Source organism: Ylistrum balloti, unplaced genomic scaffold (assembly GCF_031769215.1).
Source record: "Ylistrum balloti isolate Yb309-2 unplaced genomic scaffold, AGI_CSIRO_Ybal_v1 Utg370104, whole genome shotgun sequence".
NCBI classification, from domain to species: Eukaryota; Metazoa; Mollusca; class Bivalvia; order Pectinida; family Pectinidae; genus Ylistrum; species Ylistrum balloti.
In genome coordinates this window covers 529,505-654,515 of record NW_026782129.1, presented here as the reverse complement: position 1 = coordinate 654,515, position 125,011 = coordinate 529,505, and the positions used below count along the sequence as shown (strand labels likewise).

The following is a 125,011-nucleotide window of genomic DNA, read 5'->3' as shown; positions in this document are numbered from 1 at the left end:
GACACAGGGACATGGTATTTCTATGTATTACAGAGAGACACAGCGACAGGTTATTTCTTTGTATGGCATAGAGACACAGGGACATGTTATTTCTTTGTATTACAGAGAGACACAGGGACATGGTATTTCTTTGTATTACAGAGAGACACAGGGACATGGTATTTCTTTGTATTACAGAGAGACACAGGGAAATGATATTCCTTTGTATGGCATAGAGACACAGGGACATGTTATATCTTTGTATGACAGAGAGACACAGGGACATGGTATTTCTTTGTATGACAGAGAGACACAGGGACAAGTTATTGCTATGTATGGCAGAGAGACACATGGACATGTTATATCTTTGTATTACAGAGGGACAGGGACAAGTTATTTCATTGTATGATAGAGAGACACAGGGACATGGTATTTCTTTGTATGACAGAGAGACACAGGGACATGTTATATCTTTGTATGAAAGAGAGGCACAGGGACATGGTATTTCTATGTATTACAGAGAGACACAGCGACAGGTTATATCTTTGTATGGCATAGAGACACAGGGACATGATATTTCTTTGTATTACAGAGAGACACAGGGACATGTTATTTCTTTGTATGACAGAGAGACACAGGGACATGGTATTTCTTTGTATTACAGAGAGACACAGGGAAATGATATTCCTTTGTATGGCATAGAGACACAGGGACATGTTATGTCTTTGTATGACAGAGAGACACAGGGACATGGTATTTCTATGTATTACAGAGAGACACAGGGATAAGTTATAGCTATGTATTACAGAGAAACACAGCGACAGGTTATTTCTTTGTATGACATAGAGACACAGGGACATGTTATTTCTTTGTATTACAGAGAGACACAGGGACATGTTATTTCTATGTATTACTGAGAGACACAGGGACAGATTATTTCTTTGTATGACAGAGAGACACAGGGACATGGTATTTCTATGTATTACAGAGAGACACAGGGACGTGTTATTTCTTTGTATTACTGAGAGACACAGGGACAGATTATTTCTTTGTATTACAGGGAGACACAGAGACATGTTTTATCTATGTATTACAGAGAGACACAGGGACATGTTATTTCTTTGAATTACAGGGAGACACATGGACATGTTTTATCTATGTATTACAGAGAGACACAGGGACATGTTATTTCTATGTATTACAGAGAGACACGGGGACATGTTATTCCTTTGTATTACAGAGAGACACAGGGACATGGCATTTCTCTGTATGACAGAGAGACACAGGGACATGTTTTTTTTTTTTTTTTTGTATGGCAGAGAGACACATGGACATGTTTTATCTATGTATTACAGAGAGACACAGGGACATGGTATTTCTCTGTATGACAGAGAGACACAGGGACATGTTATTTCTTTGTATGGCAGAGAGACACAGGGACATGTTATATCTTTGTATGGCATAGAGACACAGGGACATGGTATTTCTATGTATTACAGAGAGACACAGCGACATGGTATTTCTTTGTATTACAGAGAGACACAGGGACATGGTATTTCTTTGTATTACAGAGAGACACAGGGAAATGATATTCCTTTGTATGGCATAGAGACACAGGGACATGTTATATCTTTGTATGACAGAGAGACACAGGGACATGGTATTTCTTTGTATGACAGAGAGACACAGGGACAAGTTATTGCTATGTATGGCAGAGAGACACATGGACATGTTATATCTTTGTATGACAGAGAGACACAGGGACATGGTATTTCTATGTATTACAGAGAGACACAGCGACAGGTTATTTCTTTGTATGGCATAGAGACACAGGGACATGTTATTTCTTTGTATTACAGAGAGACACAGGGACATGGTATTTCTTTGTATTACAGAGAGACACAGGGACATGGTATTTCTTTGTATTACAGAGAGACACAGGGAAATGATATTCCTTTGTATGGCATAGAGACACAGGGACATGTTATATCTTTGTATGACAGAGAGACACAGGGACATGGTATTTCTTTGTATGACAGAGAGACACAGGGACAAGTTATTGCTATGTATGGCAGAGAGACACATGGACATGTTATATCTTTGTATTACAGAGGGACAGGGACAAGTTATTTCATTGTATGATAGAGAGACACAGGGACATGGTATTTCTTTGTATGACAGAGAGACACAGGGACATGTTATATCTTTGTATGAAAGAGAGGCACAGGGACATGGTATTTCTATGTATTACAGAGAGACACAGCGACAGGTTATATCTTTGTATGGCATAGAGACACAGGGACATGATATTTCTTTGTATTACAGAGAGACACAGGGACATGTTATTTCTTTGTATGACAGAGAGACACAGGGACAAGTTATTGCTATGTATGGCAGAGAGACACATGGACATGTTATATCTTTGTATTACAGAGGGACAGGGACAAGTTATTTCATTGTATGATAGAGAGACACAGGGACATGGTATTTCTTTGTATGACAGAGAGACACAGGGACATGTTATATCTTTGTATGACAGAGAGACACAGGGACATGGTATTTCTATGTATTACAGAGAGACACAGCGACAGGTTATTTCTTTGTATGGCATAGAGACACAGGGACATGTTATTTCTTTGTATTACAGAGAGACACAGGGACATGGTATTTCTTTGTATTACAGAGAGACACAGGGACATGGTATTTCTTTGTATTACAGAGAGACACAGGGAAATGATATTCCTTTGTATGGCATAGAGACACAGGGACATGTTATATCTTTGTATGACAGAGAGACACAGGGACATGGTATTTCTTTGTATGACAGAGAGACACAGGGACAAGTTATTGCTATGTATGGCAGAGAGACACATGGACATGTTATATCTTTGTATTACAGAGGGACAGGGACAAGTTATTTCATTGTATGATAGAGAGACACAGGGACATGGTATTTCTTTGTATGACAGAGAGACACAGGGACATGTTATATCTTTGTATGAAAGAGAGGCACAGGGACATGGTATTTCTATGTATTACAGAGAGACACAGCGACAGGTTATATCTTTGTATGGCATAGAGACACAGGGACATGATATTTCTTTGTATTACAGAGAGACACAGGGACATGTTATTTCTTTGTATGACAGAGAGACACAGGGACATGGTATTTCTTTGTATTACAGAGAGACACAGGGAAATGATATTCCTTTGTATGGCATAGAGACACAGGGACATGTTATGTCTTTGTATGACAGAGAGACACAGGGACATGGTATTTCTATGTATTACAGAGAGACACAGGGATAAGTTATAGCTATGTATTACAGAGAAACACAGCGACAGGTTATTTCTTTGTATGGCATAGAGACACAGGGACATGTTATTTCTTTGTATTACAGAGAGACACAGGGACATGTTATTTCTATGTATTACTGAGAGACACAGGGACAGATTATTTCTTTGTATGACAGAGAGACACAGGGACATGTTATTTCTATGTATTACAGAGAGACACAGGGACGTGTTATTTCTTTGTATTACTGAGAGACACAGGGACAGATTATTTCTTTGTATTACAGGGAGACACAGAGACATGTTTTATCTATGTATTACAGAGAGACACAGGGACATGTTATTTCTTTGAATTACAGGGAGACACATGGACATGTTTTATCTATGTATTACAGAGAGACACAGGGACATGTTATTTCTATGTATTACAGAGAGACACGGGGACATGTTATTCCTTTGTATTACAGAGAGACACAGGGACATGGCATTTCTCTGTATGACAGAGAGACACAGGGACATGTTTTTTTTTTTTTTTTGTATGGCAGAGAGACACATGGACATGTTTTATCTATGTATTACAGAGAGACACAGGGACATGGTATTTCTCTGTATGACAGAGAGACACAGGGACATGTTATTTCTTTGTATGGCAGAGAGACACAGGGACATGTTATATCTTTGTATGGCATAGAGACACAGGGACATGGTATTTCTATGTATTACAGAGAGACACAGCGACATGGTATTTCTTTGTATTACAGAGAGACACAGGGACATGGTATTTCTTTGTATTACAGAGAGACACAGGGAAATGATATTCCTTTGTATGGCATAGAGACACAGGGACATGTTATATCTTTGTATGACAGAGAGACACAGGGACATGGTATTTCTTTGTATGACAGAGAGACACAGGGACAAGTTATTGCTATGTATGGCAGAGAGACACATGGACATGTTATATCTTTGTATTACAGAGGGACAGGGACAAGTTATTTCATTGTATGATAGAGAGACACAGGGACATGGTATTTCTTTGTATGACAGAGAGACACAGGGACATGTTATATCTTTGTATGAAAGAGAGGCACAGGGACATGGTATTTCTATGTATTACAGAGAGACACAGCGACAGGTTATATCTTTGTATGGCATAGAGACACAGGGACATGATATTTCTTTGTATTACAGAGAGACACAGGGACATGTTATTTCTTTGTATGACAGAGAGACACAGGGACATGGTATTTCTTTGTATTACAGAGAGACACAGGGAAATGATATTCCTTTGTATGGCATAGAGACACAGGGACATGTTATGTCTTTGTATGACAGAGAGACACAGGGACATGGTATTTCTATGTATTACAGAGAGACACAGGGATAAGTTATAGCTATGTATTACAGAGAAACACAGCGACAGGTTATTTCTTTGTATGGCATAGAGACACAGGGACATGTTATTTCTTTGTATTACAGAGAGACACAGGGACATGTTATTTCTATGTATTACTGAGAGACACAGGGACAGATTATTTCTTTGTATGACAGAGAGACACAGGGACATGTTATTTCTATGTATTACAGAGAGACACAGGGACGTGTTATTTCTTTGTATTACTGAGAGACACAGGGACAGATTATTTCTTTGTATTACAGGGAGACACAGAGACATGTTTTATCTATGTATTACAGAGAGACACAGGGACATGTTATTTCTTTGAATTACAGGGAGACACATGGACATGTTTTATCTATGTATTACAGAGAGACACAGGGACATGTTATTTCTATGTATTACAGAGAGACACGGGGACATGTTATTCCTTTGTATTACAGAGAGACACAGGGACATGGCATTTCTCTGTATGACAGAGAGACACAGGGACATGTTTTTTTTTTTTTTTTTTTTGTATGGCAGAGAGACACATGGACATGTTTTATCTATGTATTACAGAGAGACACAGGGACATGGTATTTCTCTGTATGACAGAGAGACACAGGGACATGTTATTTCTTTGTATGGCAGAGAGACACAGGGACATGTTATATCTTTGTATGGCATAGAGACACAGGGACATGGTATTTCTATGTATTACAGAGAGACACAGCGACATGGTATTTCTTTGTATTACAGAGAGACACAGGGACATGGTATTTCTTTGTATTACAGAGAGACACAGGGAAATGATATTCCTTTGTATGGCATAGAGACACAGGGACATGTTATATCTTTGTATGACAGAGAGACACAGGGACATGGTATTTCTTTGTATGACAGAGAGACACAGGGACAAGTTATTGCTATGTATGGCAGAGAGACACATGGACATGTTATATCTTTGTATTACAGAGGGACAGGGACAAGTTATTTCATTGTATGATAGAGAGACACAGGGACATGGTATTTCTTTGTATGACAGAGAGACACAGGGACATGTTATATCTTTGTATGAAAGAGAGGCACAGGGACATGGTATTTCTATGTATTACAGAGAGACACAGCGACAGGTTATATCTTTGTATGGCATAGAGACACAGGGACATGATATTTCTTTGTATTACAGAGAGACACAGGGAAATGATATTCTTTTGTATGGCATAGAGACACAGGGACATGTTATATCTTTGTATGACAGAGAGACACAGGGACATGGTATTTCTTTGTATGACAGAGAGACACAGGGACAAGTTATTGCTATGTATGGCAGAGAGACACATGGACATGTTATATCTTTGTATTACAGAGGGACAGGGACAAGTTATTTCATTGTATGATAGAGAGACACAGGGACATGGTATTTCTTTGTATGACAGAGAGACACAGGGACATGTTATATCTTTGTATGAAAGAGAGGCACAGGGACATGGTATTTCTATGTATTACAGAGAGACACAGCGACAGGTTATATCTTTGTATGGCATAGAGACACAGGGACATGATATTTCTTTGTATTACAGAGAGACACAGGGACATGGTATTTCTTTGTATGACAGAGAGACACAGGGACATGTTTTTTTTTTTTTTTTTTTGTATGGCAGAGAGACACATGGACATGTTTTATCTATGTATTACAGAGAGACACAGGGACATGGTATTTCTCTGTATGACAGAGAGACACAGGGACATGTTATTTCTTTGTATGGCAGAGAGACACAGGGACATGTTATATCTTTGTATGACAGAGAGACACAGGGACATGGTATTTCTATGTATTACAGAGAGACACAGCGACAGGTTATTTCTTTGTATGGCATAGAGACACAGGGACATGTTATTTCTTTGTATTACAGAGAGACACAGGGACATGGTATTTCTTTGTATTACAGAGAGACACAGGGACATGGTATTTCTTTGTATTACAGAGAGACACAGGGAAATGATATTCCTTTGTATGGCATAGAGACACAGGGACATGTTATATCTTTGTATGACAGAGAGACACAGGGACATGGTATTTCTTTGTATGACAGAGAGACACAGGGACAAGTTATTGCTATGTATGGCAGAGAGACACATGGACATGTTATATCTTTGTATTACAGAGGGACAGGGACAAGTTATTTCATTGTATGATAGAGAGACACAGGGACATGGTATTTCTTTGTATGACAGAGAGACACAGGGACATGTTATATCTTTGTATGAAAGAGAGGCACAGGGACATGGTATTTCTATGTATTACAGAGAGACACAGCGACAGGTTATATCTTTGTATGGCATAGAGACACAGGGACATGATATTTCTTTGTATTACAGAGAGACACAGGGACATGGTATTTCTTTGTATGACAGAGAGACACAGGGACATGGTATTTCTTTGTATTACAGAGAGACACAGGGAAATGATATTCCTTTGTATGGCATAGAGACACAGGGACATGTTATGTCTTTGTATGACAGAGAGACACAGGGACATGGTATTTCTATGTATTACAGAGAGACACAGGGATAAGTTATAGCTATGTATTACAGAGAAACACAGCGACAGGTTATTTCTTTGTATGGCATAGAGACACAAGGACATGTTATTTCTTTGTATTACAGAGAGACACAGGGACATGTTATTTCTATGTATTACTGAGAGACACAGGGACAGATTATTTCTTTGTATGACAGAGAGACACAGGGACATGTTATTTCTATGTATTACAGAGAGACACAGGGACGTGTTATTTCTTTGTATTACTGAGAGACACAGGGACAGATTATTTCTTTGTATTACTGAGAGACACAGGGACAGATTATTTCTTTGTATTACAGGGAGACACAGAGACATGTTTTATCTATGTATTACAGAGAGACACAGGGACATGTTGTTTCTTTGAATTACAGTGAGACACATGGACATGTTTTATCTATGTATTACAGAGAGACACAGGGACATGTTATTTCTATGTATTACAGAGAGACACGGGGACATGTTATTCCTTTGTATTACAGAGAGACACAGGGACATGGCATTTCTCTGTATGACAGAGAGACACAGGGACATGTTATTTTTTTTTGTATGGCAGAGAGACACAGGGACATTGTATTTCTTTGTATGGCAGAGAGACACATGGACATGTTTTATCTATGTATTACAGAGAGACACAGGGACATGGTATTTCTCTGTATGACAGAGAGACACAGGGACATGTTATTTCTTTGTATGGCAGAGAGACACAGGGACATGGTATTTCTTTGTATGGCAGAGAGACACATGGACATGTTTTATCTATGTATTACAGAGAGACACAGGGACATGGTATTCCTTTTGATGACTGATAGACACAGAGACATATGCAACAAGCAATGGGAAATGTTAGTCTGTATTAGAGATGTTTTTTTCAAACACCATGGAATACCAGTTGGGAAGTATGGGCCTAAGGTGTTTTGTATTTATTTTTTCGTGGAAAAGCCAGGAAAAATCTCTAAATGTGATTATGTCTTTGACAACTGATCACTACACTGTGGTACTCCAGTTTATACCCTACTGGTTTACACAGTGCGGTATCTGCATTGACCAGACGGAATTCTGTTTTAATTGAATTCGGCTACAAAAACAATATCGATTATTTTAATTCGTTGTCGTATGTTAACAAATACGTAGATATATGTATTGCATTCACTAAAATTAGATAATTTTTTTTTATAGAAATATTCTGTGAATTTATGTTTAAATGGTAACGGCATTAATGTAACTCGCAAGCTGTAGATTGTATAATTATAATGTTTGTGTAAAAATACACCACTATGACATATTGACTTCTGGATGGTTACTATATTAAATCGCCTTGTTCCGGCTGCCACAATAAATGTCCCATCATCCATGACTACTCGTAGAAAAAGGATAGTCCACAGAGTGAATCCCCGACTGTGAGCCGTATTAATGTCGAAACAAACAGCCCCAGAGAGCTAGGCAAATGTATTGGAATTCATTAAAATGTTGTTGGATAATTTGATTGAAATAAAGCAAATCTTTCTGATATTTCCATAGAGAATCCATCTCGACAAATGAGATTTTCTTTTTTTCAATACAGTTTTACTAATACATATAATTTCTACTAATTTAGGGATTAAAGTTACATCATTTGACAATAACGAGCCTGCCTAGTAAAGTCCCTGATAGTTGTGACGTCTAACAAACAATCTATCAGGACGGACTATTTACCATTATGAACAATCTCACGTAGTTATTCGCGGCAAACCTGATTGTGACTTGGTTCAAGTTTTAAAAAGCATTGATGAAATAAGAAATTTATGCTCGATTTCTACATGCTGGTGTAATATAGATAAAGATAATGGCCACCAAGCTGATAGGACGACAAACTGCATTTATATTATCGTAAACAACTGAACTACGTGTACTTCTCCTAGGTCAGTGGTAATCTTGACAGATATGGATGCCGAGATCAGCTTATACAGTAAATATTTATCATTAATAGTGATTAAGCTGGCTCAGTCATCTAACAAGTGAACGAAGTTTGCGCTGTATTTGTGCTTTACGGTGACTTAAACATGTCGTGACGGTGTCAGGGATCTATTTCACCAGGTTGTTTTTGATCAATTGCTCATTTTACCAAAATTGTTCAAACATATATGTCGCTTTGGGTTCACCATAAGTTCATCAACAACTCTGACTAAGACAGTAATTACAACACTTGCTGTGAGAGAAAATTAAAGAAGGTTAACCTCGTTTAATTTTTGAAGAAGTGCTAGATAACCAAGTGCGTTTTGATATAAAAGAAGTGATTTTTCCAAGCATGGCGTCCATTGGTCATAAATGAAATACACAATCTAGTTTTTAATCATTATGTGAAACATACAAAACGTCCTCTCGCTTTATTTGTTCATTAAAATGTTTGTTTCTGATTTTAAAGAATTGTTATCAGTATTTGAAATAAGCCAATAAGATTGCCGGAAGAAGTGCAATAGCGAATCCACAACCAAGTATGTGTAGTCAAGTTGTTTGTTATGAGAAGTAACATACATTGTACATTGCGTACATCACCGTTCTGTTTCACTGAAACAAAGTAGTACACAAGTACACAGAAATGGCGATATTCTTTAACACTGAGAACCCTTTCAGTCCTGACAAAATGATATGAAAAGGATTTTTGTAAATTTATTGTATACCGAGAAATTTTCGTCACGTTTTATTTCGTCCTTTTCGTCCAAGAACAGGTAGGGCGGATTCAAGATGGGAGAGAAAATTTGTTACACTTACATAAACATCTCATATAATCTTCAGAGGGCGGAAAAGAACATGGGATAAATTCAAGTATAATAGAGTACACGGTCGAAACCCCTGGGCGAAATTTTCCCCAATTACAGCATCAGTAAGTTAAAAAACATTAACAAAGATTGTATATCTGACGGGGATGTAAATAGTTATTGGTTTTGTGTAAACTAAATAGTAGGAATACATTCAGGAGTGAACAGAAGACAGGTAACTGAAACTGAATATTGAAGCCTGTAAATTCTTAGACAAAACAACGGAAAGCACTCATTTTAACTTTTTAAAAAGTTGATCTTCTGCACCTATTTGAAAGTTAAGATAATTGGTCCCATTTCAGTGTTACTATTTTTATACTAGTGTTTGTTCTAGCCATTAGACCACGTGACATACTTAAGACTAACAGTGGTATGGCATTATCTCCCATGCGGAAATTCACCATCATTTTGAAGCTTAGTCATGCAGGACTTTCGCCTCGAAATTCTGTTATCTGTTTATTAAATTAGAAGCAGTCTGTGTCGTGAGGAAACCTCGTTATATTAAAATACTTCAGAGATTTCGATTGTTTTACGGTAATCATCTCTGTTTGAAAGTCATCTCAGATTAATGATAATCAAAACTTGCTCTGTGTAAACAGTTGTTCATTAACTTTTTCAAATGAAATGTTCTATCAGAAATGAGGTATAAATTGGAAGTAAAGACACACGAGAATACGTTCACGTTAAGTCTGACATTTGTAAACATGTAGTTGGCCTTTTTGCATATTTATAACATATTCTGATATAAACACACAGAGACGTTCACAGGAGACTGTACCCAATCTCATGTTCACATTTGCATGGTAACGCCGCAATTTAAACTCATTAGAAATAAAAGCAATTTAAAGGACTAGAAGTGACATAGCTGACGGGTCCATTATGACGACATACATGTAACCATGACAACGAGGACCAGGGCCACGTTGTTAGTAATGAGTAACTTGTTTTGATTTAAATATTAGACATACACAAGACAACTGAGAGTATAGAACAAATATGAACATTAACTGTTTTGCTTTGGCATTCATTATCGATGTGAATGAAACACATTGTACCCGATGTACTTGCACGTAGTAAATGTGTTTAACGCTTAATATTTATCATTTATACAAAAAAGGCTAACTGCCCTTATAACAAGATATGAATATAGAAAAGATTGAAATAAACATTGAACTGCTTAAGATGTTCGAATTCATGGACAACATGAATTCCAAGTGGTTATAGGTAGACACAACATGAAGCGCTAATACACTTCACTGAAATCGCCCATATACTGTTGGCATTCATATTGTCATTGAATGAACCAATTTATTGACTTGACTGTTTCATAAGCATTAACAAAGTATCTTTAATATGGTACAATTAGTTATCTTTGTAGAATTTAATGTTTTGTAGCAAGGATACAAAGTGCCCTAACTTGACTCCAAATATGATGTGATGTATCAGTGATGAGAATCCTTCAGGTATTTGTTGGGGTGTTATCTTTGTTTCTCTTCTATATTCTATATGTTTAATTTTTTTATTATATACATTCAGCTGTTCTTGTTGTATATCATAGATGATTTGGTGTCAACTAGAAGCAAAGCAAGCAAGACGGTACTGATATACATGTGTGTATTTTCTCTATTTCAGTAATGTCTTTCACACCAACGAAGTAAATTGCATGTGATTCATTGGAATGATTTGTCGTGTCGAATGTTTAAAGGCACTTGAACTCTTTTAGGATATAGAAATTCCAACACCATGTGCAATTTGTCTTGTTGTTTAGATTCTTTGAAAAGTTATGAAATCAAATAGTGAAAGTTTGCACTTTTAACGTTAAATGCTGTTTTTCTATATACAATAAATAAACAATCAATGCTTCTTAAAAAAAACATGTGTATTGTTCATTACCTATATACAGTTGTGTTGAAATTCACATCGACAGCGATGCGTGATTCTATGAATTTCCAATACACTTAACCTAGTGTAGAACAGTGTTTCTTAGTCCGTCTTAATCCCTGCCGCCATTTACAACTGAATCAGTCCTCGCGTGCCTACAGTAGAGGGACGGTTGAACTGTGTCCCATACATCATCATCCTGCTATCGCCCTGCTACCGCTAAAGTCGTGTACATTATACAGACTTCTGATCAACCTCATCAATTTTCCATTTATGGATTAATTTCTATAAAATCAAGATCGCTCAGATGTTTTAGAGCGTTGTTTACCTGCCCTAGCTAAACAAAAATATGATGTATTGGATTTGCGATAAGCGAAGCGCTTTACGGACGTTGATTGACAGGAACGCCACGAGATAATGGTAGAGCCGTGCGGATGACGCGTCAATGATAAGGACTATGTAGTACCTTTCAATGTCGGTTTAATCTCGCCATAATTGCACTATCGAACTGGGGAATCTGTAATGAGATAATTAGTCCCTTCAATCGGTAAAAGGTCTACAGTTTGACACCCTGCGTAATGAAAATCAATTATTAATTCGGGGTTTTGTGTGTTGTCTGGTAAAGACGGATGGTGAGGATTCCATTAGCTTTAGAAGTCATTATTTCTAGTAATGGTGACCGAGTCATTTTTTGTCCTAAAATGTCCACTGCTCTAGTGTAGCGTTAATGAAAATTATACATACAATCATAATTAGTTTCAGGGCTTGAACAATTGCCTCTATATTTCCAGTCATTTGTGCCACTTTGTACCATTCCATTAGGTTTACATAACAATGCCTTGACATTTTCTACAGTGGAATTAAGACGTGGATTTACAATAGCAATGGTAACCGTTAAGTACTGAGTCTACCACTGGAAACATCCGGATGTATAATACCTTATATTGTTTGGGTTGCTCTAACTGTTTGTGTCCAACATATTAACATGATGGAGAGTGTCGATTTTCTTTCGTTTGCAATGAAACTTTTTTATCTAGGCGAAATAGGCTTGACTAGAATATATATTTGTTCTAAAGTAAGAAACTTTATCATGCTTTATTCAGTTAAAGTCAATTGGTAAGATGATTTGCGGATAGACAAAGAGAACTACTTTCATAGAACATTCATCATATTATTAATTATAGCTGAATGGCGTAGTTTTCCGGACATTCTACAGAGATCGATCAATGCAAAAATTTGATACGGAATATGGCTCCTTTTTGACAATGAAATCATTACATATTTAGTTCTAATTTAAGTCAATAATTGTTTGCGCCGCAGCTATTACAGATCTGTGTGATTTGGGGAGATTTACTCAAACAAGGAGCGCAGGGAGGACGAAACTAACTAACATAAGGTTAGTTATTACTCGTTCTAATTAGCCCCTATCTCAGCCGCTGCAATCTCATTCTTTGTCACCTAATTGAATTGCGCCCAGCTGTAGTGTTAACTTTCAGTCGGGTTTGGAGTTCTATGGTAAGCTGGTATAAAATGAGAAACAAACTGGTTTACAATCTTATTTTATAAACAAATCGACTAACTTTAGTTTGTTTGTACGAGTGGAAAACGTAATCTTCTTAAAAACCATTTCATCGGCATATAAAAATGAAAACTTTAGAAATAATCTCTCGGTGAACTTTTTATGTAATACCAATAACAGCCGTACAAATAGCTTGCACCAATTAAATCGATGTTACAATAATGCATATGGATGATATAAATTTTTGAATTTGTACCACACCATGTTTAAGAAACCATACATGTTTTTTTTTTTATCTCTACCCATGGGTTGTTTCGTTTTAACCACTCCCTACCCCCACTCCCTATCGTATTTATTGTCAACATCTAAAAAAAATGATTTATTTTTAGATCTAAAACGGAATCAACAAGATTCATTGGAGGGTTCCTAATGCACCGACAACAAATCAGTAATAGCCGGAATGGTTTGGGTGATGTAACATGGTAAAGCCTATCTTAATTTTCCTACAGCTGGATCCGAAATAATATCACAGAAGATATTATTGGTGTATTGCTCCCAATCTAAATATTAAGTACATAGCATTTTATTTATAAAAAAAATCACAGAATGTGAAGATATGGAAGGAGTTCCAATCTAAAAGAGAACGATTTTGTGTCCTATATCTATACTTCACAAATTCCAAAATTGTTTACATCTTAAAAGGTAATAGATCTTTTTACAACACGTTTGTGATGAAGCTAGGTAGACCCGTGTAGTGCTGATTTCATCCTGTTTGTTTTTGTTTACTTGTATCAGAAACTGTCCAGGCTCGTTGTAGAGACTATAAACAGTTGTTACGAACGGTTTCAAGTCTTTTATCAATAGATACAATCAAGACAAGCTTGATTCTTCTGAAATTGTTTTAAATAAAGGTGAAGTAAGAATTTAATATATTTAATAACAACAACAAGACATGTTTGTTTGAATCCACCTTTTTATTTCACTTCAGGTTGTACTCCACTGGGAAGTAAAAAACATCCAGTATTATCTGATGGTGGTTTTTGAAAGATTTCATTTTAGTAAGTGTATTTAAATCTAAACACTAACATGTCGCTGCACTACTTGTTTCAGTACAGGTGTCAGAATATGTGTATCAAGAAATAACATATTATTCATATTATTTCCAGAATCAAAGAACTTTTTGTCTTTTTCAAAAGTAATATTTGTCTTTCATTTCCAGATAAGGGTTTGATACTCAGCTATTCAGAAGAAAAAAAATTAATGTGAAAATGCTAATTTTCATTTAACTTAACAAACATTAAACTGCATAGCAACCAAAACATGGAAATCTTCCAAAATCACATCGTTTTTAACCGTCTTATAGTGTTCATCTTTTTAATGACTTTATATTTAGATAGAGAAATTTCCGAAGATACTTTTCGTTATTTAAAAAAACAGACAGTCTCAGTGCTTTAATTTTTCGTAATTTTCGCCCAAATAGTCAGTTTTTCCAAGATCAAGAAACAAGCTGATATCTTTGTTTCAGGGTCCTAAAAGTGGAAAAGTGGTCCATCAAGTCAGAATTCGCGAATTTGAAATCTGTGATTTGTGGCCATAATTCATATAAAGTTTAGTTGACATCTACCCAGGACTACCAGAGTTATACTCCACAGAAGTACGTCGGCAATCAGATAACGTTGAAATTGTTGCCGTTATCAACCTAATCACATCATCAACTACGCCATCAAAAAAGTAGTCCACTAGCGATTTTTTTTTTCAAAATGTCAGAAAAATCTCCCGTTTTAGCTTTATAAGTACAACAATAGATAATAAAGAGTATGAGAACACAAAAGTCCTAGATATGATTGTGGTATGAATTTTATATAGAATTATGTCGTACTTCTGGTCAAACGTCAGTGAAGTATATCTGTTAATAATGCCTTTTCTTTCATCACTAATTACAATAAAATTGAACAGAATTGATTTCAATCAATATTCTTGGTAAATATAATGTAATACAACCGAGATTTTTGTAATGTACATTTGTTCACGTACCGCTATCGAAGTCCTAACTCATTCAATGGCAATGAGAAAAGCGTCATCTTATTTATATGTATAATACATTACGACACAATTTGAAAGAAACATATTTACTGATAGGTCAACATACGGTGATATTTTCTGTGATTCCCTGTGATAGCCGTCGTATTTATAGCCAATCATATGTTGCACGTTATTTCATTCCAGGTCGATTTCTTTTAATGTCGTTGTTTAGCCCCTTGTCGGCGCGCGCTAATCAATTTCCCATAACGAAGAAACAGTCCCCTAAATTCATAACGACCAAGTATTACAAGACACCAACATACCAACAAACACATTTTGTAGACAATTTCAAATCTTGCAGTCTGTAGATTTTTGTCAAATCTTTTGTTCGTCTCCATGACAAAGTCCACGTGTGTTTGAAAATGAGCATTAAAATAGAGGAAATTGATAGCTTTGTATTACTTCTTATTCTTATGTTCGGAATTAGAATAGCACACAAAATCGGGAAATATAAAATGATTGCGATGTTTCGCCGTCTAATGTTGCTATCGTTATAACAAAACGAGTCTGTGAAATTATACCCTGCATACTAAAAATCGTACAAGAACACCTGCTGCTGTAGTTAGGCGAAACTTAACACTGACTAGAAAATAATTATACATATATGAAAATTGGTCGTCTACACGTTTTATAACTAGCATTGATCTTCGTTTAACCTTCTAAATCGTGAACCTGATATACCCATATGTCTTTATACCCGATGAACGACTTTGCCATCTGCCTGTATAGGATTTGCCTATGGTCGAAAAATGATAAAAACATTATTATAATGTATTAAAATGTTACAAAGGTAGATGCACCTTTAAACATAAAAAAACTTCATATATATCATAGACGTTACTTTTTACCTCCACAGAACATACAGGTTTAGAATTATATTGTAAATATTTCACACAAAACTTTATCTCTCTTCGACAGACAGCATCCAGATTTGCGAAGGCGTCGGGAACCATGAGCTGAAGAGAGAATCGGGTTTTAACAAAACAGAATACAAAACAAAACAAATAATTAGGGACATATCAGATCAGAAAAGTACGTACACACCAAAAAAGGAAAGTACGTACACAACAAAACAGGAAAGTACGTACACAGCAAAACAGGAAAGTACGTACACGACAAAACAGGAAAGTACGTACACAACAAAACATGAAAGTACGTACACAACAAAACAGGAAAGTACGTACACAACAAAACACGAAAGTACGTACACTACAAAACTGGAAAGTACGTACACAACAAAACAGGAAAGTACGTACACAACAAAACAGGAAAGGACGTACACAATAAAACTGGAAATACGTACACAACAAAACAGAAAAGTATGTACACAACAAAACAAGAAAGTACGTACACAACAAAACACGAAAGTACGTACACAACAAAACAGGAAAGTACGTACACAACAAAACAGGAAAGGACGTACACAACAAAACAGGAAAGTACGTACACAACAAAACAGGAAAGTACGTACACAACAAAACAGGAGAGTGACAACACAACAGAACGTATATTCGGGTGCACATCAGATATACATATAATTTGGTACATCACGGAACAGGTAATGTGGTATATCACAGTGCAGATAATTTGGTTACACTACAGAACAGATTATTGGGTACATCATGGAACAGATAATTGGGTACATCACGGAACAGATAATTAGGTACATCACGGAACAGATAATTGGGTCACTACGGAACAGATAATTGGGTACATCACGGAACAGATAATTTGGTTACACTACGGAACAGATTATTGGGTACATCACGGAACAGATAATTGGGTCACTACGGAACAGATAATTAGGTACATCACGGAACAGATAATTGGGTACATCACGGAACAGATAATTGGGTCACTACGGAACAGATAATTGGGTACATCACGGAACAGATAATTAGGTACATCACGGAACAGATAATTGGGTACATCACGGAACAGATAATTGGGTCACTACGGAACAGATAATTGGGTACATCACGGAACAGATTATTGGGTACATCACGGAACAGATTATTGGGTACATCACGGAACAGATAATTGGGTCACTACGGAACAGATCATTAGGTACATCACGGAACAGATAATTGGGTGCATCATGGAACAGATAATTGGGTACACGACGGAACAGATTATTGGGTACATCACGGAACAGATAATTTGGTTACATCACGGAACAGATCATTAGGTACATCACGGAACAGATAATTGGGTGCATCATGGAACAGATAATTGGGTACACGACGGAACAGATAATTGGGTACATCACGGAACAGATAATTGGGTACATCACGGAACAGATAATTGGGTCACTACGGAACAGATAATTAGGTACATCACGGAACAGATAATTTGGTTACATCACGGAACAGATAATTGGGTACATCACGGAACAGATAATTGGGTGCATCACGGAACAGATAATTTGGTTACACTACAGAACAGATTATTGGGTACATCACGGAACAGATAATTGGGTACATCACGGAACAGATAATTGGGTCACTACGGAACAGATAATTGGGTGCATCACGGAACAGATAATTGGGTGCATCATTGAACAGATAATTGGGTCACTACGGAACGGATTATTGGGTACATCACGGAACAGATAATTTGGTTACACTACGGAACGGATTATTGGGTACATCACGGAACAGATCATTGGGTACATCAAGGAACAGATAATTGGGTCACTACGGAACAGATCATTAGGTACATCACGGAACAGATAATTGGGTGCATCACGGAACAGATAATTGGGTACATCACGGAACAGATAATTGGGTCACTACGGAACAGATAATTAGGTACATCACGGAACAGACAATTGGGTCACTACGGAACAGATAATTGGGTGCATCACGGAACAGATAATTGGATGCATCATGGAACAGACAATTGGGTCACTACGGAACAGATAATTGGGTGCATCACGGAACAGATAATTGGGTGCATCATTGAACAGATAATTGGGTCACTACGGAACGGATTATTGGGTACATCACGGAACAGATAATTTGGTTACACTACGGAACGGATTATTGGGTACATCACGGAACAGATCATTGGGTACATCAAGGAACAGATAATTGGGTCACTACGGAACAGATCATTAGGTACATCACGGAACAGATAATTGGGTGCATCATGGAACAGATAATTGGGTACACGACGGAACAGATTATTGGGTACATCACGGAACAGATAATTTGGTTACATCACGGAACAGATCATTAGGTACATCACGGAACAGATAATTGGGTGCATCATGGAACAGATAATTGGGTACACGACGGAACAGATAATTGGGTACATCACGGAACAGATAATTGGGTACATCACGGAACAGATAATTGGGTCACTACGGAACAGATAATTAGGTACATCACGGAACAGATAATTTGGTTACATCACGGAACAGATAATTGGGTACATCACGGAACAGATAATTGGGTGCATCACGGAACAGATAATTTGGTTACACTACAGAACAGATTATTGGGTACATCACGGAACAGATAATTGGGTACATCACGGAACAGATAATTGGGTCACTACGGAACAGATAATTAGGTACATCACGGAACAGATAATTGGGTGCATCATAGAACAGATAATTGGGTACACTACGGAACAGATTATTGGGTACATCACGGAACAAATAATTAGGTACATCACGGAACAGACAATTGGGTCACTACGGAACAGATAATTGGGTGCATCACGGAACAGATAATTGGATGCATCATGGAACAGATAATTGGGTGCATCATTGAACAGATAATTGGGTACATCACGGAACAGATAATTGGGTACATCACGGAACAGATAATTGGGTCACTACGGAACAGATAATTAGGTACATCACGGAACAGACAATTGGGTCACTACGGAACAGATAATTGGGTGCATCACGGAACAGATAATTGGATGCATCATGGAACAGATAATTGGGTACACTACGGAACAGATTATTGGGTACGTCACGGAACAGATAATTGGGTACATCACGGAACAGATAATTGGGTCACTACGGAACAGATAATTGGGTACATCACGGAACAGATAATTGGGTGCATCATGGAACAAATAATTGGGTACACGACGGAACAGATTATTGGGTACATCACGGAACAGACAATTGGGTACATCACTGAACAGATAATTGGATGCATCAAGGAACAGATAATTGGGTACACGACGGAACAGATAATTGGGTGCATCACGGAACAGATAATTGGGTGCATCACTGAACAGATAATTGGGTGCATCAAGGAACAGATAATTGGGTACATCACGGAACAGATTATTGGGTACATCACGGAACAGATAATTGGGTACATCACGGAACAGATAATTGGGTGCATCACGGAACAGATAATTGGGTACATCACGGAACAGATAATTGGGTGCATCACGGAACAGATAATTAGGTACATCACGGAACAGATAATTTGGTACATCACGGAACAGATAATTGGGAACATCACGGAACAGATAATTGGGTACACAAAGGAGAACATCTAACGGTACACATGAGAACTCGAGATGAATCAGATTTTTTATATCTACATATAGGATGAACCAATCGGTATGTATTATAACAGTTTAAATGTTTAAGACAGTGACCTTTCCGTTTGGTGTGATTCTTGGAACAAGTGATGATAAATTAAGTGTTACACGTTTATTCTGTAAACAGGGAAAGCTGTGTTGTTTGGTAATAAAGGAATTGTCACGGCAATATACTAAACAAAAAAAGAAAGGTAACACTACTTTATTCTGTGATTGATTAATTAACCCCTTCATAAATCCTTACCAATCATGTACGAATAAAGTAATTGATCAATTCTGATAAAACTGCAGTCATGGTTCATTATAAAACTTTGCGTTCAGTTGATTTTATTCTAATGTAAAGGACGTTGGGGTCAATTTCAAAGGTAACACCATTAGTAACGGGTATGGCCACCGTTTGCGAAGTAAACAGCATTGCAGCGTCGTCGCATGGAACTCGTAAACCGGCAGATAATTCGAGGAGAGATGTTTTTCCATTCAGCGATCAAGGCTTGGGCCAGCTCCTGCAAGTTTGACAGCTGATTTTGACGTTCTCTCACGCGTCGCCCAAGAACGTCCCAGACATGCTCAATCGGTGACAAATCAGGTGATTTAGATGGCCAATCTAACACCTGTACGTTATTCTGCTGCAAGAAAGTTTTGCTGGCGCGACTGGTGTGCGCTGGTGCGTTATCCTGTTGAAAAATGGCGCCAACGCCATGGCGTCTTAAGAATGGCAGAACCACTGGTCTTAAAATTTCGTCCCGATATCGAATGCCGGTTAAATTACCATTTAACACAACAAGCCTGGTACGAGTCCCCCACAAATACCACCCCACACCATTACACTTCCGCCGCCAAAGCGGTCCCGTTCTGCGACGCAGCAGTTCTCAAAACGCTCCCCTCGTCGCCTCCACACTCTGCGCCTCCCGTCACCGTGTTGCAGACAAAACCTGGACATATCTGAAAACAGAACATTGTTCCATTGTCGTAAGGCCCAACGACGGTGAATACGGATCCAGTTACGGCGATTATTACGGTGACGTCGCAACAAACTGGGTCCAGTGTAGGGACGCCGCGCTTTCAATTGGTAGGCCCTCAACCTGTTGCGGACTGTTCGGGGAGACACACGACGCCCAAACAATGTCCTTGTAGTCTCTACTGCGGTTACGAATCGATTGCGCAAGTGTATCAATCGTATACGACGGTCATCCCTGGCGGTCGTTTTACGGGGTCGGCCGCTTCGGGAACGATTGGATGTTGACCCAGTTTGGTTTAAACGACTTACCAAGTGGCAAATTGTCTTAACACTGCAACCAAAATGCCGTGCAACTCGACGGCGAGACTCCCCAGCCTGGATCATGCCTACAGCACTTTCTCTCTGTACTTGTGACAGCCGGGGTATAATGATAAAGTTGATAGATAACAAGATTCGATGATTTCTAAGTCCTAAGGATCTAAGGAACAGTTGTCAGTTTGAATGTTTATGAAATTCAAGCGAAGATAGAAGTTAGTCGCAGAAAACCTCGTGCAGCTCTTTCGCTAATACAGACTTTCACGCTTGAACGATTTTGGTAACCCCCTTGGATTTTGAATTGTAAAACATTACCATTTTCTAATATTGCAGAAACGTCATTTTGTTTTCACTCATTTACAGGTATTCGCCAAGGAAACATGTTAACCTTTCTTTTTTTGTTGAGTATATGTCTTTTTCTGAAATGATGGACAAATGGTTGTTTAAAGTGTAGGTATTAACTGTCAGATCAAAACAATAGGAATCGATTACAAAGGACCTTTTATGACTTTTATTTCATACAAGGTTGGCTTCATAAAATGAAAAATTCTTATCTAGTGTCATAAATCTCGTATGAAATGGAAACGAATATTAGATACTGTTGATCACATAACGTAAATACTTTGCAACATTCGTGAAAATAGGATTTTTAAGACAGATATGAATTCAACAAATGTTCATTCTATCTTTTTCTTTGTAACATAGTACATATGGCGTCGCAGTGGAAACAGCTGTGACCTTCAGCACACCACAATTCTGCTAGGTCATATTGCGCGTGTCGTATCAAAAATTGATGCGTATTATTTTATTATCATCATAGTCGATATGTTATTAAAAATACATTCATATAATGGACTTGCATGACAACTTATACCCTATGAACATCAGTACATAAAGAAAATACGACACCTTTCACTTCATATATAAATAATTCACTACCCTCTAAATCTAATGCTAGAATTATGAACACAATTGACTCATTTCGTTGGTGCATCTTCCGAGCAATATTTCAACATTGGTCTTCTTTTTTTTTTTTTCAATTTCTCCAGACCTAAAATTTTAAGCCCAAACTTTACTGACTAAACAGTTATATCTTACTGTTTGATTTATGGTTTGGCTTTGCTGTGTCTAAATGCGCGTATTTTGTACCATGCCACAGTTAATTACAATCGTTATAAATATACACAAATATAACATTCCGGAGAACCGCTATTAAACGTTAACGTAATACATTGGGCTGTTACAATGAACATGTACTATCTTCAGAAAAGAAGCGAGATCTGAATGATCATACGTCGCTATTACCGTGAAGTTATTGGTGAATGCAGGTGTGTGTACGAATTGTTCATGACCGAAATGTTTGTTTTATGTTGATAGATCTCGGGTAACATGTAACGACGAAAAATAGAAAAAAAAAACAAAAACAAAAATCAATCGATTACGAGTCAAATCGATACATAATGTTTCAACCTATCTTCCATTTATCAGCAGGTAGAGTGTTTCTACGCCGAAGTCGTAAAGCCGCGAAAACGTCCTGTAATGGACAGAAAAATAGCCTAATGTGATACTGGTCAGAAAAGAAGGGTCGGCATGCTTGTTAGCGCCTGAATATGTCCGTCTCCGGTCACAAAATCTTGTAGCGTACTTGACAGCATAATCGGCCAGCTAGCGCGAATTTTGATTAAAAATCAATTAATATTAGAAAAGCCCATTTAAGCTTTAGCCGATCTTAAACGGGAGGCTAAACGTCTTTCTTTTTTCGACTGACATCGGCAAGCCATACGTTCTGTAAGTTCCGATCATCCATTAAACTCTGACGGTCACCAAAACGCTTGATAGATGCGTTTAGACTGCATGATTACACAGTCTCAATCATGTTAATGTTTTTATTCTATTGGTAATTTCACAGTCAACTTGCTAAAATTGAGCGTTTCCCGGGAGCTTTCTAGAACCTTAAATAGGTAGCGGACAGAGCATTACTGGATCCGTCCGCTCGATGTACCCTGACATATGTTGAAACTGATATTGAGTGGTTTTTAATGCGAATTTGGTTACAGAACGTCAGAACCTACTGACTCGTTTAATTTTTCCATCGTCGGTATCTTAGAAGACAAGTACACGTTTACAATCTTATATTGGGCACAAAAAGCTTTCACGAATACAAAATGGATTTCGAACTATGCACTTACCATTTCAAATTACGTAAAAAGGTTCTATGTTTTAATAAGTGTCTGGACGCGGTCGTTTCCGTCATTTAGTTGTTTCAGTATAATCTATGGTGGAAAGTAAATCTTTGAAACAAAAACACCAACTGATTGCGTGATCTCGTTTGACTGATCACCTATCCTGGTGGCGTGACCTTGACCTCTTTGGTATTTTCTCCTCTTGACTCAACAATACACTGTAGGTAGCCAGTGGAATGACGTCTTGTAACGGAGTGAATACATGTGTGAAATAAAACAAATTCAAAATGAACGTAAATCCCTTGTTTGATAGTGTCAGCAAGCTTGATGTAGTGCTTTGTTTGGTATCCTAACCTATCTATTATGTTTATCATTCAGCTCTACGTCCAATACAGATACAGAATATGTCCTCTGAGTACTAGATTTTACGTTTTCAGGTATTCAGAGATGGGGTACTTCACAACGTGACCCACGTATGGTGACAGGATCACAACGTGACCCACTTGTGGTGACGGGATCACAACGTGACCCGCGTATGGTGACGGGATCACAACGTGACCCACGTATGGTGACGGGATCACAACGTCAACCACGTATGGTGACGGGATCACAACGTCAACCACGTATCACGGATACATGGATTCCTAACTGCTGGCGTAGGAAAAATCCGTTAAAATTTTAAACATAGTTGGTCCATGTTTACACTTAACATTACCAGGGAATAGCAGAAATGCTGCCCGGTAGGAAAGTATTCACTTCGTGTCTTGGACTTTCAGTATGTTCCGATTTTTAGTTTAGTTTCCTAGTATGATCAGAGGCGAAGTTGCGGAAATGTTTATATTCCTGTAACAAGTTTTAGTTGCTATTTTAGATAGAACTTTTCCTATTCTTACCAAGGACTCATAAGGTGTTCATACCCCCTCCCCCAATCAGGCGCAGGTTGTTGTAACGTTAGGGTTAACCAACTCCCGTGAATAAATTAAACACATGCAACTGAAAAAAAAACAACACCCGCCACAAGAGATCTATACACAATGAAGAATTCTTGATCGGTAATTGAAAATTGTTATTAACCATTCGTTGTGACCAACTTCTTCTGCAGCACTTCTTCACTAATTAATTACATATAGACGGTTACAAACATCAGTTTTAAATTACGATTTCTTTTTGTTGCAATATTTGATTTGGTGAATGCTAAACACTTTGTCGTTGTTGATATTCACATTTGATATTATCACAATCAAGTCTGGCGTCACTAAAAACAGATAACACTGTGTATTAAAACACAACTGCTGACATTTGATAGGAGCAGGATAGAAATCAATTAGAGAAGCAACCGGAAAGTCGTATACAAAAGACAACCGACAATACACAACAATAAAAGGGAATTTGCCATGAAACTCCACATAAACGATGACGTGTACCGTAATATGGGCTCCAGCAGGGCAAGCGTCTTCACTACATGCGAAACACGTCATGGTATCTCTTTTATTCAGGACTAGTCCGAAGGATTGGTAGTAAACCTACCAAGAAGTAAATTCTCGCGAGATCTGCGGAAAAGATAGATTGAAAACAAGTCGAGGGAGATTCCGTATGGTAGCGGTCACGATAAATATGCAGGAAAGTAAAGTTGTTGAGGTAAATGAGTGGAAATACATTGCTTACTGTATTTAACTGCTTTGACACGTGCATGTTAGTAGAAATGTGTTTTATCCTTCCACCGTGTTGTTGTAAACTATATATATTATTGTCTGAATGCCGACTCTGGCGTGGTCTCTAGTATTTGGTTGATTCGGTCTGCGACCAAAAACATACAGATATAAAATGGCCGATAGATAGTCATTGGCCAACTTAGATTTCAAGAAAAGCTGTCACTACTGTGTCGTGTTGACTCTATAATCACTTCCTAGGGATATAAAGTCACGGAAATCTTCTGTCGTAGAGTCCGGTAGTGATGTAACCCTCCGTGATGTCATATCTATAGTCATGTATATTGTAGATAAAAACTATGCATGACGTAGATAGCTGTCATTTACTTCGGTAAATGTAGTAATTCTAGAAGTTAGCATTATTGTCATTTATATTGTGAATGAATGCCATAGATTTCGGTAATGGGTTGACCATTATTGCCATATGTCGATATAACACTTCTTCAATTTCAAGTGACGGAAGATACAATTCGGACTTAAACGATCATTTTCGATTGCTTGTTACTCAAATATATTAAAAAAGGATTCAACTTGAAACGAATATGTACTACAGCTTTGTAAATGTAATATCTGGTGTTGATAATGGAGCCTGTATAAAATGTAGATTCCTTAACGGCTGTTACGCACTTTCTGTTAGAAATGTCAAACGGAATTTTTTATGGACAGGGAGACATACTGTTTTATGACTTAAAGGCACTTGGATGAATTGTATGTGGTTGTCACTGTGGTCTTTTTTGTACGTATCATGTTTTATTGAGTTCTACCTAGATCAGTTGATACAAGTGGGATTTCACTAATAGGATGGTAGCACCACGGTGGGTGATACACGAGGAATTTGACTAATAGGATGGTAGCACCACGGTGGGTGATACACGAGGAATTTGACTAATAGGATGGTAGCACCACGGTGGGTGATACACGGGGGATTTCACTAATAGGATGGTAGCACCACGGTGGGTGATACACGAGGGATTTCACTAATAGGATGGTGATACACGGGGGATTTCACTAATAGGATGCACCACGGTGGGTGATACACGAGGAATTTGACTAATAGGATGGTAGCACCACGGTGGGTGATACACGGGGGATTTCACTAATAGGATGGTAGCACCACGGTGGGTGATACACGAGGGATTTCACTAATAGGATGGTGGCACCACGGTGGGTGATACACGAGGAATTTGACTAATAGGATGGTAGCACCACGGTGGGTGATACACGGGGGATTTCACTAATAGGATGGTAGCACCACGGTGGGTGATACACGAGGGATTTCACTAATAGGATGGTGGCACCACGGTGGGTGATACACGAGGAATTTGACTAATAGGATGGTAGCACCACGGTGGGTGATACACGAGGGATTTCACTAATAGGATGGTAGCACCACGGTGGGTGATACACGAGGGATGTCACTAATAGGATGGTAGCACCACGGTGGGTGATACACGAGGGATTTGACTAATAGGATGGTAGCACCACGGTGGGTGATACACGAGGAATTTCACTAATAGGATGGTAGCACCACGGTGGGTGATACACGAGGGATTTCACTAATAGGATGGTAGCACCACGGTGGGTGATACACGAGGTATTTCACTAATAGGATGGTAGCACCACGGTGGGTGATACACGAGGAATTTGACTAATAGGATGGTAGCACCACGGTGGGTGATACACGAGGGATTTCACTAATAGGATGGTAGCACCACGGTGGGTGATACACGAGGAATTTCACTAATAGGATGGTAGCACCACGGTGGGTGATACACGAGGGATTTCACTAATAGGATGGTAGCACCACGGTGGGTGATACACGAGGGATTTCACTAATAGGATGGTAGCACCACGATGGGTGATACAGGAGGGATTTCATTAATGGGATGGTAGCACCTCGGTGGGTGATACACGAGGGATTTCACTAATGGGATGGTGGCACCACGGTGGGTGATACACGATACACGGTGGGATTTCAGATGGGTGAATAGGATGGTAGCACCACGGTGGGGGGACTTCTAATAGGATGGTAGCACCACGGTGGGTGATACACGAGGGATTTCACTAATAGGATAGCACCACGGTGGGTGATACACGCACCACGGTGGGTGATACACGAGGAATTTCACTAATAGGATGGTAGCACCACGGTTTCACTAATAGGGTGATACACGAGGAATTTGACTAATAGGATGGTAGCACCACGGTGGGTGATACACGAGAGATTTCACTAATAGGATGGTAGCACCACGGTGGGTGATACACGAGGAATTTGACTAATAGGATGGTAGCACCACGGTGGGTGATACACGAGGGATTTCACTAATAGGATGGTAGCACCACGGTGGGTGATACACGAGGATTTCACTAATAGGATGGTATGGGTGATACACTTTCACTATAGGATGGTAGCACCACGGTGGGTGATACACGAGGGATTTCACTAATAGGATGGTAGCACCACGGTGGGTGATACACGAGGGATTTCACTAATAGGATGGTAGCACCACGGTGGGTGATACACGAGGAATTTCACTAATAGGATGGTAGCACCACGGTGGGTGATACACGAGGGATTTCACTAATAGGATGGTAGCACCACGGTGGGTGATACACGAGGAATTTGACTAATAGGATGGTAGCACCACGGTGGGTGATACACGAGGGATTTCACTAATAGGATGGTAGCACCACGGTGGGTGATACACGAGGGATGTCACTAATAGGATGGTAGCACCACGGTGGGTGATGCACGAGGGATTTGACTAGTAGGGTGGTAGCACCAAAGTGGGTGATACACGAGGAATTTCACTAATAGGATGGTAGCACCACGGAGGGTGATACACGAGGGATTTCACTAATAGGATGGTAGGCACCACAGTGGGTGATACACGAGAGATTTCACTAATAGGATGGTAGCACCACGGTGGGTGATATACGAGGGATTTCACTAATAGGATGGTAGCACCACGGTGGGTGATACACGAGGGATTTCACTAATAGGATGGTAGCACCACGGTGGGTGATACAGGAGGGATTTCACTAATGGGATGGTAGCACCTCGGTGGGTGATACACGTGGGATTTCACTGTTACGGTGCCAGCACTATTGCGGTTGCTATGTTGCTATATCTGGTATAAGAACGGCCTACTATAAGTATTTGAAACATAATTTTTCATCTATTTCTTTTAATCTACGCTTTATAGTAGTTGGCATGTTTTTTAGTTTATTACTGTGACTCTGATCATCAGATGTTTGTGATCTAACTGTTTTCCGTTCTTTTAGATGAAAAAATATTTCCCTTAGATTCTCATATGGTAGAGGTACCGTGTTATTTGTTCCGATCAGGGGATTTTTTGTCTGCAACTCGCATTCAAGTTCGATCTGTTCTGAAACAGCAAATCAAATATTTTATTAAAACCTGAACATGAGAACTTATAGAAACGATTTCATATCAGACGGCAAAAATTAAAAAATGTACAAACGAGAGTTTTCCCACACGTATCAATGCCGAACGTAAACCTTCTATAAGAACGCAGACTCCAAAAAGCATGTAATAAAACATAACTGCGAAATTGCTTGTTACCATAGAAACGTTTTCTCCATTGACTTAAAACTTCGATCCTTGAAATGATATTTAATGCAGAAGAATAAATACAACAGATGTGGTGTTTTTATTCGATGTAATTCCTGGATTTAGCATGATGAAAAACTAATTTCCTTGATACGGGCAAATTTATATTAATTAATGATCTATAAAGAGAGGCCTTTATGAGCTTGACAGGCATGGATAAGTTATCAACATACCCATCTCATTGAAGCTTTAGAATGACACTGACAGTCGATATTTTGATTAGTGGCTAAAAATCATGTTTTGTTTTCAAATTGCAAAAATGCTAACGTTCTTGCCAATAAGATTTCAATTAAGATAAAATTGAGTACTTCGGAATTAAATATGTAATTCATACACATTTGCACTCATTTGGAACCAGTATTAAGCCGTAGTGCCTGAGAGGTCTGATATTAAAACGCTGTCTACCCATTGTGTCGTTCTGTTGTAATGCACGTGAGACCATGAAATAATCCACACAATTTTCCCCTCATAGCTCTTTCTTAACGACAACCATTACATCTTAAGCGTTATCGCTTCCATCTAAATAAAGAATTGTTTGACATCAAATTACGTTTGAGTTCTGACAACAGAGATGGCCAGCATCAAGGTAACTAGACAAAGTAACGCGCTATGGTTTAAATATAGGCAGAACACTCAGCCTTCAAACAAATTTTGTCTGCCCACACGACAGGTCAATGATAGTCAATTCTCAATTGAAGCTACATATCAAATTCAAAACGAATATTCTACTATCGTTTTGAAAATATATTGACTGCAACCGTGGGAGTCTTTGTAACGTTTGACTGATCTATATTTATCTGACGTTATGTAAAATAGATCTACAATCGCAGTATTTCAATAATGCAGTTAAAAATGTAATATTGTAGCGTATACTTATACACATGTGTTTGATATTTGATATCATTAGAGTAATTACTGCTACAGTTATAATAAAACATTGATACGCTTGTGTTATGGAATCTAATATCACTGATAGAGTTGATTTGGGAATGAAGTGTAATTATATTTGGAATACATAACAAATATGATATATCAAAAAAATAAATAATTTGATTAGAACTCCTACATACATATCATTACGATAGTATAAAGCGATCTGCACTTTTTATCTCAAATCGACATTGCTATCCGTCAAAACTTAAATCGGAGTGATTTCTGAAATGATTGCGTTTCCACTTTTTAAAAATGCGTCGATGCAAAACCGTGACCGACCAATTCCTCTTCTGTTACTTTTCGTCTGTATATTTACGTTCTTATCTAAGATTATATTAATATTAGACAAAACGTTTTGAATTACAGAGGGGTAAATAAAACAGAATGCATTACTCCTAAGCAAATTCCCATCCTTCATACCCATCCTAAATGCTGTATATTCATGTAACATCTACAAAGTAACAGAACCATGAAATTTATATCATTTAAAAGTGTTTTGTTATGTAAGGAATATCTTTCATTATTGTCATTTTCTAACGACAGATAGTTTCTACTCGTTTATTTTTTGTTATCTGTGTGAATTAAAATTCTTGGTGTGTGGCGTTTTAGTGTTTCGTAACATGTCGGTTTTTGTTGAATATCTTCCAATATCACAGGCAGACGTGGTTATTGGAAGAGCTCAACACTCATTGCTGGGAACAATGTGTACTTAATTACGGTTTAATTCAATAAAGTAGATTGCAATCAATTTGGGTTTTATTTCTTGTCATCCAATACTATTCCTTAATTTCCAGTTTCTCAGCGTTTCTATAAATCACCGCACGTCAATAAGGGGTTTATTTTCTTTTTGTTGGTGACGGTGCGCAGTAATACGTTGTCGTGATTAACACCGAACTATTTGTAATGGCTTTCGCCGAAATGGCAAATGAGTATTTTATGGTACGACGTTAAATTTACGACGAAGACATATTGTTTTTATTTGTGGAACTTGTTAATTTGACGAAAAATGGTGGTTTACTACTTGTCAAATATGTGTGTGACTTTATAGAAAAGAACCAATATTGAGGATTGTATTTGCAATTTTACAGCCGTGTTTTCGTACAAATCTCAGACTTATGGTTGCTTGATATTAATTCTTATGTACACGAATAGGAGAAAGTGTGGAATGCTGCAAGCTGGCGTCACCATTTACAAGAGTGAGAGAGATCTCGCTACCGAATTGGTTGGGGTTGATGAAACCGACCAAGTTGATGCGATTTTGACTCCTTCCATTAGTATTGGTGTTTTGTGATCACGTGGGGCTCTAACGTAACGGACAATCACCACCCTCTTTAAAGTGCACACGCACTGGAGAATAATGACATCAAAGTACAATTTTATAAACGAAAGTGCTGACCTCTGTTATTTTTCTCTGAAAAAGTAGAAATAAATACAATAAAAAATTACGCCTAGTTGTTATTCCATTCATTTTCACATTCATCGTTACATTATTTTTGTGACATTTCCTCGAAAACGCGAAATTGTATGAAATCAAATGAACTATAGATAGTTATCTAAGTTTTTACTGACACATATGAAATGACAGATCATGCATTTTAATGTAACATCAAAGCGTTTGATGAGGTCCATATATAGTTTAATACGAAAATGTGTACCCAGACAGCTTATTAATGGTAAAAATAGATTTATTTCACATAAAAATAGCAAAAAGAAAGACAGTTTCGATGACTTAAATTCCGAAAGGGAGAAAACAGACTGGTTTGTAATCAAAATTCATTTGTTTGTGAATTTGTGTACCACAATATTTTGATTTTTGTCATATTTCATGACGTAAATAAATTATATATATTTGTGTAGAATTTAGATTGTTATATTAAAGTCAATATAATATCAGTCAGTGAAACTAGAAGAAACAAAATACAAACAAAATATTATTTGACGATAAAACTTCTAACGACCCCTGAAAAGTATCAACCTTGGATGATGTTTTATTGGAGTTGGTAAGACTGTAATTGATAATACATTTAGGTATTATGTGTACCAAACAGATACTTCACTGAGGATTAATATCTAGATGTTATTTGTACTGTTTTAATTTTTGTTTCTTGTTTGCTTTTTATATAGGCGGATGTTAACGTCGGTTTATGTTACATGACATTGCGGTTTTGGATTTTTTATTATCATTCTTTCAGTCACCAGTATATCTGGAGTTTAAGTCATTAGTAACTACGATACTCTATGTAAAAATGGGTATATATGATAACACTACAAACAGACTAGAGTGTGACTCAACTCAAAATGTCACAATTAGAAAAAAAAACGAAACGAAACAATGAAAATAAAGAACAATAATTTTGAATGTCAAAACCTCAAAGTTTCCGATGAATTTACTTTCAGTATACACTGTAGTTGGGCAAAGAAATGAAATTTTAGTGGTTGAATTTAAACAAAAATTATTGCATATCTATTGTACAAAATGATCGGACGCAAATTATCATAGCTTATCAGCGTTCTTTCCATCATACAGGTACAGCAATGCAAAGTTAACAATGAGATGATTATAATCAGTGCACTACATATCTTACTTAGTAACAGAGTTTTAGAAAAGGAGAAGAGACATGAAACAAGGTATGATTAATAACACACCTTCACGTGGAGACATCTTACGTAAAAACAACGGAATGCTGTTTAAATATCACATGTTCCACAGACACTTGGTACGTGCGTGTGTATACGAAAAAAGATCAAACATAAATGTATTTTAACAATATTCATGTATAAAAACGTGTAATTCATAGACAGAATATATCATAAACAAATGTTGGTAAAAATAATTATTGAAATGTACATCATGGTGACAGTTGACAACTTCCGGTTCAGTATTTCATACCAAAAGGGTTGCTCGAGAAATCACTCTTAGATGCAAAGATGATCTGTGCGTTGTATAATTAATACCCTCCAACAAAATTACAAACTTTTCCTGATCAAAATGATTGATCAACTTCCTACAGTGTTAGCTCAGATCACTACAGCTTCTCTGTATCTATTTTTAGAACTCCCTTGCTAATATCTATAGTAACAGAAATATGATCAAATACATTCGTCTATTTATACTGAACACGTTATCAGAAAAAAATACATCAGCCAGGTTAATATGAGTATTGTCAAATTCCCTTGATATTTGATAAATGATTATGATGCTGACAGTGGACTGAAGTACCGAACTGCACGTGTTTGTCTGTACAAAAGAGCATTGTAACGTCGGTAAGGAATCGGCGATCTCACTCTCCGTGTTCCTGCGGGTATTGAAGACCTACCGTGGTCATTGTATCCCCAGTGTCAGCGTTAAGAAATATCAGGATTAAACTGTTTTTACAACAATGGAACATACCTCTATTCGATATTTCTTTCGTTTTTATCATAAAAGTACGATCTATTTTGAGGAAAATCAATTTTGCGGTATTCTTAATCCATAACATTGTTAATTAAATCTCTATATCGACAATTATTATGTAACTTGCCCGTAGTGCCATAGAGCCAGGACATAAATATCGTAAGATATATGTGTATGTAATAATACTCTTGTGACGTCATAAGTTAGTCACGTGTTGATGACGTCACATGACTTTAATTGGACAGTTTTTTCTTGTTTTTATTGTTTTTTTTTAAACGTAAGTCTGTATGATAAATAAAATATTAATTTTAAAATGAAATATGAAATTTACGAAATAAGTTCAATTATTTGATGTATCGCCTGCCTAAGTAAGAAGCAAATTACTGAACTTATTTCATAATTTCCATATTACATCGCAGGCATCAATTAAACATCACACCCGGACACACTATACTGACAATTGATAATCTAGCCAGAGTACGGATCCCAAAGCCGTCCTCACGTTCAACTAAAGGCCGAAACGAGGCAATATAAAGGTGGACACGTGGAGAAAATAGGTGTTTGGGTGTATCGCCGTCAACAGCCAGGAATATTTCGACTCGAGCCTTTATTGCAGGAGCAGATGACGTCCTTACTGAATATCATACGGGAGGCACGTTGTCCCCCCATATGTTGTCTACTATAAATCTCAAAATTTTGTTAAGTGCGATTATTTACTGACTAAGCTATCGTAGCCCTCTGCATGTAGTTGTAAATCTGTTTTAATTGAGGGGATTATCGTCTATGGGAACTCAAGAAACAAAACTGCACTACTTCACGTTACCTGTCGGTTCTACGTGGATGCAGCCGTAATTCTTTACCGTCACATTTCATATTTCCCACGGGACTACTATGATTAATAATTAACTTTACGAGTAAATTAAGTCGCAATGATGATGCATAAAATCAGGTGTCCTATTAGTAGCTTCATTAAGAATCATTTGCATATTGTACATAGACCAACAATAAGTGTTACACTGTGTGTACGTGTAGCATGATATGGAAATAAGGATAGTATGACAGTCTCATTTATTTTGGTTTTATACTATACTACAATATCAACAAATGTGATCTCATTACAAAAACTACAAACAACACAAAGATGAAGGTTAATTACTGTAATGGGTTTGTCATTGTCAATGGTTCGATGATTACATTAAAACTAATTACTTTCTTGGTCATCAATCAGTTTTTCTACAGCGAAATATTCTGTAGAATCTTCACTGTGGTACTGTGGTATTGTGTACTGTGGTATTATGTACTGTGGTATTGTGTAATGTGGTATTGTGTACTGTGGTATTATGTACTGTGGTATTGTGTACTGTGGTATTGTGTACTGTGGTATTGTGTATTGTGTACCGTGGTATTGTGTACTGTGGTATTGTGTATTGTGGTATTGTGTACTGTGGTATTATGTACTGTGGTATTGTGTACTGTGGTATTGTGTACTGTGGTATTGTGTATTGTGTACTGTGGTATTGTGTACTGTGGTATTATGTACTGTGGTATTGTGTATTGTGTACTGTGGTATTGTGTATTGTGGTATTGTGTACTGTGGTATTGTGTACTGTGGTATTGTGTACTGTGGTATTATGTACTGTGGTATTGTGTACTGTGGTATTGTGTACTGTGGTATTGTGTATTGTGTACTGTGGTATTGTGTATTGTGGTATTGTGTACTGTGGTATTGTGTATTGTGTACTGTGGTATTGTGTATTGTGTATTGTGTACTGTGGTATTGTGTACTGTGGTATTGTGTATTGTGTACTGTGGTATTGTGTACTGTGGTATTGTGTAATGTGGTATTGTGTACTGTGGTATTATGTACTGTGGTATTGTGTACTGTGGTTTTGTGTACTGTGGTGTTGTGTATTGTGTACTGTGGTATTGTGTACTGTGGTATTGTGTATTGTGGTATTGTGTACTGTGGTATTATGTACTGTGGTATTGTGTACTGTGGTATTGTGTACTGTGGTATTGTGTATTGTGTACTGTGGTATTGTGTACTGTGGTATTGTGTACTGTGGTATTGTGTATTGTGTACTGTGGTATTGTGTACTGTGGTATTGTGTACTGTGGTTTTGTGTACTGTGGTATTGTGTACTGTGGTATTGTGTACTGTGGTATTGTGTACTGTGGTATTGTGTATTGTGTACTGTGGTATTGTGTACTGTGGTATTGTGTACTGTGGTATTGTGTACTGTGGTTTTGTGTACTGTGGTATTATGTACTGTGGTATTGTGTATTATGTACTGTGGTATTGTGTATTTTGTACTGTGGTATTGTGTACTGAGATATTGTGTACTGTGGTATTGTGTATTGTGTACTGTGGTATTGTGTATTGTGTACTGTGGTATTGTTTAATGTGGTATTGTGTACTGTGGTATTGTGTATTGTGTACTGTGGTATTGTGAACTGTGTACTGTGGTCATGTGTACTGTTGTATTATGTACTGTGGTATTGTGTAATGTGGTATTGTGTATTGTGTACTGTGGTATTGTGTACTGTGGTATTGTGTACTGTGGTATCACGCCCTATACCTCTGTAAATCCCAGTCTGGAGTCTACGATCACGCCCTATACCTCTGTAAATCCCGGTCTGGAGTCTACGATCACGCCCTATACCTCTGAAAATCCCGGTCTGGAGTCTACGATCACCCTCTAGCCCTCTGTAAATCCAGGTCTGGAGTCTACGATCACGCCCTATACCTCTGTAAATCCCGGTCTGGAATCTACGATCACGCTCTAGACCTCTGTAAATCCCGGTATGGAGTCTACGATCACGCCCTAGACCTCTGTAAGTCCCGGTCTGGAGTCTACGATCACACCCTAGACCTTTGTAAATCCCGGTCTGGAGTCTACGATCACACCCTAGACATCTGTAAATCCCGGTCTGGAGTCTACAATCACGCCCTATACCTCTGTAAATCCCGGTCTGGAGTATACGATCACACCCTAGACCGCTGTAAATCCCGGTCTGGAGTCTACGATCATCCCCTAGGCCTCTGTAAATCCCGGTCTTGAGTCTACAATCACGCCCTAGGCCTCTGTAAATCCCAGTCTGGAGTCTACGATCACGCCCTATACCTCTGTTAATCCCGGTCAGGAGTCTACTATCATCCCCCAGGCTTCTGTAAATCCCGGTATAGAGTCTACGATCACACCCTAGACCTCTGTAAATCCCGGTATGGAGTCTACGATCACACCCTAGACCTCTCTAAATCCCGGTCTGAAGTCTACGATCATCCCCTAGGCCTCTGTAAATCCCGGTCTGGAGTCTATGATCATCCCCTAGGCGTCTGTAAATCCCGGTCTGGAGTCTACAATCATCCCCTAGGTCTCTGTAAATTCTGGTCTGGAGTCTATGACAACGCCCTATACCTCTGTAAATCCCGTCTGGAGTCTACGATCACACCCTAGACCTCTGTAAATCCCGGTCTGGAGTCTACAATCATCCCCTAGGCCTCTGTAAATTCTGGTCTGGAGTCTATGATAACGCCCTAGACCTCTGTTAATCCCGGTCTGGAGTCTACAATCATCCCCAAGGCCTCTGTAAATCCCGGTCTGGAGTCTATGATTACCCCCTAGGCCTCTGTTAATCCCGGTCTGGAGTCTACAATCATCCCCAAGGCCTCTGTAAATCCCGGTCTGGAGTCTATGATTACCCCCTAGGCCTCTGTAAATTCCGGTCTGGAGTCTATGATCATCCCCTAGGCCTCTGTAAATCCCGGTCTGGAGACTACGACCACACCCTAGGCCTCTGTAAATCCCGGTCTGGAGTCTATGATCATCCCCTAGGCCTCTGTAAATCCCGGTCTGGAGACTACGATCACACCCTAGACCTCTGTAAATCCCGGTCTGGAGTCTATGATGGGTCGGTAATTCTCTACTCCATGTACTTTAATCTCAGTAACGTAGATGCATTATTGACTGTTAATATATACACCACCTAAGTAGATTCCCATTAAACTACGTTGAAGAAATATGGAAAATCATGAGATCTCGTGATTAAACCCATTATCTAGTATACAACAAACTCAAAGTACCATCGTAAACTCATTATTGTCTTCTGTATTATAATATCTATTATTAGTCTCCACGTTCACGCTGCTCCACACAGTACCCAGACGAATAATTTGTAGCGCAGCTATTTAATGAAAGGAAGACAAATGTTGATAAAAAGAAATAGATGGATAGATATTTTCTCTCTAGCTGTAAAATTCACTCTTGGTCGGCTTTCCTCTACTTACAATTAATACCAAACATACCTGGTATATCATCATTTTACTGGCCATAACCTCCATCGAACATATTCGGAACTCTCTAGGGACTTCAGACATATTCGGAACTCTCTACAGACCTAGAAAATGATCACATTGTAATTACTTTAGTTTTTATCATATAAATTAATATTTTTAAGTTCATGATAAAATGAGCACCAAAGTTTTTTTCATCACACACGATTCATCAAACGATACATCATTGTTTCACTACAACAGTATAGACACTTCTATTTGGTTGGTACAACTAATTAACTCTATGATAGCCTTGGAATAAACGACCATTTAACATATTTACCAGACAACTTTTGAATCCTTGAATTATTAATCGTTAACTAATTAATTTACAAGATATGATACTATGACGATAATGAAGGTATTTAGTTGTCAATGTCTGGCTCCTTTTTGCCAAATATGACTCGGAGTCCCTCGTTATTTTACCTTGCCAACTGTTTTGCCAATCTTGGCTATTTAACTTGCGCAATATCTATACTCGTACATTTTCCAAATATTAATTCGTTAACTTGTCGAGCGGAAGTGAAAATGGTCACTTGTCCTACCATGTGGATTTTCTCCAGTTACTCGGGTTTCCATTAACAGTAACACCCAATCCTGGCCAACAAGATTGATTAACACAAGCTGATAACTTGTTATACAATTATTGTAAAATAAAGTTTATATTTGGAAGAAAACATATGCATTACCTGTTAGTTCCGTTTTAGCCTATCCACAAAATATAATTACATTTCTTAACTGATACAGTGGAAAAGTATTCACAATCATTATATATCTCCTATCAAGTTTATTTCAAGACCCATGAAAATCAGTTTTTTTTTAACTTATCTGAGTGTACCAGTATATATATTGTATTTACACTACTATTTTCAACTATACTATAATGATGATAACATCCACTTACAGTAATTAATACAACATTTTATCAAACTCAACTCATCATCAATTATTTTATAGTATTCAATATTTAATATAAGTTTGCTTAACGTTTCCTGAAGAGGTGGTCACCCCAGACAGCTCGAATTGGAAATATCAATCGACAGAGCGTATTTTGTGTAAGCAAACCGTGTAAAATGTCCCTCTGTGGTCAGATCATGTCATTGCGATGTTTTCGCTCAGATATTGTAGAATCGTTACGGTCAATAACATAAAATTAGTATTGTTGTAAAATTCTTATTTAATTATTTAAATTATATTGTTATCATTTGTGCATGTCCCATAAATGCGAAAATTGGCAATTAATCCAATTTAACAATTTCACAACCGATAATTACTCTTTTACCTTTTCCTTGTATCACTGGCATGTATTGAACGTTAGATTTTAAATTAGGTCTTTGATCATTCCTTACACAAAATGGAAGTCGGTAATAAATTAAAACAATCACAGACGGTAATTGTATAACGGAAACCGTTCAAAGGGAAGCCTGATTTATCATTAATGTTAAAAATACTTAATTGAATTTAAACAAGATTTGAGTTAGGTTTCTTCAAACATTCATCAACAAAGTCGTAAAACAATCGGAGGAAAATACCAGTATCGATCCGATTTTTCTTCGCTTTCAGAAGTAAATTTGAATTAATTTATCAGTATTTCAAAAGTTACATCCTAAATTGAGTTTCTTTAAACATTCAGCCACCTAGGCGTCATAAAATCAGAAAAAAATAAATAACAACTTTAATAAAAACATAAATTATTTTGACAATAACTCAAAATTACGTTATTTGTTTATCGCTAATGTGCGGTATTGTCCTTTGACATTCCTTTGATAATTCATTCATCCTTTATATCGCGTCTCTTGTCTAAATTAACGTAGCTTTGATGTTTGGTATAATTCAGGAGTTAATTAGCCTGTACTTACCGAACCGTTAATTGGTTTTTGCCGCGTGTAAATTTTATTTTTTCTAATTGCCTCCTCCATACACTGAACAGTGCATATATCAGCGGTTCGATCACTCACGCTTTCATTAAGTCTTTCTTAAAGTTCTTTCTTTTTTTATCGTAACCATAACTGTTTTTAGGGTTTCTTTTATAGACCCAGATATTGCAGGTTTAAAAGTTCTTTGCGTTTATAAAGAAGGTTGTTCAGGTCTGATTGAATATGAGGTGTCATTTCCCCCTGCTTCAGTTGAATGTGCAGCAGAGTTTTATCTCCCTTGTAACACGTTCGTTATTGGAGGGTCTGATTACTTCAATCACGTGGTGTTCGTTACGTCATTGAAATTTCCCGCCCAATATTTTAGTTTTATAAGGACCACAGAACATCAAGCAAAGTCTTTGAAGAAATCCTTTCATGTTTGATTTTTAAATGTTTGAGTAATTTTTTTTCTTTTCTCTTTATTTATTAGTGTGAAGTGATTTGAGTTTTTGCTTTTAAATTATTTAATAGGAAATCTTCACAGGCACTTAAAAGAGTAATGAACGGAAGGCATAAAGGTAATCATTCAATCAATTGCTAATTTGAGAGAGATCGGTTTGATAAATTAATATTTTATTTCAACCATGGCCAGGCGGCGGCTAATTGTCGGTCTGATCCTTGTATATTCTAGTGATCACGTGATTCTTTTAGACCGAGGACCACCAGGGCCGAGCCTGGATATTGGCTAAATATCCGGACCGATGGCTAGAGGGTTAGAAACTTTAATCGCGCTGCAGTCATTCATTTGAGTTATAGAAATATAAATAGAATGCAGAAGTCGAAGATTGATCTTGATTATGTCAAAAGTGAATAAGTGGATGTTAATGATGTGACCTGAGAAACGAAGATCTACATCCCAAATAACGGGAAATGACGTCACGTAGGCTTCGAAAACGTACGACTTCCGTCTCTCTGATGAAGACGTCTGTATATTTCCTAAAATCAGATGTGAATAACAGATTTCAGAATCGACATTTTGTCAAGATTTGAATAATCTGTTTTTTATGAAATAATTCCCATGAACTGCCCCCTGTACCTAACTATTTCATGACAATATCATGACAGAATTGAATGAGTTATGGCTAACGGTGACTGAGGTTAACTAGCCTCGATCTGAACAAGTAGCCTCATTTTGACTTGTCGGACAGTTTGATAAATTCCCCTTCAAAAAGATAGTATCTCTGTCACAATATTGGTCAAGCATACACAACTTATTATCATTAGACTTCTGTGTAATCAGTAGAACAAGATAGCATGATACATCTGTACAGTTTATGTCGTTTATCACTATATAAACTACCCTCCCCTTATATAGCAACTGTCATCGCGACCTCACCTGAAATTGCATTATTGATTTTATAAATAATCAGAAAATGCTTGGTGCATGAATCGATAATTTAACAATATAACCTGACACGGCTATTTTCCGTCTAATAACTAAATTTCTATGTGCCATGTGTTTCTGCTTAGTCAATATTTTGTCATTTAAAATAGTCCCAGTTTCGATAATATGATTGCACTGTCTGACTGCTGTACTGGTACCTGGGCGACAGAATACCAGCTGTCTCAGTAACACGTACAGAGTGGACACTTAGTATTAGGGACCAACATACGTTTAACACTTAATTAAACTTTAGACAAAAGTATCCCCAAAGAGAAAAAAATCTGGTCAAGTCTAATAGGTTAACATAATCTATGCTCCTTTTGAACCCGATTGGATGTGTGATACATACAAGTTTCATCTTTGTTTGCTGATGACAGGCGGGTTGGTCTTTGATTGGTTATTGAAAGGACTGTTTGGTAGATTACCTGGTGACAGGTCTATGTGGTTGGTTGGTTGGTTAGTGAAAGGACTGTTAGGTAGATTACCTTGTGACAGGACTATGTGGTTGGTTAGTTGGTTAGTGAAAGGACTGTTAGGTAGATTACTTTGTGACAGGACTATGTGGTTGGTTAGTTGGTTAGTGAAAGGACTGTTAGGTAGATTACTTTGTGACAGGACTATGTGGTTGGTTGGTTGGTTGGTTGGTTGGTTAGTGAAAGGACTGTTTGGTAGATTACTTTGTGACAGGACTATGTGGTTGGTTGGTTGGTTGGTTGGTTGGTTAGTGAAAGGACTGTTTGGTAGATTACTTTGTGACAGGACTATGTGGTTGGTTGGTTGGTTAGTGAAAGGACTGTTTGGTAGATTACTTTGTGACAGGACTATGTGGTTGGTTGGTTGGTTAGTGAAAGGACTGTTTGGTAGATTACTTTGTGACAGGACTATGTGGTTGGTTGGTTGGTTAGTGAAAGGACTGTTTGGTAGATTACTTTGTGACAGGACTATGTGGTTGGTTGGTTGGTTAGTGAAAGGACTGTTGGGTAGATTACCTTGTGACAGGACTATGTGGTTGGTTGGTTGGTTGGTTAGTGAAAGGACTGTTAGGTAGATTACCTTGTGACAGGACTATGTGGTTGGTTGGTTGGTTAGTGAAAGGACTGTTTGGTAGATTACTTTGTGACAGGACTATGTGGTTGGTTGGTTGGTTAGTGAAAGGACTGTTAGGTAGATTACCTTGTGACAGGACTATGTGGTTGGTTGGTTGGTTGGTTAGTGAAAGGACTGTTAGGTAGATTACCTTGTGACAGGACTATGTGGTTGGTTAGTTGGTTAGTGAAAGGACTGTTAGGTAGATTACCTTGTGACAGGACTATGTGGTTGGTTGGTTGGTTGGTTAGTGAAAGGACTGTTTGGTAGATTACTTTGCGACAGGACTATGTGTTTGGTTAGTTGGTTAGTGAAAGGACTGTTTGGTAGATTACCTGGTGACAGGACTATGTGGTTGGTTGGTTGGTTGGTTAGTGAAAGGACTGGTCGGTAGATTACCTTGTGACAGGACTATGTGGTTGGTTGGTTGGTTAGTGAAAGGACTGTTAGGTAGATTACCTTGTGACAGGACTATGTGTTTGGTTAGTTGGTTAGTGAAAGGACTGTTTGGTAGATTACCTTGTGACAGGACTATGTGTTTGGTTAGTTGGTTAGTGAAAGGACTGTTTGGTAGATTACCTGGTGACAGGACTATGTGGTTGGTTGGTTGGTTGGTTGGTTGGTTAGTGAAAGGACTGGTCGGTAGATTACCTTGTGACAGGACTATGTGGTTGGTTGGTTGGTTGGTTGGTTGGTTAGTGAAAGGACTGTTAGGTAGATTACCTTGTGACAGGACTATGTGGTTGGTTGGTTGGTTAGTGAAAGGACTGTTAGGTAGATTACCTTGTGACAGGACTATGTGGTTGGTTGGTTGGTTGGTTGGTTGGTTAGTGAAAGGACTGTTTGGTAGATTACCTTGTGACAGGACTATGTGGTTGGTTGGTTGGTTAGTGAAAGGGCTGTTTGGTAGATTACCTTGTGACAGGACTATGTGGTTGATTAATAGAATCTTCCCCTACCCTGAGGGTGTGATCGAGAAATCTCCAACTCGAGGGGTGATTTTTTTTTGTTGTCGTACCCGAGGCTCTGCCGAGGGTTAGACTACAAAAAAATCACCCCTAGGGTGGGAGATTTCTCTGTCACATCTGCTGAGGGTAGGGGATGATTATTTTTCTCCCACCCGTTTATTTCCTGTGAATGTTGGGAGAATGGTTAGTGAAAGGACTGTTTGGTAGATTACCTTGTGACAGGACTATGTGGTTGGTTGGTTTGTGAAAAGACTTTTTGGTAGATTACCTTGTGACAGGACTATGTGGTTGGTTGGTTAGTGAAAAGACTTTTTGGTAGATTACCTTGTGACAGGACTATGTGGTTGGATGGTTTGTGAAAAGACTTTTTGGTAGATTACCTTGTGACAGGACTATGTGGTTGGTTGGTTAGTGAAAAGACTTTTTGGTAGATTACCTTGTGACAGGACTATGTGGTTGGTTGGTTAGTGAAAAGACTTTTTGGTAGATTACCTTGTGACATGACTATGTGGTTGGTTGGTTAGTGAAAAGACTTTTTGGTAGATTACCTTGTGACAGGACTATGTGGTTGGTTGGTTTGTGAAAAGACTTTTTGGTAGATTACCTTGTGACAGGACTATGTGGTTGGTTGGTTTGTGAAAAGACTTTTTGGTAGATTACCTTGTGACAGGACTATGTGGTTGGTTGGTTAGTGAAAAGACTTTTTGGTAGATTACCTTGTGACAGGACTATGTGGTTGGTTGGTTTGTGAAAAGACTTTTTGGTAGATTACCTTGTGACAGGACTATGTGGTTGGTTGGTTAGTGACAACTTCATTAGTTAGAAAACTGGTGATAGGCTACTTTGTTATTTGGTTGACCGGTTCGATTCAAGACCTTTTGATCGGTGAGCTGGTAACAAAGCAAAATGCATATTACACTATCAGTGGTATATTACACTATCAGTGGTATATTACACTATCAGAGGTATATTACATTATCAGTGGTATATTACACTATCAGTGGTATATTACACTATCAGAGGAATATTACACTATCAGTGGTATATTACACTATCAGTGGTATATCACACTATCAGTGGTATATTACATTATCAGTGGTATATTACACTATCAGTGGTATATTACATTATCAGTGGTATATTACACTATCAGTGGTATATTACACTCTCAGTGGTATATTTCACTATCAGTGGTATATTACACTATCAGGGGTATATTACACTATCAGATGTATTTTACACTATCAGTGGTATATTACACTATCAGTGGTATATTACACTCTCAGTGGTATATTACACTATCAGTGGTTTATTACACTATCAGTGGTATATAACACCAGTGGTATATTACACTATCAGTGGTATATTACATTATCAGTGGTATATTACACTATCAGATGTATTTTACACTCTCAGTGGTATATTACACTATCAGTGGTATATTACATTATCAGTGGTATATTACACTCTCAGTGGTATATTTCACTATCAGTGGTATATTACACTATCAGTGGTATATTACATTATCAGTGGTATATCACACTATCAGTGGTATAGTACACTATCAGTGGTATATATATAGTACACTATCAGTGGTATATTACATTATCAGTGGTATATCACACTATCAGTGGTATATCACACTATCAGTGGTATAGTACACTATCAGTGGTATATTACACTATCAGTGGTATATAACACTATCAGTGGTATATTACACTATCAGTGGTATATAACACTATCAGATGTATTTTACACTATCTTTTATGTGTTACCCTATCAGAGGTACATGTATATTGCTACCTACCCCAGACAATTATCGATTGATGAATATATTCATGAATCCTTTTTAGTTGCTGCTTCAGCAGCTGGTTAACTTTCTTTGACATACCTCACGAAATTGATGCTGATTCTGATAGGATGCTTTTTAATACGAATGTTCAAAGTAGGATTTTGTTAATTTCATATCATTAAACAAAAGTGACCAAACCAATTACAGTTCAGTTACTATCTGTTATCGTGTCTATTCCAGTCGTTATGTAATACTACGGAAGAGTATTCCGACCACATGAGTTTGTTATTTTTGTTAAACTCGGAATTTGAGATAACAAGTGTTGATTTCGAGATTAAGCATAAATTTCGAGTTGGTAACCGAAATTTTCGAGGTGATATGTCTAATTTTCGAAACGGCAACAACAAATTTCGAGTTAAAAGTTCAAAATTTAGAGATAGTAATCCGTATGCTATATGTTGCCGTGTCTATTCCTGGTAATCATTTAAGACTTACAAAAATAGGATGGACGGATGGCTCAGTGGTATTCAAGACGTGTAGTGTTAATTTCCCCGAGCGAACGCTTCATTTTTGACAGGTTGTTTGGTTTTTCGATATTTTGCTTTCTCGTCTGGCGTTATTTTCGCTGACAAGAAAGAAAATATTCGAAATTTCTACATAAGCAACCATATAACGTATGCTGCATCATAATATATTGCTGTGATATGTACTTTTGTATACTCGTATATATTCTATGCATGATTTTAATGGATATGTTTAATGGATATTTAGAATGCTTTTAGCTATGAATAAAAATAAATCTGGCGAAGATTTTAACCCTTACAATTAGCCAAACAGTAATTCTATCTAAAACATTTACAGAAACATTATTTCATTTCTGATACGAAATGAGTTTTAAAAATAAATTTTAAAAAATCACCAATTTTTCATCATAGCAGTTTAAATTTTTAAAATAATAACCATCTTGAGAATTTAACTCTGGCTTGATTGATGTAATCATTGTTGGCGGGGAGGGTCGCCCTTGTCTAATTCCTCTTGTCAAGTCATACACGAACCAATCTAAATGTGAAATCGAAGTCACAAGGGCAACATGTCAAACACTCTTATTGGAAAAGAAATAGACTTTTATTATTCGTTCCTTTTTTCAGTCGATTCATTTAAGTCTGGTGAAGAAATTTTGTCCTGTGACATATTGAAACTAAAATCACTAGCGAATTTTGAAAATTGTTTCCAAATTGAATTCAAAAAGAATTAGGAGGGAAACCCATTAAAATCTCATTTCATGTCAACGGTTTGCGTCACGCTTGTAGTACGGGACTGGAGACGGATCCGTTTCGGCTTTTACACCGTACCTGGCTATCAGACGAGAAAACAAATTGGGAATTTTAAATCGTTTAACCCCTGGAATTTAAAAACAGATCAATTTTGTTTAAATCACAAATACGTAGTGCAGATGTCAACAGGGTATGAACCCAGTCACACAACTGAACCAGTCGACACGATTTCTTTTTGTCTTTAATACCACTATTCATTTAGGAAAACTACCTCCCGATATTGGTAAGGTAATGGTTTGTATAGAAACAAACACATGTAATGACATAGACGTTATTATATAACACATTCAGTAGAAGATTAGAGTGTGACGTTTCGATGACTGCACGGTCACTTTCATCAGACACATGACCAGCGTGGAGCGTACTAGCACTGACGTACGTAGTGTATGAGATGGTAAGGAAGTGACCATTTTTTGGCCCGTACTTTATCTCCTCGTACATCAAAGTAGAAAATAACGGTAAAATGATTATAGACAAAAAAGTATGTAAGCTGGTAACAATGTACTCTAGACGATTTGGTTTGTTTAACACTTGGTCTTACACTACAATGTACACTCCACACAGCAGTGTTAGCACGTTCCACACTGGTCAAACGTCAACTGAAGGTGACCGTGCAGTCATCGAAACGTCACACATTAATCTTGTAATGGTTGTGTTTTATGAACTTCTATTCTATTGACATTACTAACCTGAATTGAATGTTCTGAAAACTACTTGAAATGACAATTAGGACGCTGGAGCTCTGTTAGGACAGAAATTTCAACGATCTTTATTCATAGACTGATGTAAAGAACAGTGATTGGACAAATGAGCTGTGTTCTTTGATTGGATGCTGTCAGAACAACACGAAAAGGTATATGATCGCACATTTATATAATGTCTGGACATTTTGTTGTAAATTATAACTGTCAGTGGGTAGGTCTTGGTGAGTAATGGTTAGATATGCATTAGGATGATATTTAGTGAGGTCAGTTGATGATAAACAGGTGGAACGCCATATAATGATAAGTAGGTTACTCGCTTCGCGCCCTAGATCCTTTAGATGCTGATGGATAAAATTGGGTAACTTAGTATAGGTTTCCAACAAGATTTTATCTATATACTCAGTGTCCCCATGTATTACACACAAACATGGCGGAAACAGAGTTTTTGTTTACTGTGATTTAAACCTGATGTTGAGGTTGTACGTACACAATATATTGTACTGAGGTCCCCATTATACCTGTCTAGAACACATCACGATGTGAATAAAACTTGTGCGCGTCCGCATATCAGAAGTTGCTGAACATGGACTCAATGCATCCGTATTATCTCGGTGCCAAAGACATTCCCACGGACAATTACACAGGCCGTTATTACAGCTTACGACCTTTTAGGATATTTCTTAAAACAACAAATACAGTGATGATTCCCCCCCCCCCACCCCCCAATTCCCTATTGCATTAATTAGTGTTCCGTGTTCCGGAAACTGACCGGTCTATGTTGTTGTGGTGTCGTCCTTGAGCGAGATACTTTACCCTAATCACTCGTAATGACACGTGATGGGCCTTCTGTGTGTTGTTTAGTGAGGTAATCACCAGCTACTGACAAACTAACTCACCAGATGTAAAAAAAAATATGTTTTCTAGTTTAGTTTGGTCTTACGGTCTTTTTACGCTGTCACGCGACATCTTCCCTGCACCTGTTCTGCATATATTTGTCATTCCAAGTGACGAAGGGGCCTCCATAGATGGTACGATTGTAGTCTGCGCCATTTAGAAATTAGCTTGTCTATCGTTACGACATCATTTCCATCCAAACAGTGCGCTGTATTGTTGTGAGGCAGGCTTATTAATTTTGTATCCAATCTCATTAGTGTAATAAATATCGCGACTTAATTGAATTGTCGACAGGGCGATTGCGTACATCATGTGCTGTTAATAAAGGCCCAGTAGTCACGCTTACTCACAACTTAAATTGCTTTTGCGTTCCGTTATTTTGTTTACATATACCCTGATTTCGTAAAATGATATTGCCTGTATTAATTTTTGAAATTATAAATAAGTTACGAATGGACAATGGCAAACATTAATATCGGACAAAGGTCGATCACGGCACGCCTCTGTCACGATGAGAGCTTTGTCGGGTAGGAAATAATCTTTCTTTACTGATAAGATCGGCTGCTTCGACTCATGGTACAACACATTTTCCAGTGTTCATTTCCAATTTGTCACGTCATTTATAATTAAATACAGTCAATTTTAAAATCCAATATAAACTTGATGGTTAATAATTTGTCGGTGGCGTTTGATGCTGCAGGAGAGTAAAGAAAACAAAAGGGCAATCATTTTCATAATTCATAACTTGAACGACTGTTTCCAGATTCTAACTCAGATTTAATTTAATGATAATTTTCATGACAAAACAAATCAAAGAGAATAAGCAGTGGTAAGAGATACGTTTGATGGTATAATCTATAGCAGTAGATGCAATCAAGTCTGTCATTTCTGGTTGCTGGTGACAATAATACTGGATGATGCTATAGAATACCTCTCCATCGTGTATAATTTAATTCTACTCTCCTGTAGTCCAATACACGCAAATAGCCCATTAAGATAAATCCTCACCGCTCCATATTTAATGAATTTTCAACCCGGATTTCCTGAGATAGGAAAAATATGATCTTTTCCAGGGAGTATAAAACATTTGATGATATTAGGAATGACATATAGAAGACGGTGATTGTGAGAGATATTGCAGTTCTAGTGATGACAAAAAATATAGATTCAAGAGCAGTTCGACCTGGTTACTACAGAGAGTATGCAAGGAAACCCGAACTGGCGACAGGAACACGTACATCCTCAAGATAAAGGAATACGAAGTATGGCAATTGAAATTAACAAATTTTGAAATTATTCTGTAAATTGTTTCGTTTCTATAAATCTTTAATGCCACTGCACATTCACTTGATAAAGATTGACTTGTTTGTAAAAACCTATTTCCTACTCAGTACATACGTCGCTGATCTGTCAATCATATTAAAGATACGAAATTGGGAGGTTAAAAACGAAAGCACGTGCGTCAACAGAAATCTAAGAATACAGCGCAGGTTGTAAATGTTCTTCACCCGGACACTCTGAAAGAGAAGAGATAATTGTGAGAACGGATGTCTTTGTAATTTGTCGTTTATCAAAAATTGATTATTTCATTTAGATGCAAACTAGTGGTACAATCAGTATTTATCTTTATGAATTCCAAGTGTATGCATTTACCACTGCAGCGCCACCCGAATATATTGTGTAAATGGCCCGGCAGCTTGATTTAGGTTTCAGCAAAATAGCTCATTTCCGGTCTAAGATAAAATTAGTGAGAGCTCATGTGACACGCAGCCATAAATGAACCGATGTCATCTATGATCTGAGTGGATTTTTCTCTTCCCAATTTATTTTCTTGTTTAATTGAAAATTCCAGAGCTTTGAGTCTCTGAAAACCACCGGTGCAATTGAGTGAAAAAAGCTATCAGTGTTTAGATATCAACGGAACGATAGTGATTCTAAATTAAACGTAAATTGGAATTTTATTTTAAAGTTCTTTCTACCATGATAAAATGTGAACTCAAGTTACAGTGTTGTGTTGATGATTTGAAAGCAAAGCCCGATAGAGGTTTTGGTATCTAAGCTTTTTTATTGTCCTCTCTGTTTTCACAAGCAGATGAAAATTGATACAAATAAATTCAACGCGCAAACGTTATCAGAGATATACATCTCGTTCATATTAAGACCGGTAAAGAATTTATATCATAAAACACGAATCTGATATATTACACAATTTAAAGGCCAAATGAGGGTTTAGATAAGCTAGGGAAATCTATAACACAAAATAAAAAATAACAATAATTCCAGTTTGATATAATTATAGTGTACTTAGTAAGGTTGTGGTCATCCCGCCCAAAATATACATGCTATCTACACGAATACAGAGAGTTTCGACAACAGTACATAGATATATGTTTTACTCTTGGGGAGACATTAAATGTCATGTATCATTTATGTAAAATATCTATCGTTAAAGTGTAGCGTACTAAGTTCATAATTACACCATCCGACATCAGAGATGTATCTCAGTGCCTGAGATATATTACACTATCAGAGGTATATTACACTATCAGTGGTATATGACATTATCAGTGGTATATTACACTATCAGAGGTATATTACACTATCAGTGGTATATTACATTATCAGTGGTATATTACACTATCAGTGGTATATTTCACTATCAGTGGTATATTACATTATCAGAGGTATATTACACTATCAGTGGTATATTACACTATTAGTGGTATATTACATTATCAGTGGTATATTACACTATCAGTGGTATATTACACTATCAGTGGTATATTACATTATCAGTGGTATATTACACTATCAGTGGTATATTACACTATAAGAGGTATATAACACTATCAGATGTATTTTACACTATCTTTTATGTGTTACCCTATCAGAGGTACATGTATATTGCTACCTACCCCAGACAATTATCGATTGATGAATATATTTATGAATCCTTTTTAGTTGCTGCTTCAGCAGCTGGTTAACTTTCTTTGACATACCTCACGAAATTGATGCTGATAGGATTCTTATTAATACGAATTTTTAAAGCAGGATTTTGTTAACTTCATCAAACAACAATGACCCTGCTAATCACAGTAATCATTGTTATCATTTCTGTATTAATTACTAGTCGTTACCGGCCACGTTAGTTATTTTTTATTAAAAAATTCGAGATAGCAAGTCTATAACTATTTTTTTTTCATATATTAACCCGAAATTCTCGAGATAGTAACAATGGATACTGCTGTAAATTTGTGTCCGGTGCTAACGTAATCATGTCGAAAGAACTACGTGCATGTTTGAATTTATTTCTGTAATGTAATGTACCCATGTGAATTCAATGGTTATAAGTGAAAGAATATTGAAACGAAACTTCAAGCGAAACTACAAGCAAAGAAAAAAAGTAAAAAAAAAAAGGATGAAAAAAATCCCAAAGAAGCAAACAATGAGATAAGCAATATACACCACGTGATACGTTAACTATTATAATAAACTAACGACAATACCTTTATTTTCCTACAAACTTACAAAATTACTGGTTCTTCCAAAATGAAACATACCAAACATCGTTTTTTTTCAGTTTAAGTAAGTAGGCCAAACTCGATGTGTTGTGAAAAAAATGGCTGATATTTATTTTTAGTTACATGTCCGTCTATGCTTAAATAGAACGAAAACAATAAATGATATTTTTAAGATAAGTGATTTACAGAGGCCGAGTTGTGATCGAACCAAGTTTGCTGTTTTAGAGAATACCTATGTAAAGGTTATTATTCTTTAACCAACACCCACTTCTGCTATCTCACTGACACTAATCGATCCTATCCATTATCACAAAGTTATAAATTATGAATTCAGTAAAGAATGAAAAGTTTTCTTTTTTCACACAAGTTTTTCAAAAATCAAAACTTAAAAAACAACAACAAACGTATCTATTACTGAATGATGAAATTACAACATAAACTTATTTAGATTGTCATCTGATACTATTTATTAAAACCCTTATTTTCGACCTACACTTCCGCATGATACAAATAACTTGGTATCTATGTTACTTTGTCTTTTATTTTATAGAACTATAAAGAAATCGGCATCTTTTGAACGAATCGTACATCATGGTAACAATCTTACTATCTGAAGGAAAGCCGGGGCTTTCATTGTCTCTTAAGACAGAAGAAACACTGTACATTCCCCAAAGTTTTGTCGGATATGGTTGTGTGACTCTTAAATATAAAATATGACAGATAAAAACCAAAGACACATACGGACAAAATTATGTTTACACTCTCTTTCATGTATGTTGTTCATGGATGTCGGTGTGATACGGAAGCGGAAGTCCAATTATTCATACATAAAACACTTCGGCACAGACGGGCAAGGTCCAAGGACCACGCTATAGAGACACAGACATGATCTGAGTCATTTAAACATCATCAATAGAAAGCTATTCAGAAAGTAAGGGACCAGCTATCCTAGGGTGTAATCCTTACAAATCCTCTTCATGTGAGTACACATCCTGTTTGTACTTTCAGGTAAGGACAGAGATCTGTACACGAGCTCACAGGTGACAAGACTAATGATATGACAACAGTCTGTATACATGCTGTCTAATGATGTGACAACGGTCTGTATACATGCCGACTAATGATGTGACAACGGTCTGTATACATGCCGTCTAATGATGTGACAACGGTCTGTATACATGCCGACTAATGATGTGACAACAGTCTGTATACATGATGACTAATGATGTGACAACGGTCTGTATACATGCTGTCTAATGATGTGACAACGGTCTGTATACATGCTGTCTAATGATGTGACAACAGTCTGTATACATGCCGACTAATGATGTGACAACAGTCTGTATACATGATGACTAACGATGTGACAACGGTCTGTATACATGCTGTCTAATGATGTGACAACAGTCTGTATACATGCTGTCTAATGATGTGACAACGGTCTGTATACATGACGACTAATGATGTGACAACGGTCTGTACACATGCCGACTAATGATGTGACAACGGTCTGTATACATGCCAACTAATGATGTGACAACGGTCTGTATACATGCCGACTAATGATGTGACAACGGTCTGTATACATGCCGTCTAATGATGTGACAACGGTCTGTATACATGCCGACTAATGATGTGACAACAGTCTGTATACATGATGACTAATGATGTGACAACGGTCTGTATACATGCTGTCTAATGATGTGACAACGGTCTGTATACATGCTGTCTAATGATGTGACAACGGTCTGTATACATGACGACTAATGATGTGGTAACGGTCTGTACACATGCCGACTAATGATGTGACAACGGTCTGTATACATGCCGACTAATGATGTGACAACGGTCTGTATACATGCCGACTAATGATGTGACAACGGTCTGTATACATGCCGTCTAATGATGTGACAAGGGTCTGTATACATGCCGTCTAATGATGTGACAACGGTCTGTATACATGCCAACTAATGATGTGACAACAGTCTGTATACATGCCGACTAATGATGTGACAACGGTCTGTATACATGATGACTAATGATGTGACAACGGTCTGTATACATGCCGTCTAATGATGTGACAACGGTCTGTATACATGCCGACTAATGATGTGACAACAGTCTGTATACATGATGACTAATGATGTGACAACGGTCTGTATACATGCTGTCTAATGATGTGACAACGGTCTGTATACATGCTGTCTAATGATGTGACAACGGTCTGTATACATGACGACTAATGATGTGACAACGGTCTGTACACATGCCGACTAATGATGTGACAACGGTCTGTATACATGCCGACTAATGATGTGACAACGGTCTGTATACATGCCGACTAATGATGTGACAACGGTCTGTATACATGCCGTCTAATGATGTGACAAGGGTCTGTATACATGCCGTCTAATGATGTGACAACGGTCTGTATACATGCCAACTAATGATGTGACAACAGTCTGTATACATGCCGACTAATGATGTGACAACGGTCTGTATACATGATGACTAATGATGTGACAACAGTCTGTATACATGCTGTCTAATGATGTGACAACGGTCTGTATACATGCTGTCTAATGATGTGACAACGGTCTGTATACATGACGACTAATGATGTAACAACGGTCTGTACACATGCCGACTAATGATGTGACAACGGTCTGTATACATGCCGACTAATGATGTGATAACGGTCTGTATACATGCCGACTAATGATGTGACAACGGTCTGTATACATGCTGTCTAATGATGTGACAACGGTCTGTATACATGCCGACTAATGATGTGACAACGGTCTGTACACATGCCGACTAATGATGTGACAACGGTCTGTATACATGCCGACTAATGATGTGACAACGGTCTGTATACATGCCGACTAATGATGTGACAACGGTCTGTATACATGCTGTCTAATGATGTGACAACGGTCTGTATACATGCCGACTAATGATGTGACAACAGTCTGTATACATGCCGACTAATGATGTGACAACAGTCTGTATACATGCCGATTAATGATGTGACAACAGTCTTTATACATGCCGATTAATGATGTGACAACAGTCTGCATACATGCCGACCAATGATGTGACAACAGTCTGTACACATGATGACGAATTTTCTGAATAATAAAAAATGTAATGAATACTTCTTATACTATCGCCTCTACTTGTTAAGAGTTCCGAACATATTTACTCTGATTAAATTGCAGGCCCCTGTGGCTCCACCGTCCCGTACAGACTCGGTACTTATCTGTCCGTTTGATCAATATAATTTGTAACACTACCAATTGATGACTAGAATGGATCACTTACTCAAGTAGATAAAAAGTCTTTAGTGCCATAAGAATGTCTCTATCAAATCAACAGTGTGACATGAAATCATGATTAAAACACCTATATCCCGCATGCGCAAGATATTGCGATATATATCAATTGACAATGTCTTTGATGTAAGAAGGCGTACTTGTGTGTGTAACAGCTGTCGCTGTGCTCTCTTTACTTACGGTGTTTGTGAAAACGACCTCGATCTGAGAATCCGAGGGAGCAGTGACATTTCCTTCGGAACAGTTTTGGATTTTCTACCAATTTTATTGTGCAGATGAATTGTTAGCGTTTATCGAGTTGGTTTCATTTTTTTGAAATAGTGAATACGTGAATGTTGACTTTATGATAACCAATAAAACTGGACACCATAATGCAACCTTACCCCGAATAGTTTACAAATATCGGTTCCAATCCCACTGTAGATTATATAACGAGTCGATTGGACAACAGACTTTAGGCGAATGTACTTATTACAAAATGTCAAAAAAACGAGTTTCAAACCGGATAGAATATCTTTTCTCTCCGTAGTGTAATTACACGTTTCAGGACACTTAAGACATCGATATTGCATTAAACGAAAAAAAAACGTTTTTTTCGTCAATATTTGATCGGATGTGTGTATTTAACAGGTACTTTTTGACACGGAGTTAGTAATACGGTGGCTACCATTCTGTAACGTTTTACAGATAAACACATCATACACACCACCACAGTCTTACCAACACGACACAATAACCATACACACCACAACAGTCAGACCAACACGACACAATAGCTATACAGACCACCACAGTCAGACCAACACGACACGGTAACCATACACACCACCACAGTCAGACCAACACGACACAATAACCATACACACCACAACAGTCAGACCAACACGACACATTAGCCATACAGACCACCAAAGTCAGACCAACACGACACGGTAACCATACACACCACCTCAGTCAGACCAACACGACACGGTAACCATACACACCACCTCAGTCAGACCAACACGACACGGTTGCCATAAACACCAGTCAGACCAACACGACATAATAACTACATACGCCACCTCAGTCAGAACAACACGACAAAATAACCATACACATCACCACAAGTCATACCAACACGACACGGTAACCATACACACCACATCAGTCAGACCAACACGACATGGTAACCATACACACCACCACAGTCACACCAACATGACACGGTAACCATACACACCACCACAGTCAGACCAACACGACACAATAACCATACACACCACCAAAGTCACTCCATCACAGTCAGACCAACACGACACGGTAACCATACACACAACAACAGCCAGACCAAAACGACACGGAAACCATAAACACCACATCAGTCAGACCAACACGACACAATAACCATACACACCACAAATTCACACCAACACCACACGGTAACCATACACACCACCACAGTCACACCAACATGACACGGTAACTATACACACCACCACAGTCAGACCAACACGACACAGTAACCATACACACCACCTAAGTCAGACCTACACGACACGGTAACCATACACACCACTTCAGTCAGACCAACACGACACAGTAACCATACACACCACCACAGTCACACCAACATGACACGGTAACTATACACACCACCACAGTCAGACCAACACGACAAAATAACCATACACATCACCACAAGTCATACCAACACGACACGGTAACCATACACACCACAACAGTCAGACCAACACGACACGGTAACCATCAACACCAGTCAGACCAACACGACAAAATAACAATACACACCACAACAGTCAGACCAACACGACACATTACCCATACAGACCACCACAGTCAGACCAACACGACACGGTAACCATACACACCACCTCAGTCAGACCAACACGACAAAATAACCATACACATCACCACAAGTCATACCAACACGACACGGTAACCATACACACCACCAAAGTCAGACCAACACGACACGATAACCATACACACCACCAAAGTCAGACCAACAAGACACGGTAACCATACACACCACAACAGTCAGACCAACACGACACGATAACCATACACACCACCACAGTAAGACTAACACGACACGGAAACCATACCACATCAGTCAGACCGACACGACACGGTAACCATACACACCACCTAAGTCAGACCTACACAACACGGAAACCATACCACATCAGTCAGACCAACACGACACGGTAACCATACACACCACCAAAGTCAGACCAACACGACACGGTAACCATACACACCACAACAGTCACACCAACATGACACGGTAACCATACACACCACCACAGTCAGACCAACACGATACGGTAACCATACACACCACAACAGTCCGACCAACACGACACGGTTACCATAAACACCAGTCAGACCAACACGACACAATAAAAATACACACCACCACAGCCAGACCAACACGACACGGTTACCATAAACACCAGTCAGACCAACACGACACAATAAAAATACACACCACCACAGCCAGACCAACACGACACAATAACTACATACGCCACCTCAGTCAGAACAACACGACAAAATAACCATACACATCACCACAAGTCATACCAACACGACACGGTAACCATACACACCACCTAAGTCACTCCATCACAGTCAGACCAACACGACACGGTAACGATACACACCACATCAGTCAGACCAACACGACATGGTAACCATACACACCACCACAGTCACACCAACATGACACAATAACCATACACACCACCACAGTCAGACCAACACGACACAATAACCATACACACCACCTAAGTCACTCCATCACAGTCAGACCAACACGACACAATAACGATACACACCACATCAGTCAGACCAACACGACATGGTAACCATACACACCACCACAGTCACACCAACATGACACAATAACAATACACACCACATCAGTCAGACCAACATGACACATTAACCACATACGCCACCACAGTCCGACCAACACGACAAAATAACCATACACATCACCACAAGTCATACCAACACGACACGGTAACCATACACACCACCTAAGTCACTCCATCACAGTCAGACCAACACGACACGGTAACCATACACACAACAACAGCCAGACCAAAACGACACGGAAACCATAAACACCACATCAGTCAGACCAACACGACACAATAACCATACACACCACCAAAGTCAGACCAACACGACATGGTAACCATACACACCACATCAGTCAGACCAACACGACACGGAAACCATACACACCAACACAGTCAGACCAACACGACAAGGTAACCATAAACACCATCAAAGTCAGACCAATACGACCTGTACACACCACCAGTCAGACCAACACGACACAGTAACCATACACACCACCTAAGTCAGACCAACACGACACAACCATACACCACAGTCAGACCAACACGACACAGTAACCATACACACCACCTAAGTTAGACACCAATAACCATACACACACCAACACCACACGAACCAACACCACCACAGTCACACCAACATACACACACCACCACAGTCAGACCAACACGACACCAACACATCACCACAAGTCATATCAACACGATGCGGTAACCATACACACCACAACAGTCAGACCAACACGACACGGTAACCATCAACACCAGTCAGACCAACACGACACAATAACAATACACACCACCACAGCCAGACCAACACGACAAAATAACCATAGACATCACCAGAAGTCATACCAACACGATACGGTAACCATACACACCACAACAGTCCGACCAACACGACACGGTTACCATAAACACCAGTCAGACCAACACGAAACAATAACAATACACACCACCACAGCCAGACCAACAACCAAACACATCACCACAAGTCATAACAACACGACACGGTAACCATACACACACCACAGTCATACCAACACGACACGGTAACCATACACACCACCAAGTCAGTCAGACCAACACGACACGGTAACCATACACACAACAACAGCCAGACCAAAACGACACGGAAACCATAAACACCACATCAGTCAGACCAACACGACACAATAACCATACACACCACCACAGTCAGACCAACACGACACGGTAACCATACACACCACATCAGTAAGACCAACACGACAGTCAGACCAACACGACAAGGTAACCATAAACACCATCAAAGTCAGACCAATACGACCTGGTAACTATACACACCACCACAGTCAGACCAACACGACACAGTAACCATACACACCACCTAAGTCAGACCTACACGACACGGTAACCATACACACACCACATCAGACCAACACGACACGGTAACCATACACACCACCACAGTCAGACCAACACAAAATAACCATACACATCACCACAAGTCATATCAACACGATACGGTAACCATACACACCACAACAGTCAGACCAACACGACACAGTAACCATACACACCACCTAAGTCAGACCAACACGACACGGTAACCATACACACCACATCAGTCAGACCAACACGACATGGTAACCATACACACCACCACAGTCACACCAACATGACACGGTAACCATACACACCACCACAGTCAGACCAACACGACAAAATAACCATACACATCACCAAAAGTCATACCAACACGACACGGTAACCATACACACCACCAAAGTCATACCAACACGACACATTAACCACATACGCCATCACAGTCAGACCAACACGACAACATACACATCACCACAAGTCATACCAACACGACACGGTAACCATACACACCACCTAAGTCACTCCATCACAGTCAGACCAACACGACACGGTAACCATACACACCACCTAAGTCACTCCATCACAGTCAGACCAACACGACACGGTAACTATACACACAACAACTGCCAGACCAAAACGACACGGAAACCATAAATGCCACATCAGTCAGACCAACACAACACAATAACCATACACACCACCAAAGTCAGACCAACACGACACGGTTACCATACACACCACATCAGTCAGACCAACACGACACGGTAACCATACACACCAACACAGTCAGACCAACACGACCTGGTAACTATACACACCACCACAGTCAGACCAACACGACAAAATAACCATACACATCACCACAAGTCATATCAACACGATACGGTAACCATACACACCACAACAGTCAGACCAACACGACACGGTAACCATAAACACCAGTCAGACCAACACGACACAATAACAATACACACCACCACAGCCAGACCAACACGACACAATAACTGCATACGCCACCACAGTCAGAACAACACGACAAAATAACCATACACATCACCACAAGTCATACCAACATGGCACGGTAACTATACAAACCACCTAAGTCACTCCATCACAGTCAGACCAACACGACACGGTAACCATACACACAACAACAGTCAGACCAAAACGACACGGTAACCATACACACCACATCAGTCAGACCAACACGACATGGTAACCATACACACCACCACAGTCACACCAACATGACACGGTAACCATACACACCACCACAGTCATACCAACACGACATGGTAACCATACACACCACATCAGTCAGACCAACACGACACGGTAACCATACACACCAACACAGTCAGACCAACACGACAAGGTAACCATAAACACCATCAAAGTCAGACCAATACGACCTGGTAACTATACACACCACCACAGTCAGACCAACACGACACAGTAACCATACACACCACCACAGTCAGACCAACACGACACAGTAACCATTCACACCACCTAAGTCAGACCTACACGACACGGTAACCATACACACCACCACAGTCAGACCAACACGACACGGTAACCATACACACCACCACAGTCAGACCAACACGACAAAATAACCATACACATCACCACAAGTCTTACCAACACGATACGGTAACCATACACACCACAACAGTCAGACCAACAAGACACGGTAACCATAAACACCAGTCAGACCAACACGACACAATAACAATACACACCACCACAGCCAGACCAACACGACACGGTAACCATACACAACACAATCAGTTCAACACGACACGTTCACACCAAGCACACATTTACGATCAGAACAAGACATGGTAACATCCTCGATATTCCAGGAGTTACGCTTACTATCAATCTCTACACCCCTGGAGCATAGAAGATTCCATGTTCGACACTCGTGGATATGACTAGTTTGATCCTTTGATGTACATCAAACTAATATCGAGGTCGCATAACGGTATATTGAAATAGCTTTGATGTTTGGTTTCGCTCCTTTGTAATCTTCAAAACGAGCGTATCAGCCTATGATTGGTCAACGATTGGTCAGGTTTTTCTTTTCTCCTGGCGTGTGCCTTCAATTTCCTATGACATGTTCCAGGGGTGCAGAGAGCGAAAATGATCGTAACCCCTGGAGTATCGAGGATGTGTAACTTCTACATATTAATGATTTCAGTAACTTGACATGCAATCACCTATCTGTGTGTTTGTTACTTATAACTACCGACGCTATTTGCTTTGAGGGTCTTTCCGACGTTCCTGGAACATCATTTAGGAACATTTTCGTTTCACACCCCACTTCCTAAAACTCCCACCTTATGGTCCACTAATTGTCGTTGTATTATTCAGGAACGAATCGTGACATGATTTAAAACTTAAATTTTCATGGAAATTTACGACTTGTTTCCGATTGACGTTCTAGTTCGAAATTAATAAGCACTCTGACCTCAAACAGGAAGTTCCTTGTCTACGTTGTAAGGTGCGGACTAGTTGTGACCTTTGACATTAAGAATGGAAGCGTCTGCTAGGTCTACTAAATGTTTCTTCAATGAAAATTCGAAAGTTGATAATAAACATTTCCAATCAATTTATAACATGCATATAAAAGAGTCCGTGCTTTATTTCCTTGGCCTATATGTTGTTCCTGTCTAAAGAAGACATGAGTGAAACGTTTGATCTTGTTTACACGTCTTCAGAATGCATCATATTCTTACGCCGTCCACGTTAAATCACCAAAAATCATATACAAAGTCAAAGAAAATGGAAGCGAGAGAAAAAATACCATTCCCCACTTTATGGTTGTGATATATCAACTCTCGGAAACACTTAAAAATTTCGCAACCTCGACATGTTGAAATTAAAACCTTCGGTTGACACTTTTCTGTCTCAAACTAAAGGTCGGGATGGATACCATTAATCATGTCCACGATAAATAACGGTTCCACAAATTGAGAAAAAAATGTGTTCAAGGTGCATCAGGAACAGAACTAGTTTCGCTTCGAAAATGCATTTATTTCATATGAAGACTGCCATGCATCTTTTGAAAGTCTCTAGCGGTATATCATGTTTTCCCTCTTTCCTCTAAGACGTCCTTCATTAATCACGGAATATAAACGGAATTGTCTTGCGTATATTGTCAACTTGACCTTGATCTTTCGTCATCAAACAGCGCTGACCGATGCAAAGCAGTCCTGATACTTTCGTTCCGATTTGTTCACTTAGCACCTGTCCCCGCCTCTACCGGATATCAAGTCACTATCGCTTCTAAACGTAAGAAAATCCTGCTGGTTTTATTTCTCGGTTACAATTCTGTTTACCTAAGACATATAGACTGCTGCAATTCGTTGTACAACGAATTTGATTTAGAAAGATTTGAATCGGTTTCTACAATGCACCAGGTGGTGCTATGTGTAAACAGTAAAGAAGCGAAACGAAAACTAGGTGCGCGCGCAGTGGTAAACGGTCCAAAGATCGGTTATTATGATGAAAGGCTGAAAAAGTGCTTAACGATAGCAAACAGAATTTAAAATTTAGTGAACATTTGAAGTAATAACATAGATTACACGAAAAGATATTAAAAGAACCTTACGTATGTTTAGGATAATGTACGTTTGAAAATTGGTAAACATACACTATCTGTTTTCATTTAGCATATAAAATATTGATTTCCAGGCACCTTCAAATGGATTCTAACAGTAGCGATGTGTTCACCGCTTGAATTACCATGGAAAAGAGCTAGTTCTCCTCCCTTCTGAGCCGGTCCTATATTTGCTTCAGAACAAACAATGTCCCACTGATTTTTCTATACATATAGAAGACATTATATGGCTATTTTTTAATACTGACTACCTAAACAACTATGCTAGAGAAACTGACCAATTTAACAAATGATTAAAATCTACTTACAACAGACTTATCACTCAGAACATCCCGCTGGCATAAGTAAAGACAGCTACACGTACATGTGTTTGGAAATATGTTGGGAATCTTTCTGAAGTACCTATCTATACTAGTAAAAGTGGTGCTTTATATTTCTGTATTTTTTGTTCGAAATAATTTCCAATGAAGGTTTATGTGTGTGAACACTTCCTTTTATGTGCTGACAATAGATATTAATACGTAATCGGCATTTCTGTTAGTCATTTTGACTTATGGCTTGGTTCCGTTAAAACAGGGCTTTCCAAAACTTCAAAGTGTTAATGCTAGGTTTTAAAGACGTCTGACTTACACTGATGTACATTTTACACGATATGTAGATATAGATAAAATATATAAACAATATCAACAGTATAGTAATGACATATAAGGACTTAAGGATGTATGCTACGCTTTGTGTATTACACAATATTTTGTAAGAGTTATCTACCTTACCAATTTGATTAGATGTGGAATCATCTCATTTATACATGTCAATTAGCAATATCACAGATTAAATCGTCACTTTGAATTCCATTATAACAGTATAACAGAGATATTGTTCTTTGATTGTTGCCTGGGTTAAGGAATAGATACAGATACATTCACAAATGAGTTTGAACTGCTAATAAAAATGGAAGGAGAGTGACACAGTATAGAGTATAATCTAAATGATGTATAAAACATTATGTTTTTTCATAACAGTTTTATTCTGAATGGATTTCAAGAAAATTTCACAGCACATCTTTCTTACGTAACATAATTCACATCACAATGTTCCATAACATATCATCAAAACAATTATCGATCATGTACATATATGTAAGTATAGTAAGTGAAGCGGCTGTACTCGTATGTATTATACAGACACATACAACACGTGCACGTGTTCTTCACAACACGTGTTTAACAAGTTAAAACCGCCCGAGTCATTATCTATTATAATGAACAAAATCACATATATTTGCATTTCCATTATGCAAACTGATAAATGATACTTGTACAAGCATGCGTAACAGCGTTCCGAAGGAAAAAAAACACTCGGGATATATCAGCCGGTACCTATTAAAGGCACTGCCCAACACTTAAGACAGTTAAGATAGACATATAAGGAAATATCCTCTTTTGATAACAGTTACTCCAGTAACCCACTTTTAACATACATATAATTAACTCTTGTAGAAATGAAAAACCGAGAGGAGCCGCGAACAATTTCTTTGTTGCTTTTAAAAAATTCTGTTTTGATTTGAGATATTTAATTTTTTTTTAAAAATAAGAAACCGCAATGTTTCAGGTCCTCCTCGTAAAAAAGCGAGACCACTAGTTTCTACGAGAAGAAACAATTAGACGATAAAAGCGATTTTGAATATTTAGGACACACTTAATGTGCCCAGTAGTGTAACAGTAACATTTGTGGGTAGGGTTACAATACTGGGTGTTACAAATATCCGTGGTTACGGGGTGAGCAATAACGGTTAGCATTTACAAACCTGTTACACAGTTACACACCCTTTGAATGAAAGCACTAGAGTTCCGAAAAACGTGTACATGTAATTTGAACAAGATTTAGTGTGTATGTAGGATGTTGCAATTCCAAATATGTTTTGGATGTATAGGCCACAAAGAATAAAGATTTGGTAAGAAATCTTCATAAACAAACCACTTTTTATATCCGTCCTAGTATATACTGAAATGTTGTATTATATAACAATCGTGCGACATGGTTGTCATCCAATAATTTACACACCTACCATACTGTATGTACCCAGTCTCGTGCGGATTTATCATTTAACTACATTTGAATATTAAAACAGCATGCCATATTCTGGCAAGGAATATGAAGATCATACTCGTGACTTGTTTCCACGTTTCCATGGAAATATTCTGAAACCATGAATCTCCTTACATGGATCAGAACACTGGTCTGATAAATGAAAAGTGTTTTTGTTGTAATGTACCCACAACGTCCATTCTTTGACCAGTTAAAAGTCAATTAAAGTACACTGATGAGATTTCAAGATAAAAGTATGTCTTTGATTTAACACTTATTTCAATAACAAACGAACACCAGTATGACGGCGAAGGCATGCATTATTGTAAAGTAGGTCGAAAACACTACTTTTACAATTTCAAGTCACATGATTTGTCACAAGGTATATCACGTGATTTCTTCAGCAAGTCTCGTTATGTCAACTACGACTAGAAGTGAAACGTGCAGGCTATGCCAGTATTACAGAAAGTCGAACAGGATCACGGCAATACTGTCACTATCCCTTGATATCGACAGTCGTCATCAATTGGTCCCATACCGGAAGTCTCTACACAATCTCCACATGTTCAATCCGTGTTCCGTGTACCTCACCACTTGGTCATTAACAAGCACGGCGAAAATCAGAATTTCGTCTCTAAACAGCATAAAGATTTTTTTATATACTAGTTCCTTTATAACGTTGAGCGAATTGATTTGAATAAGTCCTCAGAGTGACGTCATTATGATTGCCTCAGATTCAGCATACCTGTAAAGTAAAATGGACTCGATTAACTTACTAATTAAAGGACAATTCTAATTAATACGTATATGTTGTATGTATTGATATTGCATAACTTAATATTTTTGCTTTATTATCCTTATAATTATGGAAGACGACACACAATTCGAATGTTTTCTTCATGGTCTATCTTCCAGCAATGTAACATCACCTAATCTCATTTGTATTCCTATATTTTATACTCAACTTTCTGTACTATTTGTAATTCTTATCAGGGAACAACTTTATCTATTTTTCACAGTTTGTTTCTGAATTATGACACGCTTGGTATGAAAGCAAAGTTGAATAAATTTTGTACATAACCTAGTGATCGATAAGTAAGGGTCCAATAACGATATTTGAAACATAGAACAGAAATGTTACTGAAGTAATATCATCATATTAAACATGGCTTCTTTTCGATGTTTGATTGTCGTCCTTACTTGGAACAATCTTTCTTTTAAAACTTCCGATTAATCATTTATCACAGATCACATCAATCATGGTGTTTATAAATCTTTCCTACTCGCCCGCTTTTGATCTAAGTCCTTTGTTAAACCGATTGATATGGTATGATGTCCGAGTGTTCCTGAACAAAGATTTCGTATTTTTGTGACAAATATTTTGACATTAACATCGATGTTTTTGAATTGTTCAATACGGTATAAAAGCCTTTGAATAAATCAGAATTATTAACATTTGATCAACTGCATGTATCAAATTATGTGTTCATTAGTAAACTCACAAAAACCTACCCTAATTTTTTTTTTTTCGGGTTTTTCGTCCTCGGAAAAAGTCATGAATAATTAAAACGAAATGAAAGTTGAGAAAAAACTTATTCTTCTTATTAATTGCTTATTCCTACTTCCGTAAAATTTAGATTTTTTCTGATAGAAAGGAAGGTACTGATAAATTGTGTATTTATCTATTTCCATTGACAGTGTAACATGTGTAACACGCAATTGACATTTGTCTTGGTCATTTTGTATAAGAGGGGAGAATTTGACGAATCTGGGCCCTCGGATGAACAAAATCAATTCTACAAACAGTTTCTCGCATTTCTTTAAAAAAAATGGCATCATATTATGATTTCCATCAAGTTCTCGAACATGATTCGTCTATAACGACAGTTAGATCAAACAGAGGCTTAAGTAAGTCTCTATACGTGACATATCGATCTGACTTACGATAAGGCGATGTGTAGTACGCGGTACAGGGCATTCGTGTAAAACACCAAATCATCTCAAATAATCAGAAAAAATATCTCCGTATATTATGTTTAATTTGGCGGTTTCCATGATAACGCTACTTGTAAATTAACAATTACCGCCAACTTCTTTTCAACATGTGCAACTTATTTTGACAGCTGATGTTCGTTAGAATGATCGGATATTGGTTTACATATTTAACTTTAACATGTTAATTTGACACCTAGAAAGACGCTGAATTACCTCGCAGTGCTCACCCTATACAACTACAAATGTAAACGTTTCCACTCTTCCTCCGTGTGTATTCATCTTTCAAATTCAGTTAGCAGGGAAGTTTGTAATAGGGCTAGGGCTAGTAAACTAAATACATTGCTAAACAAATTTAAAGCGTCTGAAAAGGTTCTTTCTCCTAATGGCCATAATTAGGACCCAATTTGTGCTTCATTGGAACTCTCCAGGCAGGAAGTTTAATTAAGGCCCTTCATGGCTGTCACTCGCGCCATCTGGGATTATTTGAAACTTATTTCACCCGAAATTCTAAATCGGCGTTAACTAGTGGGTTATTTAAAATGAAAGCAAAAGACAATCGGGCGCAGTAAAGAATTACACGTCAGGATAATTAAGGCATTCGTTCACAAAGAATTCTAACACCATCAACATAAAATGGTGCGTCTTTTGAAAATGAGTGGCTATTTTTTTATATTAGGACGGTGTGGTTTGAGGTTCCGTGTGATCGTTATCTCTGGGGGGAGGGGGAGGGGAACTGGAGCAGGGGACTAATGACCAATTACAAACTAATGATAAGAATCCAAGCCGTCATATAACGAATATCTCGGGGGACTGAGCAGTCCTTCACATCCCAAACTTTATCTGTAAGGGATGTTACCGATATAGTTGAGAACATAATACCGATACATAACGGGCGTTCATTAAACGTCCAATTTGGATGAAAATCCTGTGAAAAATAAGAAAGAAAATATCAGTTGCTTAACTCCTCTCTTTCATGAGGGGTTGCCACAAATAATGAAGGCACCCCGACAAATTGCTTCCTACGAGTTGCCTGCCTCCTCTAGTTAGTCCAATTAGGACTTAATGAGGAAAATTCTATTTTGATTTGAAAATCTTATCATTTTTATCTGTGCTCCGTCGGTAATGAGGAGACAGACTCTGGTGTCTAAGCTATACTGTAAACACGATGCCACATCCCAGACATATGGTTTTTACATACATGTACCCAATTTGACCCATTTGAAAAGTGTTCGACATGCCTAAATATACATATGCATGTTCGAATCGCGTTGAGAACATATTTGACAGAACAGAATTACGGTGAATACCGCGAGTCATTTAGGTAAGCGTTAGAGGTAATGAAAGTGAGTTCCTCCAGAATTGTATCTATAATCAAGTTCAGTCAAGCACTGAAACAATATATCTTAGATATCGTCTGTAAAGGCAGCAGACACAAGACACTGTCTCTAGGGAGAAAACGATCTGACACATTGTATGTAAGGAATGGAGATCATCTGACACATTGTATGTAAGGAAAAAGATCTGACACATTGTATGTAAGGAATGGAGATCATCTGACACATTGTATGGAAAAAGATCTGACACATTGTATGTAAGGAATGGAGATCATCTGACACATTGTAAGGAAAAAGATCTGACACATTGTATGTAAGGAATGGAGATCATCTGACACATTGTAAGGAAAAAGATCTGACACATTGTATGTAAGGAAAGGAGTTCATCTGACACATTGTCTGTAAGGAAAGAAGAACTTTAACGTTATCTGTAAAGAATGGAGATGTGACACACTTTCTGTAAGGAAAGAGATCTGACACATTGTCTGTAAGGAAAGGAGTTCATCTGACACATTGTCTGTAAGGAAAGAAGAACTTTAACGTTATCTGTAAGATATGGAGATGTGACACATTGTTTGTGAAGACAATATGACACATTGTCTGTGAAGACAATCTAATGCATTGTCTATAAAAACAAGAAATACAATAGTATGTCTCTGAGGAATTGAGAAATGACACTTTTCAAAGATAGATCACATACTTTGTCTGTAAAGACAGGAGATCTTAAACATTTTCAGTAAAGACAGGAAATCTGAAATGTCATCAGTAAAGACAGGAAATCTTAAACATTGTCAGTAAAGACAGGAAATCTGAAATGTCATCAGTAAAGACAGGAGATCTTAAACATTTTCAGTAAAGACAGGAAATCTGAAGTGTCATCAGTAAAGACAGGAGATCTTAAACATTTTCAGTAAAGACAGGAAATCTGAAATGTCATCAGTAAAGACAGGAAATCTTAAACATTGTCAGTAAAGACAGGAAATCTTAAACATTGTCAGTAAAGACAGGATATCAGAAACATTGTCAGTAAAGAGAGGGAATCAGAAACATTGTCAGTAAAGACAGGAAATCTTAAACATTGTCAGTAAAGACAGGAAATCTGAAACATTGTAAGTAAAGACAGAAGATCTGAAACATTGTCAGTAAAGACAGGGAAATCAGAAACATTGTCAGTAAAGAGAGGGAATCAGAAACATTGTCAGTAAAGACAGGGAATCAGAAACATTGTCAGTAAAGACAGAAGATCTGAAACATTGTCAGTAAAGACAGAAGATCTGAAACATTGTCAGTAAAGACAGGGAAATCAGAAACATTGTCAGTAAAGAGAGGGAATCAGAAACATTGTCAGTAAAGAGAGGGAATCAGAAACATTGTCAGTAAAGAGAGGGAATCAGAAACATTGTCAGTAAAGACAGGAGATCTGAAACATTGTAAGTAAAGACAGAAGATCTGAAACATTGTCAGTAAAGACAGAAGATCTGAAACATTGTCAGTAAAGACAGGGAAATCAGAAACATTGTCAGTAAAGAGAGGGAATCAGAAACATTGTCAGTAAAGAGAGGGAATCAGAAACATTGTCAGTAAAGACAGGAAATCAGAAACATTGTCAGTAAAGACAGGAGATCTGAAACATTGTCAGTAAAGACAGGAGATCTGAAACATTGTAAGTAAAGACAGAAGATCTGAAACATTGTCAGTAAAGACAGGGAATCAGAAACATTGTCAGTAAAGACAGGAGATCTGAAACATTGTAAGTAAAGACAGAAGATCTGAAACATTGTCAGTAAAGACAGAAGATCTGAAACATTGTCAGTAAAGACAGGGAAATCAGAAACATTGTCAGTAAAGAGAGGGAATCAGAAACATTGTCAGTAAAGAGAGGGAATCAGAAACATTGTCAGTAAAGAGAGGGAATCAGAAACATTGTCAGTAAAGACAGGAGATCTGAAACATTGTAAGTAAAGACAGAAGATCTGAAACATTGTAAGTAAAGACAGAAGATCTGAAACATTGTCAGTAAAGACAGGAGATCTAAAGACAGGAGATCTGAAACATTGTAAGTAAAGACAGAAGATCTGAAACATTGTAAGTAAAGACAGAAGATCTGAAACATTGTCAGTAAAGACAGAAGATCTGAAACATTGTCAGTAAAGACAGGGAAATCAGAAACATTGTCAGTAAAGACAGGAGATCTGAAACGTTATCTGTATAGAGGAAAGGCGTCCACAGAACAGATTTCGATTTTTCACAGAATCAGTTTATCTGTAATGCGAAATAAAAACCGGTACACAATTTAAAACTGTTTATAACTACCAAGTTTCCTAGGGCTTCAGATATTGGTTGAGCCTGTTTTTCTTTAGTAAAATATCTATCTAAAATAATACAGATACTTAATAGAACCCATGTTTATCCAACTTTAAATAAACCATCGGTTGGTAAATCTATCACAAAATCCCACAAGATCACCACTGTTAGAGGAAAGGGAGGTGTGGTCATAATGTGAATAAAACCCAAACATCGCGAGATTTTTACACATGAACTTTATGTCTGTAAGTTTGAATCACGAAAATATGCTCCAACTGTCGATTTTATTGAAGAAGATATATTTGTCATTTTCTCCCACTCGTCCCCATTCACAGGAGAGCGACACCTGCGAACACATGTCATCGCTCCAGACGTACAGTCAGTCATATGATTCAGGAACAAAAATAAAATTCAATCCACTCACAACACCAAATTAATTTTCATTTTTACTACAGCAATTACTACTCAACCCAGCTTCAAATAGGATTTTTTCCCCAAGAAAACACCAAATTAGTTTCAAAATATCTTCTATCTGAAATTGAAAATCACCTGGAGACTGATTTCGGAGACATATTATCCAAAGCTTTTGCCGAAAGAAAGCATTTAAAAGATCAGAGAAGGAAATGTTATATGATTAAATTTGTATTATTTTGCTATAAAATGTTGGAAACTAATGAATTTGTACAGCCATGCAGAGTCTACAATGATTTGGCACTCTGGACTATGAAAATGGCCGTTAATGGCAGGGTAAATTTTCATCTGAATTTCAGTCACGTTTAATCTTTTTAATCAGGATATCCATACTTTTTTCACTTTTATTGTAATTTTATTTTTTTTCCGGAATTATTTTCGTAAAAAATAAACGTTGCGTGAACGATATTTAATATATATCTTCCAATTAGTTTATTTTCGAAAGATAAAAAAACTAGAAATATGTGAAGACGTTGCAGCTCTGACAAATACTGATTATCAAGTAGTACAGTCACTTTTACTTTCATTTATCCTGTGGTGGATATGTCTTTATGCTAGTGAAAACGTTCATGTGCCGCTCTGTTAACCCTATCGTGCCTTGCAATATGGGAAATGCATGTCCGTGTGAGCATGTGCTACGTATACAAAAGCAGTCGTCAGACAGGAAGTGTGCGGTACCCTATCGCCATTATATCATATTCATATCACTTCTCCTCAGTAAAGCTGTCCCTTTCAACATTAAAATGAGTCCATTATAACATCGACAATATCTCCCCGGTAAAACCATACACGCTTTAAAGGCAATATTGAATCTACTAAATGAGATTTCACGTTTTTATAATTAAGATTTTAATCGACTGTATATATTTGTTCAGAGGTATATTTGCCGAAATTCAATCGGTGCTTGGTATTATAGGAAATGAGTATACAATGAATCGGCCGTCCGAGGGTATAAGCGCCATCAGTGTTAATGTGCTCAGTGTAACTTGTGTTGTTCCTGCAAAACAGGCCGGTGTCACTGTTTAGTCTACATAAGAGAAAAAGTAGCTTGAAAATGAATCTGTACCGTGTAAATAGATCTTGGAAACGATCCGTGCGAGCATAATAGGGGGAAAATGTACACAAGGACTTAGTTAAACAAACGCTGAGGCCTCAACAACACTACGGCTAATGGACTCCTAAATAGAAATAATTATTGGGGAGAGTTATGAAAATAGCCTTGTCGAATCAACGCGTTAATTGGCTTTTAAACTTTAATTGAACAAATAATTACATACTGCCTCCATTCCAAGAGTGAGGGGCTATCATCTGAACGGGGCTAATAGCATTCACACCTTCCCTAATTAGTCTACTTAAATTCTTCAGACGGGATTCAATTATCTGAAGCTATGATGTTTGTCATCAGGAGCAGGCCCCCCCTCCTTCTCCCCGGGGACCACATCACCGTCACGTGATCTATTGACATCTCGCGCTAACAAGCTCTCGCGTCATTACCCCTCTCAAGGTCAATGACGTAGTAATGGCGGCTTTCATACATCACGCGCTAATTAGTGACTCCTAGTTACTTTAATAGAAAACGCCGCTAATGTGCCAATTAACAAGTAATGATGAGAGGAAAAATAAGCGACACATATTTTTTCAGCCATTTACTATTTTAGTTTTTTTATGCAGTTAAACGGAGTTAAAAACGGTGAAAGAGAGCTGCACAAGACACATCAGACTCCTTACAAAATTAGAAATGCAGTTGAATTATTTATTTAGATATATAGAAGGTAACTACGTGACTAAAAATCACGTCCATACATCTTTGGATTTCTGCGTAATAATATATATATGTAAACATATCATATTTAACATATATATCTAGTTGCGAAGGGTGTGGTATTAAGCGTTAAAAATGCACATGGCCACGCTGAAAACATTTCGATATCATATAAATATTGTATATGTTGACGAACAACACAATGGTCCTTTATTCATGAGCGTCATCGACGCTGAGATGTCTCATTGGTTATATAATTTTCACCATGCTATCGTAAATCCTTTGTCTGCCCTTTAACAACTGCTATTTATTATCAATCTACAAAGATCGAAGAGTCTGAGCCTTAATTCCGACTGGAATAGGCGATCTACTTCTGAACCAAATGTAAGGCACTATCATTTTATTTTCTTGTCGTAGATGTTACATGTGTAAATCTTCTCAGGACGGCTGTAGACTGTGGCACTGTTTCCGCGTGTGGTTGATAGCTTCAGTATCATCTAAACTTCAAAGTCTAGGCTCGTCCATAATGAAGCACCATTAAGATGACATTTGACTGTTTTAAAATTAACCTGGTGTAAATTTTGAAGAATTATAGACGTGTTTATGAATAATTAATGATTTTACAGGATATACACGGCTAAAATTGTATCTTATTTCAATATACATACACTTCATGCTGCTTGGTAATGCAACAAAGCTTGAGATTGGCATCCCTTTTTTTATCGACAGGTGTCCTACTGAATCTCATACAATCTTGCCACCCTCACTACAACAGGCTTCTCGCTCGCCGGGTATTGTTGCTGCTTTTTAATGAGACACTTGACGAGAAGCAAGGGGGATTTTTCATTGGGTGTCACAATGTCGCCTCCCCTTCATATATGCGAATGTACATATACACAACCATAATTGGTGATTAAAACGAAAATCCGCTAAATAAAGTAAACAGATTTAAACGTAATTAACAATTTAATGACATTATTACAACTCCAAATCAAATTTGGCCAACAAAGAATGTGTTTATTTTACCAGTTGCCCATTAGGCAATATGAGTGTCAGCTTTAATTGGAACTATTTAATTGTGAAGAAGAGACTTCGGTCTATTTCATACTGAATAATATATTGGGTACATACAAATAGTGGCCGTCTTATCAGTTTAATTAATCTCTCAACACCGCCCAGCATTTATCAGTTTCCATACACAATTTGCTAATATTGTGTTGACTATTACAAATCGTGTCCACATATGGTTGTCAAACAAATACAACTTTAAGATATTAAAACACATTGGTATATTAAGAATAATGGTTCGTTAGACAATGTCGTCCACTTCTCTGATACAAATCACACATATACTGCAATTATGAAGAGCCTTTGATGGTCACGATGTATGGATATTGACACTTACAATAATCCCATTATTTATCCGGGTTTTACTTTGACCCACCACTGCCTACCTCACGTGTATTATTACTATATCCGGTGAATGATCAAATCCATTGTTCAACTTCTGCTTGAATGGTATTTCAGACAAAAGTAGTTGATCATCTGTACAATGAGAACAGGACGCGTTGCCATTTCATTTCTTGAATAAAGACTTCCTGTTAATTATTTAGAGATTATTGTCCCAGTATGATTATTTGTGTTTGTTTACAATAATCCGTTAATGGTGTCATCACCAAAACAAGGTAATATTGCAAGCAGATCGATGATTGCGGGACATGCGGAAGTATTCTTAAATCACAAATTTGGCGAAAAGTGATGTATAGTACTACTGCTTACATTCGAATTTCGAGTTTATTTATTAATGAATGAACAGACAAAATTCAATCAGACCGAGATTGCATTGGGTTATATGACTCTACTGAACCATAGACATCGGGAAAGCCCTTTACCGTATCTCTCTCCCATCGTCTGTTGCTCGTGTTGGTAGTGATATTTCATACACATGGAACTGGCGGATAGTTGAATAACAACACAAATCTACTCGCAAGAGGACTACACCAAGAGACGTGTCAACAAGGCCCCTCACATCATTACCGACGTTATGTTACGCTAAGATTGTGCCAGAGTTTAATGACTCGCTGGACATGACATAGGGTTGGCATAGGTCACGCCGGGGGTCGACACATAGAGCAGGGGTCAGTACAAGGGGAACGATAGACCGGGCACAGACACTGGAGGCTGGAGATACGGTACACCGGATACTGATACGTGGGGCAAAGGATACGGTACAAGGGGAACGATAGACCGGACACAGACACGGGGTGACTGGGGATACGGTACAGCGGGTATTGACATGTTGGGCAAAGGATACGGTACAAGGGGAACGATAGACCGGACACAGACACGGGGGACTGGGGATACGGTACACCGGATACTGATACGTGGGGCAAAGGATACGGTACAAGGGGAACGATAGACCGGACACAGACACGGGGGACTGGGGATACGGTACAGCGGGTATTGACATGTGGGGCAAAGGATACGGTACAAGGGGAACGATAGACCGGACACAGACACGGGGGACTGGGGATACGGTACAGCGGGTATTGACATGTGGGGCAAAGGATACGGTACAAGGGGAACGATAGACCGGGCACAGACACTGGAGGCTGGAGATACGGTACACCGGATACTGATACGTGGGGCAAAGGATACGGTACAAGGAGAACGATAGACCGGACACAGACACGGGGGACTGGGGATACGGTACAGCGGGTATTGACATGTGGGGCAAAGGATACGGTACAAGGGGAACGATAGACCGGGCACAGACACTGGAGGCTGGAGATACGGTACACCGGATACTGATACGTGGGGCAAAGGATACGGTACAAGGAGAACGATAGACCGGACACAGACACGGGGGACTGGGGATACGGTACAGCGGGTATTGACATGTGGGGCAAAGGATACGGTACAAGGGGAACGATAGACCGGGCACAGACACTGGAGGCTGGAGATACGGTACACCGGATACTGATACGTGGGGCAAAGGATACGGTACAAGGGGAACGATAGACCGGGCACAGACACTGGAGGCTGGAGATACGGTACACCGGATACTGATACGTGGGGCAAAGGATACGGTACAAGGGGAACGGTAACCGGGTACAGGAACGGGAGACTGGGGATACGGTACACTTAGTTCAGGAACGTGGGACAGGAGGTACCGTACATTTGGTACAAGTACTTTGGACAGAAGATATAATACACTGCATACCAGAAAGTGGAACGGTGGAGACAGTGCGCCGGCACAAGGTCAACTGATTAGGTACACCATGTACCGGAATGGTGACGAAGGAAACGATTGCGGTACAGGAAAAACAGATACCGATCATCACCAAGAGGGGGCAGTGGATATGGTACCCCGGCACGTCGTACAGGTGATACGACACATCGGCACGGGAACCAACTGTACCGCTCACGTACACATATTTCAACAAAACTTATAAAATCATCATCATGTCTTCCATTATCAGTTAACATAGTTTCAACCTACATGGATGAGCAATTGCTCCACATAACGCTGCTTGTAGTTTTTAACATAGGTCACCCCTTTAACTGCGAAATTAGGTCAAAGTCATTTATAGTAACCCTTACTATGTACCTGCAGGTAAACACCATGACCATGACTCTTCCGGATCATAAGAAAAAGCTGTTTACTTTACTTTTTTTATTTATCTTATTCAAAGTTTACCTTAGACCATACCCAGCATCCAATAAATCACTCCTGTTTCATTATGGAAGATTAAATCGATAACTGGTAAGTCAAGAATCGATCGTTTTTCATGAGGTGCAAATTACAAGTATTTACCACACAATCAAAACATTTGGATTTCTGTACCCTATCAATGGAGATTTGTACATGTACCTTATAAAAGGGAAAACTGAACATTTCCGTTGAAAATATGTACCTATAAGTGAAAACCCATACCCTGTCTATCGAAATATGGACTCTCTATCATTACCTTATCTATGGAAATTTTTATCATATCAATGATTCAAATCAATAATCTGTGTCTACCTTCTCTGTTTACAACTTTGGGGATTTCGTACTGTAATATATGTGACCCTCGCCTTTCCTTTCACTCGTATCTAACCTTCCCGACACTTCTTCGGATGGTGTTTCCCTTCCTGACTTCTGTCTTCATTTTGGCGTGGCTGTTAACGTGACTAGGATGTATGAAGGAGAAGGGTGAAGTCATTAAAGACAGAAGGAGTAAGGCCCACCGTCATAACAATATGTATTACCATAATGTGAAGGAAGCAGGGTGCAAAATTAACGTTCAGTGCAAGTATGCAATAAATATTACTACTAGCGAGTAAAGTGCATCACATGAACGGGGAGAGGTGGTGGTGTGTTGCATCACTGGTGAATAGGGAGTGAGAGGGAAAGGGGCGGTCGACATCATGTATGTCACTGACACGTCAGGAAAGGGGTAAGAGATAGACAGATCAAATGAAATTTCCTATAAAGGGTGGCCATTATCAGTGATTTCATCTGTAACAGCATACCGATCGGGCCGGTCACCGTGATAGATACTAACTGTCAAGACGTCAACGTGCTTTACTTAGATCAAGAGATGATCGATATGTATCGACCTATCGATTTACAATGTACCAATTGATTGATGAAATGTGCATGAATACAGTAAGTTTTATCAGACACATAACCTTCAGTATTGGCTGACATTGAGAGACATTGATGGATAGCTACTGAAGGTTTAGCCTCCAGCCCAGCGTGGCTAGGAGGGCTTTAACACTCGTGTCAAACTACTAAATGGCTTGTACAATTGGTGTGGTAGATAAATATAATTGTATTGGTTTAGGAAATCAATATTGGCATTACGTATTTAGTTTGATCCGTAACAATGATTAGTGTTAATCACACACTGTTTGTAGCCACGGGGTCCTAATGGTAAACCCTACAACATACAAAGATAATCACAGAATTGCGTATGTTTCAGTTTAGTTTCATTAGCTAAAATACTGCCGTCAAATTAAATTTAATTAAATAATGCTGCCAGTATTTGATGACCTGCCTTAAATGCCACGTGTGTATAAAGTAAACCTAATACATAAATTATGTTAAAATTGATTTCGGTTAATTAATTACAGCTAAATTCCCAAGCGATATCACATGTACATTCGATATCAACTGACATAACAATGTCACATGATTAAATATACACTGGCAGAGACAAATTAACTCAATGAAACAGATTAGCAAATCAATGTCAAAGTTTAATCTAAATCGACCACAATTTGTTTCTGTTATCAGGGGATCTGTCAATCAAAAGAGGTCGGCGGTTACCTTGATTGAAATATATTAACTTTTAGAACCTAAAATTAAATGTTTAAAGCTATTATTCATGTGATAAATCCGTCCAATATTTTATTTCCATATACAAGATTTTTTTTTAAAACCTTTTGTTATTTTAAAATCTTCATTTGCAGCAGGTGTGACTATTAATGTATTTAATGTCGTGTTCAGATCTCCCGACATTTTACACTGTCAGATGAGGCAGTCACACTCTCACGGGTTTGTAATCTTCTATTTAAACCTATAGCGGCATTTAGCCTCGATGAGAGATGAGATGCCTCGAAGACAATCTGTGCCCCGCGAGAAACTGTTAGAGAAAGGACTGCCACATGTTCAAGCTATTAAGAACTCCATTAGTTTTGTAAATAAACCACCACATCAAATGGAGAAGGAAATTGCATAATTATCCATTTTAATCCACGTCGCTTGTCAACTTCACTCACTTGTTTGTATAGCAGATAACACTCTTAATGGTAATTTTCAAAATGGCTTATTCCAACATGAACGGATCTCTCTACAAAGAGATAATTACGGAGGATGGTAAGTCCTGCTTCATGGTAGATGTATACAGTTTTTATTTCCTTATCTCCGAAGTGTTGGGTTAAGTAACAGCGATCAGCCTTCATTAGATGTGTGTATGTAATTACGAGCTTGGCGAGTTGTAAGTGAAGGGTCGTGTACGTAAAGGTTCATGGGAGTAGCGAAGCTTAATGCGCGTGTTTTACACGTTCTGGCCTCGACCTGTCGGGTGTGAAAACAGGCATGTTGAAAGCACTTTACAAGGAAACAGCACGGACATTTCAAACTAAATGTACTGAAGTATTCCCGTGCCGCTATTGAAGTTTTACTCCACCACTCCATAGATTTATATTATAGGTATATGGTAATTTCTCCGTTTCAGAATATCTATTAGGTACGTCTACCATACTGTACAATAGACTAATATATGGTTACAAATGCCCACGCTAAAACCAACCTGATCTAATAAAGACACAATTGTCCATGAAAGCGAAAATGTTTCAGTTTTTGTTTTAAATATTTAATTTTTTGATAATTCAAAAAAAAAACTTTTGTGTGTAAAAAGCATTTCCATTTGTTGTAAGTTATTTATATACAACTTTACCATGGAAACAAATGGTTGTGTTGTATTACCCATCAGTACGGACTGAGTAAAGTTGCATAGGTGTAAAAATTCTGTAATTAACGATGAACTACCACTTTGATAGCGTTGGAATCTCTATCTAGATTTGCACGTGATAGCCGACTGTGAGCGGATTACCACGATTCGAGATACTTCCCGCGAATCTAGAGCCACAGAAATTGCTTACAAAATTAGTAAGTTATTTGTTACTAAAACTACAGAGATGTACCATGTACTAACCTCTGCTGGTACTTTATAAGCTACCTCGATAAAGAACACTGGAATCAAGGAAATCCACTGACCTAAACTATGATCTGAATTAGGCATTAAAATGAAGGGGTATAACTCTGTAAATGATGATCACGTGACCGTATTTGGCAGCACCAGACACCAAAGAGTTCTAGCAACATAAAAAAAATGGAATTGTAGTCAACAAGATAACACACACTATACATTCGTGTTCAAAACGCGATTTTAGCACGTCATTCCATGAAGTACAATGACTGCGTGTGATGTACACCCATACACACATGATGTTCGGACATTGCACGATTGTAAACTTTATGGGACACCAAAAATTAGCTCACTTCAAACGTTATATTTGCACCAGTTTATCGTTGCGGCGTGTGCTTGTTTACTACCTCAGCCATCGTTACATTTCCGATTCCAGGTATAATTATTCGTTATCATGTTACGCACGTACTGGCCTTTCACATTATCAAATATTTCTAGATACGACGGCGTGATGATTTAGACAATATACCGTCTGTCCATATTGGATTCCTATATACTTCTATTCCGTGATTGATCCATTTTCCTCATTAAGTATTGGTCTTTGATTAAGTGTAATTAATTGTCGGGTTTCAGGAGGGAGACTCCTGGTGGGGTAGAGCATGCAAGTCCTGTGTAAGTATGATATGATAATTAAGCCCCCCGTAAATGCTATGTAAAGCTCTGTGAAGATGAAATGACTTGTTCAATTATTAACCACTAGTAACCAAATCAATAGCGTTGTTATTATTACTCCGAGCATTACGTATTTTCCGAAGTACATGTATATGTATATAATCGTCATTAATTCGACCCCAGTGTTAGTACCGGCGTGTATAAGAATCGGTTTTATTACTGAGAACACGAATTTCTGTGCAGTCATACTGCCAGCTCGTCTATTCGTCCATCACAAGATGTCCATTACGTGGGCCCATTCCTGGGTCACAAGTGATACCAACAGATCGTATGCATTATTACAATTCTTGCGTTCCATTAATTTTTTGGTTTCTAATTTCGCTATCCGTAATCAATGTAAATGGAATCATACAACGGTCCATTACAAATATCAAAGAGTTCAGAAAAAGGGAAGTAACTGCAATTGGTTAAACCACTTACTGCTAAATGAATCGATAAATAACATAAGATTGTAGTAATAATTGAGCTTGATGAAAAGCTATTACGTCATTTCCGCCATTTTGACAAGTGTCTTCACAACACAATCGATACTCTAGCATACCGCCAATTTTCTTCAAAATGTCTTTTTAATCTAAGAGGACCAGGTAACCCCTGAACTGATGAGGAGTCCGGACGTTCTGTTGATGAGTCTGGACGCTTTTCAATAGCTTCTAGATCTAATAACCCATTAAATTTCTACCTCCCTTTACACATGTCCCGGGTCGACAAGAGAGCGGAGACGTGGACTTTAACCCCGGCAAGATAAACACCAATTAATAGCACTTTGAGCTTTTATTGTGGGCCATATGGCTCGCTCTCTACAACAGCATTTGGTTCTTGTCAGTGCATCGTTCGACATGTTTACACTATTTCCTTAGCGGCAAGCATGACTTAATTTAATTGACGTATGTACAAACGAGGGGAATAGTCCAGTTTATGGTCTGTAATCAAGGTTACCAAGACCTTTTTTAACCCTTAGTCACAACAGATCGAGTCAGTAGTGGTCTATGAGCTGGATCTGATCAAATTTCCGATGGTTTGTCTTTGAATTCGTCCCCGACTTGAAATTCTTCAATTAACGCTACGTTTTTACACGCAAAAGAACAAAACTGTCTACATAAAAACAGATTTGATGATTTCCCTAGCACATCAACCGGTCACAGAATAACCCATCGCTTCAATGGTTTTTATCACACTTAATATCATCAATAGAACAAAACATGGCTTCCGCCTTATCAACACCCGTACTTCCGGTACCAAAGGTCCAACAGCATGCATGTTCTTTCGATTTTTTGTGCGACTTCTGACCAAGAATTAGAAGGAAAAAAACCGAGGCAGCATTTCAAAATACGTGGACAGTTTATTGGTGATCAGTAATAATATTTCAAATCATAATCCACAGTGTGACGTCATTAATCATAATCCAAAGAGCAACATATATCTACATATCCTCGTGTGACGTCATCAGCCGTTAATCCATAACATTGTAAACTTACTTCACAAGTTTTGAACAAAAATGTTTCTCCTTCGTGTAACGAACGTTATTCCAACAGAAAATATTAAGTCAATTTGTCAAGAACTATTTCATACCACCAGAACAACGCAGCCACTGATACAAACACTGCCAAAACAGTGGGGGGAAACACTCAGCGAGATTAACAGTACGAAAAAATATCAAAATTCGAATGGCTACATTGATCGACATTTCATTGTAAAAACTAAGATATGGAATATCACATGGGATATATCTGAATTGATCACTAATCAATTCATAACATTAGCCCTCACACACCCATCACCAGATACTATGTAGCATTGCTCTTCGTGGTAACAGATTGTTTTAACAAAAGACTAGATTATTCAGATTTAAACTGATTAAACTGAGGCACTTCTGCCTTAGTTTTACAACTGAACTTTTTTCTATTTCCAATTATCGAATTAAGTCTGCATTACGTGACATGCGCCAATGCGGAGTGAATATTTGGCGTCAGCCTTCAATTAATGAGTAAATTGCCCTACATTGTCATTCTGCGAATCTTTTCATTATATTTTTTATCAAAATTGCATCTTTAGTTTTATACACAAACTTGAAAAGAGGCCATGTTCTGTGATGATGATGATCAATAAGCAATAAATAAAATTTTAACAAAATAATTCTGCATTGCTTTGTACAGCTAAACAAAGCCATCGGTTGGATAAATATACAATGAATTATCAAACCGGAAGTACATAAAATGGAAGTCGGCGGGAGACCGACGTTACAGAATCGCGTAACCAACCGCAGTAAACATGAAAAGATAGGAATGACTATCAATTATTCAATATCAATAAAGAAAAAAATATGCACAAAGTATTTGGTATATAATGAGATATGAAATGCAATCTATGAGACTATATGGACTGCGTCGATCTTATGAGGAGTTCTAGCGTGCTACTACCCTGTACCTTGTGGCTCCCCCTAGCGGATCCCATCACGTGACCTTTCATAACTTTTGGATAGTCCTGTTCACACAATAGTCCTCCATTGAAAATACTGAACCGGTCGCCAGTGGAAAGCTGGTTGTGACACGTGACACACTTGAAGCACTTGACATGGTATACATTTCCTTGTGCTTTCATTACAAACTCACTGGCCGGAATACTCTGACCGCACGCCGAACATGACCCACTTGAACCAAATAACCTGTAAAATATTAACAAAATTGGCATCAGTAAATATTTGGTAACTAATCGGAAACCATTTTTATATTAAAAAACATAAAATGTATAGATATTAGTAAACAAATATATGTTAATGGTAATCAGTATTGTAAATAAAGCGGTAACCAACGACGAACGGGCACAGAGCAAACACACACAAGAGAAATCAGCAGCGATTTCAGATTTTTTTCCCCCAGAAACTGTAAAACCGAGTCGACTTTTCTTTATGCTGCACTGTACAACAACATGGAATCTATTGTTTGTGTTTAAAAACCTTGAACATTATCTTTTTCAAGAGTTTACATATCTTGGAGAGGAAAGTAAGCTGACAGCTGAAAGTCGATAAACATGAAAGCTGATGATTGTTGAAGTGTCATTTCGGATAAGCAAATAACAATTTTTTTTCTTGATTCTTGACCAACTATCCCTGCCCTTCTACCCAAAACATAATTTCTCCACAATGGCGTTACTCAGTGTTAAAATTCATAAATTCTCGACTCCTACTCGCTCGAGTGAGTTGATAACGTTGGACAAAGTGATTTGTTCCTCAGCTATCACAACTAATGGGGTAGTTCTTTTATTGTCTTAGCTTATATATATTACATAGATTCAAGGGAGTTGGTCTATAAAAAGGCTCCGGTGGTAAATATTACATTACACTAATTGAATCGCTAATAACAAAGATCCTTGATTTCTATGGATATTTCAAACGATTTATCCCGCAGCGCAAGTACCCTCCACCTTGGGAATCGAAAACAAAGTGATGTATGAATATGCATTAGCGGTTTAATGCTTTATTTCTATTTCTGTTCTTCTCAAAGCCTGACTGGAAATGTTGCAGTTATGGTTTTAAAACATCATCCTTTTAAAGAAAATCAATATTTAATAAGATTTTATAAAATATTGATAAACCATTTGATATATTTTACCGGTTTGAAAAGGATTTTAAACTGACATCCGTTAATGACTAAAAACCTTTAACACATATTCCGACTTTTGAAAGTAGCGTTAATTTTGTTTACAACGATTTTAGAACCGGTCTAATGATGGGGTTTTATTGCGTCTGGTTACCTTATCCAATAGGCTTTATTTAGCATTTGGATGTTCCAAGCGATCTAGAATCCAACTTAATACTTAAACGTATCCTTTATGATATTCTTATTCGAATTTTTAAAAGCACAATAACATAATGTTTGGATAGATATTTAAGTGATTTGAGTTCTTCTACAACAGAAAATGGTATCTTGTACACCAACACATTTTACCATTCAAATATGCCCGTACATTTCTAAATTCAATAAAGTTAAATGTATCTGACAATCAGAATATGTCTGTGCTTGAATACAGAAGTCATGCAACTTACTTAAAAAGATTAGTAGTACAAACACATGATACCATTTCACAGTATACAAGTGTCGGTGAGTAACTGTTTAAAAGAGAAAACGAAACTGGATCGGGTTGCCAATTCTGAGAAAGTGATCGTCTTTGGTTCGTTGTAAGTGTGACTGTTTTTTTTTCATCTACAACAGCTTAATTGATAGCTATGTTCTTACCAAGATAATGTTGTCATGATTAATCACGAATAAACATATTTCGTATTTTTTTCCAAATACAAATACAAAACTAGATACCTAAAGAAACCTAATGGAATGGATGGGAAAAAATTCTGATAATTTTTAAGTTATCAATATTCTTAATATTATCAAATTCAAGATGGCTGCCTGAAAGTCATATCGTTGTTCCAATCAGTCTCAAACTGAGTTGGTCCAACCAGAGTTTCACAGAAGATTCAGACAGTATTCCTTGAGAAAGTTTACAAATGTCTACATCTAAAATTATGGTTGTTATGTAGGACTTGCTCACGCCCAATCTTTTAAAATCAAACACGCAGAGAGCAATTTACAAGACAGTGACACGAATGAAGGTCAATAGAAGTCGTTTCTCTCAACACTGTATGACACGTATCTTGACGGTTTGCAATCCCAGACAAGGAAACAACTTAACAGACAGTTACCGAGAATCTGGACAGAGATATGATGTATACAATAGAAACACTTTTAAGCAAGGTTTTATATTTTGGTCTAATTCCTGTCTAATGTCAGAGCAGAAAACAAGAGCTTTAACTGTCAAAAGCAATTTAGAAATATAACATATATGCGTAAAAACATTCATGAAATTATAGAAAATTTTATCACGGGGCGGACTAATGGAATCTTGTGGTGAGGAGGGCTGTGCGATATAAACGTCCACTGATGAAGCTAGCACAGGGTTTCGGACGCAAAATGACACGGGTCTGGCTTATATCAGTCCCTATATGGGGTACAGTGTATCCGGTGCCGCCAGCTCTGTCCCGTACATTTAAATAAATAATACTGAGATGTAAAGTAATATCCATAGAATAGGATATTTTGAAGGCAACGCTCGGTTGACTGGACTAACGTTATTGCAATGGTTCTATTTACTAATGCAATCGGGCAATTTAGGATGTTGGGTAATATTTTTGTAAATTACATATAGATAACACAAATTCTTGGTAAGCCACGTAGCTCTGCGTCATTGATTGTTTGTTACCTGGGTTTTGCGCCCTGTCAGCAGTCAGAGGTTTTTTTCATAGCGGAATTTTCTTGCAAGAGTTGCTGACTACCTCAGAGAACAACATACAGGAGGCCGTGCCGTCCACATCAGCATGGGTAACGTGTTAGTAAGTTAATTAGCAATTATTCTTCTACGAAATAGTGCCATATCGTGGGATGTACAGTCTACCTTAGTGTTTACGGAATTCTCTACCATAACGGACACCTAGTATAGCTAACACATTACCTTCGTTTCGTCAAATTTAGTGTCCAGACATATAACTGCCTACCTATAAAAGTCCAATCCGTGTATTGGCGCCGTGAAATGACTCCGATTCTAACTGGATATTTTTACATCCTCCCGAATATCTTACTCGTTTACGAAATTCAATTTGATCTGAAATATTTTATCATTAAACTAATGTCCTGCATCAGGCCACATATCATTGATTGATTCAGATGTCGGTAAAACTCCGTCTCTTCTCCATAACTTGATTGTAACTCGATTTGTAGTGTTGTTTTTTTTGGTTAGAATTTAATCTGATGTACAGATAGAGTAGATGTTTTAGTTGTATCTATACTAGTTTCGAAAAAGGTACCACAATTTTGCATCTAAATACTAAAATCTCTCTTCTTGCAACATCTAACCCTTCTTGGTCCGGAGATCCGCTTTTCCTTTGAAAGTTAACGTTTATTCAAGTGATCATTAAAAAAAAAACATTTATCCCATTTCCTGATTTTTGACTGCCTCGTCGCCCTTGAGAGTTGTATTTAGTTAAATTTGCTGTTCTGCCTTGGACCCCTCAGTCATACGATAGTAGACGATTCATCCTCTATTTGAAATTTGAAATAATCATCGTTAAATGTTCTATCTACAGATCCTTAAAAATTGTTCAGGAAGGAGAAGGGGTCTACACCCAGCGCTCCAGTATTAAAGGTGAAGATCATGGTTTCAAATCCGTTTCCAATGACTCCAATCTACAGAGCTGTGGTATAGTATACTTGTAGAGCAACGGCGAGATAATGAATAGTGGAATCTCATCTAAAACAGAAGTACAGACGTCTACTACGGAAATATATGTAAGCTGACGGGATTAGGCATCCATTAGGATCGGAAATGAACTGATTTTTCTCTTACTTGTCGCCCCACACCACACCACATAGCGGCGATAAAAGGCATCGACGCCATTAATGCATACGTCTTCTTTATCGTCAGAATGTTTGCTTCCTAATATCTAGGTCAGAATCATGCATGGAGGGGTTGCTGACCATTAGTTTAAAAAAATAATCTCTAAACATCCTAAATAACCCCTTCGTAATTACACGTTCCGCCTTGTCTCAGAATGAGATAAGTAAATGACAACGACGTGTGTCGTTAATCTTTTGGGATGATGTACAGGGTCGTTCAATTTTACGGATTGCTGGTTTTGATAATAGCGAAGACTTGAGTCGATGGCCTACCAAGCGGGCTAAATCATTTAAATTATTGTTAACGTGTTGAAAAGGTAGGCGTATCCTTAAATGATTTGATAAGAATAATTATGAGGAGCTGACAATGGCTGCCGTCTTTGTGGGTCTTGCTGGGCTGTGTAAGATTACACCATATCAACAGAGTTTCAACAGAAATTGAACAAGATGAAAAGTGATATTACAGGAAGATAAATGAACACTTTCGGGAGGAAATGTTTACATATATCGAGTAGAAATAACCAATCTTCTCTCTATATATTAGTACAGTAAAGGTGAGGGTAGTCACCCCGAAATTATACACCTGCTCCAGCCATCCCACTATACTAAGTAGTTCCGTGAATATTGCATATTGGATATCACTCTAAATTTACGACACCGTGCACAAATAAAGTTCTGCATACTGTTTGGCGTCCCAATTCACTATTTATGTAGTTCAAAAGGTAGCCGTGATAATAAAAGAAAATCTTGTGTTAATTCTTATGGTCTGTAAAACTGTCATTTTAGCCTAACGCCGACATATATACACCTTAAATACAAACGTACCAAAATGGAAATATGCGCTAAGAAAGCACAGCCTCAATTGATATCGATGATTCAGTGACTGGTGTTCCCGTCAAACCATTGACTTCTACAATCCATTTCACTCAGCTCAGGCTCCCCAGGAGAGAAATTATCTCCGATCCCAATAAAACAACTTTGTTCTACTCAACCCAAAGGTATTTTAGTTAATTAAATCTAGCTAATGGGAGACAACAAAAACAGAAAGCCGTGATAAATCTGCTGGTGCTTTAAATAGCCACTGTTTAATAATCCTATATTAATAATAGAAATATGCTTTTTTAAAAAAGGTAGATCTCTACGTCTTAATAAAACGAGGCGAGTCGTGACGTCATAACACAATAGTATAAGTGAGATATGCCGCGATTTACATCGCTATATATGCCAGTTATACGAGTTATATATGCCAACATGACATAATTTACCATTAGATTCATCAGTTCTCATGCACTCCAGAAAAATACACGTATCCATCATAATGAAGACTAACACGACTCCGGTGAAACATTTTTAAATTGATCTTTTCGTGGTCACTTCCGATCCATGCCGTTTAATTGAATCGCGCCTTAATTGGTATACAACCTATTCGCTTCCATATAATAGTAATGATCGTTAAAGTTTAGGTAATGACTGTTTATATGCCCACTATTGATTTGGATATAATTAATTTTCAGGCAGACAAGCTACCGAATATTAAGTTCCCGCTTGTCAAAACCAATTACGCCTGCCGTTAAGGGAAGAAAAACATCGGCACATTTGCGTAGCGAGATTGTCAATAGGCCTTATGTGTGATATCGGAATTCGTAGATAAAATGCTAGAGGAGGCAATATCATTGGTTTCGGGATATCACAACAGATGTCATAAATTCCAATTCTTTTATCTAGAGCTGGCGCTAATCTTAAAACCTAATTTGAAACAAAAGCAAAAGTACAACGACCAACACGCAAACAAAAACTGACGTTTTCCAATCGATGACATTCGGACGTAATTACCTCTCTTACAAAAACCAAAAACCTTGTACAAAACACAAAATCTGTACAGGAAGAAACTCTGTTATACCGATGCGTGGTGTACACTGGAGTCGCGTGTATTATAAGTATCTGACGGATTAAGTACGACTCCTAAGTCTTATTTTTGAAGGTCAATGCTATCGTCATGGATGTACACTTAAATCAACTCATGTTTAAAAACTACATCGACGGACAGCCATGGGCTAGTTCAATTCACTAGATACAGCAGCATAATTTTGATAATTATCAAGAGCATACACGATTTAACAATATCACAAGCGAATGTCACACAGATGTCTCGGCCCCGGGGGACGAGAAGCGCGTGTGCGAGAGTACCCGTCAATGGGGTTGACATAATTAATTTCACGGTGATGACAACAGCGCTCTCTGGCGTAAGGGGCGTGCCCTTTCGGGTTTAGGCTAACTGACAGTACTACAAATATTGATACCTTGGAAGTACAATAATGAATTGGGATCCGCCATTAGCAAGGCCGACTCCCAGGAATAAAGCGTTACAAGTACATGATTACTACTATTAATTATTTAGATCAAACCATTGGCTAATTAATTCCCACTGTCTGCAAGGAAGTTCTCCAAAGTACGGGTTGGTATTCAAAGTCCTCCAAATTACAACTCGCCACAAATATCATGCCAATTTTGTTTTCCACAATCAGTTCTTCAACATAATCAAACTCAATACCTAACAAAGATGCAATCGTACACATGATTTCGTATGTCTTGATCAAGTGGGATGAAAGAGAAATTTAGATAAGTTTTTAACAATTTATATGCTATTTCCCTGTCTTGAACCCCAATAAAGCAATTTAGTGTGAACATGAGAAGATGATTGTGATAATGCCCGATTAATCAGGCCTACCGCCATATAAATTGATTTGATATGGTGCCTGTGTCCAGCACGCAATATTATTTTTTAAACGTATTTTTGTAGAAATAAAAATATCTATTTATATGCTATTTCCCTGTCTTGAACCCCAATAAAGCAATTTAGTGTGAACATGAGAAGATGATTGTGATAATGCCCGATTAATCAGGCCTACCGCCATATAAATTGATTTGATATGGTGCCTGTGTCTACAGTACTGAATTCAATCTCTCGCTCCAATCCTTGCCGTTCGACCATGTCACCGATACGATCTACTGATGTCACAGATAATACAATCATTTTAATTCCTTTCTCTGATCTAAACGATAACCATTACATCGATGTAGTAATGTATTATTATATCGTGCTATGTAAACCATATTTGATGATGGAAATGTGTAGCTGATGCTTCCTGATGTATTTGGGAGTTGGAACATCATATTAAAACAAATATTCCTCCCTAACGGCACCAATCAAACCGAATACACAAACAAGCAGAAGAGAGTTCCTGAGATATAACTTTAAGAGATTATTTCATAAAACTCCGCATTATATTAATGAAAACCATAGGCCCGTGCACGTACCGATTCAAGGCGTGTTCGATTTGAAAAAAAAAAAAAACCCAACATCACTGAGTTACAAAGGTAGGTAAATCTTCGTTATCTGTCATAAATCACTGTCTCTATGTCTGAGATGTGCTTTTGTTAAATTATCTGTAGTCCAATAAAATAAACATTATCAATAACTAGATAACTGTCGCCAAACAGCCCATCCAGGCTCTGTCATGTTGCAGTAGACTCCTCAAAGTTAATGGAAAACGAAAGTGGATATCATCACTACAAACTTCCTAATGTTGAAATGTCTCAACAATGAAAAATACATTACAGTGTAAAATTGTAAATAAATTATCTCTCTGTCTGAACGCATTGGTGTTATAAACCACTTGTAAATAATACTACTTATGTACACACGTGATAATTGCTTGGCTTTGTAGATTCTAGATGTACAAATAACGGCTGCTTTCAATGGGTTTTTCTTTTATAATATCCTTTACGACGTGAAAATTGAAAGCAGTTATATTACTTACATGTAAACGTCAGTTATAGTCCTTGTTTCTAATACTACCAGCGACTATCACGCTGATTTGCTAGCTATCCATACTTTTCATGAGACCTGAATTTTACCTATCAGAATATCTGGGGTTTTTTTCCAGCAAAACCATATGATATGCTGCTGATAAGGAGTGTGGATTGGAGAGCCATACAATCTGTGAAATCATGACCATCCTATTTATACTGTTTATATTACCGAGCATTATGCTATCGTTGGTTTCTGTACTTGGTCATTCGTCGACAAAATTTTCAATCAACGCATCAGCTGGATTAAGTTTGACAGCAATTTTCTAGCTCGACCATATTTCAATGGATGAATTCAATAAAAAGCTAGAAAACTGCTGTCTGAACTATTCTCCGTCATTATGATGCAGGGTTCTGTTTTGCAGATGCAATACCAGAATTAATCCACAGTAACATTGAAAAAAGTACGTTCAGTGTTCGGTATGGGCGCCATCATTTCGAAATCCGGGCATGTGTTCAAATAGCATTCCACGTGATCTCGACATTGTTGCTATATTTAATATGTACAGTGTATTAAGCGATACAACACAAGAGTGTGTATATCATACATATATCATTATAAAACACATTCGCATTACTGGATAAGAAATAGCCGAAGGGTCTAGCGGATCAAAAGATTCAATTTGCTCTTTAATTCGTGGTTTAATTAGAGACTTAATGGGTTAATTAAGTCCTATATACCTAGCTACAGTGTACAGCCTCTCGCAGTCCTCTCGCGCCGTGTACATGTGTACCGCCGAACGCAACAACCGTGGAGTATAATACAAACGCCCGCTAAAATTTGACATGGCTAACATATGTTCAATTAAGCTAAAATAGTCATTCTCTTGTCCCGGCACAACAACGTCACAACCAAGATTGATATTGGTCTAATCAAGCCGGCGAAATAACCGCGATGCAACACAATTATTGATGAATATGAGCTAATAGAGCCTGCCCCTTTTTGAACCTAACAAATTGGAAGGACGATTTGGCAGATGTTCTCGGCGGTCCTTTCTCGGTGTAAAACGAGCATACCTGATTATGTGAGATTTATTAATTAATATGAGTGTTATTTTACGTCTACAAGTAAACATCAGCTGTGTTTGACATTACGTAATTAACACTGCAAAAATAACTCGGTTATGACACGTACTACTATTAATTAACAAAGATATAACACGGAATAGCTCCTTCCAAGGAGGAGATAACTGTGTCATCACGTAATTACGTAGCGCAGGTACAACTTTTTTTTACTATATCGATAATTTCAAAACGAAGAACAAAGATAAACATGGTGTCAGAGATATTATACTCGCCGACAGCAGAAATAGACAACTTTTTACCGTGGAAATGAAAGCACAAGAATGCTTTATAACAAGTTCTCATACAATACCATATAGATGGTTAATGACTTTCATCATTTTACAGAAAATGTTTAAACATCAAAATGAACCTAAGTGGTATGTTGTTATTTGAAATGTGAATAAGTTTTAGAGCAACATTTTAAGCTTGAACAAGAAGAAATCTGAATGAAATCGGATGATATCTAGGGAACTTACAAGGATATAGTACAAAGTGGTAAAAAGCTTCCCCGCACGATAGGTAGAACTCCCCTTGTCAATACCCGTGATTAGTTCTTACGACCGACCGACAGTAATCTACTCCGACTTGGCAATGGTAAGCAGAAGGGATGAGGGCGAAAACTTTTAATTAAGACTCAATTAATGGTGAATATGTATTATTGATATCGCCAGCCCATGCCAGCCGACAGAATTAACTCGTACGTCTGGTCTGCAGTGACGATTTGGATTGTAATGTAAAATTAATTCCGATGGACATTAATAAAGTAAGCAGCTCCGGCCTAACGACGTCGGTACCATACACATAAAGCAGCTAATCACACCGACTTGTAATAGAAAACCTAGTGAACATATTTCTTTTGATTAATCCAGGGAGGCGAACGGACTGAAAATACAAGCGCCAAAAGAAAACGAATATCTCTTAAATATACATAAAGCTCGGTGATCATTTAATCAACGTTATCTAAAAGAAGGGTGCCAATTAAGTTCACGACCACAACATCAATACCTGTGCCCAGGTGTAATGATTGGTACGTCATAGAACTGAGAGTAAACAGCGAAATAAATCATGATTCAATTAATTTTTTTTAGTAAAAAGAAAGTCATTAGCAGTGCGAAATTATCACACTTCTGTACATCACTGCTCACCATCTATTAATAACAAACAAAAGCCCTACATTACGTAGTCATGCTTTTTATTCTTGATCCCAGATATTATAAAAATAATCATCGGTGATGGAAAAATCGCGCGCATCGCCAATACCCGGATGTCTCTGATTGGAACATACTTTTGTAGCTTTCACTTTAGCCAAATCAATCGGACAGTATTCATCGACACGGATCGAAGCAAAGTGCACGCGAGCATTTATCAGTGCTCAACTAGAGTAAGAAATAAGAGCTGGGAAATGTGTAGGGAAATCGTAATGAGTCATCATCAACAAAACCCTTCCAAATTAGATTGAAATACTAGTATGGTTTAGATCACATCAAACGTTTGAATGATCATGAAATTTATAATCATAATTTACAAATTTATGAATAATAAATCGAACGATATGAAGAAAAAGTAAAACGATATATGGGATAATTCCCTACATATCAAGTTCTACTTTGACACACGATGCTACTACACGTCCTTTATACACAGTGAATATATAGGTTTTATAAAGCGGAAGTAAGCGAAAGTCGGCCGGAACAAAATTTCCTTTACAAACAATTCGACGTTCGGCAAAGTGTTATCTAGAATACCAGGACTTGCATCCGGGTAAGAACGTAATTGATAATAGTATATCACACGAGTTTGCAAAGACGGCAGATATAAATAATATATTACTTAAATGTTTAAACTTGCAGACAAAATCTTTCCCACGAAAATCTGCATCATTTTAGATAATATTAATTTTACGCGTGATGTCTTCTCAGTACATTTATCACCGGTTCACCGTTTCGGCTGACTGAATGCAGGTATTTGATTTGTACAGAAGTCATTCTCGGGGCGACATGTGCCCTGTTTAGACATTATCACGATGTGATATTTATCGTCTGTCATCTTAACTATACACTAGCTTACGTCATTATCAAGAAAAAATGATACTTTCAATTTAAGATTAAAGTTGGTATCATTTAATGACTTCCTGTGCCTTTGATATCTGTGTATATAAGGCTATATCTTAATTCAGTTGACTTGCACACGACACTTTCATTAAAATTATTTTTTCTTTAAAGTCAAGAAGACAATTACCTTTATCGGAAAGCAACATTCAAAAATTAAATATACTTGGAAGCACTTTAATATATATCAAAATGAGAGTAATATAGCTGTAACAATTGCCTAGGATTATGCCAAGCGCAATTACGTTTTTATCTTAGTTTGTATATCTATATAAATATATTCATTTAGTACAGAACTGAAAGGCAATGAAGGAAAACAGAAAAGAAGCGGGATGAGGGGGAGGGGGAACAATGAATGTTGGGAAACCAATACTGTACCTGTTACAAATGGACTCGAACTTAAAATGACGTACAACTACGTACCGAATATAATCGTTCTTGCACAGGATCATTCCAGACCGTGAGAAACAAGAGCCAAGATGTTCTAGCTTGGTCTGACAACAGGAACACTTTAAGCAGCCTGTATGCCAGTATCTGTCCATGGCATGAAGCAGGAAACGGTCAAGTATCCGTCCACCACATCCTGCGCATGCCTTCACATTATTGCCAAACATGGAACCATTTCCGGTTTGGTCATTTCCGGTTTGCTGCATTGTGACTCCATTCACGACGGCCGAGCATTCCTCCGAACCTGAAGAACAAAATATACTTGATTATGTGAAATATATAAAAGTCAAATGTGGAAAATTATAAAGGGGCGTAATAATTACGGACAAAATAACATGTAATTGGTTTATGAATAAAACTCCTGTGAAATAACCTTCAACCAAAGGCTCGAATGACTCATCATTAAATATTCATTAACATCGATATCAGATAAGGTATCGGCAATGGATACCAATAAACTTTAAGAACATAAATCTCCTCATCGATTTTACACGTATCCATGTATTATTCAATTTACATATATCTTTAGATACATTTGATGATTATTCACAAAATGGAAATGTCCTTCTTTGGCCGTGACATCAAAGAGAAATCAACTGCAAGGAAATGTTTTTGGATAATTGGAGTTCCATTTGAAAACGTGTTAATTCCTAATGCACAATGCTGAAGTCATCCGCGGGTTTCTGTCACGCCAATTACTCTATGTGTACTTATTGATCTGAGGTGCCATATGACGGACGTGAGACCCAACAATTTAATATCTCTTAACGGCCATACTCAATTACGAGGTACAGACTGATGAAAAACCTTCCCCGTTATCCATGGATTAAATTTGTACGTAAAAATGTACGCCATCAGCTATTACGTCAGTTCATAACAGACTATGATGTAGAATTAGCAAAAAAAAAAATCTCTCCACACGGACTTGCATATAACACAATTTGACCAACTGACCAGCATGGCTGTACCAAAACGATTACATGATGCTACAGACCAGTTTCGGCGAGTGGCAGTTTTTATCACATAAATAAAATGTTCGTTCAATTTGCAAATGTTCCCTAAAGATCACCTTGAAGAGAGTATCGTAGCAATTTAATTTATCAAAAACTCTGCATTCTAGCAACACTCACTAAAAGCTATCAGATTAATAAATATACGAATACATTCATGTCACCTGAAAGGAACCGGAACAACCGTTGTCACAGGAAACGTCCCGTCAGGGGCCGTCTCAACGGTTAATTTAGTACAAAGGACAGTTTGTTTAGCCAAGTGAAAACAATCTAAACTTGACATACGACCCCCGAGTGTTCCATCCATCAAGTGATGCCCAACAGCTGGAACTAGTTACACGGTACAGCACCCCGGGCAGTCGTCCTCCTAGGTTCCCTTAGGGTCAGTATCATTATACCACCCCCTACCCTTTTTTCAACTCTTTCCATCCCTTCTGTCTCATTAAAACATGTAGTGTATATATGGTAAGTACTGTACGTCCCTGGACATTTCACTGGCAGGACGATTAGAATCTTGCTAACGGTATGCTGACGGGCTCTGCCATGCTTCTGATTTACGGTTTCAACCCATGGCAGGGCTGAAACGTTTACCGACCTCTGACCTATTTTATTTGACCTTGTTTCACCTTTAGGTAATAAAAGGTCCTCCCTTACGTAGTTTGTGTGGTGCCTTTACTCTCGTAACCTATATTAACTGTGTTGAACTTTTTGAACTTGTAACGATCCATCACATCTCGGACTTGGGCCCGTCCATATCTGCACGAATCTCATCGCTATTTTAAATGATAAACTATTTTACGTGTATAAATGCGTAAGTCCGACTATATAAACCAGACATGTGGTATTCGGTGTGACAATCCTATTCTTACATCGAGCTTTGTAACATATTGTTAAGATGGTTAAAAAAAAATAAAATTTAACATATAACACCGTATCTGTTCAGAGTCTGTATACTTTTCTGCGATAACCGTTTATCAACCTGAACAGAATTCGTGTACCTTCGGCATTTCTCGTTAAATCTGACCATCTACATGAGCATCGTTAGAGCTAAATATCTCCCCTTTTATTTCGTTAATTTTTAAAAAAAATCAAACTATTTAAAATACATATTTTGTTTGTATTGTGATCTCAGGAGGTTCTACAGCATAACTTGGGTAAGGTGTGTACAGGTCCTCCTATGAGACGAGCTGACAGGAAGGTACAGAAAGTATTTCAGAAATTGCAGTCTGTTTTTATTATTGTTTTACATTTAAAAGGAAGGAATTTATGGTTGAGATTTTAATGAGGAACTATAGATTGGTGGTGCAAGTCAGGATCGGCGTAGACCATAGTACATTGAAACGAAACACGATACACCGCCCATACCGGATGTAACCACCCGTCAAATACTTCTGTCACAGGCACAGGTAAATCAGGACTAATTCCAGACTTACCACAATCAGGAGTTAATTAATAAATTGAAATGAGATATGATCATATCCCACTGGTTTTCGATTTGTATAGATCCACGTACGTTCTACCTGCATAAGACTACGTTATACTAGCGGTAGGGTGAACGTAAACATATTTCATATAATATCTATGTACATGTTAAAGTGTACATTGATAATAAAACAGATGTTGTAAACCAATATTGTTAGTAACTGATGTGTATACAGCTCTACAAATTAGACCTCGACATGTGTATACATTTTGTTATTAAATATTTCCCTTAATGTTTGAAAAACCAGCCAAGAAATTTTGTTGTGAGAGTAATTTGAACTTCAATTAACTTCCGTCTATTTCACATCACGTGTAATGTACGTGTATAACTTGATGTTGATAGAAGACATTGCAGTGTTTGGAAACTCTTTTTACAAAAGTGTAAAGAATTGTGTAAAATATACACGGATCTCGGTAGATAAGTCTTTGTAGTGTGTGTATCTCGGTAATAATTGTGTATTTGAAGTAGGTATATCTAGGTAGTAGGTGGTATACATGAGTGTAATTCGTTAGCGTGGTATGTGTAACTTGGTAGTACGTGTACTTTGGTAGTAATTGTATCTTGGTTGTAAGTGGATCTTGATGATAGGTGTACCCGTTGGTACCTATCTGATTAGTTGGTGAATCTAGGTGCGTGTAATTCTGGTAGAGAGTGTTTCTTTGTAGTACGTGTGACTTGGTAGTAGATGTCTTGGTGGTTCGTGTATCTTTGTAGTACGTGTAACTTGGTAGAAGATGTATCGGTGGTACGTTTATCTTATATACCTCAGTATAACGTGTATCTTTGTAGTAAGTGTATCTTTTTATACGCGTATTTTGTTAATATGCGTATCTCAGTGATACGCTTATATCGATGATTTTTCTTTGTAGCACGTGTACCTTGGCAATACGTGTATCTTGACCAGTATGTGCATATAGAGATAGTTGGTGTAACACGCTTGTAAAGAGTACCTTGGTACTACGACAGTGTTATTAACCAAGAACCACGTTATTAATTGATCAGTTTGTACCAAACGCAACAGATGGTGGAAGCCAGGTTTATCACTCAGGAAAGATTGCCTCACGATTAGAAGAGATAACTTGGGCCAAGCGTACACCGTTTCAGGTAGAATATTTAGAGAAAAAACGCTATTATTCTAAACCATTCCTTAATGCGATTATCACACAAAAGGTACGATGTAGAGACACCAGCTGGAGTCCTAACGATGCTACCAGGAGATGTAACGGTCCCTCGTTCAAAACCAGTTTTACTTTCGTATTGAGGGGGCTAACAAACCTGCTAAATATAAGCACTCCTACAAGTACACATGTACATGATGCAATGTGTTATATGGTCCCCATGAATGGACAAAGGAGAGGTTTTTCCACAACTGTTTAGTTCCTACGTGTTTACAATGAAGACGTACACGTGTGTAAACCACGTGTGGATACATATACGTGTGTCGAGAAGAGTGTTAATAATGATAATCGTTATAAAAAATTACTAAACCGGTGTAGTTTTAGATAGTGTGAGAAACGCATGTGACGATAAATACATGTGCGTACCGTTTGGTACACACAGCGACAGCCGCACATACGCAGAAATGCGTGTCCTTATCTCATTAGTGAAGGGAGAGAGAAGAGAGTCGGGAGGTAAACAAACTTACACGAGACGGGGATTAGCGTTGGTCATTACCGTTCAATAATGATGACATCATACCCTTAGTACTGTCAATCCCCGCTTCTAGCATGACCCCTTGTCATATCCTGATAAACCGTTTCCCACTGCTCTGTAATAAGGACACCAAGATCTTTCCCTAAATAACAAGGTCTAGACTATATAGTATCAAGTCAACAACCCAGAATGACGTCTCAGACGTTCCTTTCTCATTGCCTTCAAAACCTATGACACAAATACTTCAAACCATCTTCGTGGTACAGTCCCGGACAATCATCCCAAGCTATACACCCTCCACCCTCCCAAAATCCCGACTACTCCGCTCACTTACCGTTCGTCATTTTGGTCACGATGTGTGGTGATTTAGCATTAGACATCTAAATGTGTGCTAGATCCGTAGGGCTAATGTCCACCGTGGAAGTCTGAGTTTATTTGTAAATTGCTCCGAGACGAGAAACTCTGAATGGTTACTACTCGAGAGACCAAACACGGTCCACGAGGCCGATTTATAACTGTTGTGATCTGTTGTCTCTCACGTGGCCGACTGGGGATTGTTGTGTACACAGGAAATAAACATCGTACAAATCACCTCGACACTGCAATGTACATGACTCGATCGTTCACTGTCGACTGCGAATATGTCCGACAAAACAAGAATTTGTTACACACAGCGGAGAGAGAACTGTGATAATGTAGACAACAGTGTCTTCCACCATAACACCGCTCAGCGAAATAAATTAGACCGTCAAAATCTGGCATCTACACTGAATGAGACACATCTGCCATTTGAATGGATCATCTACCATTACCTCTCCGCCAATCAGAACGCCGCTTGCAAAATGAAGTGACTCTGGCGGAAAAGCTTAGCTCCGCCCACTTGCCATAAATTTGAGCAAAGCTTTTCACTGCGAGATTGTAGATTTAATGCGTTAATGAAAACCGACCAACGATTGGAAATGAACCATGTGAAATTTAATATCGTTAGATCAAGATAATAATATTAAATGCTTTTAACCAATAATTGTATGCTCAGCGTTATTGTATGGATGTTAATCAAACACGGACAGTTCAAAATGGTGGTAATGTACATGAAAAGATACTGATTTAAAGATGCTAATGAGACAACGATTGAATATTTTAAAGATTGATTTACATAAATCTAATTACATGCATTTTGGCAGAGAAACATCATGTGATGATAAAATAAATTGACGACGTATCTGTGTTGATTTTTATAGTGATGATTTCGGACATAATGCAATTCAACGACAAATTATTATTGGTGATTTCTATTTGGTCGAGGTTATGACGGACCATGAATATTTTAATGTTAAATATTGTTACTAAAAGAAATGAAAAATGATTATTATGTAAATATCATCTCATCATTTTTTTAACTTGATAGCAAACAGAGATTCACAGGTAAATAATCACATTGCGTAAATTAAAAAGTGAAAACTATTTATCAAATATGAATTAATTAGAACATTACGTATGGCCTCCCAGTGTATGAGTGTAATTATTTAAGATATATATATAGTATAGATGATAACATGCCAGTCGTTATTTTGTGCCGCACTGTAGAAAAATATCTGAAATATTTTTTTTTTAATTCACGTCCAATTAGCGGTTTCGTACAGTTTCAATACTGTAGCAGGCTAACTACTACCGGAGTGGATTCAGAGGCGAAAATCCAGCCCTATGCCTGGCAGAAGATCCCGCTTGGTGAGGGATCAGGTCACAATGACATGATCTCTGCTCAGAGGAATATTAGATTTTTATACTTTATTTGCCATCATCAATACTGTATCTAGTTGTCACAGTAAAAATTATATTACCGTTGTAGTTATGTAGCAATGATGAGTTATTAACATGTGTATGATCCAGACTAACTTTTCTTACTCACAGCCTGACACTATCTTAGATTCTTTACTGGATAAATACTAGCCCTGCTATGTGAAAGCGATCACAAATTTATATTGCAATTTGCTAGTAATTGGAACATAAAATTTTAATGATTTCATATTGCTATTTCACGTGGTTTTCAGAATCACTCGATATTTTTGTGTGACGCCAATATATATGCACGTATGATAGCTAACGTGTAAAATTACTCTGTCCGATATCCGTACAATGTTCTCTGGAGGGAAACATTAAAAATAGTTCCTGAATAAAGAATGACACACTCTGAACATACCGCCAAATCTGCATACAAAGACATAGCAGAATTTAAAGTAAAAACATCTGATCAGACCCTTTGCAAAATAGTCCAGCACAGCATACTACCACGGACTTAGAATAGCTATATATTGAAGTCCCCGATACAACCATCCTTAAAACATTTATACTCGCCAGCTTATGAAATGGAGTTCATCAAAAACAAATCTACTGGCATCGAAGGTATGGCGTCGGTTAATCCTACTGATATGTATACAAGCTGTAAGTATATAGCTACCAAATGTGTAAACACAGAGCTCTTTTTAGACGATATATTAATCGACGAATAACGTCAATGAGTAGAGGAAATCGATGTATGAGATTAATTAATAAACCATGTTTGTCTTCAACATTTTATTCCTACAAATTCGTGAGAAACATTCTATAGCCCCTATCATACTTAATATTTCATATATAGTCCAAAACTTTATTATTCAGACCAAGTCTAAATAATTAATTTGAAACCAATTTTGTCTAGGTTATAATGAGAGTTTTCATTTCTTAGGTCTCCATGGAGCTCTTATCGTTACCGTAATTGCCAATTACCCCCAAAGCTCGGAGCTGGATGGCACAGAATGAATCGCGAAAAATAATTAGTTATCGCGATGGGAAAATGAGATTGTTTGCTTACAATGGCCGATGATTGGTTCGGTATATAAATTTTCAGCTCATTACGGCGCTGCCTACGCTTGATGCTAATTGTACGAGAAAAGTCGAATTAATGAGAAGCTTATGTCGTCGTCCTGGTCTTAGGAATGCTTTGAGCAGTACGACGGTGCATAAAGAATGGGACAGGATGTTATGAACACATCTGGGTATCTGAGATGTTTGGCATGAACCGCTGGATCATTGTTTATTATTTTTCGATGACGTTTACATAGCCTCGGAGAAACATTACCGGACAATACTGTTAGGTGGCCGAACGGACATACAAACTGAATATCAATTTAGTAACAGGTACATGATCGGGGACCTGTTTATTGTCCGTCGAGGTCTTTCAAATTGTCGCCGACACAGGAACTAAAGAAGTGGCAGTTTGGAAATAGAAATAGGTCTACAAAAAGGCGAAAGTATAGAGGATGGACTACTGAAGGTGCAACTGACGACAAATGATGTACATATGTATACAACTTATACAACTCGTGTTACATGATAGAATATGTCTTCTAACTGATATCATCTCAGGTGATCATTGTTCACCTCTGATGTCGATTATTTCCTGTAAACCATCTCTTACTTAAAACATACGACGGTACGGAAATTGTTTAAATGTCATAATTGTTTACGAAAATGTCAAGTACTAAAATACATTTCATACTGATTGTATTTTGGCTGGCTTCAATAGTTGCCAATTATGGACATTTTATGAGCTCAATATGGTGTAATATCAATACGGTAGAAATATATAAACATCGGGCGTAAAAACTTAAAAGTCCTCATTTTTTCTAATGTTACATATGTATCAGTAATTTGATAACATATGTAAGATTTGATTTATTCGTACATATGTACATATGTAAGATTTGATTTATTCGTGAAATTCTGTTATATTTAAAATGAACATTCAGACAACTATATTATAATCAACAAATGTTAACAGGGATAAAATATATGGAGATATTTGTATAACCTTTTTAACAAATAGAACATCCAAATTAGAATATCACAAATTATTATCTTTTACGACATATTTTCTCATTCCGGGGTCTGTATGATTTTACTGCTCTAAATTTAGTAAAATAGAAACCATGCAGGTATGTATATATCGACCTGCACGTGACGATGTCTGATTCAATCAAGGAAGGAAAGTCTTGACACTGGTAATATCTATCAATAACATAGAATTTTGAGGAAACTCGTTCACATAAAGGTGATAAAATAAATGTAACATGAGTACTCCTGTAATTAAGCAAAGTATAATTTATTGAGCATTGGTTAAATTGACAGAATGATATTGAATAAAAAATACTGTACTACAATGACACTCAGAAAAAAAGAATTGATGTGGACTTAGTAAACAAAATACGTCTTATCAAATATGTGTTCACGAACGAATTAAACAGCACACATGTGTCGTCCAAGGAAGTCTGGTAGCCCTATGGAACCGACGTTTGATTGGAAGTGAAAAAATAAGGTCCCCTGCCCCGTGTTCAGCCCCCAACCCCTCCCCCACAGTTTCTATCCACATTAAAACCACACGCGGGCTCCTATCCGGGCTTACAAAACTGATTATTTCTATATCAATGCAAATAAAAAAAGTCTAGATTTATGTAGATAGATACGGGTAGCCTTTGGTAATATAGATACCGTAGTTTTACGATGGTCTTACAGAGGGACAGTTTAACTGCATTTTTTTTTCAAATATCACATTTTTGTTCTGGAAAAAAATAAAATGCAGTTGTTTTGCCAATTAGTGAGACGACCCTTCTGTGTGTTGAGATACATCCTACACTTACATAGTAGTTTCCTGGTCATTTCAGTAGAATTATCTGACTGTATTCGCGAACATATTAGATTAAAAAAATTGAAAGGGATACAAGGGGCACAACTCGGGAATTTTGACAAGGAGCAGTCAATGTGAAGGGCCATCCCTAGTGATAGGGACCGTCATACATCGATTGTGTGTTGTCGTTTGGCGCTGTGTACAATACCGCAGTGTATAGTCTCTAATTTAGATCCTATAGCTAAACTTCATCTTTAGTCAAAATCAATTTCTAATGGACGTTTTATTTTCAAATTGGAAACCGTTTCCCCCCTTTGAATTTCGTGACTATGAGAGTCGTAATTTTCTCCAGTGTATAGAGAAACATGGCGATCACTATGGAAGCCTGTGGCCTCACGTGCTCGTTTGGAATGTCAAGTGATTGTATAGACGCTCTCATATCCTGGTATCCGGCAGAGCATGTTTTTGGCATTTTATCTTTCATTGTTTAGAGATGACATAGAACCATCTTCGGTGTCAAAATACTCCTATCACCAAATTCACTAGCTGCAAATTTGATAGGTTGATCTTTGTATTTTGTATATTTCCGTAGGAAATGTTCATTACGTAACAACACGGACTTAGATCTAAATCTATATCCGGGTCCATTATAACAACGACTAAACATTTTCGCAGGAAAAATGGAGATATTCTTTTTCTAACTAACACTGCTTTAAATTCACATCGAATACGTAAAACTCGTAACTACTTTACAAACATTTTCTATAGCTGAAAACGATTTTCTATGCTGATGACCTTTAACCAAATGTGATTTTAAACAGTGCTCTAACCCCAGAAGAAGGCAACGACGCATTTCAGTCAGAGGATTAAATTATCAATATTTATATTTCATGCTTACGAGTGTAGAACAAAACTTCCTCTCAGTAAAATGAAAGAAAAATCGCAATTCGTTCAAACATCATCCATCAACAATTGCTTTGGTCCAAAATGGTGCTGACCTATGAATCAGAGAGCGACACCAAGTGGAGAGAACAAGGGCAGGTAATCGATTCTATATTATTTTCCTTATGTAATCAAGACACAGATGTAACGTCACTAAACAAATGACATCACGATATATAGTAGCAGTCAAACTTCGTGTGGCATCACATTCAAGGCTGGCATATGAGAACTTGCACGTGTAAAACACAACTCCGTCTGTGATACTAATAATAACGCCACCAAATCAAAGTACATCACAAACTGGTGGGATATCACTTAGATATACACCCTTTAAGACACGATGCCTCTCTGAGACACTGCATTTGTGAGGTATCGCGAAATCCTTCTGGCATCTCAAGGCTTCGGTATCTTTCTGATATAGCACATAATGCGACTCCGTAATGAAAATAACTTGATTGCATGCATTTAAAAATCAAACATTAGAAGCGATAAAAACCCATCTTGATAATTCAATTCCAATTTTCCGACCTATCTTTGATAACACACTCCCGGTAAGGACCGCAATGTCACGACTAGTCATCTAAACACCATTGCGGCACTTTCACCGTCCGGAATCCGGCCAGTCACAAAACAATAACAAATGTTAGGGTGAAAGCACGCCACGTTCAGCAGTCGCTGTTTCTTTATTGATGAAGCAGTTTCATTGTCTTACATCTTTTAAAAATCAATTTCTAAAATATAGGATCATCGTTTTTATTCTTGTAGGGAAATATGATGAACTGTATGGAAGTGCTAAAGTGGCTCCGTTTCTGGTGTTCTGACATTCGAGAACTCGAGTTTATAACAAGAAAAACGACAGCTATTTCAACGGAAACGAAGGATTCGTTATTTTTCCAATTGGTTATCATACCATAAACCCTTACAATTATATGTATATACAGACGTGGATGTATGGAAGGACAGTGTAACGACAAGAGACACAGTCCTATGTAACGACAAGAATCACAGTCACATGTAACGACAAGAGACACAGTCATGTGTAACGACACGAGACAGTCACGACTAACGACAAGAGAGACAGTCACGTGTAATGACAAGAGACACAGTCACGTGTAATAACAAGAGACACAGTCACGTGTAACGACAAGAGACACAGTCACGTGTAACGACACGAGACAATCACGACTAACGACAAGAGAGACAGTCACGTGTAACGACAAGAGACACAGTCACGTGTAATGACAAGAGACACATTCACGTATAAACAAGACACATTGACGTGTAACAACAAAAGACGCCGTCATGTATAACGACAAGAGACACGGCCACATATAACGACAAGAGACACAGCCACAGGAGACGGAGTAAAGTATAAACAGGTGGCACAATCACAAGTAAAGATAAAAGACACAGCGACGTATAAACAAGACACAGTGATGTATAACGATAAGAAACACTAACGTATAACTAAAATGACACAATGGCGCATGATTACAAATATGTGGTGACACATAACGACAAGAGACACAATAAGTAAAATTAGGAGACACATTGATATATAACGTCATGAACTACAGTTACGTATAACGACAAGTGACATAGTGACATATAGCATCAAAACTCACATGTAATGAGAGGAGAAACAGTGACGTATTCTTTGGTGCGTTAGTAAAATATGAACGGTAGGTGGCGCTACACGCACGTCACTGACGACGCCATGACAACAAAATTGTTCTATTACCAAAGAGTTAATTTCATGCTTTTAATTCACTATTTGAAAATACATATATAATGCCTTACTGCATATAGAAGTCTAACACGTCTCTTCATATATAAATCACGTTTATATAGAGGGACGTAAGCAATTTAAAACTGGTATAAGTAAAGACAAGACTGTAAACTCTATTAGTTTTCTTGCGTAAGCCTAATCGTCATGGGTAAATATTGGTGATTACACACGTTGTGGTTGGACAGCTGCGTTCGAATACTATTCAACACAAGTGTAGGCATAACACGATGCTTTTATTCATCAATCTAAATACAAACAGAAAGTGACGACAACACTGATACAAAGTATGTCAGTCCATATTCATGACATATAACGCGGACAAATAGACGGACCCCATGGAAATATACCAGTAGAAATCACCAACAGAGACGGACATGACTACTCTGCATCATGCAGGCGGACGGACTGTTGACAAGCAATAAATATATTCATGAACAAAGGCGAATACAATCTGAATATAGGGTCGAATGTACGGGGCGATACTCCTCACAAACAAACTGTGTACAGGTTGATACTCTGTAGTGATCCGCTACTTTTTATCATGAGAGCATTGGTTTCCGAAACTGATACCAATTTATCCATTTACATCAAATCGAACGAATTCCACAACGTTGTCGAGGTATTTGATCAAACGCGCCCGAACTACTAGCGTTATTGGGGTTAATTGGTCCGACTAGCCTGTCTAGTGTCATCAGGAAGATGAGACGTTTGTATGTTAATACCTAGTCAATGTTCCACTCATGGAAATGGAATCTACAGCTTTTCTATTGACCGCTACTAACACCACTTCGTGTAAATTAATGTTTCGACGACAGGATTAATCCATTCGGTATTTACAAAATCTGTCTACTCGTCTACTTTTCTTCAGACGTATTTAAAGCAGTCGGTGTGTTCGCTCCAAGAATTGCCTGTTTATTGCTGTTTTGTAAAAAAAAGTCTGAGTTATGTACGTGAATGACATACTAGGGACTAGGCATGTAACTAGGCGTGGACAAATGGCTCTAGCTATGTAGAGTATCTGCTGATCACGTGATGTACGATATTAGTTAAGTATTTATTGTGATATCATACATTTTGGTCTATGCTATATAACATGACATCACGTGATATCCAATATGAGTTAAGTAGCTATAGGGATATCATACATTTTGGTCTATGTTATATAACATGACATCACGTTATATCAGATATGAGTTCAGTAGATATTATACATTTTGATCTAAGATATGTCATATGACATCCTTTATATATTGTATTTATACTGTATCCCGGATGTCCAATCGCAAAAAAATCCAAGTTGGTTCAAACTGTAGAAATATATTACGCATATTTATTTCGCTTATCACAAAATATGATTTTTATTTTTTTTTTCTAAAACAATATCTCGCTAAGCCTTGGAGTTGAACTAAAATACAGGTGTCATGTCTTTATGCATCGACACTTGATTAAGGTATCACGTGATATTACACCAACAACAACGTGTGTCATGGCATGAACAAGGCTGACATACAGTCACATTTTTCTAAAATGTTTAAAACGTCCGTCTGAGCCGAGGAAGTTCCATTTACCGTCTGTGACTGATGATTCGACTTTTCTGTCGCTCACTAACCTGTTTGTTTGGTTTCTTAACTAACTGATATTTTATCAACAGTTTGGATAGTATTTCCTAACGACCGACGAGCCGCTACCACCAGCCTTTATTCTGTCTTCGTCAACCACGGCAACTTGACAGCCATACTCATATCTGAACTCGCTGGCGTCGTTTTGACGGAAATGAGAATTTCAAAATTTTTCATTTGAGATCTTTGGATAGCCTTTTAGACTTTAACCTCCCTTTTAACGTTAAGTCAATAACTTTCACTACCTTAGAAAAGTACACGTTTTCCGTTTAATTTTATATTCGGTATTCATTTCATCGACACAATGTGTTTTCAATGGAAACTTAGAGGCTTTTCAATAATTTCGTTTGAAATATTGAAGACCAATTTATCAAATGATCAGAGTTGTTTTGCAAATATTGAAGGAAACACACCATCACGTGCCTTCTATTGTTATTACTGTTTTACGAAAGATGTCTGACGTCATTTCATTGTCTTTCTTTATGGCATGACAATAGACCGTATTCTTAAACTGCATAATACGGTAAACATGGTTTTAGATACCAAAATATGTTACACTGTTTTCTTCTTGAAAGCGATGACAATTATCAGAGCGTAATTGAAGTTGATGTAATTTTCACTATGGCATCATTACACAGTTTTCTGGCCAATGTTGTTTCACACTTTTACTTCAAAGGAAAGGTAGAATGCACCAAGACAACATACGTCAGCTGTAAGCGAAATCATCACCTGTCAATTTATTACCGCATAACACCCGAGATTTCCGAAAAAAAAAATCCACTTACACATTTATATTGCTCAAAAACACATTTTAGACACTTTTTAAATTATAGCCAAAACAACACAACTTAGATAACAATCAAAATATAGAAAGACAGTTATAGAAACAGTATTAGAAATAGTTTTTTATTGTGTTCTTGGATGAAATTTAAGTTTGTGTAAGGCACAAATGCATTATGTACATCGCCATCTATCTATAGTACTGAATGTGTATATTGATATGTAGTACTGCTCTGTCAAGTGGGCAGTGTTAGGTACACCTTAACATTCCTCCGTGGGATTTTGGCCAATTAAATGTGACCCATGTCCGTGTAATGATGTCCAGTTGATCATTAGTGGACGATAACAAAGTAGGTATGAGGTAAGACTCTCACCCTTCCCTCTAATACCTCTAATGAAGGCGGTGATCAACTTAGCCGGAGATCGTGCTGTCACGGAGCCGTGACCTACAGTAATGAGCCGAAATCTACAGAGGTTTGATTGTAACACAAATATTTACAGTGTCATAGGCAAGAAAATCTTCATAATATCAAGGAAGGGTATTAACGTTTTCATGATAATTACATATCTGGTGTGTGTTTTATTTTACTTTTCACATTACATATCTGTGTTTTATTTTGCTCTACACATTACATATCTGGTGTGTGTTTTATTTTACCTCTCACATTACATATCTGGTGTGTGCTTTATTTTGCACTACACATTACATATCTGGTGTGTGTTTTATTTTGCACTACACATTACATATCTGGTGTGTGTTTTATTTTACCTCTCACATTACATATCTGGTGTGTGCTTTATTTTGCACTACACATTACATATCTGGTGTGTGTTTTATTTTGCTCTACACATTACATATCTGGTGTGTGTTTTATTTTGCTCTACACATTATATATCTGGTGTGTGCTTTATTTTGCTCTACACATTACATATCTGGTGTGTGTTTTATTTTGCTCTACACATTACATATCTGGTGTGTGTTTTATTTTGCTCTACACATTACATATCTGGTGTGTATTTTATTTTGTTCTTGAAATTGCATACATTGTGTGTTTTTAACGTCTCTGCACTATACATATGGATTTATGTCCAGGTTACCCAATATATCCTATGTACATTTCATCAACTGATAAATTAACAGAGCATAGTGTTGTTATTGTAGATCGTTGACTACTAATCACAAGATATTAGTTTCAAGGCTAACGATGTTTTCAGGTAATGTAATAAATAACATTTCTTCCAGATATTGAATGTTATTATTCATGAGAACCAACGGGCAGAAATAAAAATACACAATATAGTAATTACTTTAAGTAAAAAGGGAGACTACTCCTATACAGTTTGTAATCATGTAACCTAGTACAGGTTGTTCACTGTTTAACTAATACAAGTGAATGTCAACAGAATCAAACGCTAGATTCGACCAAACTATTAACACGAATACCTTAGAAAGGTACGAGGATAATGATGGTGTTCTGGGAGGGTAATCGTCTTGAGATTAATCGACAACATCCTCCTTATAAATCTTGGTCATATCGAATAAGCGATGTCACGTTCTCAAATGAGTGCAAGGTTACAACAACGGAACTGCCAGACATACTAACAAGTACCGAACACGCCAACTTCTTACCTTATATGGAAACAGAATATACCCCCATAAGATCACTGTGACAGTCATTAAACGTCCTCATAATTTTCAACCTGCATTAATCGAAAATTTGTGGTGAGTGTTTATTTATATAATTTAAATAACCTATTTCGCGATTGTTGTAAAATCGAGTTTTATTTATTTTTCAAAATATTTTGGGCTTTCATCAAAACGTCTTACAACTTGAAATTCGGGATAATGCTTACAGCGCCAGTAGCTATTAGTCTTACGTTATAATATGTAGTTACAAAGAGAGTAGATTTTAGAATCAACAACAGAATCCTGGTGAAAAGTGTTACTGACATTAATATCACAGTAAAAACGTGGGATATCTTTCTAAGTTAAAATGCGAGGTACTTAATGTTGTAACTTAAATATGCGGTATATGATGTTAATTTGTAACTAATGTACATGATTGTTAACTTTGTAATTTAAAAGTAAGTGAAAGTTAATTTTGTATCTGAAGCACGTGATAGCAAATTTGTTACTTAAAGTCCCGGTTGCTGTTTTCGTAACTAAATTTCTTTATCGTTTTGTGAACACCAATGACCATTTTAAAGCCATGATCACACTGTAGTGGGCGTTGGCTACCCCATTTAAGACCATGCAGGAGGGTTATTGCATTCTCTGCACAATACTATGACAATACAGGGCGGTCATAGACCTCACCTTTCTGAGAAACACTTGTAAGGGTAGGGATCAAATCGCACACACCAGATTTTCACATCATTATTTAACTTAAATTAATGTGATAGTTCACTGTGTAACTAAAGCTATGTAATCTCTAATTATGGTAGTGGTAGTATATTGCATAACTAGAGGCTGTGGTAGTTTATTGTGTAACTAAAACTATGTTATCATTCACTTTGGTAGTGGTAGTTCACTACATAACTAGAGGATGTGGTAGTTTATTGTGTAACTAAAACTATGTTATCATTCACTTTGGTAGTGGTAGTTCACTACATAACTAGAGGATGTGGTAGTTTATTGTGTAACTAAAGCTATGTTATCATTCACTTTGGTAGTGGTAGTTCATTGCGTAACTAGAGGATGTGGTAGTTTATTGTGTAACTAAAGCTATGTTATCATTCACTTTGGTAGTGGTAGTTCATTGCATAAATAGAGAATGTGGTAGTTTATTGTGTAACTAAAACTTTGTTATCATTCACTTTGTAGTGGTAGTTCACTTTGTGGTAGTTTATTGTGTAACTAAAACTATGTTATCATTCACTTTGGTAGTGGTAGTTCACCACATAAATAGAGAATGTGGTAGTTTATTTTGTATCTAAAACTTTGTGATAACTCATTTTGTACTGGTAGTTCACTTTGTAACTAGAGGGTGTGGTAGGTCATTGTAATCTCTCATTTTGGAAGTTGCAGTTCACTGTGTACGGTAGTTCACTTTGTAACTAGAGGGTGTGGTAGGTCATTGTAATCTCTCATTTTGGAAGTTGCAGTTCACTGTGTACGGTAGTTCACTTTGTAACTAGAGGGTGTGGTAGGTCATTGTAATCTCTCATTTTGGAAGTTGCAGTTCACTATGTACGGTAGTTCAATTTGTAACTAGAGGGTGTGGTAGGTCATTGTAATCTCTCATTTTGGAAGTTGCAGTTCATTGTGTACGGTAGTTCACTTTCTACCTGATGCATGTGATCACATTTATTTTGTAACTAAACCACACAGTATTTGATTCTGTATCTACATGTACATCAAACAATTTGTAGATGCATGTTAAGCCAAATTAATTATTCCCCGCAGCAAATATATGCAGTCTAAAATTAGCGTTTTTAATTTAAATTCCATCTTTCCCTAGGATTCTTAAATTGGTATTTTGAAAAGTGCACTCAAAGACAGAGAAAGCATGCATTTGCCACTATAATCATACTAAAATGCACATTTCAGCAAAGAGCAATGTCTTAATGTTGTATCCCATTGCTAGATTGGCAATTGTATATTTCTCTACAATTTCACGTGTTGATATCCGCATCAGTGGAAAACGTCACATTGTAACTCCAATCGACGTAACTTTGAATGACACATCCGGGTGTTATTATCACAGAATCGCTTTAAATGGTATTTGTTTATTGCGAATAAGGGGATCATCATTGTCACGACCTACCAGCAATGCTCTGACAGGTGACAGTTACAGCAATAGAACCATTTGGGGAATCGTCACAAAAAAGTAAAAATACTAACATTTAGTAATGTAGAAACGAAACGTAGTTAAAATTCAAATGTCTTCATATCTTGTCTTCTCTCAAGGAGTGTCGTGGGAGCAATTCAGATTTGCTTCAAGGTCCAACTGATGACGTCAGATTTTTAAGTCGTAATTAAAATAAAAAACATCTGCCTGTTCAGTGAAATGTAAAAACCATTTCAACACATATGACGGTGACACTTATGGGCACCCCTTTATAGTGTCATCATACTGAATAAGCATAACCTTTAGATGGTACTAGGACGCTCATATTTTTATCTCACTTCCGACTCTTTAATAGCTTAACACTAAGCATAGAGGAACTTGTCTTGGTCAGGGGAGATAATCTATAACATTCAGCGCTTGGTTGGACACTTAAAAGTATAAAGTCAGAAGCGACCTTCATTTAAGTGAAGCAATGGAAAATATGACCGTACATGTCTGTCGACGGACATTAGAGATAATAGATAGATCCTTAATATTGCAGATATATTTTGATCGCTTCCGTGTGTCTAAGATACGGTAGTGGGTCATACCTTAGCGGACATTTACAGTAGGTAAATGATGTGTTCTCAACCATTAGGGCTGAAAATCAATATGTCTCAGAACTCTGCAGTATTTCTATATCATTGGAAGTGTACCTTAATCACTATTAATGTCTATGTTATTGGCCGTGTCTTTGCGGTGTCTTTTATATAATTCGTAGTGTATAACTCGTAATATCATTGACAGCGTCTTTTATACCAGTGGCTGTGTCTTTTATACCAGTGGCTGTGTCTTTTATACCAGTGGCTGTGTCTTTTATATCAGTGGCTGTGTCTTTTATACCAGTGGCTGTGTCTTTTATACCAGTGGCTGTGTCTTTTATACCAGTGGCTGTGTCTTTTATACCAGTGGCTGCGTCTTTTATACCAGTGGCTGTGTCTTTTATACCAGTGGCTGTGTCTTTTATACCAGTGGCTGTGTCTTTTATACCAGTGGCTGTGTCTTTTATATCAGTGGCTGTGTCTTTTATACCAGTGGCTGTGTCTTTTATACCAGTGGCTGTGTCTTTTATATCAGTGGCTGTGTCTTTTATACCAGTGGCTGCGTCTTTTATACCAGTGGCTGTGTCTTTTATACCAGTGGCTGTGTCTTTGATATCATTGGATGTGACTTTGATATCATTGGATGTGACTTTGATATCATTGGATGTGACTTTGATATCATTGGATGTGACTTTGATATCATTGGATGTGACTTTGATATCATTGGATGTGACTTTTTTATCATTGGATGTGACTTTTTTATCATTGGATGTGACTTTTTTATCATTGGATGTGACTTTTTTATCATTGGATGTGACTTTTTTATCACTGCAAAGTATTTAACACCATTTGTTATGTATGTTATATGATTGACAGATTCTTTCATACCACTGGAGGTGTCATTTATATCATTGATAGTGTCTTTTATAGCTAACGGTGTCTTTTGATTCACTCACAGTATATTCTCTCTTTTGAAGTGTCTTTTGTTATCATTGTAGTGTCTTTGATATCATTGGATATGACTTTTTATCATTGTAGTGTCTTTGATATCATTGGATATGACTTTTTATCATTGTAGTGTCTTTGATGTCATTGGATATGTCTTTTTTATCATTGTAGTGTCTTTGATATCATTGACAGCATCTTTTACCTTTGGCAGTGTCTTTTAGATCATTGGTCATGTCTTATATATCATAGAAAGTATCTTTTATCTTAAGCAGTGTCTTTCATCGTTAGCAGTGTCTTTTATATCATTGACCGTGCCTTTTATGTTTTGCAACGTCTTGTATGGTTGGTGGTGTTTTTTTTATTTCATTGACAGTATCTTTTATCATTTGAAGTGTCTTTAATATCATTTACAGCGTCTTTTACCTTTGGCAGTGTCTTTTAGATCACTGACAGCGTCTTTTACCTTTGGCAGTGTCTTTTAGATCACTGACAGCGTCTTTTACCTTTGGCAGTGTCTTTTAGATCACTGACAGCGTCTTTTACCTTTGGCAGTGTCTTTTAGATCACTGACAGCGTCTTTTACCTTTGGCAGTGTCTTTTAGATCACTGACAGCGTCTTTTACCTTTGGCAGTGTCTTTTAGATCACTGACAGCGTCTTTTACCTTTGGCAGTGTCTTTTAGATCACTGTCAGCGTCTTTTACCTTTGGCAGTGTCTTTAATATCATTGACCGTTTCTTTTATTTTATCAACAATACATTGACATCGTCGACAGCGTCTTGTATCGATGGCAGTGTCCTTTGTGTCAAAAACAATGTCTTTTATCATTAGTAGTGTCTTTTATATCATTGACAATGCATTTTATCGGTTGCAGTTTCTTGTAAAACGCTTGACAGCGTCTTGTATCGATGACATTGTCCTTTGAATCATTGATAGTGTCTTTTATAGCTGCTGGTGGTTTTATAACATTGACAGTATCATTTATCGTTTGAAGTCTCTTTTAATATTGATAGCATCTTTCATCGTTGGAAATTATTTAAATCATTGACAGTGTATTCTATATTTGCCAGGGACTTTGGACATTAAGAGTGTCTAAGTATTAATGGTACCGTTTTGTACATCGTTGACTGTGCCTTTTTATCGTTTGCAGTATCTCTTTAATCATTGATTGTGTATTATTATGTCATTGATAGTGTCTATATATACTTGACAGTGTCTCTTTATATCATTGATAGTGTCTATATATAATTGATAGTGTCTCTTTATATCATTGATTGTGTCTATATATAATTGACAGTGTCTCTTTATATCATTGATAGTGTCTATATATAATTGATAGTGTCTCTTTATATCATTGATAGTGTCTATATAAAATTGATAGTGTCTCTTTATATCATTGATAGTGTCTATATATAATTGATAGTGTCTCTTTATATCATTGATTGTGTCTATATATAATTGATAGTGTCTATTTATATCATTGATTGTGTCTATATATAATTGACAGTGTCTCTTTATATCATTGATAGTGTCTATATATAATTGATAGTGTCTCTTTATATCATTGATAGTGTCTATATATAATTGATAGTGTCTATTTATATCATTGATAGTGTCTATACATAATTGGTATTGTCTCTTTATATCATTGATTGTGTCTATATATAATTGACAGTGTCTCTTTATATCATTGATAGTGTATATATATAATTGACAATGTCTGTCTCTTTATATTATTGATAGTGTCTATATATAATTGACAGTGTCTCTTTATATCATTGATAGTGTCTATAGATAATTGACAGTGTCTCTTTATATCATTGATTGTGTATTATGATGTCATTGATGTTGTCTCTTTTTATCTTTGATAGTGTCTATATATCATTGGCAGTGCTGTTGTTATATAACTATAATGTTTTCTTAGTGAGTATGGTGATTTATCAACTCTAGAATGTAACATTATCGGAGGCTGGTGGTGTCTCTATATATCATTGGTGGTGTCTCTATATATCATTGGTGGTGTCTCTCTATGTTATTGGTGGTGTCTCTGTATATCATTGGTGGTGTCTCTGTATATCATTGGTGGTGTCTCTATATATCATTGGTGGTGTCTCTCTATGTTATTGGTGGTGTCTCTATATGTTATTGGTGGTGTCTCTGTATATCATTGGTGGTGTCTCTCTATGTTATTGGTGGTGTCTCTGTATATCATTGGTGGTGTCTCTCTATGTTATTGGTTGTGTGTCTGTATATCATTGGTGGTGTCTCTATATATCATTGGTGGTGTCTCTATATGTTATTGGTGGTGTCTCTATATATCATTGGTGGTGTCTCTATATGTTATTGGTGGTGTCCCTATATGTTATTGGTGGTGTCTCTATATATCATTAGTGGTGTCTCTATATGTTATTGGTGGTGTCTCTATATGTTATTGGTGGTGTCTCTATATATCATTGGTGGTGTCGCTATATGTTATTGGTGGTGTCTCTATAAATGACTGATAATACTTCTATATGTCATTGACAGTGTCTCTATACATTGTTGGCAGTGTCTCTATACATTATTGGCAGTGTCTCTATATATTATTGATAGCGTCTCCGTAAATCATTTGTAGTGTCTATGTATCCAATTGGCAATATCTGTTTAAGTCATTTACACTAGGGATTTTCAAACATAATTTTACAGTGTATCTATATTATGGACAATGTCTCTGTGTCATTAGCAGTGTTTTTTTTCACTTTCGTTGACAGTGTGTATTTTTATCATTGATAATTGTTGGTTTTGTTACATAATTTTATCAATACGATTACGCGACAGTGTTTGTTATTTTGTTTTTATCACACTAGCTTTCTAATGTTTAGAAATATGTAAAAAAGAAAATGAAAGCATTCCATGTCAATATAAAAAATAAACTGAGTGAAGTGTTTTCTTTGTATTGTTGTGGTATTAACGCAATGTGACAAAGACGTATTTATGATACGATAAACTGCGTTGTAGTGCGTTTACGATGCTATTAACGCAACGATGTTGTATTCTACGCAGCGCTTACACTCTAAATAATGCTGCATAAAGTATTATATATGATACTGCGTTTATAACGCTACCTGCATGTAGAATATGCTTATATCCAATTAAATTTACTATTTTGAAACGTAATAATTACCAGTTTTAAAGCTACTATGACGTCAACAGTTATCTGACATTGATAGAGTAGAACGATGACGTGCAGTGCTAAATATTAATTAGTCGTTCGTATAACGATTCCGCTACTTACCTCACCCCTTTCCAAGTTCCGCCCATTCCCAATGAGACTGAAATTCATATCAATAAAAGTACTCTGCAATGGACAACAGAAACCGAAAAATTAAGTTAAAGAATTTCATTACTTCCTGCATTAAAGTACACATTTTCATTTAATGCTCATTTGAATAAAAAATCCTGTTCCATTAATACGAAGTCACGTGGTTAAAGGACACTGCTTGTAACAGGATATTTAATTACAAAACACAATTTGGCATTCCTGACAATGAAGAAACATATCCGTTTTGTCTAATTTGAAGAACTAGGACTACAATTCGGTAGAAAGATTTTCCTAATGTTGGTAGCTTGCCTACGAGAGTGTTTAAGCTGCCAGCCGATGGTCCAGCTAACTGTTTCTGTGTGTTGTAGGGCTTCATCCAGGAATCTATGTTATGGTTTATTGCGGATAATAGGAAAGTCACATCAAAAATGATTTTACTTGTACGTAAAATCGTAATCTTATTAGTGCGCGAGAGCTACGCGTGAGTTTGTAGGTTTTCACTTGTCTCTGAGTATCGCCCTACAAACCATCGACAGATATTCTTTCACGGCAATAAGAAATGGGATACATTGGTAAATCCCTACGTTATTCGTTAAATCTTTTTTTATTTATTTATTGTTTAAGTTTATAAAGATTCTGATACCTTTAAAATGTTTCAAAAACGGAAGCATAAAGTCTCATGTAGCTCATCAAATGACCAGGTTTGTTATTTTGAACGACTTTCACAGAAAACGTTTTCACTTATCTATGTATCTGTTTTGACATCCTGAAAACATAAAAGTGAAGTCTTAGCAAACCAAACTTATAAAAGAATTTGGTTTCATATTTATTCCGTTGAATTAAGGAAGTTATTAGATATAATGCCTTGGTGTACGTACTGATTACAACTGTAATAGTTTTTGTATTGAAAAAGGATGAAAACTGTTATGATGTAGATAATTATGACAACTGTCTGTTGTAAGTAATAGTGTTATAACTTAGCCAATCGTTTTCTTAATCCAGATAACGTTGACTCTCCTGTTCTTATTGCTGTTGTACATAATTACTTCCAATTTTTAATTGTTCACGTGTCAGATTAAACACTGTAATATGGCTCATAGTAACTTACTAATGTTAAGGGAGAAGTTCATGTTTTGAAGAGAGTGGATGGAACTTTCCTACACAACGTAGCATATTTTGTGTAAAAAATCTCTCTTTATGGTGATTCCTACTTGTATTGTACATTGTAATCAGTTGTATTGACGCGTGTATTGTTTAGGAGTAATTAACTTAAATATGTATGACAATTAAATAAAATTAGATATAAAGGTGTATCAGAGGTGAACATACAGGTGTATTACTGGTATATACAGCTGTATCACAGACTGCCTTCGTCGCAATAATACGGAGTCAAATGTCTACTGATTTATGTAACCAAACTGTTAATCATCGCCATTGTTTTTACTGAACCCGGACAACTAATTGTCCAATTAAGTATGAAAATATGGAAATGATGGAATAACATAGAAACGTATTGACATATAAGATAGCGTCGAGCGTACTCCAAGCTGAGAGCTTGCGGGAGGAAGGAGGGGGGAGTTGTACTGTTACTAGGTAAGGAATTATCGGCTCCCATTTATTATAACACAGGTAAGTGGGGAAATAGATGGAGTTTCTAAATTCAAAAGAAACAGGGAAGTCGATTCATGCCAAACACGCCTACCTGATTAGGACAATGTTATTTACGGTACACCATACTCACGTAATGGCCGATCTTTTCAGAGAAAATTATTTCTCTGCCTCATTAGATAAGCCAGCGTTTACCACAATTACAGCGAAGAAACGAGTTTGGCTGTTTATTAAAAGAAATCTCTTCTCACAAATTATAACATAACAAGAAACCATCTGATTTTTATTCCGAAGAAAGTATGCATCAATTCTGATTATATTAGATAGGAGATTTTGGTTGTCAGAACTGTAAGTGAAAACGAAAGATCGTACATGGATTGGAATAAATGTAAAGCTAATTAATTTAGTAAACAAAACAGATTTGAGTGATTACGTCTACAGCCGAGACCGTGTTTGGGGATTTATTTAATAGTTTAATCTAAAAAACGCTAAAGAAACCCCTTTGTTCTCACTAATTCTACATCTTTTCGTATTTAGTCAAACAAGATTAGATTTTAAATGAAAGACAGAGTTAGGGTGGAAATGAAAAGTGTAATTTTGCTCTGATCGGTTCCGTTCCGTTCTCGAATTCAGGATTTCCTCTGCACGCCAGAGATGCCCAGCTGGGCGATGTTTAACCAATTACTGATATATGTAGCCCTTTCTTTAATCCATGTCATTTCTTCCCATCGAAGATAATTGATTTTGTCGAGAGGAAACACTTTGTCTGTAAGAACACGAAACGTTTTCGTCCATGACTTGACATGCGTTTAACCGGAAACGGAACGACAAGGCCGAACTAAAAGTGCTTGGTATGTTGATGGAAGGACAAAGCCTGCTGAGTAACAAAGACATGAGAAAACCCTGTGTCTGTAAAATCTTACGTCACATAACTTGATTGCTGATCAAAACTCAGGGACCGAGACCGTTTCAGAAGATGAGACATTATATGAAAATGTGCAAATTTTCCAAATATTTACTGTTCCAGTTGCACTACAGCTATATTAGCACACCACAACATCCAATAAACCGTACATAAACATCTGGTTTAATAAAGCAGTTTAACACTTACACAAAAATTTTGTCCAAACATATCAATATCAGCAATCCCCTGAGGAAAGTAAAACATGACATAATACAACAATCAAGTACTTGTGCTGTATATACAATTTCCCTATTTACTTGGCATTCATATTGCCTATGAATCAGAATCTCAGAGAAACGTACAAAAAAGTACTTATAAGATTTCACCTGATACAATTCTATAATGGCATAAAGTGAGAAATGTGGTTAGATTACTGAACATGATTGTCAGCGAGGTAATCACTTAGAATTCAAATTTCCCCGTCGTCAACAAGAAAATTTTATAAATCTCAGCATTCCTGAAGGATATGTGATAAAAGGATAATGGTGGACTGTGTGGACTGTGATAAAGGATAATGGTGGACTGTGTGGACTGTGATAAAGGATAATGGTGGACTGTGTGGACTGTGATAAAGGATAATGGTGGACTGTGTGGACTGTGATAAAGGATGGTGTGACTGTGTGGACTGTGATAAAAGGATAATGGTGGACTGTGTGGACTGTGATAAAGGATGGTGTGACTGTGTGAACTGTGATAAAGGATGGTGTGACAGTGTGAACTGTGATAAAAGGATAATGGTGGCAGGATGGTGTGTGACAGTGTGGACTGTGATAATGGATGGTGTGACAGTGTGAACTGTGATAAAGGATGGTGTGTGACAGTGTGGACTGTGATAATGGATGGTGTGACAGTGTGAACTGTGATAAAGGATGGTGTGTGACAGTGTGGACTGTGATAATGGATGGTGTGACAGTGTGAACTGTGATAAAGGATGGTATGACTGTGTGAACTGTGATAAAGGATGGTGTGACAGTGTGAACTGTGATAAAGGATGGTGTGACTGTGTGAACTGTGATAAAGGATGGTGTGACAGTGTGAACTGTGATAATGGATGGTGTGACAGTGTGAACTGTGATAAAGGATGGTGTGACAGTGTGAACTGTGATAAAGGATGGTGTGACAGTGTGAACTGTGATAAAGGATGGTGTGACAGTGTGAACTGTGATAAAGGATGGTGTGACAGTGTGAACTGTGATAAAGGATGGTGTGACAGTGTGAACTGTGATAAAGGATGGTGTGACAGTGTGGACTGTGATAATGGATGGTGTGACTGTGTGAACTGTGATAAAGGATGGTGTGACAGTGTGAACTGTGATAAAGGATGGTGTGACAGTGTGAACTGTGATAAAAGGATAATGGTGGACTGTGTGGACTGTGATAAAGGATGGTGTGTGACAGTGTGGACCGTGATAATGGATGGTGTGACAGTGTGAACTGTGATAAAGGATGGTATGACTGTGTGAACTGTGATAAAGGATGGTGTGACAGTGTGAACTGTGATAAAGGATGGTGTGACAGTGTGAACTGTGATAAAGGATGGTGTGACAGTGTGAACTGTGATAAAGGATGGTGTGACAGTGTGAACTGTGATAAAGGATGGTGTGACAGTGTGAAGTGTGATAAAGGATGGTGTGACTGTGTGAACTGTGATAAAGGATGGTGTGACTGTTTGAACTGTGATAAAGGATGGTATAGATGTGTAGAAACTGACATAAAATTTACATAAATTGTTACTGGTGAATATGTAATTATAATTCTTATTAGAAGTTTTTACTTTAGAAAACAATTATTACTTTGGAAATTCCTGATTCAATCTTCTTGGAATCTGTGGCGTCCTCTAAAATAGGATTTCTACTACTAATTACTCGGAGGTGTCTTTTCTATGAAGGTATCTTAATTTCAATCTTCCAAAATAGACGTAAAACTTCGAAATGATGTCGGTCACCGCCTCAATCTTAACATGTAGGACAAATTGTCATTAGTCATAAGGCACAGATGGGCCTCACAGCCATAAATCCATTTCAAATTTAAATCAATTTTGACAAACATCACATTAAACGTTGGGCAGCGCAATGATCTTGATCCAATGCCTTCAGTAACCAAGTTTTATGGACTACTTTTAGAGAAAATATAAAAAATCAGTGTTAGTTTAATCAGATTCTAGTTTAGTAAAACGACCATGAATGATCGCCTATATGCTAAATACAAATGATGGTCAGAACTAACAACACCATAGGAAACGCTTAGGTTATAAACCTGACAAACTCATTGGAGTGGTGGAAAATATGGATATTGATTAAGCTAGTTGTGTGTAACAAGGATTTACTCAGCCATATCATTACGTATACAAAACGATGTTACAAGCAAGGATAATTCTAGCCTGTCAGTGTATGAAACTATGTGTTTCTCGGTCACTGCCTGATAAATATGCTTCCAGATACGCTGTGCATATTTGTCTTTTAAGGTATAGAAATAACTTTAATATACGACCGACAAATTGGGCAGTAGTTTTGATGAGTTGTTCGGCCTGTAGCCTTCCTACTTGACGCGTTGTGTGACCGGTATTGTTCAATCCTCTCGGCATATAGCTGGACAAGTTGTGTGACCTGACGCGTTGTGTGACCGGTATTGTTCAATCCTCTCGGCCTGTAGCTGGACAAGTTGTGTGACCTGGCGCGTTGTGTGACCCGTATTTATCAAACCTCTCTGTCTATAGCTGGACAAGTTGTGTGACCTGGCGCGTTGTGTGACCGGTATTGTTCAGACCTCTCGGCCTGTAGCTGGACAAGTTGTGTGACCTGGCGCGTTGTGTGACCCGTATTTATCAGACCTCTCTGTCTATAGCTGGACAAGTTGTGTGACCTGGCGCGTTGTGTGACCGGTATTGTTCAGACCTCTCGGCCTGTAGCTGGACAAGTTGTGTGACCTGGCGCGTTGTGTGACCCGGCCTCTCTGTACAAGTTGTGTGACCTGGCGCGTTGTGTGACCGGTATTTATCAGACCTCTCTGTCTATAGCTGGACAAGTTGTGTGACCTGGCGCGTTGTGTGACCGATATTGTTCAGACCTCTCGGCCTGTAGCTGGACAAGTTGTGTGACCTGGCGCGTTGTGTGACCCGTATTTATCAGACCTCTCTGTCTATAGCTGGACAAGTTGTGTGACCTGACGCGTTGTGTGACCGGTATTGTTCAGACCTCTCGGCCTATAGCTGTACAAGTTCTGGGACCTGGCGCGTTGTGTGACCGGTATTGTTCAGACCTCTCGGCCTGTAGCTGGACAAGTTGTGGGACCTGACGCGTTGTGTGTACTGTTCAATCCTCTCGATCAATCGCGGGATAAGTCGGTTACTCCAGAAACATTAGATAGAACAAATTCACATCTCTTGTGCCGTCAGATCTCTAAATGAGTTGGACACTGACTATCCTAACAACTGGTCTTGTCACTGGTACCGCTAGCCCTACAGGAAACTGTTATTGTTAGATATACCATAAGCAAGGTCTAGTTTAGAAATTTTACATTTTGACGCCCAAAGCTTCGCACAACTATTCATTGACGGACTTGGTTTCGCGGCAAATTATGGAGACCTGTGACTAGTTCTCCTGCCTGTTTTCAGTAAGGGCCTGTATATATGTCTTCCTTAATGACTATTGTACAATAATCAATATCAAATATGGTCTAGTTGTATCACGATTCGGTTGGACCATATCATTGTATTTGAATGATAAGGATTAGTCGTACAAATTCTAAGTCTTGCGCATATTTTGTAGACAGTCCAGTTTTTACTGAACGCCAGGAATTTAAGCCGCCGGTTTCGCCCTAACATCATTGGTTTATTTAATGGTTGATGAGGTTAACAGTGTCTGATCGTGTTTTTTTCCATTTCTAGGAATGAATATGTTCTGGTGTTTTTATATGGATGTTTAACATAATTGGATCATGTGGTGAAGTGGCTAATCATTTTTTAAGAGGAAAGCGGCCAGGGCTATGGATTGTTTACATACCAACAATAACTTCAGAAACAACGGTTGTTCCACTCAAACTAAGGCTAGACAGCATAAATTGTCCCTCTTCTTAACCATCAAGTTCCGGTCGCTTGAATGTTGGATGTCCGAATTTTCAAAAATATCTTATGTTAGATAAACAAGTAGAATTTATCAAATTATTTAGACATTAACGATAAATCTGGAAATTTGGAAATGTTTCATAATGTCTTTTATAAATAATTTATACAAATATATATATTATATATCATTATAAATTAGTTATTAATTTCTTTTATCGCCGCGAAATAAAACACCTTTCCTCTTCGGTTGAATATAATGTTTTCTCTTCGTATTTAATCCTTGATATAACTTCCAGCTTTTGTTGGGGATTTTGAAGAATTCTGGCCAGGCCTATAATGCACAGTTAAACCGAAAACCTGACCATATTTAAGAGTTCTACTCATGTTAAACTTATCTCGTGTTCATTTTCCTTTAATATGGAATGTATTCTGACCACCTTTGGTAGCAACCTATGTTGAATTAATAAGATACAGACATGCATTCTGTTGTTTATGTTGCTTTCTCTTAAGTGGTTTCTGTAGACCAACGTATATGTTGTTTTCTCTTAAGTTGCTTCATTAAATCAAGGTCCTTGTTGTTGTTTTCTCTAAAGTTGCTTCAGTAGATCAAGGTCTTTGATGTTGCTAATTGTTACCTTTCTTATAACTACAGACATGATCCCTGCTAATTGTTACCTTTCTTATAAATACAGACATGGTCCCTGCTAATTGTTACCTTTCTTATAACTAGAGACATGGTCCCCGCTAATTGTTACCTTTCTTATAACTACGGACATGGTCTCTGCTAATTGTTACCTTTCTTATAACTACAGACATGGTCTCTGCTAATTGTTACCTTTCTTATAACTAGAGACATGATCCCCGCTAATTGTTACCTTTCTTATAACTACAGACATGGTCCCTGCTAATTGTTACCTTTCTTATAACTACAGACATGGTCTCTGCTAATTGTTACCTTTCTTATAACTAGAGACATGATCCCCGCTAATTGTTACCTTTCTTATAACTACAGACATGGTCCCCGCTAATTGTTACCTTTCTTATAACTACAGACATGGTCTCTGCTAATTGTTACCTTTCTTATAACTAGAGACATGGTCCCTGCTAATTGTTACCTTTCTTATAACTAGAGACATGATCCCTGCTAATTGTTACCTTTCTTATAACTAGAGACATGATCCCCGCTAATTGTTACCTTTTTTATAACTAGAGACATGGTCCCTGCTAATTGTTACCTTTCTTATAACTACAGACATGGTCCCTGCTAATTGTTACCTTTCTTATAACTAGAGACATGATCCCCGCTAATTGTTACCTTTTTTATAACTACGGACATGGTCTCTGCTAATTGTTACCTTTCTTATAAATACAGACATGGTCCCTGCTAATTGTTACCTTTCTTATAACTACAGACATGGTCCCTGCTAATTGTTACCTTTCTTATAACTACGGACATGGTCTCTGCTAATTGTTACCTTTCTTATAACTACGGACATGGTCTCTGCTAATTGTTACCTTTCTTATAACTACAGACATGGTCCCTGCTAATTGTTACCTTTCTTATAACTACAGACATGGTCTCTGCTAATTGTTACCTTTCTTATAACTAGAGACATGATCCCCGCTAATTGTTACCTTTCTTATAACTACAGACATGGTCCCTGCTAATTGTTACCTTTCTTATAACTACAGACATGGTCTCTGCTAATTGTTACCTTTCTTATAACTAGAGACATGGTCCCTGCTAATTGTTACCTTTCTTATAACTAGAGACATGATCCCTGCTAATTGTTACCTTTCTTATAACTAGAGACATGATCCCTGCTAATTGTTACCTTTCTTATAACTAGAGACATGATCCCCGCTAATTGTTACCTTTCTTATAACTATAGACATGGTCTCTGCTAATTGTTACCTTTCTTATAACTACGGACATGGTCCCCGCTAATTGTTACCTTTCTTATAAAACATCTATCCTGTTGCTATGTACATAACTATGTGATCGCCAAACTTCCTGGATTATTTCAAAATTGATCGCTTTGCACTTGTTTTCGGTGCAATTAGAACACATGTTACATTAGCGTTTAGTGGATACCGGCAACACTAGTTAGGGTAACAACACCGTTGATAAAGTTACTGTTAATTTAC

General features: G+C 37.6%; 2 protein-coding genes across 3 annotated transcripts; one reads left to right on the top strand and one right to left on the bottom strand.

The window, feature by feature from the left end:
- Positions 1 to 63,401: 63,401 nt before the first annotated feature.
- Positions 63,402 to 98,552, bottom strand: LOC132550082 (LIM domain transcription factor LMO4.1-like). Of its 2 annotated transcripts, XM_060214093.1 has the most exons (4): positions 98,150 to 98,552; positions 93,646 to 93,913; positions 82,164 to 82,401; positions 63,402 to 65,185 (listed from the first exon to the last, which is right to left on the bottom strand). In XM_060214093.1, the coding sequence occupies exons 1-4, from the start codon at positions 98,193 to 98,195 to the stop codon at positions 65,177 to 65,179; spliced, it is 561 nt and encodes a 186-aa protein (XP_060070076.1). In that variant the 5' UTR covers positions 98,196 to 98,552; the 3' UTR covers positions 63,402 to 65,176. The 2 variants fall into 2 exon arrangements, with proteins under 2 accessions (XP_060070076.1, XP_060070075.1); XM_060214092.1 differs by lacking the exon at positions 63,402 to 65,185 and having other exon boundaries at positions 81,080 to 82,401.
- A 21,117-nt stretch (positions 98,553 to 119,669) lies between these two features.
- Positions 119,670 to 120,233, top strand: LOC132550121 (keratin-associated protein 5-1-like). The gene has a single exon (XM_060214139.1). The coding sequence runs from the start codon at positions 119,670 to 119,672 to the stop codon at positions 120,231 to 120,233; it is 564 nt and encodes a 187-aa protein (XP_060070122.1).
- The last annotated feature ends 4,778 nt before the right edge of the window (positions 120,234 to 125,011 follow it).

Coding starts and splice junctions, on each gene's coding strand:
- LOC132550121 (XM_060214139.1), top strand. CDS start 119,670: ATGGTGTGTGACAGTGTGGACTGTGATAATGGATGGTGTGACAGTGTG.
- LOC132550082 (XM_060214092.1), bottom strand. CDS start 98,195: ATGTCTAATGCTAAATCACCACACATCGTGACCAAAATGACGAACG. Junction 93,914..98,149: donor CGTGACCAAAATGACGAACG/GTAAGTGAGCGG, acceptor TTTGTTCTTCAG/GTTCGGAGGAATGCTCGGCC. Junction 82,402..93,645: donor TGCAAGAACGATTATATTCG/GTACGTAGTTGT, acceptor AATATTTTACAG/GTTATTTGGTTCAAGTGGGT.